Source organism: Lissotriton helveticus, chromosome 10 (assembly GCF_964261635.1).
Source record: "Lissotriton helveticus chromosome 10, aLisHel1.1, whole genome shotgun sequence".
Taxonomy (NCBI): domain Eukaryota; kingdom Metazoa; phylum Chordata; class Amphibia; order Caudata; family Salamandridae; genus Lissotriton; species Lissotriton helveticus.
This window is the reverse complement of record NC_136071.1, coordinates 1,072,578,971-1,072,723,149: the sequence shown is the minus strand read 5'-3', so window position 1 is coordinate 1,072,723,149 and position 144,179 is coordinate 1,072,578,971. Positions and strand designations below refer to the sequence as shown.

The 144,179-nt window shown below is 45.1% G+C and overlaps 1 protein-coding gene across 2 annotated transcripts; it reads left to right on the top strand.

Moving 5' to 3' along the window:
* The first annotated feature begins 31,447 nt into the window (after positions 1-31,447).
* TMEM106B (transmembrane protein 106B) lies at positions 31,448-135,938 on the top strand. Of its 2 annotated transcripts, none has more exons than XM_078663783.1 (8): positions 31,448-31,585; positions 49,962-50,189; positions 69,883-69,946; positions 94,852-95,011; positions 105,795-105,935; positions 106,408-106,457; positions 133,140-133,193; positions 134,769-135,053. In XM_078663783.1, exons 2-8 carry the CDS (start codon positions 49,970-49,972, stop codon positions 134,905-134,907), a joined length of 828 nt encoding a protein of 275 aa, XP_078519909.1. In that variant the 5' UTR covers positions 31,448-31,585; positions 49,962-49,969; the 3' UTR covers positions 134,908-135,053. The 2 variants fall into 2 exon arrangements, with proteins under 2 accessions (XP_078519909.1, XP_078519908.1); XM_078663782.1 differs by lacking the exon at positions 31,448-31,585 and adding an exon at positions 31,660-31,851 and having other exon boundaries at positions 134,769-135,938.
* The last annotated feature ends 8,241 nt before the right edge of the window (positions 135,939-144,179 follow it).

Below are 144,179 nucleotides of genomic sequence, written 5' to 3'. Positions count from 1 at the left end.
CAAGCCATTTGAAAGGCACCTGTGCTCAAGGCCCCTGACTTCTCCCAACCTCCAAAAATTTGTGGTACAGATAGATGCCTCAGAGCATGGCATAGGAGCCGTACTCTCACAGCTAAATGAAGAGGGACTGGATTAACCTGGATCCTTCTTTAATAGAAGGTTACCTCCCAGACAACAGAGGTGGACTGCAAGAGAAAGGGAAGCATTTGCTGTGGTAGGGGCGCTGAAGAAACTAAGACCCAATGTGTTTGGGACTCACTTCTAGGTTAAGACAGACCACAGGTCCCTCAGATGATCAATGCAGATGATGGGTGACGCAGGTCCGTCCGCCATCCTAATTGGTCCCTTTGTTGTGGGAGTTGGTATTCTGGGGTTAGACTCTCTTGTTACCCCCTCAGCGGCACTAGGGCGGCGGTGTGCAGAGTCCTGAAGCCGAATGTTATCTAGTGCTCAGGGCAAATGGGGGTTTAGGTCAGCACAAAAGATGCACCCTCAGCTGCACTGGGGCAGCCGGATGCAGAGTGCTGTTTTGGAGTCGGAGTCCTGTCGCTTTCAATGGGGAGTCTCCGGTTTGCAAAAGCACTGCAGGTTCGGGGACGAAGGTCTTCTGGGTGCGACCTCCACTCCGAGAGGTAAGCTGGGATGTTGGGGGTTGGCTAGGCACCATTGGTTGGGCCACCCAAGGCCGTGGGGCGTCGGGTGCAGGGGTGCCTTTTAGGGTTGGATCTTCTTACAAGCTCCTGGTCGAGGTTGGGGAGACCTTCTGGATTTAGGCTTCAGGTGTCGGCTGGAAGCAGGTCAGGGATTGCTGGATCTCAGGTAAGGATCGCTGGGGAGACCTCCTTGTGGTGTTTTGCGCCTCGAGCTCGGGCCGTGGACGGCGAGTGCAGAGTGGGGTGAATTCGCAGTTTCCGGCCGGGCCAGAGGTTGGAGATTAACAAATCCGGTGTTCACAGGAGACAAAATCTATGGGATCGAGGGAAGGCAGGTCCTCCGGGTTTCTCAAGGTTGCTGGCTGCAGGACACACCGGGATTTCGCAGGAGCAGGTTCCAAGTGGAGACAGGACGCTAGGGCTGGGGCCAAGCCTGTAGGGGCTTCCTCTTGTTAGCTTTGCGCAGCTGTTCGGTCCTTCTTCTGGTTTCTTGTCTCAGGAAGAAAAGTTCAGGGGTGGTCCTAAATACTAGATTTAGGGGCGTTACAGGTAGGGAAAAGATTGGGACCAATGGTTCCCTTCCATGGGGTTGATACACCCCCTATTATGCCACCCTCCAGTGGGAGGTGGACATAAGCCTTTGCCTGGTTGGCTTGGTCCCCCCAACTGCAAGATGGCGGAGACTGAGAGTTGTGCTTTACCTCGCCTCCCACACCTAAGGGGTGGAGTTTTCAGAGGTAGGCACACCTCTCTTCCTCACTTGTTTTACCCGTCGGTTCTCCTGCCTAAAGTGGGGGTCTGAACCAGTGGGGACCAGCTGTTAAAAGCAGCAAGTGGTCTGGGGAAGCTCACTAAGGAGCAAGCCCTTGAAGATTCCGCTTCGTGGCCCCTGTCCATCCGGGGGGAGGAGGCTTAGCACCTCGTCCCAGAATGTGCATTGTTTCAGGCCCCCAAAAGCAGCAGGCTCTAGACCCAGGGGTCCGGACACATGTCTGGTGGTGGCAGCTGAAACCAGCCACCCAGCCAGCTAAGTCACTAGTGGTAGGTCGGTTTTCAGGGGGCATCTTTAAGGTGCCCTCTGTGTGCATTTTCCATTAAACCCCACACTGGCATCAGTGGGGGTTTAATGTGCTGAGAAGTTTGATACCAAACTTCTCAGTTTTCAGTGTAGCCATTATGGTGTTGTGGAGTTTGTAATGACAAACTCCCAGCACCATATATTCTTAATGGCAGCACTGCACTTACAATGTTTAAAAATGGACTTAGACGCTGTAGGGGTAGAGGGCTCATGCACCTGTACCCTCACCACTGGTATAGTGCACCCAGCTGGAGGGGTGACTGACCTATGCCAGGGCAGTGGGTTGTAGACATGGCACACAGGGATGTGTGCCATGTCGACTCTTCACTTTGTTCCTCACCAAGACATGCAGCCTACAAAGACAGTGTTTGAGTGTAGAGGTACAGGACCTCTAAGGGTGGCATAGTAAGTGCTGCAACCCTTAGAGGCATTCCCAGGTCCCAGTGCCCTGGTTACCTGTGGTACCATTTACCAAGGGTTGACCTGTGGCCAGGGATGCCAATTGGGTTTGTGTTTCAATGCAGTTTAAGGCAAAGAACATAGGCCCTGGGTACCTGATTAGCAGGAGCCTAGGGCACGCGCACTCAAAGCACATCAGCAGTTCAGCAAAAAGTGGGGGCAAACATGCAGAAAGAGGGCACTTTCTCAGAGATGGTCCATCTCCCTATAGTGAATGGACTTTACAGTGGAACAATGTCCTGGAGCAGAACACTCTAACGCTGATGTTTTTTTTTTAGGTTCTTACGCCTTAGTGAAGAGAACTCCAAAGGGGTTGGGTAGCTCTTCCCACTTTTGGCTGAGGGGACACGTGTTAGACTTGCATCTTATTGCGTGATTTCCCCTGACTTTTTGCTTTCGGACCTTCTGTTTTTGGCTTCATTTTTGCTGGCTTTAGAACTCTGAGCACTATAACACTGCTGACCAATGCTAAAGTGCATGTGCTCTTATCTAAAATGTGATGACAATTGTTTTTTTCTTGATTGGTATAATTGGTTCACTTATAAGTCCCTAGTAAAGTGGCATACCACACACCCAGGGCCTGTACACCAAATGCTACTAGTGGGCCTGCAGCACTGATTGTGCCACCCATGGAAGTAGCCTTTCAAATCTAGCCAAAACCATATTATCTGTTACTCTTATTCATCGATCTAGGTGCGGTGGAAGGACTTTTTCTTATTTGGCCACCACCCTCTGGAACAAACTGCCATTTTCTGTCAGATCCTGCCAGGACTATAACACATTTAGGAAAGCACAAAAACGGCAATGTTTTAGATCTGATTTTGCTTCTCTGTACTGACGATGTGCTGAGGTACCCTGGTTGAGGTGATTTGTGCATGCTACCAAATCAAATCAATCATTCAACTCAGGACTGCTACTGCAGGGCATGTGGGCACAGTTTACTGTCACTTCGACTTGGCATTTCCAACCACTTGCCAAGCATTAAACTACCCTTTTATTAAATATCAGTCAGCCATAAGGTAGGACCTAGGTAGCCCTAGTGCAGGGTGGTGTGTAAGTAAATAGGCAGGACATTTAACTTTTTCTTTACAATGTCCTGGTAGTGACAACCACGCAGGTTCATTTTCACTACTGTGAGGGCTGCTTCTCTCATAGGTTAACATTGGGAATTCCTCAAATACAAATTCCTGTTTTCAGAGGAGTATCTCCTTTATGTTTTATACTATTGGATTGGTAATGACAAAACTTTTTTAGTGGTAAAGCTGGTGCTAGTATTACTAATCTAGAAATACCACTTTTAGAAAGTAGACATTACTCTGCTTTCAGCACTCGAGTGTGCCTTACAGCCTGTCTCCAAAACATGTCTGGGGTGGGTTGACAGCTACACTTTGTGCATTCCCGCTAGACACCTAAAAGTACAGGATAGTCAGCTGCATCTGAATTCATCTGCACACTGATAGGTCTTCCTGGGAAAGAGGGAGGGGACGAGCTGACAAGTACACCTGAGTAGGTAGTGGTCTGGCCTCACACAAAACACTGATCTATCCCTCACAGATAGGCTGGCAGGCAAAGATGGGCTGAAAGGAGACTTGTGTACCACAAAGGTTTTGCTTTGTAGTCACCTCCACTTGAAGGACCCATTTGGGTATAAGTAATGGGTCTATAAACCCTCACTCATTAGTTCACTTTGGGGTCCTAGGGAGACTCTGCCAAGAAGAGGAGCTGTGCTACAGGAGGGATTGCTACTTTGCTAACTGCTTTGCTGGCCTGCTGCCTGCTGGGCTACAGAAGGGGTTGCCACTTTGCTACCTACCCTGCATGTTTGCCTGCTACCTCTAACCTGGGCGGTGCGAAGGAGTGGACCTGTTTTCTACAACCTTTTGCAACTTAATTAACTCAGAGGGCATGTTGATTTGCCCCTGTTCAGGAAATCTCAGAGCCATCAAACATTTCATTTGCACAATCAACCAGTGCTAGGCTCTGCTAATCTGGAGTCTGACTCTGCCTGAATTATCCTCAACCAGTAGAACCACTGTGTCTGCTTCCTCAAACACAGATCGTCGTGTTTATCAAATTCGCTAATGCTGCAGTATCTGAAGGCAGTCCAGCATGACCGGGTGCACTCTGCAAGCATCAAGGAAAGATGAGTATCTGCTCTCCGTGACTCCAATCACAGCATCATATCCAGAAAGGGGAGACTCCAGCAACGTAGCTCCCAATCACGAGACCGACAGTACCACTGCAATCCCAGAGAAAGATACTGTGCACTCCAGAATGTAAGAGGTCCCTGCCACCCACCAGCGTTCTGGTGGGTGGCCCTAACTGGAGTGAGTAGATCAGTCTCCCACAAACTTGACATTGTATTTTAACTGGAAAACCTTTGGAAGCAGTGCTTGGTGCTGACCCAGTGAGAAAGTCTGTTCTCGATCTTTGGCATGGATCACTGTTTTTCCCCAGTGTCGCAATAAAGTACCTTTTGAAAGCACAGGGCTCTTTCAGCATTGTAAATTCTTGAAGTATTCATAACAGGGATACTTTAATTGGATTCTTATAATTGTATCTTGTTTTGAAGTAAGAGAGATGCTACTTTCATACTTCTTTGTGGAGTGTTTTATGTGGTGTTTTCACTGTGTTACTGTACCCACAAATGCTCTACACATTGCCTCTTATGTTAAGCCTGACTGATCTGTGCCAAGCTACTAGAGGATGAGAATGGGGTGATTTAAGTGTGTGACTGACTTACGCTAACTAGAATTGCAGTTTCTACTTGGACAGCGTGCACACCTCTGCTAACTAACACCTGATTTTTAACAGGGTGCTTGATGGGGCCAACTCTGTCAGTGCACTGAGTGATCCATGCAGAGAAGTTCTTTACAGTCTATGCTAGGTTGGTTGTGGTGTCTGGGTGGGAGGTGTTCAGGGCGTTGGTCCACTGGCTCTCAGAGACTTTGTTTCATCTCGGATGTGAGGTGCAGGGCAGCTTGGTGGTTGTGACCGGGGGTCCTGTGATGGAGAAGTGGATTATGGCATGGTCAGTCCGAGTGATCTCGGTGACATGGCTATACTTGACTCTGTTGCTGGCTGTGAAGATGGGGTTGAGTGTGTTTCCTGTGTTGTGTGTAGGGCTGGTGACTAGTTGGGTGAGGCCGATGTTGTTTATGCTTTCGAGGAAGTTGGCGGTGTTGGTGTCATTAAGGTTGTCAAGGTGAAAATTTAGTTTTTCGAGGAAGATGTAGCATGTGTAGTCAATGGCAAGCAGGTGATAAATTTGGGTATTGCGTCACAGATACTGGGCCATGGTCCTGGGGTTCTGTAGGCAAGGGTGAGGTGTTCCATGATCGGGGTGATGTGATCTACGGTGGTGGTGCTATGAATGGTATCTTTATGGATGATGGAGATTCCACCTCTGTGCTTGTTGATGCGGTCTCTGTATTCTATCTTGTAGCCGTTGGGGGTTTCTGAGGGGATGTCAGGCGCGGATGCAGGGTTGAGCCAGGACTCGGTGAGGCAGATGACCTTGGGAGTGAGAGAGGTGATGGTGTCTCAGATCTCAGAGGCATGCTTGCAAAGTGATTGAGCATTGAGTAGGAGCCAGTGTAGTTGTTCTGGAGCAGGCATAGTCTGTGTGGCGGTAGTCGTGCGTGCAGGAGCTCCAGTGTTGCAGAAGAAGAAAGGGTGTCTGCATAAAAAAGGTCTTTCTGTGGATCATATAGAGGTGCAGCAGCAGTTGTTGTTATGGAGTCTGGGGTCCAGGTTGTGGAGCACAACGGTTGTGTGCCTGTGAGTAGCGTGGGAGCCAGGGCTCCTGGCGCTGCGTTCAGTTTAGATGGGGATAGGGTGTAGACGGGCTTGCCTTTGACCCACCTTTGGCATGGCCACTGCGTGCGTCCACTGCACACCTGCTTTTTGGCCTCCATTAAGTAGGTCCTGGGGAGGGCGGGTCCTGGGTGGCAGTGGACGTGGCTGGTGGCAGATGGGAAGCGAAACGGGCAGGAAAGGGGCAGCAGTAGGGAAAAAGCACACGCACAGCGAACAGGGAAAAACAAAACTTTAATTACACGTTTACCAGAAACAGGAAAAAAACTAAACTTTAATTACATAAGTCTTTACCGGAAACAATAGTACACAGAGCAAGTAATACAATAATGAGCAAGTCTGAGGCAAAATAAAGTAAGAAGCAGGCAAAGCAAAACAGTAATAAGCAAGGTAAAGAAAAATAGTAGTGGGCAAAGTAAATATGCGGGCGAACAGAGGAAGACAACACAGTGTGAACAAACGATGTGGCACGACAGAAAGGAGAAGGCAAACCAGACAGGAAGCAGGCAAGACAGCAGGTGAGCTGCATGCGTCAGCATGGGGGGAGCTGGCACAAGGAACTGCTCACCCCCTGGGATGTTTTTGGCTATACGTGTGCACACCCACTCATCAGCTGCTTTACTAAGCTGTCTAGGGTCAGATATCTTAGAATCTACTAGATGGCGGTATAACTCTGAATGGCAATTACTCACGAAGCGCTCCTTTAATATCAGATTATGTAGCTCACCATCAGTATCAACCGTATTGCCTTTTACCCAGACCCTAGTGCTTTTAGTGAGACATCTAAAAAGTCAACCCAGAATTGTTGTGTGACTTTGTGTGTCCCTCAGTTTCTTCAGGTACTCTTCAAGTGTTTGACCATACTTCTGTGCAAGGGCATCTTTCATGTGAGTGTAAGACTCAGCTACCCTCTCTTCTAGAGTAAGGAGAGAATCTATCCCCAGTGTTGATGCTAACTCCAACAGTAAGGCTCCCCAGTGGTCTTGACCCACCCTGCCCATTCTTAATGCTCGTTCTTAAGAAGCAAACCATTTGTCAAAGGCAACCCTCACCACAAAACTACGCAACATCTCTTGGACAAGAGAGGGGTGTTTGCCACCCCCACCCCCCTGAAGATACCTTATCATTCCTGCCACCATTTTAGCTCAACATTAAGCCAGCCTGCTCTTCTTTACCTCTACAAGGTCAGTTTCTTTTTTTCTAGTGCAGTTTTCTTCCCTTCCAATTCTATGGCTGCCAGTTTGGCCTGCAGCTCTCTTGCTGATTGCCTGGCATTGATCTCCAACTGCTAACTATTCAGATCAGGAGGGCATGTGCTGCAGAGGCTCCTTCACTTGCAGCCCTGGATGGTACACCAAGAAAATAATGTTGGGATACATCCCCTTCTCATTCGTGCTCTGTGGTTGCCTATTCCTCAGAGACCAAAATGCCAAAAATCTAATAAGGGACATCGGAGATATGAATTTTTAAAGTTTTAATAAAAATAGCACCAAAAAGCACCAAGTGCCAACCACGGGCAACTGGTTGCACTAGACTGGGACCAGGGTAAGGCTGACCGCAAAGGAGTACGTGTCGGACACGAGGACCAGGTTGGTCTCGGTCAGAGAGTTACCTTCTGACTTAGAGATTTTCTAAGACGGTAGAGTCTTCAGTGGGGCAAGGCAGCAGGCTGGATCCACAGACAGGGTCATCGATGACGGGTTGATGAAGGACAAGGTTTTGCTGAAGCGGTCGGCAAAGGTGGGAAAAGCTCTGAATTGAAAACATTGCAGAGGTCAGCCCTGCCAAGAACCACGCATCAGGCGTTAGAGTAACGCATTTCGGTGTGGTGGTCCGCTTCACTACCCTGAAATGTGATGTCATGCATTATACCACCTCAGCTGGCAAATGCTGTGAGGCTGCTATAATAATGCACCACACAGCAGCAGTGGCATTGCGGTGCATGCTGCTGCGGCAGGCTTGGGGGCTCTGGCTCAGCTGCTAGAAATACCACTTTTAGAAAGTAGACATTACTCTGCTTTCAGCACTCGAGTGTGCCTTACAGCCTGTCTCCAAAACATGTCTGGGGTGGGTTGACAGCTACACTTTGTGCATTCCCGCTAGACACCTAAAAGTACAGGATAGTCAGCTGCATCTGAATTCATCTGCACACTGATAGGTCTTCCTGGGAAAGAGGGAGGGGACGAGCTGACAAGTACACCTGAGTAGGTAGTGGTCTGGCCTCACACAAAACACTGATCTATCCCTCACAGATAGGCTGGCAGGCAAAGATGGGCTGAAAGGAGACTTGTGTACCACAAAGGTTTTGCTTTGTAGTCACCTCCACTTGAAGGACCCATTTGGGTATAAGTAATGGGTCTATAAACCCTCACTCATTAGTTCACTTTGGGGTCCTAGGGAGACTCTGCCAAGAAGAGGAGCTGTGCTACAGGAGGGATTGCTACTTTGCTAACTGCTTTGCTGGCCTGCTGCCTGCTGGGCTACAGAAGGGGTTGCCACTTTGCTACCTACCCTGCATGTTTGCCTGCTACCTCTAACCTGGGCGGTGCGAAGGAGTGGACCTGTTTTCTACAACCTTTTGCAACTTAATTAACTCAGAGGGCATGTTGATTTGCCCCTGTTCAGGAAATCTCAGAGCCATCAAACATTTCATTTGCACAATCAACCAGTGCTAGGCTCTGCTAATCTGGAGTCTGACTCTGCCTGAATTATCCTCAACCAGTAGAACCACTGTGTCTGCTTCCTCAAACACAGATCGTCGTGTTTATCAAATTCGCTAATGCTGCAGTATCTGAAGGCAGTCCAGCATGACCAGGTGCACTCTGCAAGCATCAAGGAAAGATGAGTATCTGCTCTCCGTGACTCCAATCACAGCATCATATCCAGAAAGGGGAGACTCCAGCAACGTAGCTCCCAATCACGAGACCGACAGTACCACTGCAATCCCAGAGAAAGATACTGTGCACTCCAGAATGTAAGAGGTCCCTGCCACCCACCAGCGTTCTGGTGGGTGGCCCTAACTGGAGTGAGTAGATCAGTCTCCCACAAACTTGACATTGTATTTTAACTGGAAAACCTTTGGAAGCTGTGGAAAAGTAAATTTTGCCATGTTCTGTGCCCCTACGTGTTCCCCATCTTATGTTATGTGTGCATGATTAATATGCATGTGTATTCCCCATGTTCGATTAAAGACGCAATTACAGTTGTGTCCATCTCTAGTATGCCAGTTTCCAGTTCTCGTGAATACTACGAATATTAGGCCTATGTAAAGCTACGTTGCCACGTTTCTCAGTGTGCACGTTATTTCATTGAAAAGTCCCCGTTTCTAGGCCTCAAAAGGGCCCGGACACCAGATTCAGCTCCTGTCTCCTGAACCCTCGCTGAGGAGCGATACAGCCCCCACCTGTATCCTCGACCCTTCACTTACTTCCTGCCTCACAGTGCCCGGCTCGGCCTGGCTCTGCCTACGAGTCTGCCAAGAGTATGTTATGATTCTAGTTATCAGTCCAGCCCTCCTTCTCTGCATTCCTAAACTACTGAATCGCATCAATAGTTTCCGTCATTGTCTAGCCTTTACGTCTCCACATAAGAGAAATACTGTATTAATGGTCATTTAATATTCTTCATCACGCACTACATGTAGAATAATGCATACACCAGTCTTAGAGTCTGTTAGCCTCTCCCCTCCTGACTTTTAGTTTATATCAACATGTCCTCTAAACATTAGATACTAGATAGGGTTTAGGTACATGTCGCCCTGACTCTCCAGACTTCAGTCTCTACTCCTAGCGCAGAGTTCATAGCCCCCAGCTTCTCCTAGTAACACGTCATTGTCAGTTTGCGCGCACCATTAGGTTAGAGGTCCCGGCTCCTTAGGTAGCCCCCTCCATGTTTCCGCCCCATTTATGACATATTCTGTTACGTTTACATCACATGTCTATGTACACGCCTCTTGTTACACCCACTTTCACCCTTATCTTTCGCGACTGCTATTGACCACACCCACTGCTCCGCCTACTGTATTCATTGTAATGCAACTGTTTTAGTATATATGCTTGTGTACTGTTATTAAATGTTAGCGCGCTCATCCCAGATCCAGCCCCGGCAGCTGCCGGGCCCTGCCATCCTATTCCTATGCAGGTTGTCCTGTTCCTGTCCTTTATGCTGTATTAAACCTGCAAACTCCTACTACCTCGAATCTTGACTCTTATTTATTGAGCTATCTGTTATTACTATGTCCAGTAAAACCTAGATCCGGTATTATTTATTTATATACCACATAATGGCGCCCGAACAGGGGCTTGCCCTTTCCCCACGCGCCGGTGAAGCCACGTATGCCCCCTGACCCTCTGCAGCCGTGACGGAACTCTTCTGCGCACCGGCAGATATTTCTGCTTCAAGTATCCCTCAGGCCCACGGAGGAGACGGAGGTTGCGGTCCAGCATCCAGACGAGGCGGTGGAGGAACGCGGCGAGTCCCGACCTGAGCCCAAGCCGAGAGTCCAATGTCCGAGGTATCCGGAGGCCCACCCGTAACAGAAGTCCGAAGTTCGTCCGTCCGGCGTCGAAGCAGTCCAGTCCAGTCCGAGGCCTTCCGTTCTTGCTGCCCGGTGAGTACCGTTGCTGGGGTAGTATCTAGACAGGGTCAATCTAATTGTCTCTGGTCCGTGGGGTTTGGTGGTACACAGATCCCAAAACGAAGTGTCCACTTCGGTGGATGCGGGTCCTGACGTGTCTCTTTATGAGACCGGTGAGTTTCGTACTGTTTTAGCAGTGCATCTAGTTTCTGTTCTAGTCAGTTCTGTTCTCGAGAAAATTCATGTATTCTGTTCGAACTGTTATTTTTAAATGTTCTTCATGTATTTTAATGTCGTGGTATGAATGTGGAGTAATTATCGTGTTCATTGTGTATTGTAATTACGTATTGTGTCTAGGTTACAGTTCAGTCATGCCCTTATTTTCTAAACTACGTCAGTTAAAAACCAGAAAAGGTCTGCTAGAAGCAGCAGTTCCTGTCCCGCCTAGGGACAGTCCAGGTCATTTTATGTATCAGAAGCATGGCATAAGTGCCATATTATATCTAGATTTATGGGTAGAGTATACCAAACAGTTAGAGGAAAAGTATAGATGGCCCGTATCAGGTACGTGGGATGCCGAGTGCATCATGCGAGTAGAAGAAGTATTATGGAAAAAGAAAGCCAGACAGTCACAGAAAGATGCCATCGAGTTATGGCGCAAAGAATCTCATAAACGAACCGAAAAAGAAATCAGAAAGTCAGAATTAAGTAAAGAATCCTTAGAACGAGCCCAAGAAAGGGAATTAATCGAGATAGGTGAACGAGTCAAAACCGAACAGTCAGATAGACAGAGGCATGCCCTTATTAAGGGTATGTATCCTCTTCTTGCCGAGGGCTTGCCAAAAGCAACCCCGGAGGCATCCAGTAATTTTCCGCCACCATTAGTTCCGACCAAGCTACGTCACAAACCGACCGCAGCTGATATTTTTATTTCGTCCTATTTGGACGACACAGTTCCAGAATATGCAAATCCTGTTCCGCCAGCTCCTGTAAATAATGCCATTCCTGCTCCTCCAGACACCGGAGTACCTGCCACGGTACCCCCGGTCCAGCCTACACTACAATTTCCCACTCTGCCAGCACGAAGAGTATCAGTCAATGATACCGGTTTAGGGGCCGCAGGAGGAGGTCCTCCTGGTACCCCGCCACCACACCAACGTTTAACGTTAGTCGAGTTACATGAATGTGCGTTACAGCGTACGCCCAAATATAAGTCCGTTGCAGATATCCGACGAGCCCTTACTGAATGCCGCTATGATCCAGTCACAGGTGATGATAGTACGGTTATATATTCCATCCGTGTAAGACGGGTGACCGGGTATCTGGACACCCTACCGAATATGAAAGAAGATCTAGACAGAATATATCGTTTCATCCGTACGGGGAATGATCCAGAAAGTATTGGCGAAGCCATGTCTCAAAGGAAAGCTGAGATCCAGCTCATGATATTGAAGTTTCTGATTAATTGTTTAATAAGGGAACAAGATTATCCGACCAAAGATCCGGCTGAAATGAGAATCCTGACAAGGTGGAGTGATAATATAGCCGAGGGTAAACACAGAACTATCAGTAGTATAGAGAGTATGTACAAGAGAATTCGTAAGGAAATAATAAAGTTACACGAACAACGCAAAGCAGCACAAGTAAGCGAGAAGGAAAATGACTCTTCTACAGAAGAGGTAGAGGACGAGAATCCCGCCAGAATAGCGTATGTAGGTAGAACTAGACTTTCCGACCGACATTCACGTCTAGACTACAAGAAAACTGTTCCTCACCCAGCACCTGAACAAGGTTCTCTAGAACAAGTATTTCAAGCTACCGATCACATTCTAAAATCACGAATCGGTTACAGTGAGTTAAGTACTATGCACGAACAAGAAATAGCCCGATCAGCAGTCCGATGGATTACTGATTCTACCACTTTTCCAGATGAAATAGTGGCACAAATGTTTCTGAAACTGCCCCCAGCCGAGCAACGACTGGTGGGTATGTATATGATCCAGCACCTCATTACTCTGTATGAGGGTCAACATTCTGATCCAGGTCCGTTACACGATGTCCTGAACGAGTTACTCCAGTATAGATGGAAAGGTTTAGGTACCGATTTAATTAGTGTCATTCTAGAACACCGCCACAAATATAGTATGTTTTTGAACCCGCATTTTGTTCATGTCTCACCCCCAGAAAGTAAACCGTTTTACATAGATAGACAGAATCCGTTACGAGAAGTACACCCAGTCAGGACAACAGATGGTGAAATGCAACGAGTGTTTGTTTATACCCCGATTACAAAGATGGAACTCTTAGAGATGAAGAAATTAATTCCCTGCCATGACAAAGATCCAGCAGGGTTCCACCGAGAATTAAAAGACATGCTCCGTATGGGAGAATATACGTATCCAGATATAATTAAAATGTTAAAAGTCCTGTTGCCCGCAGGGGTATACGAGAAACTCAAGGAAAAAGATTGGGAGGTGGGAGAGAAAAAGATCGATTGGGCAGTTCTAGAAGCTGAAGATAAGATACGAGTACCAGGTACCGGTCTTGGAGATAAATGTAAAGAATTACCAGAGCTGTTAATTCAAGTTTTGCCAAGATTATTAGCCACTAAAAAGGAAGACTGGGATGCAATCTCAGCCTGTAAACAGAAACAAGACGAAGACACTAGTGATTTTTATTCTAGATTTGAGAAATGTTTTATCATAAACAGTGGCCTCAAGACAAGTAGTGAGTCATACCCTCATCTTTTTGTTACTAAATTAGTTGAGAATTCTAGTCCACAAGTTAAGAATCGAGTTTTGAAAGTCGAAAGTACATGGCAAGCTAGTACCCCGTCCCAGATGTTACAGATGCTCCAGTACCACCAGAATAGAATCAGAGAAGAGCAAGATCATGAAAGAAAACGTATGAAAGACACGAAAATGAAAGTACTAGTTGCACAATCTGTTCCTCAAGACAGTCAGAAGAGGGGTCCGAATCAAGCCAGTCATCCTGCAGCTCCCGTTAAAGGGACATGCAATTATTGTAAACAGCCAGGTCATTTTATAAACGAGTGTGCAGTTCTGAAACACAATATAGCTACTGGTAAGACTAAAGAAAGACCACGTCCGTCTAGACAAGAACAAGTTTCACAGACTTCTCAGTCACAGAATGCACAACAGACAGTTCCAGCACCGCAGCCTATTGCTGCAACACAGCATGTTACACAGCAGATGTACCAGTATGCACAGTCCGAGTATCCAGAGTATCAGCCATATTCATGAAACAGCCTAGAGAGGGAGGTAGGCTTGCCTCTCATCGAGATTCCTGTAGATCAAGAAGGTCCCTATGTTCATAGTCAAGTACTAGGGAAAGACAGAAAGTTTCTGATTGATACAGGGGCAAGTAGGACGACCATCAGTCACGCCGAAGTTCCAGGGGCTCCGCTCTCAGGCTCTAGAAATGTTTCCCTTGGATTTTCAGGAAAGCCTATTGTAAACGAGATATCTAAGCCAGTTACTCTAGAAGTAGGTCCATTGTCCCGCACTACTGATCTGTTACTTACGAAGTCATGTCCAGAAAATCTGTTAGGCATTAAAACACTGAAAGAATTAGGTGCAGTTATTTGCTGCTCCCCAGAGGGAATACGATTGTTTTTACGTGACTTCAAGGGTCACTATGTATTACGAGATTTTGATCCGAGATTGTCTAATGTCCCGCAGCATCTATGGGCACAAGGTCCAACTGATGTGGGTTTCATGCAAATCACACCCCATCGTGTGACTCTCAAACCAGGTGTAGTGTTACCACGAATCAGACAGTACAGACTGCCACCTGAGGCTGTAGCAGCCTTATCCAAAATTATTGACGAGCTCATGGCTCAAGGAGTAGTTGTAGAAACTGACTCCAATGTATGTAATTCTCCGATCATTCCAGTCATGAAACGTACTGATCCAAGTGCACCCCCAGTATATCGATTAGTGATTGACCTTCGAGAACTCAATAAATGTATTATTCCCCAGTACCCAGTTGTCCCAGATATTTCTTCCCTACTGACAGCCATTGATTCCGAAGCGTCATTTTTCACAGTCATAGACCTCAAGAACGCATTTTTCAGTGTACCCATTCATCCAGACAGCCAGTTTCTTTTCGGATTTTGTTTAAATGGAAGGAGCTATATGTTCACACGAGCTCCTCAAGGTTTCACAGAAAGTCCTAGTATTTACAGTCAAGCACTTAAGAGACAATTAGACAACATTCACATGCCAACTGACACTGCCCTGCTCCAGTATGTCGATGATCTACTGATCACAGCCCGTTCTGAACGTGCTTGCGAGCGAGCATCACTCACAGTCTTGTATTTTCTAGCCGAGATGGGGCACAAGGTGTCCCCTTCGAAGCTTCAATTCTGTGTACAGCAAGTGATCTACTTAGGCCACTTACTGTCCAAGTGGGGTAGGCAGTTGACACCAGACCGTATCCAGTTAATAGCGAGTCTTCCTCAGCCCAAGACACAGAAGGAGGTACGTGCTTTTATCGGCCTTACTTCTTATTGTAGACAATGGATTCCTCAGTATGCATTTCTAGCTAAACCACTGATACAGTTAACGACACAGGAGGCAGCCGTATCGACTGTCCTCCCTTGGACATCTGAACATACACTTAGTTTTAATGAGTTAAAGAAAGCTTTATGCCAAGCTCCAGTTCTAGCTACACCGAACTACAGTAAGCCTTTTACACTTTTCGTCACTGAACGTGAAGGTACAGCATTATCTGTTCTCACACAAGATCAAGCAGGACAATACAAGCCCTGTGCTTATTTTTCGAGCACATTAGATCCTGTAGCCCAGGCTCTGCCTGCGTGCCTCAAGTCAGTTGCAGCCACAGCACTAGCTATCAGACAAAGTGATTCCATAGTATTAGGACATTCCTTGACAGTACAAGTCCCACACTCCGTGGAAGTTCTTTTAAACCGAACACAAACTCAGCACTTGACAATTGCACGTTTAACAGGTTATGAATTGACACTGTTCCAGCCACACATAGAAATCAGACGCTGCAACGTTCTAAATCCTGCTACCCTGTTACCATCAGTTAATTCAAATCCTGCCACACACGACTGTGTGGAAGTAGTTAACATTATGACTAAGCCAAGACAAGATCTGACAGATATTCCATTACCAGATCCCGACCTGACACTTTATGTGGATGGTTCATGTATGAGAACGAGTACAGGAGAACTAGTAGCCGCGTATGCAGTGACTACTGACACTGAAGTTATTGAAACACACCGTATTGACACCCTGTCTGATCAAGCAGCAGAGCTAGTTGCTCTGACACAAGCCTGCATACACGCTAAGAACCTGAAAGTTAATGTTTACACAGATTCACGCTACGCATTTGGAGTTGTACACGACTTCGGAGTGCTCTGGCAGGAGAGAGGTTTCATGACTTCTCATGGAACCAAGATTCAGCATGGTCTCCTTATTCAAGCTCTGTTAGATGCCATACACTTACCGACATCTATTGCTATCATGAAGTGCAAAGCACATACGAAAGTTACTGACACCATTTCTCAAGGTAATGATCTAGCAGATCGCACAGCCAAGCTTACAGCACAGACTCCAGACATGTCAGTTAATCCGATACAGACACATACCCCAGATCCGACTACATGTATGACAGTTAAGGACCCCACTCAAGATGTCATAGATATCCAGTTACATGCTACTCCCGATGAAATCAAGAAATGGTCCGAACAAGGAGGGGTCCAGACAGATCAGGGATGGGTAACGAAGGGTAGAGCCACATGGTTTCTCCCCGACTCCATGGTTCAAGTCATTATCAATACCGCACATAGTCCAGCACATTTAGGAGAAAAAGCTATGTTAGACAGTATCCAGAACATTTGGTTCAACAAGCATTTACGAGCTGCAGCCAAGCAGAAAGTCCGTACCTGTATGATATGTTGCCAGTTTAATCCAGGTAAAAGTGTCCCGGTGGAACAAGGTGGATTCCAACCCCCTGACCACCCTTTTGAGGTCCTCCAGATGGATTATATTCAAATGGAGCGATGTCGAGGTTTCAAGTATGTCCTTGTAGTTGTATGCGCTTTGTCCAGATGGACAGAAGCATATCCAGTCCCAGATTACACAGCCGCGACCACTGCCAAGCAGTTGGTTCGTGAGTTCTTCCCCCGTTATGGACTCCCTAGAGTCGTATATTCTGATAACGGCCAGCCATTCTCATCTGAGCTCATGAAACACATTTCCCTGTTGTTAGGGTACCAGTGGAAGTTCCATTGTGTACGCCATCCAGAAGCAGCTGGTCTCGTAGAGAGACATAATCAGACCCTGAAAATCCGTATTGCCAAGATTTGTAAAGAGAAAGGTGTAGACTGGCTAGTAGCTCTGCCAGTCGCTCTGTTTTACATGCGCATGGTCGCACATTCCAGATCAGGTCTGTCCCCGTATGAGGTCGTATTCGGCCGCCCCCCTAATATGTGGGGTACACCTAGACCTCGAAGTATTACCGATGTTTCAAGTAATATGCTGACAGATTACCTAGCTTCCTTGATGTCTGCCCTCAACTCTTGTCGTTCACAGGTTGCTGCCGCATTTCCAGACAATACCGAGGTGGCACCGCATGAAATCGTTCCCGGATGCATGGTTCTTGTCCGGAACTTTGATCGTTCAAGTCCGCTGGAGCCCCGCTGGAAGGAGCCCAAGCAGGTCCTCCTGGCCACCCGTACTGCCGTCAAGCTGGAAGGCAGGAAGGGCTGGGTCCATTTGTCTCATGTGAAGAAATTTTACGGACTAAAGCCTGTTTCTAAGAACATTTCCGAGAATTTAAAAGACTGCCAAAGTACTATTCTTAAGGACTGTCCCGCAAAAGACAATGATACTGAACCCTCCCTGTTAGAGAAAACTCCGCAACAGGAGTATAAGAAGAAATTAAGGTCTAGTAAAATAAGTCAGCCAGTTTGATTGTCTAAGTCCTCCCCTAGGTGAAACGGTTAGACCGGTTTCTGACATGTATAAAATAGACCCCCATAGTGAGAGAGTTAGTCAAAACTCAATCCGATGTATCGTTTTTCTAAGTTTCATATTGTTTTTCAGCCTTATGACTACCTGCACAGGTTATGCTTTTTATTTGTATTTTCCAGTTTCACATGTAAATAAGTCTTCTGTTACAGTAGAGCACACGTTTAGTGATCTGCCTCCTCATGAACTCTCATATCGTCTTGCTATGCGTAATAATTCCTTTATCCGCATGTTACATTATTCACACCAGACCAGCAATGCCACTAATTGTTGGGTGTGTGGTCGACTCCCCCCTTTCCAGACACCGAAGGGAGTTCTGCCACTCTTTCCTTATCCATTTTCACATAATGGTTCGTGTGGAGCATGGTCCACGTTAACGTCATCCTCAACAGATATGTCTTTTCTTAACAGTACATGTTTTCCAGACAAGCAAGGTCTTCCCCACAGAACAGGGTTAGATCTAGAAAATGAAGTTTATAATTTAGGTAATTATTCTTCGAATTTTATGGTCCTGAATGTTCAGTCTGATACTACTCCAGACTTACCTGCTATGTCAGTATTACCAGTCAAAGGTGAATTATGTGTCCGAAAGAATGGTTCCGTACATGTAGGACATAGTGATTGTACTACTATTGTCAAGTATAGTGACAGTAGGAAATCTATTTTTAAAGCTTCACGTCATTCTTATTTTGTTTGTGGCCAGACCGCATATGTTCGTCTGCCCCTCGATTGGGAGGGAACCTGTTACATTGCCTTCCTACTGCCACCAGTTTTTCTAGCCCCACCTGACTACCATAGGAATTCCCACCTAGTACATACTAGACACAAGAGAGACCTCCCGATTGTCGATTATACTGAAACTGCTCTAGAACAATACATAGATATCAATAAAGGTGTCTTCCCCTATTTAGGTACTGTTGTGAATAGTAAACTGATACGTAGATTAACGAGAACCCTTGAAGCAGTAGTGATTGAGACTACTTCTGTTCTAGGTAACTTAACCGAAGAGCAATCCTTTATGAGAATTTTCGTGCTCCAGAATCGTCTCGTCCTTGACGTCATACTGGCTGATAGGGGCGGGGCATGTAGAGTCATCGGATCTAGTTGCTGCATTTTCATTCCTAATAACGCGCCGTCTGTTTATTCAGCTATAACCAGACTCCATAAAATTGCCCATATGTTACACCAAGATCCAGGCACCTGGACATGGTCCGGTTGGTTCTGGAATATAATTTCCGCCTGGGGATGGAAAGTATTGTCCTTTTTAGGTATTGCAGTAGCGATCATATTCAGTTGCTGCCTCTGTATACAATGTGGCCCTGCGATTTGTGGCATTTGTGCTACCTCTTGTATTCCTAGTCCCAAGTCCCGTTCTAAATCCCGTTCTAAGAAAATTCGAGACGAGCAAATGATACTGTATGAAATGATAGATGGTATCATGAATATTGATGTTTCCTGAGGGAAACGTAGTGACAAGGAGGGAATGTGGAAAAGTAAATTTTGCCATGTTCTGTGCCCCTACGTGTTCCCCATCTTATGTTATGTGTGCATGATTAATATGCATGTGTATTCCCCATGTTCGATTAAAGACGCAATTACAGTTGTGTCCATCTCTAGTATGCCAGTTTCCAGTTCTCGTGAATACTACGAATATTAGGCCTATGTAAAGCTACGTTGCCACGTTTCTCAGTGTGCACGTTATTTCATTGAAAAGTCCCCGTTTCTAGGCCTCAAAAGGGCCCGGACACCAGATTCAGCTCCTGTCTCCTGAACCCTCGCTGAGGAGCGATACAGCCCCCACCTGTATCCTCGACCCTTCACTTACTTCCTGCCTCACAGTGCCCGGCTCGGCCTGGCTCTGCCTACGAGTCTGCCAAGAGTATGTTATGATTCTAGTTATCAGTCCAGCCCTCCTTCTCTGCATTCCTAAACTACTGAATCGCATCAATAGTTTCCGTCATTGTCTAGCCTTTACGTCTCCACATAAGAGAAATACTGTATTAATGGTCATTTAATATTCTTCATCACGCACTACATGTAGAATAATGCATACACCAGTCTTAGAGTCTGTTAGCCTCTCCCCTCCTGACTTTTAGTTTATATCAACATGTCCTCTAAACATTAGATACTAGATAGGGTTTAGGTACATGTCGCCCTGACTCTCCAGACTTCAGTCTCTACTCCTAGCGCAGAGTTCATAGCCCCCAGCTTCTCCTAGTAACACGTCATTGTCAGTTTGCGCGCACCATTAGGTTAGAGGTCCCGGCTCCTTAGGTAGCCCCCTCCATGTTTCCGCCCCATTTATGACATATTCTGTTACGTTTACATCACATGTCTATGTACACGCCTCTTGTTACACCCACTTTCACCCTTATCTTTCGCGACTGCTATTGACCACACCCACTGCTCCGCCTACTGTATTCATTGTAATGCAACTGTTTTAGTATATATGCTTGTGTACTGTTATTAAATGTTAGCGCGCTCATCCCAGATCCAGCCCCGGCAGCTGCCGGGCCCTGCCATCCTATTCCTATGCAGGTTGTCCTGTTCCTGTCCTTTATGCTGTATTAAACCTGCAAACTCCTACTACCTCGAATCTTGACTCTTATTTATTGAGCTATCTGTTATTACTATGTCCAGTAAAACCTAGATCCGGTATTATTTATTTATATACCACAAAGCAGTGCTTGGTGCTGACCCAGTGAGAAAGTCTGTTCTCGATCTTTGGCATGGATCACTGTTTTTCCCCAGTGTCGCAATAAAGTACCTTTTGAAAGCACAGGGCTCTTTCAGCATTGTAAATTCTTGAAGTATTCATAACAGGGATACTTTAATTGGATTCTTATAATTGTATCTTGTTTTGAAGTAAGAGAGATGCTACTTTCGTACTTCTTTGTGGAGTGTTTTATGTGGTGTTTTCACTGTGTTACTGTACCCACAAATGCTCTACACATTGCCTCTTATGTTAAGCCTGACTGATCTGTGCCAAGCTACTAGAGGATGAGAATGGGGTGATTTAAGTGTGTGACTGACTTACGCTAACTAGAATTGCAGTTTCTACTTGGACAGCGTGCACACCTCTGCTAACTAACACCTGATTTTTAACAGGGTGCTTGATGGGGCCAACTCTGTCAGTGCACTGAGTGATCCATGCAGAGAAGTTCTTTACAGTCTATGCTAGGTTGGTTGTGGTGTCTGGGTGGGAGGTGTTCAGGGCGTTGGTCCACTGGCTCTCAGAGACTTTGTTTCATCTCGGATGTGAGGTGCAGGGCAGCTTGGTGGTTGTGACCGGGGGTCCTGTGATGGAGAAGTGGATTATGGCATGGTCAGTCCGAGTGATCTCGGTGACATGGCTATACTTGACTCTGTTGCTGGCTGTGAAGATGGGGTTGAGTGTGTTTCCTGTGTTGTGTGTAGGGCTGGTGACTAGTTGGGTGAGGCCGATGTTGTTTATGCTTTCGAGGAAGTTGGCGGTGTTGGTGTCATTAAGGTTGTCAAGGTGAAAATTTAGTTTTTCGAGGAATATGTAGCATGTGTAGTCAATGGCAAGCAGGTGATAAATTTGGGTATTGCGTCACAGATACTGGGCCATGGTCCTGGGGTTCTGTAGGCAAGGGTGAGGTGTTCCATGATCGGGGTGATGTGATCTACGGTGGTGGTGCTGTGGATGGTATCTTTATGGATGATGGAGATTCCACCTCTGTGCTTGTTGATGCGGTCTCTGTATTCTATCTTGTAGCCGTTGGGGGTTTCTGAGGGGATGTCAGGCGCGGATGCAGGGTTGAGCCAGGACTCGGTGAGGCAGATGACCTTGGGAGTGAGAGAGGTGATGGTGTCTCAGATCTCAGAGGCATGCTTGCAAAGTGATTGAGCATTGAGTAGGAGCCAGTGTAGTTGTTCTGGAGCAGGCATAGTCTGTGTGGCGGTAGTCGTGCGTGCAGGAGCTCCAGTGTTGCAGAAGAAGAAAGGGTGTCTGCATAAAAAAGGTCTTTCTGTGGATCATATAGAGGTGCAGCAGCAGTTGTTGTTATGGAGTCTGGGGTCCAGGTTGTGGAGCACAACGGTTGTGTGCCTGTGAGTAGCGTGGGAGCCAGGGCTCCTGGCGCTGCGTTCAGTTTAGATGGGGATAGGGTGTAGACGGGCTTGCCTTTGACCCACCTTTGGCATGGCCACTGCGTGCGTCCACTGCACACCTGCTTTTTGGCCTCCATTAAGTAGGTCCTGGGGAGGGCGGGTCCTGGGTGGCAGTGGACGTGGCTGGTGGCAGATGGGAAGCGAAACGGGCAGGAAAGGGGCAGCAGTAGGGAAAAAGCACACGCACAGCGAACAGGGAAAAACAAAACTTTAATTACACGTTTACCAGAAACAGGAAAAAAACTAAACTTTAATTACATAAGTCTTTACCGGAAACAATAGTACACAGAGCAAGTAATACAATAATGAGCAAGTCTGAGGCAAAATAAAGTAAGAAGCAGGCAAAGCAAAACAGTAATAAGCAAGGTAAAGAAAAATAGTAGTGGGCAAAGTAAATATGCGGGCGAACAGAGGAAGACAACACAGTGTGAACAAACGATGTGGCACGACAGAAAGGAGAAGGCAAACCAGACAGGAAGCAGGCAAGACAGCAGGTGAGCTGCATGCGTCAGCATGGGGGGAGCTGGCACAAGGAACTGCTCACCCCCTGGGATGTTTTTGGCTATATGTGTGCACACCCACTCATCAGCTGCTTTACTAAGCTGTCTAGGGTCAGATATCTTAGAATCTACTAGATGGCGGTATAACTCTGAATGGCAATTACTCACGAAGCGCTCCTTTAATATCAGATTATGTAGCTCACCATCAGTATCAACCGTATTGCCTTTTACCCAGACCCTAGTGCTTTTAGTGAGACATCTAAAAAGTCAACCCAGAATTGTTGTGTGACTTTGTGTGTCCCTCAGTTTCTTCAGGTACTCTTCAAGTGTTTGACCATACTTCTGTGCAAGGGCATCTTTCATGTGAGTGTAAGACTCAGCTACCCTCTCTTCTAGAGTAAGGAGAGAATCTATCCCCAGTGTTGATGCTAACTCCAACAGTAAGGCTCCCCAGTGGTCTTGACCCACCCTGCCCATTCTTAATGCTCGTTCTTAAGAAGCAAACCATTTGTCAAAGGCAACCCTCACCACAAAACTACGCAACATCTCTTGGACAAGAGAGGGGTGTTTGCCACCCCCACCCGCCTGAAGATACCTTATCATTCCTGCCACCATTTTAGCTCAACATTAAGCCAGCCTGCTCTTCTTTACCTCTACAAGGTCAGTTTCTTTTTTTCTAGTGCAGTTTTCTTCCCTTCCAATTCTATGGCTGCCAGTTTGGCCTGCAGCTCTCTTGCTGATTGCCTGGCATTGATCTCCAACTGCTAACTATTCAGATCAGGAGGGCATGTGCTGCAGAGGCTCCTTCACTTGCAGCCCTGGATGGTACACCAAGAAAATAATGTTGGGATACATCCCCTTCTCATTCGTGCTCTGTGGTTGCCTATTCCTCAGAGACCAAAATGCCAAAAATCTAATAAGGGACATCGGAGATATGAATTTTTAAAGTTTTAATAAAAATAGCACCAAAAAGCACCAAGTGCCAACCACGGGCAACTGGTTGCACTAGACTGGGACCAGGGTAAGGCTGACCGCAAAGGAGTACGTGTCGGACACGAGGACCAGGTTGGTCTCGGTCAGAGAGTTACCTTCTGACTTAGAGATTTTCTAAGACGGTAGAGTCTTCAGTGGGGCAAGGCAGCAGGCTGGATCCACAGACAGGGTCATCGATGACGGGTTGATGAAGGACAAGGTTTTGCTGAAGCGGTCGGCAAAGGTGGGAAAAGCTCTGAATTGAAAACATTGCAGAGGTCAGCCCTGCCAAGAACCACGCATCAGGTGTTAGAGTAACGCATTTCGGTGTGGTGGTCCGCTTCACTACCCTGAAATGTGATGTCATGCATTATACCACCTCAGCTGGCAAATGCTGTGAGGCTGCTATAATAATGCACCACACAGCAGCAGTGGCATTGCGGTGCATGCTGCTGCGGCAGGCTTGGGGGCTCTGGCTCAGCTGCTAGATCTCAGCCTGCAAAGTACTGCAATGTAACACTATGCAACTGACACTGGTGCGGCATTTACCATTAACAATGCCAATCACTGACCTCACATGTCATGGTCGGAGTGTCAGTGCCCATAGGCCACACAGAGTTGTTTGTTAGACACATCATGATGTCTAATAGGCAGCTCCTTCTGCTCCTGCGGCGCGCTAGTGCAGGCAGGCTGCAGTGGCAGTTCTTATATCGTTTTGGGATGCTGATGCACAGTGCAGCTCAGGGGCACATGGGAGCGCAGCCCGCCGCTCGGCTCACATCGCGGGTGGCGGTATCAGGATCCAATCAGTGCAGTTCCCGCGACTGACCCAATCCGCCATGGACCAGCTTGCTTAACCCGTTCCATGCTCGTGAGGCACTACCTCCCTGGTGCTGCGCACGACCGTTGGCCGACGCAACCCTGCCCACCCTTTAGAACGCCTGCACCGTGGCAGAATGTTTGCCACGATAAACGGGTTAATGCTATTGACGGCACACATTGGTCGGCTGTCTAGAAATGAGTATGGCATTGGCAGCACGATGTTATGATGCCTAATGCAGTCTAGTGTGTCGGGCGGAGTTGAGGAATAGGAGAAAGAGGAGGAGCGGGGACAGGAAAGAGGCAGTAAGGAGAAGGGCGGGGTGCCGAGCAGATGTATGAATAAATGCTCCATACCCGATACCCACGTGTCTGTCGTTATTGCTAGGGATGACACTACAGCTGGCGACGAGGGTGGGATGGCGTGCTGTGCCATCGCCACAACTAGAAACAAGTGACCCCGTCCGATGAGGAGCGCTGGAGAGACACGCGCATCCCAGACAATCAGCGTCGCCGAGACTACATCGGTAACTGGGAAATACCCGCAGCTCCGTGGCTGGACTGCCGCGTGGAGCGAAGTCGTGGTCGCGCTGTTGAGCGCCGAGTTTGTGCGTCAAAGAAAACGCCATCACTGCCGAAATTGTGGTAGCCCGCCGTGAAGATTGGCAGCGCTGTGGCTGAGCGGCTGTGCGGAGCGTGCTGCGAGCGCGCTGTCGAGCGCTGAAAGTGAGCGCCTACCCAGGTGCAAGCGAGCAGACAGGATTGCTACTGGGAGCCCACCCCGAGCTCACTGTTTTGCCTGGGAAGACACCGGCTGTTTCGGTGAGTGCTGAATGGAAGACCGGGCCTGGAAGCGTGAATGGGACCAAATCTCGTGAGAGACGAGATTTCAACAGCGGCGGCCATCTTGAAGTCAGGCAGTTCTGCCCATCCCCATCAAGTCAAGAGCACTGAGCGGCCATCTTGGAGTCAGGCAAGTCGAAAGTTAGAAAACAAACACGAGCAAAGACAAGTGCAAGCACAAAACAAGCACAAGCAAAGACAATTGTTAGCGAAAAACATACACAAGCAAAGACAATTCCAAGCAGAAAACAAGCACAAGTAAAAGGCAATTGCAAACAGAAAACAAACACAAGTAAAAACAATTACAAGCAGGAAACAACCCCAAGCAAAGACAACAAAAGGAAAGAAACGAGATTAACGAGCAAACGTAAAGGCCACCATAAGTATAGCATCAAACGCACAAGCAACGCCAAAGAAGGTAAACATGTCAAATTCACCACATAGGGATGCTACAGGCGCAGTGGCTGCTGCTCCCATACCAGTTCCAACAGCCAGGACAAGTGTCACCTACTTGCGGACCCCAGAGCCACTTGCCCTTATCACTGGAGGAGGAATGGGCCTCAGGTGGGAGGAATGGCTCAAAGATTTCGAGGACTTTATGCTGGGATCAAAAGTCACTGATGAGGATGAAAAACGAGTTGCCTAGCGCAACCTAGTTGGAAAAGAGGTCTGCAAATTAAATAAGGAACTGCCGACTGATGAGACCGGATCATATGCGAAAGTGCGTTATGCGCTGAATAAGAAGTTCTTGCATAAGAAAAATGTAGACTATGAGAGATATATTTTTAACCTAGCCTGTCAAGAAAAAGACGAACCAATGAGCACCTTCATAACAAAGCTTCGACGACTTTCTCGCTATTGCGATTTTGACACTTTCTCCACAGTAGATGCCATCAGACTACGAATCATCGAAGTGTGCCAGTCAGAAACACTCAGAAGGCGCCTCCTACGGAAAAGTCATACTTTGAATGAAATCGAAGAAATGACCCGAGTTCACGACCAAGCAGAGGCACATGCCAAGAGAATGGAAGGAGGGCGTGCTGAGAAACGTGAACAAGCATACCGGATACAAGCCAGCAACACTCGCAGACATTCTCGAGAGAGAAGGCGGACAGCCAGGCCCACATCCCGCCATCACCACAGAGGGCACAGGCGCCGTGAGTCAGGCCACAGAGACAAGAGGAAGGAACGTCCACTCAAATGCTATCGGTGCGGATATGATTTTCCACACTCGGACGCCTGTCCAGCACTAGGACAGCAATGTCGAAAGTGCGGAAGAGCAAATCACTTTGAGAAAGTCTGCGGGGAATATCGGAAGGAAAGGCCAAAGGAAACAACAAGATCTTCGTGCCTTGTCACTACGCGCCATCACGCGAGAGCGGTTCAAGATCGTCGAGGGTCGTCCTCCGCCTCGTCTCACTCCAGCAGAGAGTCCCGCAAGTCACAATGGGAGAAAAGATCGTCATCCCGAGAGTCACGGTCAGCGTCTTCAGTGTTGCGATACACGGATGAATACATCAGCATGGTCGCTGATCCGGACCAATTAAAAAAATATCCCAGATTAGACATTCGTGTCGGTGAGCACGCAGCCAAATTCGTGCTAGACAGTGGGGCATCACTGAACTATATCCCAGTGACTGAATTTGAGAAGATGCAGCCGCAGCCTACCCTCAGTCGGGCATATGTTCGTGTGTAAACGTGGATGTCAAAAAAAAACCTCCCATGTCTCGGAAAGTTTGCAACCACTCTTACACACAAAAGCATAGCTGTACCAGCGTACATCCATGTCATCGATGGACGGGAAGCCGACTGTCTTCTCAGTTTGCCCACAGCCGAACGTCTCCGGCTAGTGGAAATTTTGTATCGAGTAAGCGATGACCCCGATATCATCCACAAATTCCCCAAGTTATTTTCTGGACTCGGAAAGATGGCCAAGTGTCAAATTCGCTTACATATCAACGAACAGATACGACCTGTAGCGCAACACCACAGGCGAGTTCCTTTCCATCTTCAACAGGCGGTAGAAGACGAGATTCAAGAGCTACTGCAAACCGATATCATTGAACGGACAGAAGGCCCAACCCCGTGGGTTTCACCAGTGGTGGTCGTGCCAAAAAAGGGAGTTCCAGGAAAGGTGCGTCTGTGCGTAAATATGAGGGTTCCAAACACAGCTATTGAGCGAGAACGCCATCCAGGACCTCACCCGAGCGATATGATCTCCGCCTTAAATGGTGCGCAAGTCTTCTCCAAGTTAGACTTAAACAAGGGATACCACCAATTGGAATTGCATGAGAAATCACGATACATAACCACCTTCGCCACCCACCTTGGGCTATTCCGCTACAAGCGACTCAGTTTCGGAGTCTCATCTGCGGCGGAAATTTTCCAAGAAGCCATCCGCCAGGTCATACATCACATACCAAATGCGCTGAACTACAGCGACGACATCTTGGTTTACGGGGCAACTGTTCCAGAACATGATAAAGCACTGGACCGAGTGTGCCACGCCCTCCTTGATGCCAACCTTACACTCAACAGGGAGAAGTGTGAATTCCACAAGTCCACTGTCAAATTCTTCGGACACATATTTTCAGGAGCTGGAATAAAACCTGACCCTGAGAAAGTGATAGCCCTGAAAGACACTAAAAGCCCTCAAGATGTGAGTGATATCAGATCCTTCTTGGGGATGGCGAGTTATTGTGCCAGGTATATTGAAAATGATGCTACCATCAGTCACCCGCTATGCACCCTCACCAAACAAGGGCAGCTGTTCATCTGGACTCCACAGTGCGAGAAGGCGTTTCCTGAGATCAAAAGAGCCGTCGAGTCCGCTGACAGCCTGGCTTATTTCAGCCCCACAAGAAAGACGGAAATCACCGTTGACGCCAGCCCAGTAGGGCTGGGTGCGATTCTAGCCCAATTTGACCATGACACAGATCAGAGACACATTGTGGCATATGCCAGCAGAAGTCTGACGGACACTGAAAAGGCTTATTCGCAACCAGAAAAAGAAAGTCTTGCCGTGGTATGGGCCTGTGAACATTTTCATGTCTTCATATTCAGCGAACACTTCACGCTCGTAACAGACCATCAAGCACTGGTTACCATATTCGGAAATCCTAGAGCCAAAATGCCACCTCGAATTGAGCGTTGGGGGTTGCGCTTGCAGGAGTACACTTACACTATCGTTCACAAGCCTGGAAAGTCAGCCAATACAGCTGATTACATGTCACGACACCCTCAGATGTCGCTTGCCTCACACTCATCATTGGCCGAAGAGTACATTCACTTTGTGGTGGACCATTCCAGACTGCCAGCGGTCCCCCTGGAAGTCATATCTGAAGCCACAGCCCAGGATGCCGTCTTGCAGAAGGAGAAGCGCTGGTTACAGACTAACAGCTGGCGTCATTCAAATGAAGAGGAGAATGAAGACGCAAATTTCCGACAAGAGATGCAGGCTTTCAAACATGTGAGTGATGAATTGTCAACAACTGAAGAAGGACTCATACTGAGAGACCACCGCATAATCATTCCGATGCGACTACATCAAGGTGTGATTAACCTTGCACACGAGGGTCACCGAGGAGTAGTGGCCACCAAGCGAGCGCTCAGGGAGAGGGTATGGTTCCCTCTATTGGATCAGATGGTTGAACTCACTTCAAAGGATTGTCCTCAGTGCCAACTTGTGAGTCAAGGAGACCCTCCGGGTCCTCTCCAGATGTCGACACTACCCAGTGGTGTATGGCAAGAACTCGCTCTAGATTTCTATGGACCACTTCAGTCTGGGAAATATGTATTAGTTCTCATGGACGAGTACTCCAGATTCCCCATCGCCCAGTTTGTGCCATCCACCAATGCCACCAGCACAATCGCCATTCTGGACGAGGTCTTCGCAGCTTGGGGTGTTCCAAAGACAATCAAGACGGAGAATGGCCCACCATTCAATGGCCGCGATTTTAGTGAGTTTGCAAAACACCTAAATTTTGCAAATCGCTAAATCACTCCCTTATGGCCTCAGGCCAACGTAATGGTGGAGAGGTTCATGGCCACGCTAAAAAAGACATTCCAACAGGCTACCCTTGATAAGAAAGATTTTCAAGTAGCACTAAATGAAGTCCTAAGAGCATACCGCACGACGCCACATGCCACCATGGGGAAGTGTCCTGTCACACTCATGTTAGGACGGCCAATCAGGACACGGATACCTACCTGGGAAGGTGCTTTGCTCCCAACATCCTACAAGAAGGCACATGAAGAACTAGTTGTTACTGACCGTGAGGGCAAAGACAAAATGAAATCTTATGCTGATACGCGACGAAGAGCTAGATCCCCGGCTATTCAAGAAGGGGACTGGGTCCTGGTCAAACAGGAACAACAAAAGAAAACAGACTGCAAATTCAAGGCGGAACCTCTAATAGTTACACAACAGAAAGGGACTATGATAACTGCAGAATCAGAGAACAAGAGGATCACACGAAATGTCTCACATTTTCACCGATGTACTCCGGAAGTTAAAGATGCTCTCAGCAACGTGACTGAACGACTGAGTCAAGAGAAGTTTGAAACTGATCCTGTCGCACAGGTGCCTGAACCTCGGACCGAAGTTGAATACGGGAATGACGATGTGCTCCACCGGCCTGTAAGACTGATTGAAGAACTATGACCAAGTCAGCATTTTCATTTTTTTTGTTTGTCAAGCAGGGGGGAGATGTTATGATGCCTAATGCAGTCTAGTGTGTCGGGGGCGGAGTTGAGGAATAGGAGGAAGAGGAGGAGCGGGGAGAGGAAAGAGGCAGTAAGGAGAAGGACGGGGTGCCGAGAAGATGTACGAATAAATGCTCCATACCCGATACCCACGTGTCTGTCGTTATTGCTAGGGACGACACTACACACCACACATCTGCAGCCGATATCCCACCACCAGAGGACCCGACCCCAGAGCAGGAGGCTGAAACAGTGTGTGTAGTGTGCTGTGTAGCCGTGAGCTCAGGACAGAGCCAGAATTGCTGTGGGAGTCCATTGCAACTCAATGTGGCTATCACAGAGCCCGCCAATTGCCGTGGAGCCGGCTTGCTCGCTGGCCTCCCACCTCCGAAATAAATGTGTGCCCTCAAAGCCTGGTATCTAAGTGTACTTGCTAACTTGTAATAGGTGCTGTAAAATTTGCTTCATTATGAGCTGCCTGGCGTGCCCCTGTACTCTGAGAACTGTGCATTCATGCTGTTTGTCTCTGTTCAGTTTCAGCAGCAACGTGTTAGCACAATTAAGTGTAGTGTGACGAAGTCGGGGTCAGGTGGTGGGCGAGTCGACCAGTGCTGCATTTAATTTGCCTGGTTTTAAGATCTTCTTAGAGTTTGTTTTTGCTCAGATGGGTGTAATTTCTGATATTTAAATGTTTCCCTCGTGTTCATTGCTTGAGTTTGCTGGCGAGAAAATGTCACTCATATTTGTTGAAATGTAACTCATTATTACACTGAAATTATGAAAATGTCTCACATAAGTAATAAGAAACCTTGGCAGGAATGGGAGGTCAAGCCCAGGAAGTTGTGGTATATATATTTTACATACGTGGGCATAATCTTCATGATTGTTCGCTGTACGTGTCCCCATCTGTTTGATATGTGGCCCCATATCCGCACCACCCTCCTAAAATTCACTTTTATAGTTACCACTGCACAAAAGCACACTAAAAGATTTAGTCTATAACATTAGAACTGTTAAAAAAAACAGACTAACTTGGCAGGTCGGTAGCATAATGTCATTGTATAGTATTGAGCAATCGGAAGCATCAAATTCTCGGTAAACAAAAAGACTATTTTCATCGCAATCCCCTCTACCAAACCACTTGCAGGCGCGCATTTCATCATAATCCCCTCGACTTCCAAAGACACTTTCAGGACTAATTCCTTCATTCTCAGACCCCGCCAGGAAGTTCGTTAGTCATTGTAAATGTGTTATATTTATTTATTTTTTGTACATTCCTTGCTTGCTGTGTTTGATATTGTGTTCCTTTTGCCTGCTGTGTTTGATTATGTGTCCTATTTTTGCACGTTCTACTTTGTAACATTTCTCTCATTTAACGTAACTGGTTCTATTGACACCTTCGGATTAAGTCCACGCTTTATAAAAATGCATAAAGTAAATAAATAAATACATACATACATACATACATACATAAATAAATAAATAAATACCAAACTACTTACAGGCGCGCAATTTTGCGCTCATTGGGTTTAAGGGCTTCAGTCCCCTTCCCACCCCCTCCCCGTGTGTGTCAGCCCAGGCTGAGACAGTTTCCCGAACACACAGACAGTTTTTGAGCTGTTGTGGTCTGGCGTCCGTCTTACTGCATCCGCACCCGAGTACTTCACAGGTCTTTAAAAGACCATCTACTTGTTAAGGAGGCTTTGTTGTTCTTTCACCCCTTCTTAGAACCCCCGCATCTTAACTCTGCCGATTGCTGGAGGAATTAGAACCCTCCCCCGAAATGTTTATTAGCCTCCCCCCTCCCCCCCCCTTGAAATTTCACTCGAGGTGCGCCTCTGAGTTCACTAGCATATTTCTACATCCACCGAGAGACTACTGCGAACACACAGAAGAAAGAAGGGGGGCACAAAGGTTCCATCCGTACTTGACTGACAGACTGTTTGTTTATTTATTTTTTATAACCGATATCTGCTGCTAGACCCCGTCCCGTACAACAACCAAAACAGGTGAGTTCAGTAAAACACTGTATGTATCGAGAAACTCCTGCTGCTGCTGCGCGTCGCCTGCACTGGGCATGCTCAGACCACGGATGCTGCTGGGCTGTGATGAGGTAACCGGAGCCTGAGTACCGTCGAACAGCGCGACGCGGTGCGGGGGGAGTGTCAATCAACACCGGGAGACCGAAGCAGGAGGCCGTGTCACCCCCGGCCAGGGCTGCGGACAGAAGCAGCCGCCTGCCCGGCCCTTTCCTCCGAGGAGCGAGCGGCCGCTGGTGAGTCAGGGGACCGGGTGTGGGAGCGCTGCAATGGTCGCCTCTCCATGGCGAGTGGCTGGCTAGTGGGGAAGGGGTGTAAAGATCAGAGGATGGCATTAGGGTAGAGAGGAGTGAAAGGGCAGCCCGTGGATTTTTTTCTGAGTCTCCAACCTGACTCTGGTCTGCCCGTACCGCCCCGGAGGTTTGTTGTCAGTCACAAGGGTGCCCATTTTGTTAAACGCAATTGAACTTTAGCATTCAGCTGTGAGCAGGGAGCACCCCTCCCGTCTGCGCAGCTCATTGTTTTCCGTCAGGAAGGCAGATAATTCGTTAAAGTCCCTGCCTTAGCCCCGAGGGATCGTGGCGTATGGAGTTGTTGCAGAGCCTTCCACATTTACATGGTTGTGGTGGGGGCTGCCGGAGAGGTGGTTGGGTGTTTATCTCCAGGCAGATCCTGCCATGCCAGTTGTTGCCTGAATGCTGATTATGCATGCCTGCCTCTGTTGGATACTCAGCATATCTAGCATACAACTGCTTCTTTCTTGCGGCCCTGCCCGATTCGGTTTTTCATGGAGCTGCCAGTATGTTTTGTTTTTTAGGAGAAGCGTTTGCTTGACTGTGAACACGCTTGGGGCACCTCTTACAGATCACGTGATCTTAAGTGCACAGCACTTGCCAGTCCGCGTCTTTATATTCTTAATTTGTCTTTTGTTGTCGAATGGGTGGGTACACAGCGCAACTGCCGGCAACAGATTGTAAACAATTATGTGAAATTAAGATAGATTGGCTTTGGCTTCAGCCAGTGAAGTGCTATTCTTATACCTCATGCAGTTGGTTGTTTAGTTCAGCATTCCGCCTTCCGGTGACTACTTAACTCTATCGCATTTGTTTTTATCTCAAAAGTACATAAAGTCTTTACACAGTTTGACATTCTTTTTTTATGTATATACATTATATTCAGACACCTGTTTTTCTATTTTTTTCCAGAGTCTCAGGGCAGGTTTTAATATGATGAACAGCATTTGTGAATATTTGTGTTTACATGCGTTGGCATAGGAAAGTTAGATCTTTTGTTTTGCCTATAAAACGTTTGAGATTAAGGAATCGCACATGTTTCACCCGTTATGAATTAATTGGGTTGAGACACATAGATAGTAAATATGAATATGCATTGTTTTTTCTGTGCCGTTTCTTAAAGTAAAAAGGCGATACGAGAATCTTGGTTTAGTAAAATTTTGAAATGGTGCTTGGATTCGCAGAGGTGTAGAAGTGTTCAAAAATTCTATTTGTCTAGGTGTGTGGAAATCCTATCGCACGTCGCCCAGTACATACTACTTGCACAGATCTTGGGCAGAAGAGAGTATATTTCCCAATTTCAGTGTAAACCCCCAGATTTCTACAGTTGTTGTTCGCAAATTGTGCAGTCACACTCTAAGTAAATTATAGCTTCTAACTAATAGTCTCTCCCTGTAGGTATGGTTCCCTGTACTGTTATATAGTTGTAGTATACATTGACAACTCATGAACACAGGTGTAGCGGCAGGGTATGCCAGGTACCTATATACATGGAGGCAGTAAGTGTATTAACTCACTGAGCTATTTTGTTAGCATAGGTGCACAGTTCCCCTGTTCCTGTATGTGCATTGCCTTACATGTTGAAAGATGTTGGGTTGCCATGAAGATTCCAGTGGGCACCAGAGCATGACGCTAACAGAGGGAGGAGGCAAGGTGCTTCAACCAGGATATGAGAGATATCTCTGCAGGTCCCTGGCATAGGCAGTAGTAGAGGATACCTAGCTTGTAGCGGTTGCATTCACAAAGTGTGCTACATAACTTTACTTAACGCCATGTGCAATACCATCTCTCATAGGCTTGCCCACCCCACTACTAGAAACAATCCTTTGTGCTCTAAGCTCGTATTTGCAGAGCTCCCCCTCTTGATTACTACTTCTTCCTTCAATTAGAAGGAGCCCATGCACAGTGTTACACATTGGTGGACAGTAAGTGTGTTAGAAGCCATAAGGCAGGTCTTTGTGGGTAGCCAACGACTGAGGCACCAACATGTTATTTTTAATGGTGTAGAAGATATGTAGCCAAAACACCAGCTTCAGTCATACTGTAAGGCCCATCTGAGTTCCATCAATTGGTGCAGCAGTGTATGGAAGGAGTACAAAGTCCGTGCACATTGTTCAAAGCAGCCTTAAATAGCTCTTTTCTCTTCAGTGGGTCAAAGTGTGTTTTGTTTATTTTTGACATTAAAAAGACATACCCGTTGTTTATTTTGCCTGCAATTCGGGTGCCCCGTTAGATGTTCATTTTCTGTCTCTTATGTATCGCCTAAGGCAGAGCATGCACATTTGCTTGCAAGATCTTTTGTTTTCCAATAGCCAGACCCCCCAGGATATAGCGGCATGGATTAGCAAATTTAGCGGCACAAAAATTGAAATTTAGCGGCACAAATATGGAAATTTAGCGGCAATTTTGCGGCGTTTTATTCCTACAACAAACAAAGTTTTTCCTACAACAAACACCGATATCTTAATGGGCACTTTTGTCAAAATCCCGCATTTTTACACAAGTGCCGATTTCGCGGGCACTTTTGTAAAAACCGCGGCATTTTTACAAAAGTGCCGATTTTGTGGCAAACCGCGAAATCCTGGAGGGTCTGTAAAACGGCGCACATTCAGGCTGCCTAGATCTGTGGCCCTGTCTTCCTCTGCCTTTACTGATCCTAGTCCCGCCCCATTCCCCCAGGATTTTATCCATCCTTCACCCTCCTGGTATCTTAGTCTCATCAGTCTACACCACAGCCGTTCCCATGCACTTGAGACCGCATTTTGAGACCCGGCACAGTTCAGCCGTGGACCACCATTTACCCAACCCCCTTTCCTATATCATTTAGAATGTGAAAGTATCTCTCAGAGTGGGGTCCCTGCCCACATTGACTTAGTAGATCAGGTTTTAGCTCCGAGACAAGAGCTGTCCTACAATTTCACAAAAAAGACCTTGTAGCTTTTTCCCAGTCTACCCTTTCATTACAGCCATTACGTAGATAGATCCAGCCTTCCTTGCATGGTCCCCGTTAATGATATAGAACAACATACAGGACAAACCTTTTCTGCCTGTAATGGGCATGAGGGTATACTGAGCTTCAAACATGGAAAGTATTGCAGGTCGGTTGATTGTCTGCTCCGCTCCAGCTTACGATACTGCAACTGGCTAGGCCTGTAGGTTGTTTCTAAAGTCTACGTATAAATTAGTCTATGCTGTGGTGAGCTATTGATGTGATATTGTTACCTAACAGTCTAAGCATGTAAGGATTACTACAGCGCAGAGGTGTTGTGGTAGGCGGCATTTGTTGTCCTGCGGAGACCCACTGGAATCAGGGTGTGGGTCGAAACATCGATTCTTTTAATAGAGAATTCTCTAAAGTAGATTGATTTCATACACAAGGAACCAATATTTAAATTTGACCATGTAAAATTGAAGAATAGGGGACATCTCTTTTGTCCAATGTATATATGTGTATCATCCTACTATTTTTCATATGATGCAGCCATGAGCACTGGACCGTCTACACCATTTCATATTATAACACTAGCCAAAGGAATATAAAAGCATATCATATTTTTAATTGAAAGGCTGTGTTTGCTTATGTTCTTGAAGAATTATTCATCACGTGTCCAATGATCTGATCATACCTGTATTAATATTGAAATAAGACCCACTTATCCTTTGTTCTTGTTCTGCCCCATTCTTCATACATTATCACAGCCCTGACACACTGCCCTCACCCACCCGACATGGAGCAAGTCAGTGCACCGTCTCTTTGGTAAAGGCACAGGGCATCTGCTCGATGCCTGGGCTGCGACACCACCCAACAATGGACATCTGGATTTCGCTGGCACTTTTGTAAAAATCGCGGCCTTTTTACAAAAGTGCCGATTTTGCGGCAAACCACGAAATCCTGGAGGGTCTGAATAGCAGCGTTAGAGGCTGCCGATTGCTTACCATTAGTTGGCTTTATTATTACTCTCATTTGCTTAATTCATATTGGTCAGCTACCATGCAATAGGATTCATGCCACTTTATTCGTTTGTTGCACCCATAGAGAAGGTATGTGTTACTTGTGTCCTTCTACTGATCATTTTTAGGTGCTACTTTTTTCAGTGTATTAAAGCACTCTACGAGAATGCCTGCTTTTCATCTAGCTCCATCGTGCACTTACCCCCCCATATTCCTCACACCCTCTGCTGTCAGTCTGCTTTCCCCCACCATGTCCCTCCCTTGTTTGCTTGCCCCTTCCTCCCACCCTTCATTGTCCACCTGCTTGCCCCCAGAACCTCCCAGCCCCTTCCTCTAAATCTGTTATTCCACTGCTTGCTCCCAGCCCTGCCCGTACACCTTCCTTCTCTCTGTCTAGCCTCCTGACGCCCTTCCATCTATCCAGGCCTCCCCCCTCGTTGTTGCATCTTGCCCTGCAATACAAAAGAAGTGCTATGGTGTAGCCAGCACTTTTTGTTTTGTTTTAACCATTTGTCCAGGCTGCTCCCGACTTGCTCTCCCTCCCAGTTACCTCTGCCCAGGCCCAGCTTTTCCTCAGAGAGCGCCTCAGGCAAAACTAAACTTGGTGCAACCCCCCACCCGATCCTCCTCCACCCGTTCCCCATCCACAACTTTCTATTGGTGATCCTAGTGGAGTGCCCTTTTGTGCTCACAAGTCATGTTCTGCTGAATATCTCAGGGAAGGCACCGCATGTGAAAACACATTTACTACCCCTCGTCCCCTTACCTGAATCACGTATTCAGTTGCAAAAATTGAGGTGAGAGTCCAAAGGGATGGGGGAGAGGGGACAAAGGGAATCGGAGGGGGGATTAGGGAAAGTAAAGAAAACACAATGTTATAGATAGCCAGGAGCAGGTAACAAGCTGTTCTGGTTGTCTGGAATGAAACCGTTTACAAGGCAGCTCGGGAAGTCAGCAACGTGAGCACCCCTCTAAACCCAGGCACCCTGGGCCCAGCCCGCCCTTGCCAAAAGTCTGCCGTGCTCTTACCTCGCCCTCCATCCCTCCCACCCTGCCAGCATGTGCTTTCACCTACTTGAATATCACTTCTCTGGCTAGTTTGGAAATTTGTTATTTCGAATTCTTGTTTAATGCAGTGCGATTTAATAGCTACACCTTATGTGAAAGTAAAATGCTAGTTCTGGTAATTTTCTCACAGGTTATTAATGTTGAATATGATTTTGTGTCTGTTAGTCCTTTCAACCTCCAGATAAATGCCATCCTAAGCCATGAAATTGAACAAGTGGTTTACATTGCGATTAATTCAGAACCAAAGCCCTTTCAATACGATTTCTTCAGCACGTGATACTCGCTGCTTCCTACAGCAGTGTTGACGCATATGCACCATCTATACCAGACAACATGTGAGCACCCAGCGTGTCTGCGTTCTGCTTCTCAAATGAAGCTCCTTTGTCCCCAGTAGGAGTTCTACAACGGTGGAGTGAAGTGAATTTTCTCACATTCACTTGTTTGTGGTCTATCTCGGGACAGTTTATGGTCCACAGACCTCCTGAAGAGACGGCAGACGATGTAGAACTCAGCGGTGAGACTCATCCTTGACCTCCCCAGACGGACACACATCACCACTCACCTGATGAAACTCCACTGGCTCCTTATCCGCAAGAGATGTCAATTCAAGATTCTGACTCACACCTACAAAGCCCTGCACAACCAAAGACCAGCATGTATTAACCACTGCCTTAGCTTCCACCAACACTCCAGGCTCCTGTGATCCGCCTCCTTCTCCATTGCTCACACCCCCTATATCCGCTGAAGCAACAGTGGAGGAACCTCCTTCTTCTACCTCGCTGCGAAGTCCTGGAACATCCTTCCCCTCTGGACTTCGCCCTCACTTCAAGAGTTCAGAAGGGGACTCAAGACCTGGCTATTCAACTGATACCCAATATAACTACCGTAGATTGGGGGTCAAATAGGAATGTTTATAGACCTGTGGGTGCGGGTTCCCTCATTAGTAACTATATATACCAGACGTTGCACCTACAGTCTCAATCATGTGTTAAAAAGCTATATATTTTATAAGGCCCTTTCTCTCTCAAAATTTCTACCCGTGTTATTAGACATTAAGGGGGAGACATCCCTTAAGGATTAGAACCCTCACTCACCCGAGGGTGACATGCTTAATTATATGGGTCCTCCTTACCAGTGGGGAAAACCTAGTCGCCACTGGAAGCTACTACTTCGATGTTTAATGAAGGAGCTTAGAGATGTTTTGGTTTTATGAGGATGGATACTAATCCCATATGTGAGAATGATGAGTGTAGTGAGGTTTGCAGCGCTGTGTAGGAATATTAAAGATGTGAATTAAAACTGTCTAGATAGAAATCAACAGTATGCGTTTTATTAATGTGTTCTACCTGACCGGATTAAATAATAATAATAAACTTTATTCGGATTATTTGGAAATCCATAAAAGCGGTGCATAATAAAATATGCACCGGATTAAAAATGAAACAGCACAGTGGTATGGATTTAGAACCACTGTCACACTATGGTCAACATGTTTCAGCCTATTGATCAAATCATTGTATCAGCGGCTTTCTTCAGGACCAGATCATACAAGTGAGTTTTGCTGCTGCACAAGTGAAAGTAATAATATATATACGACACCAGTATTCCTGCTTATCCTTTTAGTCTGGTTATACCCAAGGTATCCTCAATTGTAGGATAGCCCTGCCTCACCTCTACCTGGCAGGCTGCTCAGGAAGGAGGCCCCTCTCTGTCCGTCGGTACCTCGGATCACGATAGAGCCAGCCCCGAGGTGAGGCAGGGCTATCCTACAATATCGGTTGAACGCATGTCAGGGGTTTAGAGTGGCTTTTCTTTTTAAATCCTAAGTGATCTTGCCTGGCTGATTTGGGCAGCCACACTTTATTAATGGTCTGTTTAGTCCGCAAGGAAAGCCTTGTCCTGAAAATGTTTCAAGTTACAGCTCAGACTGTGGTCTCTTTGGAATAGTTGTGGTGACTCCTCCTGTTTGAAGAGTCACACCTTGTGCCAACAGCTTGGATTTTGATGGACAGATCAGGGTTTGCCTTCCATTGTTCTATAACCTGGACTGGCCGAGCAGTAAGCAACCATCGCCAGCTTTTCCTGGAAGAAACATGCATTTGTATATATTGCTTCATACCCCATTTCTGCCATGTCTGAGCAAAGTATTTGACAGATATTGTTAATATCCACTTTAATGGTACTCTGATTACAGACCTCAGAAGGATAGGAGATGTGGGTATTTGTTGTCAGTATTTGAATTGATACCCTTTTCCGTCATGGGCTTCAACTCACTGAGCCATTTGTCACCTTTGACCCAAGAACTTAGCACAAGTAAAATAATGGAAATTATTCCAAGAGGTTTCCCTTGCTAATAAATGAAAACGAAATGATCCAAAGTGTCCACTAATGCGGATGATATTCAGCATGTCACTTTCTCCAGACTGAGCTCCAGGTCATTCCTGCTCGGTGTGTTAAAATGTGACAAATCGCTATACAAATTCTTGTAGCATAAGGTAACCGCAGTATTGCACTGTCAAAATTAAGTGTGTCCTAAAAAGGGGTGGGGGCGAGAGGGCTTGGTCAACACAGGGAATTATTCCACTTCCACACAGTAGTCACTGGCAAGTTGGGAAACGTAAAGCTGGCTAGCGCCTTGGTCTGTACAGCAGCTTCCTCAAGTACCAGCTGATAAAGTTCAAAATTCCCAAACACAGTGAGAACAACCTTGCTAAGCTAATAAGCACATGCTGGCAAAATCATCAGATCTGGTTTGCAGCAGATAATTGCAAGCCAGACATTTTAAGGGATTTGCCAGTGATTGTATCTTTTGAAAGGTTGTTGCGGTCTTCATTTTCTGGAGATGGTAAATCTGCCTGTCCTTCGAAAGATATGCCCCCTTCTGCTTTTCAGTAGAGGTTATACAATAAAGATCAATGTAATGTTGTAGGGCACTTATAAAGTGCACCCCCACCATCAAAGTCTCTTGACGTTGTGAACAATCGCTTACTATGGCACTTGTAGTTCTGATATAAATCTGTTACTGGACAACTTTTAATTATCAGAGTTCCTGTTTGATTCTCATTCCCAAATGCACTGCGCACTTTAGTCAGGGGTTTTGTTGATTTTATGGACGATGTGGACCTTTGTATACATTTTAAGAAATCATTTTTAATGAGCTGTGGCCCCAAAACACTCTGTTAATGTAATCACTTTCGGTTCTGAAAATCTGCTAATCACTCTCACTTTTTCATACTTGGGTTTAGTATTTTCAGACAATGTTTGTTAAGCAGCTCATTTTGCACACAGTCGGAGTAGATTTTTAAAGGCTGTTAACTCGATTTTGAGCCTCCCCCAACCTAGAAGGGGTAGTGCTATCTCTAATATAAATATACAGAACTCAGTGCATACCCCCTGCAACATATGGGGCAGAAGTTAGGGGCCATATAAATTGAAACAGAATCCAGGTAGAAGAAAACAGATTCTGCCAGAGAATCTTGGGGGCACCGATTACTTCCTCATCCTTTGTTTGCTACAAGGAGCTAAAATTGTTTTATGTAGAAGATTATATTAGGTCCCGCCCAGCCATATTTTGGTTAAAAGTATGGCAACATCCAGCGACCTCCTTAACTAAAGAAATCATAGCTGACTGCCTTAAAGTTGGACATTTATGGACACGTTTCATTTTCAAATGGATTGATGGAGCAACACTGACAGGGAGAATGGGCAATGCATTTTAGTTTTTTCAATTTTGATGTTTCGTTGTTCATGAGTGAACTAAGGCATGGGGTGTAAGACTAGGCATATTTGTATGGAAAGGGGATTCTGGTTCTTGTAGTTGGGTTGACGGGAGAGTTTTTGAGGATGGAGCACAGGATTGGGTGACATGGATTGATTACAGCTGGGGAATGTTACACGTGATGTTATAAGCAGTTGCGAGGGACAATTCTACTTTGATTATGTTTGAACGGAGAGGTGGAGGATACGCTGTTTGTAACGTGACAGGATTACCGCAGGTGCGAACTAGGGATATAAATGTTCTCAAACAGCAGATTCAGTTAGTTGTAAACTAGGTAGGACATCGTAGAGGTGGCATTTGCAATTTGTTTTTTGTTTTATTAACGCAATGATGGTAAGGTTGCACTCGATATTTATGTTTACACTTCAGGCTATGGGGCATTGCGCAATAGGTTGGGGTTGAGAAATGGAGGATGGGGGATGATTGGCACTGGGCACACAAATGGATGATGATATTTGTTTTGGTAACACTGAAATGTTTCATTTGAAGGGTAGGGGTTACAACAAGAAAGTATTGTTAATTTATTGCTGCTGTATATGAACGATTCTGGTTGGCTGATACATATTCATTAACTATTACAGATACCCCTGACGAAGATCAATTATGATCGAAATGCATTGGGTGAATTTAAATGTCAATGGAGGATTCGAGTTTCTTGAAACGTGCTTGTGATTAGACCTGGATGGGCAATTCTAAAGCAAACAAAATACATGAAATTATGGAACCTCGTACCTTTGATGTGATAGACAAAAACTGAAAAGAGCATAATTAAATGCACTTAACGTTTTGATCACTTTTGATTACTTTTTGAGTACGTGTATAATGTGAATCACAAATGTGTATAAGGCTGTGCAACTCTTAAATGATGTGCACAGCGCGCATCGCATCTTTTTTCAGCTGTCCGGGCCAGCCTGACTAGCATAAACTTCGACCATATCTTTTTAAACCCAAGTCAATGTAGAGGGTATTAACAAAAAGACTATTCAGGCGACCCTATATGAACACTGTGGCGGCATGAGACACAAACAGGAACTCTCGAAATCATCAGTCGCTCTGTATATATCTATGGTGGACACTGATGGGCACCACCCTCACCCTTGCCAGCTAGTTACCTTATAAAAACCATTAACCGCTGGGACCGAAGCTTGCTCTTTCACCTTAGGGCTGGCACTTTAAAATATCTACTGTGCTTCCCTTTAGGCTTAAGTGTCAACCATGAGCAAACACCCTGTCCCTGGGGTAACCGTGGCAATCAATCTATGTTACATTTCTTATTGTTTTGTAACTTCTATCAAAAATATAGCAAACAATTGTTGATCCCTTTTTTCAAGGCATCGGCCTTTACTGACTTTAAGGTAGCCTATAGGGATATCCTTAAGTTTAACGTGGAAAATGTAACTTTATGCGTTAGCACTTTTCTGAAAATGGCCATTCGTTCACGCGCCTCCATGAGCACTTTATAAGTAGATCTGATTGCACTTTCTAAATTCTTTTGCCTTTTATGTTGATAAGGAACATGAATCTGGACCTTGGTTGATGCCCTGAATAGTGTTGTTACTCATTTCATCTTCTTCATTTTATGGTCTAATTTGACGCACTTCATATGCTGCTTATACTGGATTATGCCCTGATAATACGCTGCTGCTATTTGTTAAACCTTTTGCACTTTATCATATTATGCTATATTTTAAGAAACATCTTGATATTCGTTTTGATATAATCACAAGTCTATGATGAATTTGCTTAGATGTTTTTCACAATGTATAGGTCCCTGATTATTTATTGTTTATAAGCCATTTGTCCATTGTTTTTAACTATGCATCGTTTTAAATGTACATTTTTGCTGGTATCTTGCTCTGTGCTTTTATAGATATTTTATATCCGAATAAAGATTATTGATTGATTGAGATTCTCATTCCAATTAAATACAAATACAGATCCAATTAAAGAGCTAATTAAGCGAGGAATGACTGTGCATTAAGTATGCGGTGTCTATAAGCCACAAATTTCCCTGTCCAGTGGCTGAAAGTTGTGTTGGTAGGTTTGTAGTGTTTGTGAATTGATAGTGGATCTGGTATCTTCTTTTGTGACCACCTGAGGCCACCATCTGCTGCTAGCATCCTTCTTCCACGTCCACTAAACTCAGTTTCCAGCCCAGGGGATCATTGATTGATGCTCTCCTTAAAAAAGACATCTCCTCCATATATTGACATGGTTGACCTTTCTAGTCGATACTTCCAACCACAGTTTCCTCTCCTTGTGAATATTCCCATATGCTAGACTGTATCCAGAAGCTCAAATGCAGTGCTTTTGTGCACTGGTAGGTGACGTTAGGTGGTTCCATGCTGATATCACCCATGTTCACTAACGTCACTTCCTTTCTTTCCGCCTCTTCAGATGTGAATCCAGAGCTCTGCTCCTCTTTTTCTGCACTATATGAAGTGCTATTTTTTTCTTTAGAAATGTTTCCATTGTACAAGGGGACATGTCACCCCTTAGGACTACATGGTTTAAGCCTTGTGGCATCAGTCTCAAACAGATATCTGTGACAGAGCCTCATGGTGTGTCTCTGGTATGTGAGTTCAGCACACAACTCCAAATCTGTGGCCATTATGCCCATATGAATTCCAAGGGAATTCGTGAATGGAAAGCTCTAGGAGGCACAACACCACAAGACTGCACACCTGCTCCAGGTTGAAGTTGAGATTGTGGGATTCTGGCTTTGAAATTTTAGAGTAGTTTGCAATTTTAGGGTAGTTTGCAATCCACTCATGACTAGCTATTGTGGGATACTGAAAGCCAAGACAGTTTAACGAGTCTGAGGACCAAAGTGTCTTTTTCTCAAAATGCTCACATTGGAAGAGTGTTTTTCTTTTATTATTTTTAAAAATAAGATGCATATCAGCTGCTTTCGGCTATCCTGAATCTGTGAACTTACCTCATTGTAGCTGAAAAAATTGTAGATGCAAAGTGAACAATAGGAAAGACCCTTTCACAGACCTTTGCCCAAGTAGGCATATATTTCTGCAAGTTCATGGTTTCGCTGTATAAAATACCGAGCGGCTTTGCACACATGGATGTCGATTTAACAAAATGCCTGGGGTAGACTAAGGGACATCACAGATCCTTTGACATTAATGACTTCATAGGAAGTGACTTCAAAAGACTTTGGACCCTGAATCCTCCTAGACAATGATGCCACATGACCTTATCATTGATGACATTTCAATAGCTGGGGAGGCAGCCTTCTATCTGGTCCACCACATGGTGGCCTGAGGTTTTGGGTACTTTACCAATACCCAAGCATGAAGTGAAAAATCTTGGAATCTTTTTGATGAACAGCTATCTTTTACTAGCCAGAATAAAGCCACGGTGGCCACCTGCTTTGGGTTACTGAGGCTGCTGAGGTGGACCATGGGGCCCATACCTGAGTCAGAAAAAAACCCGGTAATAAAGGCCCTTTTGGTGTCCAGGCTTTACTATTGAAATGTGCTATACATCTGGGTCCCTAAAGGTAGATTGGGAATGCTCCAAAGAATACAGAAGGCTGCAGCTCGGATGCTATTACATATTTCAAAATGGCATTCCATCAGGCCAGGTCTTGCTGCATTGCATTTGCTCCCTATTCAGCACAGAGTCGCTTTTAAAGCTCTCTGCTTACCGCATAAGATACTGAATCAGAGGGGCCCTAGTTGCCGCTTCCCTTTGTTTCAATCATACATTCCTCCCAGGCATCTGAGATGTAGTGAAACAGCTTTGGCAGCGATCCCTAGAGTGCACAGAGCTCGTCTAGGGACTGCTCTTTCAGATTATAGGCTGCCAAGCTGTGGAATTCCATGCCACTGAACTCGAGACTTGAACCTTCAGAGGTAAGATTCCGACTCTTTTGGCAGACTCAGCTGACTTAGCTGCTCTTGCCTGTTTCTGATTGTCCAATTCCTACACAGTGTTAGTGCTTAGTGCGCGGACATTCCTTGGAGTAACCAGGTGCTCTATAAATAAAATAGCTGACGTCCAAAATTCCATAATAACTGCATGATTATTATAACAACGCAACACTGACCAAATGTCTCATTTAGATACCACATTTTTTAGGGAGCTGACATTAAATGCCACAGGAGGATTTGTTTGTTTCTTCAGAAAAAGTAATCTTCACAAAGATAACTCACTCAGGGACTCCGCCTGATTGTCTGCCAAACTCAGATCAACACCACTCCTGCCAATCTGGGAGCTGACATGATATGCCGGGGGAGAATTTGTTTCCATTTCTACAAAGTAGTAATCTTCGGAAAAGACACATCAGCCTGGGCTTTACCTTGTGGTCTGCCGAACTCTGATCCACACCCCTCCCAGCAACCTATGCAAAGTCCCTGAGAATAGTATTTGACTATCATCCTACCATATCCGACCAAGTAAACAGTCTTCATCTCTGGCTTTTACACACCGTCGATGTTCAAGAAGATCTTCAAATGGCTCACTACTAACACTTGCAGAATTGTCACCCAAGCCCTCATCAACCGGAAAGTTGAAGTATGGCAATGCACGCTATGCCAGACTTAACGCTCAGGTGACCAGAAAAATCCAGATCATGGAAAACTTAGTGGCTAGGCGCACCCTCAACCTCCCACCCCGTACTCTCATTACCCCACACCTCAAAGGGCTCCACTGGCTCTCAATCCACCCACAAACAAGCACTCTTCAAACTCCTTGTACACACATAAAAACCTTACACAACATTGGCCCCGCATGCCTCCACAATCACATAGACTTCAACAAACCTACCAGACACCTCCCACTCAGCGTGGCTTCTACTTGCACACTGACCTCACGTATAAAGAGCCAGATCTGGTGGCTGGGCCTTCTCCTACATTGCTCCTAAAGCCTGGAACAACCTGTCCCTGCACATCAGAGCCTCCTCCTCAGTTCTTGAATCCTGCAAGAAACTGAAGACCTGGCTCCGCCCATACCACTTCTGCTTCAATGCCTCGATACCCAGACGGATGAGACATGTGCTCTACACATAACGTATTTCATGAAAAAACTTGTTGTCCTGAAGAGGATATAGTGTAGTGCCACAAAACACAGAATAGCACCGGGAACCTAAATCATTTATAGCACAGACTATCCTGATTTTAATAATTATCCTTGACGAGTATTGATTAATCATAGGGAGATGGATGAAAAAGATTTAAAAAACAATAGTAGATATTTCCATATGTATTAATTGATTTAGACTTTGTTTTGAATCTGAGCTATGTCATTAGTTTAAATTATTCCTTCTTAACACATCTTGATTTGTGATTACTTGCAAAGCATTATCATTTGTGTGAAACACAAAGGGGAATGTTTATTCAAACACATCCTTTTTCAAGTATTCACAATAATGAAACGTCTATACAAATGGTTTAAACATATGCCTGTTTTAAAAATAAATAATTTGTTTAATCAGAAGTGTGCATTGCACTGCTGAACTTCTTTATTTTATAAATCCTAAATCATAGTAACTTGGTCTCATTTAAAGCTGCAGAAAGTAAACTGGTGATGTTTAAAAATGGTAGGGCACAATGCTTGCCCTGAATTGTTGCGAGCAAGCAAAATAATAATTTTAGTAATCTCTTGTACGGAAGTTTCAGTTAGTTTTCTGCCCAAGGAAAACTTTAAAAGCACAAAATAGCTGTAGGCTCTCAAAAAGCACCAATTAAATATTCAGGTCTTTTCATAGTGTGCCAAGTCAGTGAAATCTGTCGTGCTCACGATTTGACCCTATGTAATTAAAAATGTAAAATCTGTTCCCGCATATGTTTAATATAACCCACATTGTGCTAGGACCAGCATTTTGTTATTAGTGCCCCTTCTGCCAAATTTACATACAATATACCAGCGTGAGACTTTTGTTATTAGTTCCATCCATACACCATGGGTGACCCTTATGTCAAAAGTTACCTCTAATATGTCGGGCCAGCATTTCGCCATGGTTGTTTCAAATTCCAAGTATTCTGTCTAGTGTGCCAGCCGCGGTATTTTGTCAAATGTTTTTGTCATGTTAAGAACTGTTAGTTTACCATGATTTTGCCATGCATAAGTCTATGTCAAAAATTACCTTCTGTATGCCAAAACCAATGGTAGACTATAGTATAAATGTAGACTCTATATGATAACATAACATTCTCACGCACACTTGCTTATTTATTTATTATTTATTTATTTATTTATGAAACTTGTAAAGCGCGAACAAATGCCCAAGGGTGTCTCGGCGCTGTGAACGGAGGCAGACAAGAGAAATGGAAGTGAAAAATTATTGGTTAAATAACCAGGTTTTTATTTTTCTTCTGAAAACGGTGAGAGTGGGGTAAGATCTGATGTCCATATCCAGGGAGTTCCAAAGTTTAGCTGTAGAAACAGTGAAATGGCGATCACCCCACGAAGCTGTTTTAGTCCGAGGTACGGTCATCAGAAGGGCATTCATAGATCGTAATGCTCTATTGGGGGCATAGAATGCCAGGGATTTCAGGAGGAAATTAGGCCCTAGTTTGCGGGATGCTTAATAGGCTATACAGAGGGCCTTGAATTTAATTCGATTTTTTACCGCCAGCCAATGGTAATCTTTGATCACTTGGGCGATTGGTTTGAACTTTGGGGTGCCAGAAAGCATTCTTGCGGCTGCGTTTTGTACAGACTGCAGTTTATGAATAACTTTATGCTGGGCATTGATGAGTCCGTTGCAATAGTCGAGAGATGACATGACAAATGCAGTGACCAATGTTTTACCTGAGTTGGGGGGAAGAAAGGGAAGGATTTTCTTTATGGATTTGAGCTTGTAGAAGGATGTTGAGACAATGGAGTTTGCATGCGCAGCAAACGTTAGTTTATCGTCCAGGAGTATTCCCAGGTTTTTTACTTTGGTGACTGGTATGGGCGAAGGGCCCAATTCAGTGGGCCACCATGCTCCTGGCCAATTAGGGGAAAGCTTCCCGAATATCATTACTTCCGTTTTATTGGAATTTAACTTGACAGTTAGTTGCCATCCAGTTACTGATAGTCAACATGCCATGATGAAAATTGGCCGAGATTTTCTCTCCATTGTTTTTTATTGCTAAGATCAGCTAGGTGTCATCCGCATAAGATGTTAGGCTCATCCCACAGTCCTTGATGACTCTCGCTAAGTCCGTCACATAGACATTAAATAGCGTAGGACTTAGGGATGAGCCTTGGGGGACGCCACAGGGAAGTGTCATCCGGGCGGAGCTAAAATTGCCCAGTTGAACCGTTTGGGTGCGATTAGAGAGAAAGGAGGCAAGAAGATCTTTAGCTTTATCCTGGATACCTATGGCATTGACACGGTCGATCAAGATGTTGTGGTCGACCGTGTCAAAGGCAGCGGATAGATCAAGCAGAATGAGTACTGCAGTCCCTCGTTGATCAAGAATGGTTCTTATCTCGTCAGTGGCTTTGATAAGTGCCGTCTCGGGACTGTGATGTTTGCGAAAGCCAAACTGGGTGTCATCTAATAGGAAATGATCTTCGATGTACTGGGACAGTTGTGTCTTCATCAATTTTTCTGCTAGTTTTGCCGCAAAAGGCAGGCTGGCAATGGGCCTGTAGTTATTGGAGTCTTCAGCATCCAGGTGAGGTTTTTTCAAAAGGGGTTTGAGGAGGGTGTCTTTCCAGATGGTGGGATAAACCCTGGTGCAGAACATGGAGTTGAAGATTTCTGTAAGTTGGGGGGCCACAATGTCAGCTGCTGAAAAAAGTATTGCTGGAGGACAGGGATCGTAGGCTGAGCCTGATTTAATGGTGGTCATGACCTTAGTAACTTCGGAGATATTGGTCGCTTGAAACTGCCTGAAAGTGGGCTGGGTGGACTGGGGTAGAGTGGTTTGAGGGGACTGGGAATGATCTTTGTTCCTGTGGGAGAAATTGGTGTATATATTGTTAACTTTGTCAAAGAACATGCTGGCAAGGTTATTACAAAACAGTTGTGAGGGGATAGGCATTGATTGAGGGTGTAGCTTAGAGAGTTTGGATACAACCTGATCGAGTTGTTTATTGGAGTGTTTAGCTTGCTCGATCTGAGTAGAGTAGTAGAGGCTTTTTTCTTGAAGAATCATTTTTTTATATATTTCAAGTTCGTTTTTATAGAGAAGTTTATCTTCGGTAGTATAGGCCTTTATCCAGTGTCGTTCTCGGTTTCTACATATCTGTTTTTGCTGTCTGAGAGCGTTGGTAAACCAGGGGGCTGAGGGAGAGTTGCGATTTTTAGAGATAGATTTTATGGGTACTAATTTATTCATGACTGTGGTGAGCCAATGGGTATATTCTTTAGCGGCTGTGTTAGGATCTTTGGAGGTGTCTGGCTGCGTAAGCAACAAGGTTTCGATAAGTGATTGATTATCAAGATCTCTCCAAGATTTAAATGTGCCGCTTACATTCACTCCCACTCTTCACTCTCTCAACATATAATTTCTCACTCACGTACATTCACTCATTCATTCTAATTTTTTTTCACTTTTACTCTCACACCCATTTTCACTCAGTCTCACTTATTCTCACTCACTCTGACTCACTCATTGTCACTCGGTCGTTCATGCTCACTCAAATTTGTATTCTTACTCATACATTCTCACTCTTGTACTCTTACACTCATTCTCTGCTCACTCCTATTGACTCATTCATTCTTAATCACATTTACATTCACATACTCACAATCTCTCACACTTGTTTTACTTATTTAGTCTCACCCAGTCACTCTCCCTTGCAGTCTCATTTTCACTCACTCACTTACTCTGACGTTGTCATACTCCCACTCCGTTTGCACTGGATCTCACGTTTGCGAGAGTTTAAACTGTTGGCATTATAAATGACAATGCCTTTAATTTTTCCTGTTTTAAAAAGAACACTTACAAGGCACTGTCATTTACGGGGCCAATAGCTCATACTCTTGTAAATGCGAGACCTATTGCATTGCAAATGCTTGTTGTACTGCAGTTTGCAGTACTGATTTGATAGAGTCCATTCCATTACAATACATAAATCAGTAGTAGAGCCTAAATCTAAAGTATTTATGGGCCAAATGTGTCAAAGGGTTTTACCCATTCTGTGTCTATGGGAAAATGTTTTCATACATAAGGCCCTATGTCACAGCGGTCAAATGATACAGTATGGTGTTGAGCTGAATTGTTTATTTCCCTATTCTCTTTAGGTACAATTCGGTGACCTTGTTTTTTGTATTCATAGACACATTTCCTTTCTTTTCTAGCGTCAGCCATGGGGAAGTCTTTATCGCACCTTTCTCCACGCCTGGCCAAGGAAGACCCGTGCGATGGCTATACTCCGAATGGCACCTGTGACCGCAATGGACTGGTTACGTCGGACTCCCACGAGGACGGAAGGCACGGAGATGTGTCTCAGTTTCCCTATGTGGAGTTTACCGGTAGAGACAGCGTCACCTGCCCCACGTGCCAAGGAACAGGGCGAATTCCACGAGGTAGGATGAGGAGAATTAAGATGCATTTCTTGCATATTTTTAATTATGCTTAATTGAGCAGTGTGCCCCACCCCGTGTCTAGATTTGCACTTCAAAGGACAATACAGAATCACTAGGCAACATATAGGTCGGAAAACAATTGTAACAGACCTCAATGCGAGCACTGATGCAAAATCAACTCAATGTACCAAACAATTCTAAAAATATATCGTTTTATTTTTATTACAAAATACTTAGAGGTGGCTAAAGCTTCATCTAACAATGACTAAAACATATATGACAGACCAATATGTCAATTGCTAATCCTAGAGATTAGATGCATATTACTAATGTTCCAACTCTCAATGATGTTTTATTAGTCTTGTCAATACACATTGTACATGAAAATGTTAATTTCATTGCGATAAACAACCCAAAGTATTTAAGCAGTACATACAGTCATACAGATACAGACGCCACACTAATACAGAAAAAAGAACAAACATGCAATAGAATACATTAATGTGGCACTCGTTCTTCAAAGTATCACATACTTTGTGATGTTTATTGCATTGAAAAGAACATTTTCATATACATTCTGTATTGACAAGACTTAAAATATTATTTAGAGCTGCAACATTAGTAATATGCATCTAATCTCTGTGATTAGCAATTGACATATTGGTCTGTCATATATGTTTTAGTCATTGTTTGATGAAGCTTTAGCCACCTATTTATGGCTTACATCTTTTTATTGTATTTTCAAACAAAATCACCACCTACAACCTACAAGCCAGTTGGAAAAACACCATAGAAAGGATAAGAAGAAGCATAGAAACTAGAAAGGCAGAGGGAGAAGGAAAGTAGAGGGGGGTGAAGAAACCAGCAGTAGCTATTCTCGTACATGTCTAGTGGGAAACTTCTTCTGTCGTGTGTTCCTGCTGCGGGGGTATCTTCGGGTCCTGGGAGGGATCTCTAGTAAGTCCAAGCACACATAATGATAAGGGGCATGTAAGTTTGTTAAATTCAGTGGATAAAAATTCCAATGTGAATTTCCAGGTTTTATCAAAACGGGGGAGTCTGTGTGATATGCTGGCTGTTATCTTCTCCATTCCTACCACCTCACATAACGTATGTAGCCAATCCAACCTGGTTGGGATGCTCTCCCTACCACACCTGGTCAATATCACCTGTTTAACTGCCTCCAAGGCTAGCGTAATGGCTCTTCCCCTGCATGATTGCAGGTGGTATGTTGATGCGTTCGGAAGGCCTAATAATATGTGACTTGGAAATCGTGGCAAGTCGGTGCTGTAAGTGGTGTTTATGTCAGGCAATATGGAGTCCCAAAAGGGCTGTATCTTCGGGTATTTCCTCAGCAAATGGGTCAAGGTGCCTATATGGCCATAGTAGCGCCAGCAGTGGGCGTCTGCCCCCTCTTTCCAGCGCGCCACCCTGTCTGGGGTGTAGTACCAGTAATGCGCTATTTTGAGGAACATCTCCTTGCCTGCTACAGGAGGAAGCTCTAGGTCTGTGTACGAAGTCCTGCCACTCCTTTGGGGAAAATTCCCACGCACATTTCGTCTCCCATCTGCGCTGCACAGGCGTCATACTTTTCTGTGTGGGTGTAATTAAAAATGCATATATGTCTGACAATAAACGTTTGTCCAAGGTCCTGCTTATGAAACATTTCTCAAATTTCGTTAAAGGGCGCCCTGCATGTATGCTAACTTTCGTTTGTGTCACCCAGTGTCTCAGGGCAAAGTACTGCCAGTATGTAGATTTAGGGAGACTGTATCCTGCTGATAGCTGGGGAAACCCATTATCCCATTCTCATCAGAGATCACCCACCTTCTTGCAGTTAGTTTCTTTGCATGTGCGGTAGCTTTTTCCAGGGTGGCCTCTGAAATGGTCAATGGGGAAGTGGGAGTTGATAGGCCTTGTGCCACTTGAACCCTGTCCCATGCAGTCATCGTGGCTCTCAACACCGGGGAGATGTATATCCCCACTGGGCAGTAGCATCTGGGTAGCCATGGGACCATCCACATATGTATGCCCTCTATTGCCCGATCAATGAAGCACCAATGCTTTTGGGACAATAGCCTATACCATTCGACCATATATCGTAATTGGGAAAGTTGATAATAATGCACCAAGTATGGAAATTCCAGGTACTACATCCATCAAGAGGTGCTGTAGTACCGGGGGGGGGGGGGGGAGTGGGGGAGGCGGGTTGTGGGTGCAGCGGGAGAGTTTTCATTACGTGCAGTATACGGGGCAATATAGTCATCTTGACCGCGGACAGTCAGCCCAGCCAGGACAGTGTGATTTGTCACAATCGATGGTGTGCAGTCCGGGTGTTGTTCAGTAGGGTACCATAGTTCTTGTGTACCGTACGATCAGTGTAGAGAATATTTGGAGGCCCAGATAGGGGACACCTGAGTCAGCCCATCCAAAGGGGAAATCCGCTTTTAATCGCCCTAGATCAGCACTAGGGATGGTGAGCCTAAGAGCTTATTAATTTTAAAGCCTGAGACCCGACCAAAGACCGCAAATTCCTGCGTGAGTGGAAGTATGGAGGTGTCTGGTTGAGTGAGAAAGAGCACCACATCATCAGCGTAAAGGGAAATCTTGTGTTCCCTATCTCCTATATAAATCCCAGTGATTGCGACGTGTTGGCAAATACGCTCCATATACAGAACAAATAGGAGGGGTGAAAAGGGACACCCCTGTCGGGTGCCTCTCCCAAATTTAAAGGGTTGAGACCTAACCCCATTCACATTAATTCTTGCCTCAGGAGCCTTATATGTGCTGTTGACCCACTGCAGGAACCGCAGTCCCAGGCCACATCTTGCCAAGACCAGGCGCAGACAGGGCCATTAGACCCAGTCAAATGCCTTCTCGGCATCTACCTACAAGAGCAAGGTCGGCTTCTGAGAACGTTGGGTCTTAGCGATAAGGTGGCATAGTATTCTGAAGCCGTTGCTACAACCTCTTTCGGGTATGAATCCCGACTGGTCGGGGTCCACCAGCCCCTGCATGTGTAGTGTTAAGTGAGCTGCCAGTATGCTGGTGAAGATTTTGAGATCTAAATTCAGCAGCTAAAAGGGACTGTATGATGTGCACTTCTTCTGGTCTTTTCCTGGCTTTGGCAAGGCCACCACCGTGGCCATACGCATGGAGGTGAGGATTGTTCCCTCCGTACTGAAGGATTTTAAGAGTCATGTGCGTATCGGGATTAAGCTTGGGCTAGGATCTTATAAAAGTCAAAGGAAAATCCATCTTTGACCTTGGCCGACGCCAGTCCCTGGATCGTCCTCAGTACCTCGTCTGGTTTGATGTCCGCATCTAATTTGTCTGCCTCCGTGGCCAGGAGAGAGGCGACCTGTGCCTGAGTAACATATGCCGCTGCTTCATTGGAGGGGTCTGCCATATAAAGCGCTGTGTAGAATTTTTCAAATTCAAGGGCTATTAGGTCATCCTCCTTGTACTGTGTTGCAGTGTGCGGTTTCGATCTCTACTATAAGGCATTGTATTATTCGTGAACGTATCTGGCATGCCAACAGCTACTCTGCCTTATCCCCCCCCCCTCATAAAAGCGCTGCTTGGTGCGGAGAAGGGAGTATTCAGCCCAATCGAGATCCAGTGCTTTCAATTGCTTGTGAGCATTGATAAGCCAGCAGCGTGCCCGAACCGCCCCAGTACCATGATGCACCATTTCTAGCTCCCTTTTTAGGTCTCGGACTGTAGGCTGCGCTTGCGCAGTCTCGCGCCGAGATTTAATGTTTTGTAGAGTAGGGCTTGAACCCGCCCCTCTTCTCCATTGGCTGGCTTCCTAAACGGAGGCCAGCCATTGGAGGAGAGGGGCGTCACTCGGATCAAGCCCCGTCTTTTTTCAGATTCGGGGCTGTGTTTTTTAGGTTCTTTCTTTCTGTGTCGTCTTCAGTCACTCAAACCTAAAAACACGCCCCGAATCCCAAAATGACCGTGTGTTTCTCCGAGGCATTTCTGCCTCGCCTTGGAAAAACGTGGTCTTGTTCATGGCGTGGTCGTGTTAACTGTGATATAAAAGTCTTATCGGATGGATTTTGGGGTTTGTTTCTGCTCTCCCATGGGCTGTTGTCTGAGGTCTCCAGCAAAAGGTGCTCCGGTGTAGGCTCCGCTATGAGGCGGTTAGTCTCTTAGCAGCTGACATCACTAGCGGGTGATCTCCGCTCCTTCGTAGGTGGTGGCCGCCATTTTGAGGGCTCCGCAGCCGCGAGGGTGTACCTCAATCCGACCCTGCTTGGTGAGTCGCGTCGCTCTGTAGGGGTGAGGCGGTGACCGGAGAATGCCCTGATGTCCTCCTCTGGGATTGCCGCAGGCCGTATATCTTCTGGGGCTGCTCTATCATTCCCCCGTCATGGTCGCCATGTTGGGGGGCTTCGACCCTCCGCTCCCGATTTCTAACTCCGCTTTTCCAAGCGACGGGGTCATGCCCTATCATCTCTGCTGGTTTGCCGCTGTGTCCCCCGACTGCTGAGGGTCGCATCAGGCCGGTTGGAGCGGAATTGATGGCGCTGCTAACTCCGGGATTTTGCCGCGGACTGGGAGCGGAGGTAAGACACATCTACCTGGCCAGCTTGGCCGGCCATGCCCCGGCCTTTATTTTTCTAAAGGGGAGGGGGGCATCCCCAAAACAAAAGCGTCCCTTAGAGCCCCTTTAACTAGTTTCCGGGTGCCCAACCGTGGCACCCCTCGTTGGTTGTGCTTGCTCTTCTGCCCCCTCGCTGTGCTTGCTCTCCTGCCCCCTCGCTGTGCTTGCTCTCCTGCCCCCTCTCTGTGCTTGCTCTCCTGCCCCCTCGCTGTGCTTGCTCTCCTACCCACTCGCTGTGCTTGCTCTCCTGCCCCCTTGCTGTGCTTGCTCTCCTGCCCCCTCGCTGTGATTGCTCTCCTGCCTCTCCTGCCCCTCGCTGTGCTTGCTCCCCTGCCCCCTCGCTGTGCTTGCTCTCCTGCCCCCTCGCTGTGCTTGCTCCCCTGCCCCCTCGCTGTGCTTGCTCCCCTGCCCCCTCGCTGTGCTTGCTCCCCTGCCCCCTCGCTGTGCTTGCTCCCCTGCCCCCTCGCTGTGCTTGCTCCCCTGCCCCCTCGCTGTGCTTGCTCCCCTTCCCCCTCGCTGTGCTTGCTCCCCTGCCCCCTCGCTGTGCTTGCTCCCCTGCCCCCTCGCTGTGCTTGCTCCCCTGCCCCCTCGCTGTGCTTGCTCCCCTGCCCCCTCGCTGTGCTTGCTTTCCTGCCCCCAAGCTGTGCTTGCTTTCCTGCCCCCTCGCTGTGCTTGCTCCCCTGCCTCCCTCGCTGTGCTTGCTCCCCTGCCCCCTCGCTGTGCTTGCTTCCCTGCCCCCTCGCTGTGCTTGCTCCCGTGCCCCCTCGCTGTGGGGCTCTGTGTGTGTGTGTGTGGGGCTCTGTGTGTGTGGGGCTCTGTGTGTGTGGGGCTCTGTGTGTGTGGGGCTCTGTGTGTGTGGGGCTCTGTGTGTGTGTGTGTGGCTCTGTGTGTGTGTGTGTGGCTCTGTGTGTGTGGGGGGCTCTGTGTGTGTGTGTGGGGCTCTGTGTGTGTGTGTGGGGCTCTGTGTGTGTGTGTGGGGCTCTGTGTGTGTGTGTGTGGGGCTCTGTGTGTGTGTGTGTGGGGCTCTGTGTGTGTCTGGGGGGCTCTGTGTGTGTGTGTCTGGGGCTCTGTGTGTGTGTGTCTGGGGCTCTGTGTGTGTGTGTCTGGGGCTCTGTGTGTGTGTGTCTGGGGCTCTGTGTGTGTCTGTGGGGCTGTGTGTGTGTGTGTGTGGGGGGGCTCTGTGTGTGTCTGGGAGGGGCTCTGTGTGTGTGTCTGGGACTCTGTGTGTGTGTGTGGCTCTGTGTGTGTGTGGGGCTTTGTGTGTGTGTGGGGGGGCTCTGTGTGTGTGTGTCTCTGGGGGGGCTCTGTGTGTGTGTGGGGGCTCTGTGTGTGTTTGTGGGGGGCTCTGTGTGTGTGTTGGGCTCTGTCTGTCTGTGTTGGGGTCGGTCTGTCTGTGTTGGGCTCTGTCTGTCTGTGTTGGGCTCTGTCTGTCTGTGTTGGGCTCTGTCTGTCTGTGTTGGGCTCTGTCTGTCTGTGTTGGGCTCTGTCTGTCTGTCTGTGTTGGGCTCTGTCTGTCTGTCTGTGTTGGGCTCTGTCTGTCTGTCTGTGTTGGGCTCTGTCTGTCTGTCTGTGTTGGGCTCTGTCTGTCTGTCTGTGTTGGGCTCTGTCTGTCTGTCTGTGTTGGGCTCTGTCTGTCTGTCTGTGTTGGGCTCTGTCTGTCTGTCTGTGTTGGGCTCTGTCTGTCTGTGTATGGCTCTGTGTGTGCGTGTGTGGCTGTGTGTGTGCGTGTGTGGCTCTGTGTGTGTGTCTCTGTCTGTGTGTGTGTGTGTCTCTGTCTGTGTGTGTGTGTGGGTGGCTCTGTGTGTGTGGGTGGCTCTGTGTGTGTGGGTGGCTCTGTGTAGGTGGCTCTGTATGTGTGTGCGGGTGGCTTTGGGTGGCTCTGTGTGGGTGCAAATGCAATAGGTCTCACATTTGCGAGCGATTAAGCTATTGGCATTGTAAATGACAATGCCATTTATTTATGTTTAAAAACAAAAACATAAATAAAAATAATGTAATGAGCAATGCCAATAGCTCTAACTTTAACAATGCCGAGACCATTGCATTGTAAATGCTTGTTCTTTCCTGTCCCTGTTTAATCTGGGCGCTACTGTGAGAAACTGTCCCCGGATGACTGCCTTTAGTGTATGTGCCTGTGACCACCATCATCTTTATTGTCCATAAAGGTTTGTATGGCCTCCTGGACCTCTTTGATATTTTACATCATATGTAAGCAGTTTATGGTTCAGTCTCCATATACTATATCTCTGATAGTTCCCCTCTAGGCACCAGGAAAGGCTAATGGGTGCATGATCTGAGAGCGATGCAGTGCCTATGGATGTGTCCAATATCCCTAGGGTAATTCGTGGTGTGGTTAAGAAGTCCAGCCGGGCGTAAGACTGATGTGCTGCCGAGAAGAAGATGTAGTCACAAGCCATAGAGTTATGTTGCGAACAGGCATCTGTGAGTCTCACCCCCGCCAACCACTGCTGCATGGATGTAGATAACGCTCCCAAATGGCCCGTCCGGTGTGCGGTTCTGTACAAAGCAGGGTCTTTTACTATGTTATAGTCTCCCCTATTATAAGGTTTTCGCCCGAGGTCTCCAGAAGCTAGCCTATTGCGCCCCTAAGAAACATCTCTTGTCCCCTATTGGGCCCATATAGTGAAGTCTGAGTGTAGTGGTGACATCCCATAACCACCCGAAGTGCCAGTAACCTTCCCGGTATTTCTATCTGCACCCCTAGTATCCTCCCGGGGAAGTGTGTTGCAAAGAGCACTGCTACTCCAGCCTTTTTTCCTTGCATGGATGAAAAAATGTGATGGTCAAACCAGGAAGACTGAAGGCGAGTCCAGTCTATGTGTTTCATATGGCATTCCCGCAGAAGGCAGACATCGCACTTAATTTCTTTGAGGTAGGACAGGAGTGCCCTTAATTTTGCCAGAGAGTTAAGGCCCGCACATTGAGGCTCACTATTAAAGTGTTAAGGGGTGCTATTAAGGCGTTGTGGATGTATGTGCATCAGGCTAGGATTCCCCTCTCTCTCAACCTTCTGTGGTCCCTTACACTTGCCGTCTGCTTGGTGGTGTGTGTAACCCGGGTCTTCCCAGTCGGAGAGTTCACAGCTGTATGCCAAGGAGTTGCTTGTCCCTCCCCTCGCGATGCATGGGGAATGATAGGCTCGAATCCCAGGTTGTGTTAGACCAGCCTTGGCAGAGTCACCCTCCTTCACCTTTCCCCACCTGAACTTATACCATGTAGAATTTATAGGTAAGCCCAGTATGTTATGTAGTGTGAAATCCCCACTCAACGTCTGATTCACTCCCCCCCTGAGCCCTCAGAGCATTCATCTCTATGAAGCCCCGTTCGTTCTCGGTTCCTGGCTGGGGGGGGTTGCGCCAAAGAGTTGTGAAAGGAAAAAGAAGAGTAAGAAATGCCTATGAGAGAAGAACGTATAATGTGACATCAACAAAAGGACTGCCCATCCTTGAGCACCAATGGCACCCTGGTACGTGGGTCCATCTGGCCGGTGGAGGTGCCGCACCATCTGGTCTTATATAATGGGTGGAAAGTGGGCTCCGCTCGTGATGGCCGTCGTCATTTCTCCTCCCAGTTCCGCCTACAACCGACCTGCTTCTGTAATGTGGTAGCCATTCCCAGGGCCTCCTCATACTGTTGCTTGATCTCCTCCTCCGTCTCTGGCTTGCAGCTGCTCAATAAGTGCCTCTCGCTCCTTCTGGCTTTCTTTTTCTGAGGGTCGTGTGCGTGAGTCCTTCCCGTTACGGCGTCCTCTTCTCCTTTTTGCTGCCTGCTCAGCTTCTTCCTCGCCCGGGTGCAGGTCCTCCAAGTCACCTGCCACGAAGTCCACTCCCAGGGCTTTCTGCACTTCTTGAAGGGACCTCACTGTGTGCGTTTCTTCATCCCACACAAAGAGTAGCTTGAAGAGATGTCCCCACCTGTAGCGTATCTCATGTTCCCGCAGTAAGGAAGTGACAGGGTGCAGGGACCTGCCGCACTGGAGCGATAACTGGGAGAGGTCTTGATAAATAGCCACCGGCAGCCTATAGAATTGGATTGTTGCCTTGTCCCGAGTGGCCTCCGTAATAACTTCCTTCTGTTGATTGGAGTGCAGGCATGTGAGGATATCTTGGGGTTGGCCTGGGTTCTTTGCCAGGTGACCTGCCCTGTGCGTGCGCTCCAAAACAATCTCCTGATCTGCTAACGCCAGGGCAACATGTCGAAAAAGTCGGATCACAAAGTCCTCCAGCTTCCCTGGGCGTAGAGGGATTCCTTTGATACGTAGATTCGAGCGCCGAGACCTATTTTCCAAATCTTCGAGGTGCAAGTATAGCTCTTCATTGCAGTCTCGCAGGTCTATCAGCTTTCGTGCATGCAAGAGGAGTTCTTCTTCCCTACCATCGCCTGCCTTTTTCAGGGTGTCCATGCGGCCTCCTGGCTCGTCCATGTCCATTCTGATCAGCTTCAAATCCGCGGAGACCTTCTGACGCAACGCCGCAAAGTCATCCCGCTGCGAGGTAGCCAGTTGTTCCATGAAGCGCCTCGTGATCGGTCCTTCTGTTCCCTGTTCAGCGTGGCCTAGGTCCCCTTCCTAGGTCTGAGGTGGTGGCAACTCTGTGGTTTGTCCATCCGACCGCCTGCCGCCTGATTTCTGCAGGAGGTCTTTCATAATGGTCTCTTTTTTGGTGCAGCTGGACGTCATTCTAGTAGCTTTGTCTGGTGTGTGCTGAGTGACACCTAGGCCATTCCCAATTTCCTAGAGTATGTTTGCCCTCAGGTGCACTTGACTGTACGGCCCCCAGGTAGTCTTGTTACGTGTGTTCCCACCACTGGTCTGTCTCTGCCGACCCGGCTTCTATCGCGTTCTCTTTGAGCGCAGAAGAAGGTCTATTGTAGGTACTGGTTGTGTGAGGCCTTCTGTGACTTCTAGGCCTAACTGGTCTCAGCTGCGTCCCGCTGCCAATACAGCTTTAGTTTTCACTGGGCTCCCAGCTTCTCTGACCCCCACCCCTCGCCCCCACTCTCGCCTCCAGTTGTGTTCTGGTGGGGCGTTTGCCTCTCACTCGCACTGAATGGGTGCGTTCGCCACCTCACCTCTTCACTTAAGGGGATCTAAAACAGGGGCTCGGTCCGGATCAGCAGCATCCTGTCCCGCGCTGTCCATCCAGCCATCTGCACCCCCAATGGCTGTGGCTCAGATAGCCTTCCCCTCTGTTCCCAGCCAGTTGACACTGAATTAGGCGCACTCCAGCATGGAGGGAACTCCGCAAACCGCCCCACTCATTGCAAAGACAGTGTGGTGCACAGGTGTCAGCACCTCGGTCCTTAGAGCTCCGTGGGTGTTTTGCAGTTGGGGGTCACCACAAACTACCCCCGCCCGGCCTCCCGTGAGCACCTTCTCAGTGGGGCAAGTCTCAAAAATACTATGTCCAATGCTCCCGCGGCCCGGGCTCCTCTATGCTTTGGGGCCCATAGTTGCGCCTCCACCCACCTCAGACACCTTACTTGGTAGCGCGAGGCCTCCGGGTCGGGCCCACCGCTCTCTGCTCCGTTATCTGGCTCTGCCTGTCTGGGTGTGTATGCCTCACCAGCTCGATCCTTCACTTCCTCTATGCAGTCCACTTTTGCCGCACTGTTCCTCCGTAGCTGAGAGTTCACCGCCGCCATCTTGGCCACGCCCCCTAGCCACCTTTTAAAGTATTTTTTAATAAAAATAAAATTATATATTTTTATAATTGTTTGGTACATTGAGTTGATTTTGCATCACTGCTCAAATTGAGGTCTGTTGTAATTGTTTTCTGACCTATATTTTGCTTAGTTATGTTATGTTACAAACTTTTGTACTGCGCACAGCTGCCCCAGCTAAGGGGCGTCCTGGCGCATGGCAAGTAATAAGCAACACCTACAGGGAACATAACAGAGAAAGACAGAGGCAATTTAATCAAACAAAAAAGTTTTTAGAGCTTTGCGAAAAGCTAAAAGATCAGAAAGCAGTCGCATCTCAACAGGGAGAGAGTTCCAGAGCTCAGCCGCTCTGACCCGGAAAGAGCGGCCACCTACCCGGCACAACCTGTGTCGGGGGATCACTGTGAGCGCTTGACCCAAAGATCTTAAAGACCGGGCAGGCACATACCAGGACAGAAGGTTCGAAAGAATTTGAGGGCTCCCACCCCTCAAAATCTTGAACGCCAGACACAGCACTTTAAACTGGATTCTTGACCTGATAGGCAGCCAATGCAGTGATCTCAAGGTGCCGGAAACGGAACATGTTCGGGGTAGGCCAACAATGGCTCTCGCCGCGGCATTCTGGACGCGTTGGAGGCGGGTAATCTCCGCCACATTAGCCCCTACCAGAAGCGAGCTGGCATAGTCCAGGCGAGATAACACTGTGGACTGGACTATCAGCTGCCTGGTGCGATAGTGATTCTGTATTGCCATTTACATTTTCCCTGTCCTAGGAATGATTATTAGTCACAGGTGGTCCTTATTTTCGCAATATAGATTTGCACTGCATGTATGCTTTTTGGAAGTTGTTTGCAAATTAAAGTTTTTTAAGTGCCATTGCTTTAAAGGGATATATTCTGGTAATATGGTCTTTTGCTAAACCTAGCAAAACATTCTACGCGCTTTTAGATATTGAAAGATTTGCTGATAGGGAAAAGGAGGAAAACACTGATGCCTTATGGACATTATATAAACTGAGCAGGTCTTCTGGCTGTATTGAATAAATCTTTTAGTGAATGTTGCATTTGCTCAAGATGGATCCCATAATCCATAGTGTCCGTGGAAGGACAGAGATCCACAGCAGCACCACTTCTGTTTCGCTTGAGCACATTTCTATTCTTCTCGATAATTGCAATGACTCCTGACTGACTTCCTTAATGGATGGAAAGGTATCAAAAAGTAGGTAATAAGGATGAAGTATCTTAAATATATAATGTGTAAGTGATTTAAGTTAAAATTCCTCCAAGTCACTTTCTTTAACAGAATTAGAGGAGCGCTTGATAGCAATGAAATTGATAGTTGCCGTCTGTGCACTCTGATGAATGTGGACCTGTTTAGACCCCATCCGGAGCCAATGGGACCCTTGAATGCATACTTCTGGCTATAGTCCCTTATTCCCATTTTTCAAAAAGTGAACAGCGTGGATCCTGCTTAGCATTGCCTAATATCCCTGAGCAATGTAACATTCAACATGTTAGAAATTGTTTACTTCTGGAAGTAGAAGTGTTTTGAGCCAAACATTGCTTTGGCCAACATGCCATGGGGATTCCAACATGGACTTGCAAACTGTGAGTACTCTCTGGCGCGATCACTTCCATCGCGGATTTAACTTCAAGATTAGATGTGTGATGTATCTCTAAGGATAAGATTTCTAATAGCATAGCTAATGTACAGTCAATAAAAAGACAACACTGGCTCAAAAAGGGATTTTGGGATCAGTAATTTGTAAGAATCTATGAAGGTTTATCATATTAATAATACAAAAGACAAAAATATAGATCAGTTCAATAGCGCTCACATAATAGAGAAATTCAGTTGTCACAAAGGCTCTCACTCATTGAAATAAATGCAATAATGAGTAAAAATCAGAAAAATAGCATTAGTCCCAAATGTGCAGCAAAATGACTGAGATTCTGAAGGCATCCTTATTGGAGACTGAAAAGATCTCGCTCACCCACAAATTCAGGGGCCTTTTATAATGAATTTCACTATGGAAATCAATGAAAATTTGTATATTCAGCATTCCAAGCCACATGTATTTATCCTTTAACAAATCACAGTACATTATTATAAAATGCCCTATAAACCCACAATAGGTACGTAAAAGTCTTCCTCTGAAATACTTATGACGGTCGAACTGTGACTTCTCTGATCTCATGGCAAAAAAAAACATACCTCCTCAACTGCAATAAGTCATTGCTGTTGACCTGTGATTTCATAATGCCTGCTGCCAGCAGCCGGATTAAAATGCAGGCCACACAGCATTTTTAGTGCTGCGATTTAAATAAAGGAGAACAGGTATCACGTGACTTTAATAACATAGTCTGTCATTATCAGGTGCAGTCGTAGGTACCATTGTAAACGTGTCTGTGGGGGTGTAGTGGGAAGGGGTAGTTGGAAAGTTGAGGATTACTTTCTAATCATTGCTGCAGATGTTTGCCATGCTAGGAAAAGTGGGTGAACCACCCTGTTTTGAAGACAAATTTAAAGGATTGACTTTCAGTAGCTCACTCCATCAATGCATATTTTTTTTTTTCTGGCGTCTCCTTGGATCACGCATTTTGTTTTCACGTCTTGGCCTGCATCACATGGTTAGTCAACACTGTTTTTTTTTCCTTGCTGTAATTTCAGTTGAGCAATGCGTGCGTCTAAAAATAGGAACTTGCTCCAGCAGCTGTTGACATTTATTGAATTAATGAAGTTGCTTCCTCGATTTAATGAAAATAATAGTACATCACATTCTTTACATGTGCGTGTTTTTCTCACTTGTTTGTCACAGGAGCGTATGTAATTTCCTGAATGTTATCATTTATTAATATTGACACTGAATGTGTGGATCAAAACACATCCTTTTTTGTCCTGGCCAAAGACCCGTTTTGTATGGCTGTGTCCCTGGATATGGGTAGCATGTCACCCAAAATATATTTCTCATCCTTAAATTCCAGTGTAATAATACTTTACTTAACGAGTTTATCGATGCACATTTGTTGGTTCCTCAGACCTGCAACCTTAGTTGCTTAACAGGAAATAAGATGTTGATTGAATTATAGTTTTAAAAGTCTATACGCTTTTAAAACGCCGATTGAGTCCAAAGGCAGTACTGGCGGGTCTCCCGAGTAAAGGAGGGGTTTTATCTGAACCTTTGTACAGTGAGTTTAAAAATTCTGGAAAGTGAGTCACCTAAAACAGAGTTGGATGGATGCACAAAATAACTAAGGGAAGCCATGTAAAATTGTGTGATGAACAGCTTGGTAAGAAATACATATTTATTGAGAAACGCATGTTTCTTTTCCACACTTGTAAAAATATTTCTAGACCGCATTACTCTCCCTACAGTGATGCTCAGCATGTTTTGGCACTGGTCAAACTGATCCTATGCCTTGGATCTGCTGTTGAATGGTTAAAATCTACCGGCTCCATTTCACCAGGACAGGCAGGAAGGTGCAACACCCAAAATCACAAAGCCAAAAAACTGTTTCAGAAAATTTCTGATCGCAGTGATGTTGCTAGAATCTCATAATCCCATGTTCACAGTCTTTTGGAGCAAGAGAGAAACGGCTGGGGAAGTATAGCTTTTTACTGGACACCCTTGGACTTGAAAGTAAATACCGGTCAGAAATTAGGTTATTAATTCGGGAGGGGTTGACCCCTACCGACTTACTAAATACACCTGGTTACGTCAAAATACACTTGCGAGACTATGATAGCTATGACACAAGCAGCAGCCATTCCCCAGAGTAGTGCATGTTAAGTTCAAGCAATACTAGCAATGCATAGTAAATTACCCAACGCAACAAAAAGACACCAAGATTATGAATAAGATAAGGGTAACCAGAAATATGAATTTAAACATTTGTATGGCTATAAAAAAAGACTGTGCAAAATGCATTGTTTGCCATAACAAGGCTACCTGATATACATCTTTTAGTTATAAAACATTGTCTATGTACAAACCGTCTAGGTAAAATCAATCTGATTCACAAACTTCATGAATTGCACTATAACTAAAACCTGTAGCAAGATAGAGCTATACAATTAAGTGAAAGTGGTTGCAATCTACTCTTCCAGTAAGTGTAGCGAGCAGTTTAACATACATGCTAAATGGCTACTGGGGCAGCTCGCAAATGCCTGGATCGTCAGTAGTTTTGTCAAAGTATGATGTGCCTGAGTACATATATATCATCCTTAAAGTTTGGATAACATACCATAATCCTCATAATGTGGTTGCAGGAGCAATCATAGATGGAAGTATACAAGGAATATAGTCAGTCTCACCAAAAGATACCCTTCTTGTTAATCCCCAGTATCATTTGCCTATGTGGTGTAATCAATATGTATTTTATCTTGAATCTATACATCAACTGATAGTACTGAATAGTATGACTGTCCCTGCCCGTTCTCCAATTGGTCCACTCACTAAGTTAACATACTAGCAAAATGTCATGAGCAGAGTTCGGTTGTATTTAGCCCATGTGAGCAATATGATAAGGACAGTGGCAATACAAGTACGGCTAGTATAGGACCAAAATCATGTCCCACACAAAATGCCCTTAACCCCTTCACTGCGGCGGCTATTCTGCCGCAGTGCTAAGGGGGCGGGGCGGCCGCATGCTGGTGACCGAACCGCTCCGTCACCAGCCGCGGTTGAGCTGTGCTCATGACGGAGCGGCTCCGTCACAGCCCCGCCCGCTCAATGGAAAGCTCAGCGCAGGCGCGGAATCCGTGCCGCGCAGGCGCGCCGAGCGGGCCGTGACGGAACCGCTCCGTCATCAGCACAGCGCGACCGCAGCTGATGACGGAGTGGTTCCGTCACCGGCAGGGGAGGGGTTAATGACGATTAGAATTACTAAAACTCCAATGTTAATAACACCATCGTCATCCATCTATGCGAGCATTAAAAACCATTTATCACCAGTCATTAGTATTCATTTACATCATAAATATCTACAAATTTTTTTTTTTGTATATCCGGAATTAGGCCCTAGTGCCCCATCCCCTACCCAACTGTTGTACTAGCACACTGTCCAAAATTCTGATCATGTTTTGCAAGGGTCGCCAATGTCTAATCTGCCCTTAAGTTGGTCACAAATATGTGATAGAAAATATATACAAAATGGTAAAAAAAAAAAGGGAGTGAAGTGCAAGTGGGTCACAAGGACCAACCATCGTGTAAAAAGTGTCTGATACAAAAATACCTAAGATTTGCACATCCCAATGGGGAAAAAATATATTTTTTATATGGAAACATTATGTTCCCAGTATGGTTTTAAGTATTTACACTAATGCTTTTAACATGCGAAATTTTGCACAAATCGAAATGTTTACAATTGCGGTATTTTGCACATTAATATTAACTTACAATATGCATTTTTTCATCAGTACTGTATAAAGTATGTTTGGTATTTTTCATATGCATTTATGCAGGGACTCGCTTTTGTTTATGAAGTTATTCAGTTTAAGAATTGTTTGTTATGTTATTTTATTTTATTTTCACGTTTACTGTTCATTTGGCAACAGTATACCCCTTGTGATAGAGCAAGAAAAAGAGATCAAACATTTCTTCATGGACTTTGGCTCACCTTATAGTATGTTGTTTATGTTTATATGTCACATGGTATGCACAACAGCAGATAAAAACAAGGCATTTCGAATTGCATTTTACTGTGATCAAGGGCATCCGCCCGAAACGCGTCAGTCCGCTGCGCTGTTGAACTTGGTGCACTAAAACTCCTTTGCCTTATCTTTGGGATTCGTTTGGTCTCTGTTCGCCGAAGTTGGAGGTTCGGGACTATCTGTTTGAATATATATATATATATATATACACACACAAACATGGTTAGTAATTGTAACCCCCTCTTTTAAAAAAATAGTTATTCCCCCTTTTGTAGTCGAGCCTGGGCAGTGCACGCGCTGCTCTGGGAGTCATGTTGTAATCTAGGCTGTGGCTTGAAGCTCCTCCCATCTTTTCCATTTGTTCCTGTCCCTGTCCTTCATAAATGCCTCCTTTTTGTTTTTTCTTCAGCACGCTTAATTTGTCCTGCTTTTTGGTGTTTCGAGTCCTCCCTGCAGACTGCCTCTGCTACATGTGATTGTATACTTTTTTTTAACATGCATTTTTTCGTGCACCATTTTATTTTTTTGGGGTCTGACTCAGCTTTGTGTATCCGCACAGCACCTGCTCCAGGTACGCCGCACTTACGTTTTTTAAGGAGTACATTTTATTAGAATCAGTGCGACTGCCGCTGTACTTTATCGCATTGGTAGCCATGTGACAGGGGCTGGGTGGCTCCCAGAGTCTGAGTGGGCCATCCCAGGGCTGAATAGCTCCATCTGCATCTAGAGTGGTGGGAGGAAGTCGCACCTGGGCCTGAATAGGGCTGTGCCTGCCTTCCACAATGCTGGCTCCACCTCCTGCTGGGCGGCTGACGACCCTGCCCCTCTCTCTGAAAGGAAAGGAAAGGAAAGGAAAGGAGAGGCGAGGAAAACAAAGTGCTCAAGGAACACCCAGACCTGGTTCCGACCGGGCTCAGAGCCCTCCTGCACAAAGGGATCAAAGTCTTTGATACCGTCTGCCACCGCACCCTAATAACCCGCCTCCACGACACTGGGATCCAAGAAAAAGCCCTGGACTGGATCACCTCGTTCCTCTCCAGCAGAACCCAGAGAGTCCGCCTCCCTCCCTTCTGCTCCGCGGCCACCGAGATCATCTGCGGCGTACCCCAAGGCTCCTCGCTCAGCCCAACCCTCTTCAATATCTACATGAGCCCCCTCGCCGCCATCGCACGCAAACACAACCTCAACATCATCTCCTACGCCGACGACACCCAGCTGATACTCTCCCACACCAAGGACCCAGCCACCTCCAAAACCACCCTCCAGGAAGGAATGAAAGATGTTGCGGAATGGATGAAGCTCAGCCGTCTGAAACTGAACTCAGACAAGACGGAGGTCCTCATCCTCGGACAATCCCCTTCCGCCTGGGACGACGCCTGGTGGCCCACAGCGCTCTGCACCGCACCAACACCCTCGGACCATGCACGCAACCTGGGATTCATCTTGGACTCCTCACACTCGATGACTAAACAAGTCAACGCCATCGCATCCTCATGCTTCAACACCCTGCGCATGCTCCGGAAGATCTTCCGGTGGATCCCCACCGAAACCAGAAAGACGGACACCCAGGCCCTCGTCACTAGCCGACTGGACTACGGGAACGCCCTATACGCAGGAACCACAGCCAAACTTCAGAAACGACTTCAGCGCATACAGAACGCCTCCGCAAGATTCATCCTCGACGTCCCTCGCCACAGCCACATATCTGCCCACCTAAGAAGCCTGCACTGACTCCCCGTCAGCAAAAGGATCACGTTCAGGCTCCTCACCAACGCACACAAGGCGCTCCATGACATGGGCCCCGAATACCTCAACAACCGCCTCACCTTCTACACCCTGACCCACCAGCTCCGCTCCACCAGCCTCGCCCTCGCCACCGTCACACGGATTCGCAGAACCACCACCGGAGGAAGATCGTTCTCCTACCTAGCCGCCAAGACATGGAACTCCCTCCCCGCCCACCTACGTCTAACCCAGGACCACCTCACCTTCAGGAAACACCTCAAGACCTGGCTATTCGAGCAGTGACAGGACCCAACCCCTCCCTTCAGCGCCTTGAGACCCTCACGGGTGAGTAGCGTGCTCTATAAATGCATTGATTGATTGATTGATTGACTTTTAGGGTTATAGGTACAGGACCCCTGACTACAGAAAATTAGATCATCCTGGAAACAAGAAGGAACCTTTGCCAAGGAGAAAGCTGGAAGACTGAAGAAGAAGGACTGCCCTGCTGTGTGATGCTGTGCTGGACTGATCTGCAGTTGCTTTGCTGCCTAGGAGAGGGGAAGGACTTTGTTGTTGCTTTGTCCCCTTACTTGAAGGAATCTCCAAGGGCCTGTTGTGAGCTGGCTCCCTGTTTTGAAGTCCCAGGAACAAAAGGACTTCACCCCAGCTTCCCTGAGCTCTGCTGAGAGAGCTCTGTCCTTCCTAGAGTGCTTGGGCCAGTTGTGTTGCCTCTGGAAGTTGTACCTGTGCTGGGAAGCTGGAAACCAAGATTTGAGAGACTTTGCTACAGAAAAGTTATTGCTCGCTTGCGGAGCGCATCCCCGACAGTGCGAGGAAATTCCTGCCGCTACGAAGGCCGAGATCATCGCAGTGCCTGTTGCCGCTGCCAGAGATGTCGCATCCTTCGTTTGCGAGAAGATTACCATCGCTGCGAACATCGTCGCAGAGCCTGTCATCCCTGGGTGAGATCGCCGCTTGCTTGTGGACCACATCACGTCGCTGCGAACCTCGTCGCAGAGCCATCGCATTGAGGAGCTGTGAGAGGAAGATCGCCGCTGGATCACGCATCGTCGCACCGGAGATCGTTGCAGCCCCTGCAGATCATCGCATCGTGCCTTTGCGAGAACAAACTTCCTACGCAACCTACGCACCGGAACCCCTACAAGTCATCGCCTTCCTCCCCATTAAGACCAGATTCATCGCAACACGCCCGCTGCTGCAGCGGGGCTGTTGCCAACGCCTCCCCATGGTCTCCGGAGCAACGCATCGCTTGTTTTCCACCGCACCAGCTTCTACTTTGGAATTGTGTTGCATTCAAAGGTACTGTTGGCTAAATGTGACGCAACTGTAAACTTTTCACGCAACTGTGGATTATTTTTATCGCAACTTTAAGAACTCTTTCGCAACCATATTCTTGAACTGTGTATGTTGGATTTTTGTCGATTTGGTCGTGTGTAGTTTAGATTCAATACCTTTATTTTTCTAAACTGTTGTGGAGTCAGTTTGTGGTGTTTTCACTGTGTTACTGTGAGTGTTGGTACAAATACTTTACACATTGCCTTTTAATAAGCCTGACTGCTTGTGCCAAGCTACCAAGGGGGTGACCAGAGGTTATCTAAAGAGTGTTTCCTCTTTACCCTGACTAGAAGCAAGGGTCCCTATTTAGACAGGGGTACCTACCTCTGCCAACTAGAGACCCCCAGTTGTAACAGTGGTAAAAATAAGAAAGTAATGGCAAGGGTTGTTTAAACTGGGACCCAGTGTTCCGAAATTCATGAGAAAAGATGACCCATGTTGTAGATTTTATAAACTCTTGCATTGCTTTTCGTGTGATTGACAGGAAACCAACCTATGAAAGTGTTGGTCTGGTTTTTACTAACTTCGTACTATATAACAGAGCCCGCACTTGACCTACATGAAGTTGCCAGACCCATAAGGTACTAATGATCTTGACGGTCTGGTGCGCACACATGTTCTTACATAATTATTTTAATCACTGTTAATTTCCTTCTGTCTTTGCAGGGCAGGAAAATCAGTTGGTTGCACTAATTCCATATAGTGATCAGAGGTTGCGGCCAAGGAGAACGTAAGTACTGTCAGAAATGTGATATATGTTTTAAACCTAAACTTGTGGTGGTGATGAGATTGGTGTTGTGTACACCCCAGATTAAATTTGCTCTTGGTGCTTACCGAACACCCTGGCCTAAGTCCTTGTAACTTTGTTGGCCATTGATAAACAAAAGGTAGAAATGGCTGTGATGGGGCTCATATGAGATCCTTACAAGGTACAACAGACAACTGTGGTTGGTCGTAGCTTAATGTTGTCGGTTTTCTAAAGCCGTTTTTTTCAGACAGTTGGCTTCAATTTTCACTACATATCTTAGACTTTGAGTATAATAGAGTCAAGTGCCTAACTTTGACTGTCCATGCAAATATATATTTTTTTCTCTGCTAATTCCTTGAGGCCCTGATGGGTGTATGCCGTTGTTTCTGCCGTGTGTGCTTCATCACAAATAAAGAACTCTCAGTGCTCTACATCACGATTAATGCAGGACTCAAAAAAGCGCTACATTGCTGCAAGAAACACACTTTGAGTAACTTCAAAAAGGTACTTTACTAACCACCTCTGAACCCAACCACTGTAGGATATACAGTGCAAGAGCAACATTTACCCATATTTTGAATAACCGCCTGTCAAGCCATCAATGTCTTAGTGACGTAGGAGCTTTCTGCTGCACGTTGCTGGGTCTTTTGCTCATGGGCGCTAGGTCATGAACATCAGTGCAGAGGCCAGCACTGCAAACTCTTTTCAAGGTTATTCTGATTTACGTTGGTCATGATCACAATCCACAGACTAGAAAGTATGTTTAATAAATGCCATTTTGATATGTGATTAATCTTTCCTCGGGTTCTGTAGACTGCAGACTGTCTCCGCTACTGTTTCCGAAGAGGAGGAGGAGGAGGAGGGGCGAGGAGCGAGGCGAGCAGGCGAGTGAGACGAGCTGCTGCTGCGGCGGCGGAGGCAGTGCTGGCGAATGCGAACGCCGATGGGACGCCAGCGGGATTAACATCAACGTTGGTGCTGACCTCTGACCCACCGCCAGGGCCTGCCACGCCAAGCCTAGTGCCTAGCTCCACGCCTACTACCTAGCTCCGCCATCGCTCCGTGAGCCTACACACCCGCAGGCCTCCGCACACCTGCGAGCATACCTGCGAGCCCGCAGGCAAAATTCTCTGCAAAATCCTCCACCTTCAGATATTGGATCTTACTGCAGCGGCGGCAAAACTCTGAAGGACCCACAGGACTCAAAGGACCCAAAGGACTGGTAAGCCCGCCCCTACTCCACCCCCGGTCGCCCCGATCAGCCGGTCCCGAGTGTACGGTTCTACGGGGGGCCCAAACGGGGGTACAGAGCTACAGATTACGGGACCTACGGGAGCACGGGGCAAAATCTTGTGGTAAGAAACGCGCGTGAGGCGCAACTGTGGGGGCCACCCGGCAGTCAGTCAACCGCACATCCCCAACACAGGCTTGCAACTGCCTCACAATTGCTTTACAAACACTGTAATTCTGCCTTGCACGCCCTAACGACTGGAGCCAGGGTGGATGCGCACAAGCAAGAAGCAAGCAACTACACACGAGCGCAGCTGCCGTTAGAGGCGGCTGCCAAGTAAGAGCCTGGCAGCGCTGACTAGGTTCAACACTGCCTGAGGCCTGCCCCCGTGTGCCCCGCTCGCTATCTACCCTGCCCCTCTCACTTGCTGCTTGCCACCTCGCTATCCGCTGCCTATTAGCAGGTCCCTCACCAAAGGGCCCCCTACAAAAACTTCCCAAAACCCCGCAAAAAGCCTTCTCTGAAGTACCTAAAGCATAAAAAAAAGCCTTTAACCCTTTTAAGCCTCTTCAAGCAGAGAGCATAAGCGCAATAGTTCTCAGAGATTCCCATCAACCCCCGATAACTGCGGGTGATTACTACATTCAATCAACTTTCAACGCTATTTCAACGCTATTACCATCGTTATCATTTCTAAAAAACTTCACAACTTTTCATAACTGCTCCCATAACTTGAGTGCTATCGGCTGCCTAGACACTTCGCCATTTTGCTACTCTATTACAATGCGCACTAGGAGCAGCTCTCAACCTCCAAATACTTACCGCCCTCATAAATCCGCCAAGCGCCAAAAGACGAAACTGCTATACACACAAGAATCTGGCAGGGGCCCTCAAACTCCCCCTTGCAAACTGCACCCGAGGCAAGCAGAAGCGGCGGTCGCTAGCCCTCTAAAGCCCCCGCAGGGGCACTCCAAGGACGTTAACATGGTCATCAATCTCCCACAACCCGCTTGCCCACCACACCCACCAAAAACAAAAAGTAGTAGCACCGCTGACATTAGAGAGCATTTTTTGCGGATCAGTAAATTAAATCAAACTGCCCCACTTCAACACGGCATGCACGGGAAATCTCCTCAACAACCGTTAGCACCATTAACACCACCAGCCCCCCCATCCTGATGTCGCTTTACCCGGAAATTATCATTCAGCGCAAGACCACAGCCCCCTCCTCTGCTCCGCTTGCCCTGCCACCCTCTGAAAGCCAAACCTCTGTTTTCCCACCAGAGAACAAACTTTTAACTCTCGCACTGGATAATAGAGACCGCAAGTATAAGGTTAAAAAAATGGCAGGTAGCAACGATGATTCCATAATCTGGGTCTCGACAACGCATCGACCCAAAGCTCTAAAACACTCGCCAATGAAATCTGACTCAGCGCACGAAAAGGCGACAAACTCATCGCGGGGCTCGCTTCACGATTCCCCCCACAAACGCAGTTTCGATCCCCCGTCACAGACATCCACCCCTTTTTTTAGAGGGGCACCAGACTCTGTTTGCTCCAGAATTAATGGCTCGCCCGAGGAAGGGCTCAAAGTAAGCCCACCAAAAGGGATGTCAGTAATTAGCAGCAGTCACACCAAAGATCTTAGTCTCACTTTAAGCCCAAGCAATCATTTCCCAATAGAACATATCAATACATCGATCAACCTATCCTTGGCTCCTAATTATTCCACTGTAAAAAACTCACTCGCAAAGGATCTCGGGCAAGGAGTCACCCAACCTGACACTGGAATGCTCAAAATTGAAGCTCTCTTGGCCGACACCAACAAAGCCTTGAGCTCTATGACTCGTGCTGCTCACTTGCACGCCGATAAACTTGACACCCAGATAGCCATCCTACAACTGGTGGCTGACTCCATATTGGGAATTGACTCAAAACTTGACCAACTAAATTCGCTAATACGAAGAGTTCAAAATAACGTGGCCCAAAATCTTGCCCCCGACGCGAACCTAAACTTGGAACCAACTGCAAACGCAACTGCACATCTAAATCACGTCCAAAGTGGATGTATTTGCGAGCCTCTACTAAACAAACTTGAAGCACTTCCTGATATAATGTCAACATTAATAGAAGACTTGAGGCTGCAAGCCGAAATCAGAATAAAGAATCATGATACCCCGCCTATCCACCTGCGAACCTCGGAAACCTATAGACCATCAGAACCACGCTCTAACAGCCTACTTTGCCCAAACATGATCCACATCAGTTCAAAATCGGACCACTCTTCGCTCAAACCAATACCCAATATCCCCCCTGTGCAATTTCTGTCCGCCTCTTCGGACCCAGCCAGTAACTCCTTTTCACAAACATCGAGCGCTCCAAAAGCAAGCACGCAATCCAATACCACAGTGTCCCTCCTTACCTCACTAAGTCCCCATAGGCCTGCCACTAAGAACGACAACGATTCAAAAGCAGGCACTCATTTGTCCAGAAAGAACAAGAAGAAGCTGAAGAAATTAAATAAAGCAAATAGAAAGGGGAATGTACTAACACAATGGCTTGGCAAAATTGTAAACAGGACGCCCACCGTTCTGACCAATAAGGTCAAAAAACCAGCACCCTCCAAAGAGGAAAACATTGAATTCCTGGAAACTATGCCGAACTACGTGGAGCCACCAGTGTATCGCAAGCCTTCGGGCAACTGCCCAAAGCAAAATCACGATCTGGCTAACCCTTCTGATAACAGCCCCTTGTTCCCAGCGGTCAAAACACACAAATCGGTCCCCAAGGATCAGAGCCCAAAAGCAAGAACACTGGAGGGAGGCATCCAACTGACACGAACAGAAGAGGAAGGAAAACAGCCCAAAGCAAACACAAACACAGACAGCACTGTCAACATGGCGCCCTTCCATCAAAAACCTCCAACGGGCGGCGACCCCTCAAACACAGTCTGCCCACTAACGATTAAACCAAGCACCCACACCAACTCTGAGTCCCTGGGTAATGACCTTGCCGGACCTAGCACCAACCTGGTTAAATTGGACCATGGCCCTTGCCCTGGACAACAACAGCACAGAAAAATACTGCTCTACCCAGAGTACGAGTCTCAGTGTCAATGGGACATTTTAAACAGAGGTAACATCCTAAGGCTATGTCCGAATCTGAAGGGCTTAGAAAATGTGAACACCACGGACATTGAGACGGTGGCCTTCATAGACCCCGCGCCTGGTCAAAGAAACGAGCCTACACTAGTAACCTTCTCCAATCCGGAACGGGGGGGGAAACGCTGATGAAGAGCAAAAAACAACTGTCCGAATGGGGCATCCAGGCCAAAGCCTACACCCCTACCAATTACCCGATTTTCCTCAAAAACCTCTCTGTCGTGAAAAGGACTCCTACCATCAGACCAGATCAAAAACAGGACAAACATCCAACTGAGCCATCGACAATACTCCGGGGATCCCAACAGGAGCCAAACACAGCTTTATGGATCGAGCACCCCCTGCAAGTATTTGCCTCCACAGCAGGTGGCCCACGTAAATGCATACTAAAACCGCACAAATCGGAAGACTGGTCCTGGCTCTCCCAGGTGTTAGGGTAAAGCGCCGGCTTCCGCGCACAGCCACGAACCAATCCACGAGATAGCCCATCATTTAAACATCTGCTCTTGGAACATTCGGGGCCTAACAAAAGAAAAGGTGGAGCGATTAATCTCAGAAATGCTGAAAACTTACGAAATCTTTGCCCTACAAGAGACCTGGGCCCTGGAAAACACCATCTGGGAAGACTTTACGATAATAGAATCTATCGCTATCCCGTCCAAGGTAGGCGGCCACGCGTCTGGGGGAATGCTGATAGCAGTGAAGAACTCTGTCTACGAAGATAGAAACCCTGTACAGGGGCAGTGGCGATCACGTCTTAATTAGCATTGAGATTAAGAGCCAAGCAAAGGGGAAACCAAAACAAAAAATGATACTTGGATGTGTTTATTTACACCCAACAAAAGCAAGGCGAGAGCTCACCCTGAGTACTATACCCCCAATAATGTACAATCTCGAAACTTTGTACCCCACCGACCTGTGGCTGATAATGGGCGACTTTAATGTAAACCTATTGGAAACCGACCAAGGCCGATCCTTTCAAATAACATCTCTCAACGCAATGTGGGCAATCCCGGAGACAAAATTCCAGTACCACCGAAAGGATGCGAAAGGAATACAATTGGCAACAAAACTGAACCATCTTGGTCTGCGCACTCTCACCGGCAGGATCGCCACTGATCGACCGGCGGCATACTCACATTCATCCTTCTTCCGAATGGCCACCCTAGACTATGTATGGATATCATTAACGGCCTTCCACCTGGTACGCCAATTCCTGGTAACGCCCTCTCCAGATAGCGATCACGCCATTCTAACATGCAGTATTGCCTTGGGCCCCCCTCAACGTCCAACCATAAACCCGATAGGGGCGGCTTCTAAGCTACAGAGTGTGAAGAAACTCCGATGGTCAGAAAGCAACCAGGACGCAATCGAAGCGGAAGTGGGCAAGCTTATGACTAGTGGGCTCCTGGCTGACATTAGCCATGTAACGGCCCCTACTTGGGAATCTATACTGACCAACTTAAGAGACCACTTCACCTTAAAATCTTTAAACATCTGCTCAAAGGACATCCAGACCTCGACAACTCTGTTAGCGCAAGAACAACTCACAACCCCTGCCAAAAGTAAATTTAATAAGCTCCAACGAACAACTGTCTACAATGAAAGTGATCACAACCTTCTGAAGGGGGACATAAACGCTGCACGAAAAGCTTACAGGAAGGCTCGCTTTAATCAAAAGAAATTGGAAGAAGAACAGCATTGGGCAGCAGCCTTTGAGATTATAAAGTCTAAAGATCAAAGGAAATTCTGGAACTGGGTCAATAAGGCTACTCAAACAACTAAACCTACTACCGCAACGAACATCTCCCCTGGGAGTGGGAGTCCTACGTCAAAGCGCTTTATTCTGCACCAGATGGTCCGAGTGCTAATAGCCCGGCCATCTTTGATCAACTAACTAACCAGGACGGAACAACAGTCCTCATTAACACACTAACAGACGATATAACCAGAATAATAAAGAAAATGCGCTCGGGCGGCGCCCCTGTTCCGAACGGCATCCCGACCCAAGTTTTCAAAGCCTTCGCCAGAAAATGGGCCCAGATTTTGACCCCCCTCTACGAGGCCGCAATTTTGGGTGGCCCCATCCCAGAGTCTTGGCAAGGATCGCTCCTCGTTCCCTTCCACAAAAAAGGCTCTCGTTCCAACCCCGATAACGATCGGATGATAGCCCTTTTAGACGTGGAGGGGAAGGCATATGCTAGCATCCTATTAACAGCACTCACTGAATGGGCGGAAAATAACAACTTGGTTTCCTTCACCCAAACTGGTTTCCAAAGAGGGTGCCACATCGAGGACAACCTGATATGTATTGCCCATTTGATGGAATCCAACCTAGCCTCAAAAGGAAAGGCTCTCCACCTGGGGTTCATTGACTTTCGCAAAGCTTTCGACAGCGTAAGTCGGCCAAAATTATGGGAAAAACTTGCAAGATGGGGCATTCCACAGCCGTTGTTGAAAGCATTAATCGCCCTACACACTGACACATGGGTAAAAGTGCGAGTTACATCAAGCTGGTCGACCTCCAACAAAATCTATACCACCAGAGGTTTAAAACAAGGGTGCACCCTTGCACCAATGCTATTCAACCTGTACCTCGCGAATCTCCCAGAATGGTTGTCACGCATCCGTGCTTTCCCTCCAGGAATAGAGTTAAGAGAGATCCAAACTCTCCAATATGCTGATGACACCATCCTGCTAGATCAAACCCAGGCGGGTCTTCAAAGACTATTCGATTCCCTTGCCCAGTACTGCACCACCCATTCGCTCAAGATAAATGTGTCAAAAACCAGAGCAATGACAATATCTTCTGGAAAAACTAAAAAAATCACGTGGCTCGTCGAAGGGAAGAGATTGGAAACTGTTTCCGCCTATAAGTATCTGGGAGTGTGGATCGATCACAAAGAGAGAGCCTCTGCACATATAACTGAAATGCAGGCTTTATAAGAACGAAAGGCGCTCTGCACTCCCAGGACCTAGTACCATTAATAAAAGTGATCTCAGCAAAATTTCTTCCCACAATCTCCTTCGGTGCAATATCATTTAAAGACAAAATGAATAATTGGTTGGACAGAGCTCAATCGTCGTGCTATCGCAGGGTCTTCCGACTGCCAACTTCAACTGCTCACGGCCAAATCCGGAAAGAATTCTTATTGTCCTCCCAGAGATGGATAATGAGCGCACGCTACATCAGCTATTGCCTAAAGACTAAGCATGCTAGCCCTTATACCTTAAAGAGCTGTTTATGGTCAGTCTTCAGTAACCACAAAACCTCCTGGAGCAAATATCTGTCATCATGCCTTGAATCCCTCAAAGCGAAGGACATATGGTTATCTCCCGTCCCTATCGATGTGAAAACAAAACTCCTCACCAAACAATCTAAAATTCTATCAAGCGACTCTGATGAGCAACGTGTCGCCCAGCTCTCCCATGGTCCTTGGGTCTCCAAATTATACGCCCCAAAAACTCTTCCGTCCTACCTTGCATCTTCTACGAAAGTCCACACAAAACTTCAACTAATGCGACTTTGATTCAGCCTAATTCCGCTGATGGCCTACAAGTTCGGCCAAGGATACAAGAAAGAAATATCATCGCAGTGTCGTTTTTGCAAGCTGGACGACGAAAACCTTATTCATATCCTGTGCATATGCCGAAAACTCCAGGCTCAAAGAAACTTCTGACTGCGTCCAATTTGGCTGCTTCTTAACATCAGGACTTGCCAAGAAGCATTAGACGCTTGCATGAGGGGCGACTCCCCGCAGTTGGCGGCACGTTTTGTTAAGTTTATCTCAGAAATTAATTCCCCCAACTTTGTCTTTTGACCTAGTCTGCGTCTGTCTCCCCCCCCCCCCCCCAGTGACATTATCATCTGTCCTTTAATTTCTCATTCCCCTGTGTTCGCAATTGATTTGTGTACCTTCTGTTCCTTTCACTATGCAACGGTCATTTTTTTTTAGTGCACTTTGCAATGATTTTAATTAATTGTGCAAATAAATAACTTACTTACAACTTACTTTCCTCGGGTTCTTCTCTTTTTCCTATCCAAGTGATTATGGGTGGCTTGCTTGTGATTTTATCTTTCTGACATAAAATGGTTAAATTTAGCCCCTTACAATGTATCATTTCTTGTTGCATCTGTCTTTCTTCTATTTAATCGGGCCCAATCTTAAATGCTTATTTTGCTACATATTTCTGCCACGTATATCCTCCCTCCCCTGCTACCAGTCTCTTGCCTTATAACATCATGAGGAATAATCTTATTTACAACCTACTTGGAGATATGAAAATAAGATGTACAGACTGCTGATAAGGCTCTCAGTTTGGACATTACCCCTTCTTATTCTTTGAAGCATTTTCCTGCACAATGGCATCCACCAATCTGCATTGCCTGCCCGCTCACGTCCATAGATACCCCCCTTTACCCATTTGATTTGATTTCACTACAGTTCAACAATAGAACCCTTCAAACACTCTATCATCCAAACAGTGATCGCTATGCCCATTCCCACATAACAGTATCTTTTCTGATCTATTAATCATTCCAGTCTAATATCCTTGCTTGAATCTCTTCATCTCTTGTCATTAATTTTAGAGCCAATCCCATTACCAAATCTGAGTTTCGAGGTCTTTCATATGTGTACACCTTTGCAAATTGTGTAGAAGACTTTCTGTACCTGTTCTGTGTATACTGCTTTTATCCCCCATCATTACCTCTATTGTCATTATGAACATTTCCCCCTAGATCCAGCTACCATCTCCATCATCATGCTACCTCTCGTAGCCACAGGTATCCATCATTTAATATTCAGTTTTTTCATCCAAGATCCCATTGATCTTGACACACTATCCTTTCTAGGATGGTATATCCCGTTTGCACCACCTATTGTCCCCAGTAGGTTTCTTAGTTTAATCCTTGAATCCAAACTCCATCTTCATGATGCGTAAACCATTTATAATTTATTTATAATCAATTGAGTCAAATGTTATCCTATGTTTTTATTCTCATAAATTCATTATAAACGTATCTAAAAGTGCTATCCAAATTCCTCATCCGAAATAGTGCAATTCAAAATCCACAGTGCATTTCGGACCAATAGAGGTCCTTCGTCCAGGGCTCTGCAGTTAACAAGGTTGAACTCGAATTGTCTTGGCCCCTATCTTTACTCCTCTGTAACTCCACTAGTGCCATCCCTGCCCTTCTACCTATTTTCCAAATATCTGTACTCTTTTAGATACAGTTGGCTGTAATTCATTTAGGGGTAGACCTTGCTTTCCCCATGTTTTTTCTTGCTCGCTGGTTACCAGATTAAATGCTGATCTTTTGAAAAGTAAATAGGCATTTCGTTTTTGCTACATTTATTGTTGGGTGGTGATTTGTCGCCTTTATGTGTCACTGTTTATAACTCAATTCAGTCTCTAGTTTTCAGTATATATTGGGTTTTTTAAAAAGAGAAATGCTCATCATTGGTGCCCATAAATGGTTATTTGAAATAGTTCTGCAACTTCTATAACTTTGGCAAACTGATACTCCTGAGTTTAACAGAGAACAAAGAAGTATGCTTAAATTAAAAAGGGTTAAAGGAAGTTGCATTGATCCCCTAATATGTTCGTGAAGGATAAGGATGGCAGTAGTTTCTCAAGTTGATGGTTTCTCCTCTAGACTTTTTAATTGTTATTAAAAAAAGGAGGTTCAGAATAGGGATGTATTTTGTTTGTGTTTTTAAACGTCTTCACTTACCTCATGGAGTTCGTAAAATTCAGGCATTACAGATTTCTGTTGTATTTCCTTTACTTGTATTTTATCCTATCTCTTTAAGATGTACATTCCATAATTGCTGATGTCATATTGTGCTTTGGACTGTCTTGATTCTGGCTTGTCAGTTAGCTCCCTGGCTTTCTGATGGGAACACCAGTTCTTCTCTGTGGCATTGAATAAATATTATATAACCATTTCTACATTGGTATCCGCCTCTCTACTTGGATTATTACACATGGCGACGATGAGCTAGCGGAGCTAAACAGCTACAGAGGGAGGAGAACTCCACTGGTGTGAGAAGAACCACGCAAGAGGAGGAAGAGATCTACTTAAAAAGGAGCAGGAACAGAAACTACATTGTATTAAGATTCTACAGCTAACAAACGAGACGTGTCAAGAGGGACAGCTGGTGAGTTTCAAAAACTCTGCGTGTAAGACAGTTACTCTATATTTTGCATGGAAGACGGCAAAATGTTATCAAGTATGTGCACTGCGCGTAAAGCTAAACAGCCAAGCGTTGTCCAGTGTGTGGACCGTGTGAAAAGCAACGCGTTAGAAGAGTATTCGTCGTAATTGGAAGACGAATTGGGCCGCAGGCATACACGGTGAACGGAAGCATTATTCGAAAGTTGAAAGAAGCAGGGCTCGAGCAGCCAGGCGCGAGCAAGCTACGGACTCACCTGAGAATCTCAGCGCAGTGTGCATTCTTCATTTCCGGAGAACGACGCTGAGGGAAACGGAGCCATCTTCTGTGAGTGTCACTGCAGGAAGCGGTAGTGACGTAACCACGTCAGGAAGAAAAACGTGACGGCCATTTTGAAAGTAACATCGGGTTGCTTGGCAACCTCTCCCGAGATAGAAACGAGAGAAGAATTGGAATTCAACTTTGCCGAGCGAGGGAAGAGAGAGCGGAGAACGGTGGAAACGAGGCATACAAGTGGAAAAAAAGTCTCGTAGAAGAGTAAGTGCCGTTTTATGAATTTAAAAAGAAAAGGGATGAGACTTTAAAAAAAAACAAAAAACGGAGTGGCGGTGAAGAGGAAGGGTGGCTTGTACTTTGTGTGGCGGCATCTAATTAAAAAAAAAAAGGGAGAGACAACAGAAAGTCAAAACTATTTATTGACACAGAATTTTTACTGTTGTGTTCAACCAAATGGACGGTAGTATATGAAAAACTGAGTGAAGTGCACTGAGATTTCTTAAAGGACGGGAAGAGCAGACAAGTCAACAGAAGAGGAAACAGCGATGGAGAATCAAAATGTTATCATGCCGCCTATGTTTTTACAAGCGAGCGGAGATCCACCCATCGAGTGGGATGAGTGGATAGACATTTTTTAGAACTACATTGAGGCACTGGATGGGAAAGATTTTAGTGCCAATAGGAAGAAAGCTCTACTACTGAGTGCACTTGGGAAAGAGGGTCAGCACTCTTTCAAGTATTTACCTGTGGGGTTGAGTCAGGATGGGAGAACGATAACAAATGTTTACACAGAAGCAAAGGCACGAATGAAGAAACAATATTCGAAAGAAGTAAACATTGTTATGGCGAGACACAAATTTTATACCCAACCACAAAGAACAGCGGAATCTGTTGACCAGTTTGTAACGAGATTACGTGAGTTGTCCATAAAATGCAGTTTTGGAGAAATAAGAGAGGAAATGATAAGAGACCAGTTAATAGTACAGTGCAGAGACAAAAAAATGCAGGAGAAACTATGGGCAGCGAAAAATCCCACCTTGCAAGCAGCTATAGACATAGCGAAGGTGGTAGAAGAGTCAAATGCCTGCATGAGAGAGATGGAGAAAAAGGATGGTGCAAAGGAGGGTGGTCATAGGAATGGAGTCTCTTGTATAGAACAGGAAGAAGTCGCTGCTGTGAATAAGAAAACTGTAGATTCTGGGGAGAAGGATGTGAAAAGGTTTAATCCCGGATATGCTGGTGGGGAGAGGAGTAGAAATCAGGGAAGGATGTGTACTAGGTGTGGGAGTACGTTTCATACCTCAGAGTATAAAAAGTGCTTTGCTTTGGACAAAGTATGTAGAAAATGTGGGAGGAAAGGTCATTTCTTCAGAATGTGCAAAGGGGTGAATAGTGAGAAGGTGGCAGTTGTAGGACGAAAAGAAATAAACAGAAGTGAGGCTAGTGTCGAGGGTTCTAGTAAAGTATTGAGTGTGGGTAGTGATGGTACTCGTCAAAGTGAACGTGGTAGGAGGGAAAGACCTAAGGCGAAGTTTGTTATTGACAAGAGGGAAGTGGAGTTAATGGTTGATCCCGGGTCATTTTGGACAATAATTCCAAATGAGATGTACTTAGAGAATTGGAAAGAGGTGCGCTTGTTACCCAGTGACATTAGTCCATGCGGTTATCAGGGAGGCAGCATAGAATTGATTGGCTACATGTCCTGTGAAATTTTGTTTAAGGGTCGCTCTACAATAGGGAAGGTTTACGTAGCAAAGTCAGGGCCTGCCATCTTGGGATGGGAACAACAGTATGACCTTCATATCATCATCAACCCGAGAGCTGAACAACAGGTGATGGTTGTAGACAATATAACTGTTGAGTCAATAGTTGAAGGAATGACAAGTCTGTTTGAGGAACACATTGGAGAGTTGAGAGGATATGTCCATAAGATCGTGTTACGTGAGGATGCTGTACCCATGCAACACAAGGTCAGGAAGGTTCCGTTTATTGCACGAGAGGAGGTCAAGAAGATGCTGAAAGAGATGTTAGATCAAGGGGTGATAGAGCAGATCGAGACATCACCATGGATTTCGCCAGTCGTCATCACGACCAAATCTGACGGCAAATTTAGGTTTTGTGTGGACCTTCGCACCTTAAATCAAAACATTGTGGTAGACAACTTCCCACTTCCGAATATCAATGAGTTGGTGTTGTCGCTGAAGGGTGGGAGGTATTTTTCGAAGCACGACCTCCGTAGTGCATACCACCAAATTAAATTGCACCAAGACTCCAAGGCATTGACTGCTTTTATAACAACTGAGGGGATCTATCAGTTCACACGCATGCCCTTTGGGCTTGCATCTGCGGCGGGGGTCTTTCAACGAATGATGGGTGCAGTATTGAAGGGGGTGAGCAATGTGGTATATTTCCAAGACGATGTTTTGATTTTTGGGGAGACTGTGGAAGAACACAATGTAATTTTAAAGACTGTTTTGGAGAGGATGGAACAAGCAGGGTTGACGTTGAAAAAAGAGAAGTATAGGTTTGCGGTGGAGGAGGTGGAGTACCTTGGTTACACTTTGTCTGTAAATGGGGTGAGACCAAAGAGGGATTTACTGGAGTCCATTAGAAACGCACCAGCTCCATGTGATAAGGACCAGTTGCGGTCTTTCCTCGGTCTCATAGAGTACTATGCAAAGTTCGTAAGGAATTTCGCAGGGAAGACGGAGAAGATCAAGGTGCTATTGAGGAAGGGATGCAAGTTTATGTGGGATGCAGAACAGGAAGATTGCTTTCAGAAGATCAAAGAAGAAATATGTGAGGCTGGTATATTGACACCTTTTGATACCAAACGCAAGTCTGTTTTGACAGTGGATGCGAGCGCTGTTGGGATTGGTGCGGTGTTAGCTCAGATACATGATTCTGGACTGAAGACAGTTGCCTTTGCATCGAGAACTCTCACAGCTGCAGAGAGGAATTATTCTATAATTGAGCGGGAGGCTTTAGCTGCAGCATGGGGATGTGAGTACTATAGGATGTATTTGTGGGGGTTCAATTTTAAGCTGTTGACGGACCACAAGCCATTGGTAAAAAATTCTGTCACCTGGCGGGGCCGGAAAGGGGTCAGCGAGGTTAGCTAGACTGGCTGCGAGGATTCAGGAATATTTGTATTGTGTGGAGTACATCCCTGGATGGAGGAACAGCCAAGCTCATGGTCTTTCTAGACTACCGCTACCTTGGGAGATGGTAGACAAGTCCGGGGTGGAATCACTCAATTCTGAGGGGTCTGTAGCGGCTGTGGGTGAAGTGGTGGATATGTGTGCAGGGGCAGTGAGTAGGAGTTGGTGGAATAGTTGTATGGGGAACGATGTGGTACTGAGAGAGGTGAAGGAAATGATTGTGAAGGGTTCGAGGAGAGAGAGTTGTGTATCCCCTGCTCTTCGTCCATTTCTGAAGGTTTTGGAACACTTGTCGATATTGGACAAGGAAGGCTTTATCATCTTAAAAGAAGACAAGTTTATTCATCCACAAGAAGTGAGGTTCACCCTATTCAAAATAGCTCACGAGGGTCATCTGGGGCAGTCCCTTACTAAGAGGAGGGTGCGAGAGCATTTCTGGTGGCCGAGTATGGATCGGGAGATCTCTGAGTGGGTGGAGAGATGTACAGATTGTCTGGAGAGTGAGAAGAGGCTTAAGGTTGGTGTTCAAGGAGGATGTGGAACAATTGAAGACCCAGGAGTGCCGTGGCACACTATATGCCTTGATTTCATTGGTCCTTTTTATCAACTGAACCATGATATGAGGTTTGGTTTGGTGGTTGTGGACGTTTCATCAAAATGGTTGGTAGTCAAATTTATGAAGGAGATCACTACCAGATGCACGATTGAGATGCTGAAAGACATTTTCAGGGAGGAAGGATTTCCTATGAAAATCGTCACTGATAATGGGACGCAATTAACTTCAGTGGAGATGGTCAGTTTCTTGGAGAAATGTGGGATTGTACATTCGAGGACGTCGTTGTACAACCCACAGGGCAATGGCATGGTTGAGAGGGCGAACCGCATGGTCAAGGGCGCTATCCAGATGGCCCTGTCATCTAGAGAGAATGTGAGAGAGTTAGTTAATGATTTAGTTTGGGCTTATAGAACCACTGAGAATGGTGTGACTGGGATGATCCCTTTTTGTGTAATGAGGGGGCGTTCTGCTGGTACCAAACTTGTTGCAGCATGGATGAAGGAGAGTTTGCGTTTTGATATTTTGGAGAAGAAAGAGGATGAAGGTGAGGTGGTGAGTAGGTGTAGTTTTGCAGTGAATGATTGGGTGAAGGTGAAACCAGGTCGTGTTGGTGTTGGGTTGACCAAATTCAGGGGCCCGTTTAAAGTCAAGGCTGTGCATAAGAGGTTTGTGACCTTGTTTAATGGGGAGCATTGGAATTTGAGGCGAGTGGCTCTGTATAAGAAAGCAGAAGAGAGCGTTGTTTTTCCTCAGTCTAACCGCAGGGTGGATTCGAATGAGGGTGATAGAAGTGGAATTGGAGTCGGTAGAGAGCAGAGGGAAAGGAGACCACCGAGGTTCTTGCAAGATTTTGTTTGTGAGTAAGTGTTGTTCCGTGTAGTAGTGAGCATGGGCATAGTTTTTTTTTTTTTTTTTGTTTGTTTCTTGGGAAGGGAAGAGGATATGTTGTATTTCCTTTACTTGTATTTTATCCTATCTCTTTAAGATGTACATTCCATAATTGCTGATGTCATATTGTGCTTTGGACTGTCTTGATTCTGGCTTGTCAGTTAGCTCCCTGGCTTTCCGATGGGAACACCAGTTCTTCTCTGTGGCATTGAATAAATATTATATAACCATTTCTACATTGGTATCCGCCTCTCTACTTGGATTATTACAATTTCCAATGCTGGAATAAACAATGCATCATGCACAACATTCTTGCTTGTTTATACTGTAAACAATGTGGGTATCTATAAATGTGAAGACACTTTGTGTGGTGCTTTAGGCGGGGGAATGTCTGTATAAGCCTTTGCTTGGAATAGAGGTTTCTCTCTAGTTGAAGAAGTGGGAAACAGCACAGGTGGTAGTAACCGGCTGAGTGCCCCATGGCACAATCAAAGTAGCTCGTTTGGATGTAAGAGTAAAGGGAAACTGAAGGTGTCTGCTGTTCCATGTTCATATTTGTCTACATATGTTTAGAAAGTAACGTTGCTCTTGCACAAAAGCTGTTTTACCACTAAATCCCACAGAATCCTTAGAGAGTGGCAAGGTGGGTGTTTTAGAAAAGGCTCTAAAGATGTATGGGAATAAAAACACAATATGGTATTCCCATAGACGGACTATGGAGTAGCTACTACAGTGATTGGGAATATGGCCCTTGTGGAGTAAAACCTCATGGTCAACTTGCTGCAGAGCTTAAAAGGCAATTTGGATACAGAGTGAAAAGAAGAACAAGTAACCAATAGGACAGGGGCATTTACAAAGGTGTGTGCACCAGTAGTCCCTAACCCTAAAATCACAATACCTGCCAGATATGACTAGAGCAAGTCTTGTATGCAGATATAAAAGTTTGGCTTACCGTGTTTGTCCCATAGTGTTCCTCATTCATTCAACAAATGGAAAATATGAGTCTTTCAATTCAGTTCAAGAAATCTTTATTCGGCCAATCCAGGCCATAAAAGAGATATACAATACAAACAAGCAAAATAAAAAGATTGAGTCTTTCAATATCAATAAACATTGCAAGTTGTTCCACTTTTAACTAACCATGCCTATGGGCTTTAACTCAGTCTATCAAACATGACAAAACAGCGTAAGATGTTGGCTCAATGATGAACATTCACTGCCTTTCTTTATTGACCTGCCATACCTCGTGCTTCTAGTTAACATTTGATTGAACCTCTCACCACATGGAGGCACAGTGGGTCCAATGCATGCTGAGACAACAGTCCTCCGCGGGTGTGCTTGAAAAAACATAGCGAAACCTAAACCTCCCCCAGCATTGCTAATTCATTGGCCCGATATACTTAGGTTGCCACTCTTACAAAAAGCGAGGTCCGGTGTAGGGAGACTTGCTCAACTTCTGCCAGCCACCCAGAAAAATCCAAACATCCCTGCACTTACGGACTACTATGCACATCTTTATGGCTTTTCTAAGGCCTTATGTGGCTTGCCATCAGCCTGCGGTGTTCTCTCTTTATACGGCTGAAGTGGCAAAATTGTTCTTTTTAAGACTTTTGATGTGCCGTACTGTGTTTTGATTCAATATTTGCCTTAGGCTTTTTATGATGGCAACCATGTTCCCAACTTCCTCTTCACAGTGTATCTGGGTCTTCCAGCAAACTTTCCCTCTGCTTGGCACTTGCTCTTCAGATGTGAGGTGGGGAAGCTGGTGGATCCTGCATTCCTGTTTACTCATGCCTCTGTCCTCGGGAGCGGGAGATCTGACCAGGGCCCTAAGGCACCTCCAGTGGGGGTTCACAACATGGACACCAGGGTCTCTCGGTGGGATGGAGGGACACTTGTTCCCACCCCAATCGCCTAAAGGATAATTAGGCTGACAGCGTTCAAGGCCCCCTTGCCCTCCTGGAAGACCCAACTAGCCAAGATCCTGCCTGGGATATAATGAAGAAGCGGGTGCTTGCAAGCCCACTGGAAATTCGCAGAGGTATTTTTCAGAATGACACATGAGCGGCTTTAACTTGTTTAAATATCTCTCCGGTGATTGACACAGGTTTTGCACCTAGTGCCCTGCTCTAGCCACCAGAGGTGGTCTAATATGACCTCCAGTCCTCCAAAGTTGTCATGATCGTTTGGTTCCTCACAGGCTTTGGGCACAGTTGCTTCCTCCTTTATTGCAATGGGCTGCAATAGCACTGGACCTGCCTTGCTGTCCAGCCCCTTGGTAGTCTTCTCACGTGGGGCTTTCCTGTTGCAGCACCATAGTCCTCAAGACAGACCACTTTCCCTGCCTGCACTCCAAAAGCACCCAAGGCTGCCTGTGTGTCAGCCCACAGCCCAAACCAGATAAGGAATACCCCTCCCCTCAGGGTCCCTTGCAAATCCACCCTCTACTGGAAGAGGAGGGGGACTGGTACAACTAGTTCTGGCAACCGAGTCCAACAAAGTCTCTCAAGTACAGCCCAAGGTGGGTTTTCTCTGCTTAGACAAAGGTTCATCCACTGTGATGGCCTGTCCTTCTTAAGCTGCTCCTCTTCTTCTCAAAGGTTTTTCCCTATGTTGGGGTTTAAAAATGGGGAAGGGATTTAGAGATCTAGAAGCTGGAACTCCATATTCACTGCAAAGATACCCCATCCCACCTCCACTCCTTACTGACACTGAAAGAGAGATGCCCGTTGGTTGTCCAACTTCCCTCCACAACATTCTTGGATGAATCAAGATTTCAGCTGAAGGGACAACCGCAATACAACTCACTTCTGAAGCTGGCTTCCACTACTCAAGTCAGATTTTCTTCCTCCAAGGCATCAAAGGTACTACTATGTAGTGACTGGAGCCAGAGACCTGTTAGCTCTCCCATTATCCTTCGTGAACACATCCTGCCAGTGCTTGTTGAAAGATGGAATTGATTATGTTATTGAGTTTTCGCCATGCCCTCTTGCTCTGCCAGGAGACGAGTAAACTTCTGGAATGCATCTGCTGTTCTGAGGCGAGGGGATGGGGTGAGCTTTGAACTGCCTGCTGGCCAGGAGAGTAACTTTGCTCAACAGGGTATTCCCGAAGCTTGAATTCCATTAAATGGCTTAGAAAATGTGTTGCATAAATTATCTTTTATAGATTAAAATTAATTCATTAGATGTGTGGGTGATGAAGACATTGGTAGGGAAAGACACATCCATGACTTTCCTTTCTTATGTCAGTCCACATTTATAGGTAGTCATACTTTATCTAAAAGTCTATAAAAAGGTTTACAAACTACATATTTACATATCAGCCATTCTTATTTCTTTCCTAGTTGAATTAGGAGGCTACAAGCAATTTACTTTGGGTCATGTTTGCTACTGTACTAACCATGCACATATGCCTTCCTAAGTCAGAGGGCAGCCTTCCTCGCTCAGTCTGCACATGCTTGTTTATAGGTGGTTCACACATAACATGCACAGAGCCTTTTGCCCCAGCTGCACAGGAGACCACCTTATGTTAAATGGTGGGCACTGGAGGTTGTAGTTGAAATCAGTTTTTTGAAGCAACTCATATGGGATGACTACATTTGGGCGAATTGCTGACAGCAGAGGTCCCAATATGTTTATTTCAGAGGCAAAATAAAAAACCGGGATTCTCGCTGGTCAGAAATTACTTCCTTACAGACGCCTAGAATCTCTATTTATCATAATAGCATCCTTGCCATATGGTTTTTGCCTTCTTCCTCACCCATCCAAAAGCTTTCACCTGAAGAGAATTTGCCCATCCGTGTTCCCATTTTGCTCTTTAATTTGCATCTTGATAGAAAAATAGCTGCCATCCACTCTATTTGCCATTTATATGATCCAGTCACCTCATCCCTTTTGGACACATATGTGCCAAGAGATTTAGTAGATTTGCCACTATATTTTGAGGGTCTTTACTGTCATTCATTCACCAAGTTCTGTGGCATGTTATGTACCAGAGAAAAAGCAGCTGAAACGGTGAGCATCTAACAGTAATTTTATGATCTTGAAGGTGTTTTCTAAAGCCCAGTCATCATGATCATAAAGTACCTCTGATAATGAGCACTATATAAATGTAATTAGTCAGTCATTCAGTCAGTAATAACTTTATTCGGTTTCAAATTTTAGAAAACCATAAAAGTACATACATAACATATTAATACATTTATGCGGAGAGAAAGTACACGGGTTAAATAATTAAAATGTTATTTGATTAAAATAAACACGATCATGTAAAAAAAAAAAGAAATAGAAACACCAAGGTTCACTTATAAATTCTTTCTATGTTGAATACAAAATTTTAAGAATCTGGCAACGTTTAAAGCTAAATAGTCAGTCTCAAGAAGTTGGATAACCAGTAAGGCAGGGCGACATTGGCGTAATCCGAGGCTTTTTAAAATTGGAACAATATAGCTCTTTATAGGCTCTTTGTAAAATTTGCAGCAAAGGACAGTCATTCAGAAAACTTGGCCCGCAGAGTGAATTGTTGCATATCTCTTCCTGCTTGATAAGGGCAGTCGTCTGCAATTCTGTTGGCAGTAGCTGACAACCTGATTAGAGTGACACAGATCAGATAAAACTGTTTCAATATCTTGTTATCTGGAGGGCAGAGTAATCGGCCTCTCAGAGCAGCATGCACTGTACTTCTCATCCTTCTCCCGGTTGCTAGAGATATTTGCTCCCAACAAGCAGGAAACGTCACCCTTTCGATGTTATTTCCTCTGTTTTCTGCTGCCGAAAGTACGGGCTGTCTGTTGTGTAGCTTACCGGGATTACACCATCTCACTCCCCTTAACTTTCTTATTCTACAAGAGCAGATTACATCACAGAAGAGAGCACCGATGGCTCAGTTATTATTAGGCAGTCTTGGGCCTCATCAGCAGTGAAATTCCACATTATTTATGTTTCTGTATTTACGGATCTTGTTGTTCTCCACCCGTTTCAACCCATGCCAGATCTGCAGTCAAAGTCTACTGACTCCCATTCTGTTACTCAGCTGATTTCCAAGACCCGCCAGCTCTATAAATGCAAGTCACAGTAATTCTCTGTTGCATTTCTACTCCCTCTTTGGTATTTGATGGTTTAGTTTTCCTGATCTCACTCTCCCCCCACCCACAAAGTTTCTTGGCATTACAAATAGAAACTCCTGATTCAAATTGAGCACACCTATGACCTATGGATGTGGGGCCCAGGACACAGTGACTGTCCAGCTATTACTACCCTTTAAGGCTGTGTGTACTGCTGAATCAAGGACGCGATGGAAACATGGTAAAGGATAAATCGAGAACATAGTGTTAAAGCAAGTTTTGTGATTTTTATTAAGAAGATAATTAATTACCTGTAATGCTTGACTAAAAAGAAAAATGACCTATCGCTTTCTTCGTGTCTCTCGGGGTTTTGCTTTTTTTTTTAACTGATTCTTCTGTGAAAGAAACCTTTCTGTTATAAGCCACGCTCTTTAGTTACTTCTGTGTAAGTGAAACCGCCGATTTCTAAGGAGCTGGTCTGTTTCTTAGTGAAGTCTTGTGTCCTGCGCCAAGGCTTCTGGGACTGTCATGCCCTCTTCGTAACAGAGATGTCCCACACATGCTACATTGCAAAGGTTCATAAACCCATGTGTTTCCATTTCCTACTTGGCACATGGTTTTCTTTTAAATACATTTTTGGGACTCACAATTACTTTTAGCCATCTTATTTGATTGAAAGAATACCGATATTTTTCACAGCAGAACTGCTGTCAATTCATGTAATTCAAACATGCTTCATTTAGTAAGTGATGCTATTAGAAGTGTTACAAACAAACTTATACCAAGTGCACGTTTCAAGGTAAAAAGGCACATCCTTGCAAGTTGCTCTCTTCTCTTGCCCTCAGGAGATCAGCCTGTCAAGGCAGGATACACCTACACTTATCAATAACCTTTTTGTTGATTTTACTTCTAGCTAACATAGGGCGGCACTTGTGGTTGTTGAGCAGAAAAACTAGATGCTTGTGCTCTAACTGGACTTAAAAGTCTCCAAAGGCACTGTGTGTAGATACAGAAAGCCTCTTTGCTCTTTCTATGGGACCTATCAATCTAGGGTGATGCATTGCCAAAGGAATCCCTTGTGTGAATTGTAGACCCTGACCACTCTGTGTCTTCGCTTCAAGTGGACTAGGAAGAAAAATGGAACAAGCATTGGCAACGTCAATAGGTTTGGTGTTGGCTGCCAGCCTTTTAGCTTAGTCATTGCTGGTTTTGTGTTATCATGTGTTTTCTAAAATGTTATTGTTAGATGAGGTGGCAGCCCTTTCAAATGTATTAAAAAATATGTTGACTAAAAGCAAAACAATTATTTGATCTCAAAAGGCAAGTGTTGCCATAGTAGTCCCTACCACTGAAGGGGACTCCTTTTTATGTGTATGTGCTTCTTGTGCAAGAGTAAAATGCAATCACTCGCAATGAAATTAGCCCGTCGCTAAAGTGGGCTTACACGGTGCCACATGCAGTATTCTGTAGTGGGCGGAACAAAAATGTGAAAGACACATAAACAGACCAGTAGATAAGAAAGTATGGGGGGAAAACAACTTTTAGTAAGTATGTTCTATCTATCTATTGATACATGCAAATCTTGCTTTAAAAATGCATTCATGTACGTGTCTGTTGAGTGGTTAGCTATTGCATTTTCTGTCTTCATAGTAAACAGCAGGGAAAACATGGCCGTCATTTTGTTAAAATTGTACCTAAGCAGGTGACATTTCAATACACATCTTTTCGAAGGAAACCTGTAGTATCTGTGCTGTTACAAAATGTTCCTGTCTTTTTGGTGAAACTGAAATGGCAGATGAAGAGATACCGAAACCAAGAAAAGAAAATGCAAATTTGAGAAAACCTACTGTGCGTACCCTTTGCAGCCCAAAATGCAAGTCATGGCTTAGCTGATGTGCACCATGTCAAAATGACAGCTTACATGAGGCTTGCCTCGGAGGATTGTTGCAGATTAATTCAATTAGTTTTGGGTTATTGATGAACAAATTTAACCCAGAGAGGTAGCACTTTCAAACCTTAGTATAGGATTCCTGCTTGTTTTATAGCCGACACCACAGCCTTCCCGCATTTTGGGGCAATTTATCACCCCTGTTGAGACCTTAGAGGAATCTTCGATTAGAAGCATGTTCACGCATTGTTCTACTACCTTACAGGCTGTTCGTAAACCATCTTATCTTGCTCTGAAAATTCTGTCTCCATCCTGCTGCCAGTCGCTGTGCCTCAAAGCCGTTTCCTTATGCCTTAAGTTCTTTTACTGAACCTATTCGTTCTTCCCCCTGCATCACTTTCATGAGTGACAATTTATTCTTGTTGCGGCTAAAATTTCCTCACTTTTGAAGGGGCCTCCTGATCTCTTTCAACACTTCTTTCACATTAACTCATTCCAGCACTGCATCATTAGTGGATTGTGTTTTACTTCTGTATGCTCATTCCATCGAAGATCAACACCACCATTCTTCTGTCTACAGCAGAGTACCTCTCACCGTCTTCTTTTCTCCTGACTCTTTCAATACAGTCATCACAGCTGGAAATAAAATTAATTCATCCTGTCTTCATCTTCCATGCTGCCCAAACCCTTATCATCCTAGTCTAGTTTTGTTTCATCTTATATTTTCTTTCTTTAGCCATTATTCATTTTCAATTTGTATTTAATAGAAGCAGAGTGCCTTGAAAAGAACCACTGTACACAAAATGTAATTTGTACATAAGACATGCATCGCAAAATGGTAACATCCAGAGGTGATGTAGGTAAACCATGAGAAAAAGAACAGTCTGATACTGCTGATAACTTATTGATATTACGCAATAGATGTCTAGCTACCTTCTGAGGGCCAGGAGTTGAGGAGTGGGTTGTGACCATCCCAGGGAGGACCTAGAACCTGATGAGGTATGGTGTGACAGCAGATTTTATTGCCGGAACAGAGGCTATTTCCTGACCTGGGTAGGACATTACAGAGAACGGTTCCCAGGTCATCACAGCACCTGGGTCTGAAAGATGTGCAGGATAGTTTCGAACGGGCAGGTGATTAAGGTTAGTGAAGTGCAGTGCCGTAGTAAAAGGGATGCCCTCTGTTTGTCTTGACAGCTTGGTGATATTAGATATAGATGGTGAGTTTGACAGCATGTTATTGACTACATTCTTAACAATTTCTAGAAATTCAGTCTCATCTCCTCTTACTGCTACTACAACTCTATCACTTCGGTCATATCTGTGATTAAGTAACATTTAACTAATTTGTCTCCCACAGTACTACTTCTACTGTGGGAGACAAATTAGTTAAATGTTACATAATCACAGATATGACCGAAGTGATAGAGTTGTAGTAGCAGTAAGAGGAGATGAGACTGAATTTCTAGAAATTGTGCACGTTAGAATATGTCAGCAGATGAGGTGTTACTGTTATGCGAAATTCAACCTTCACACAAATCTTTCTGATAGAAGGAGCAGGGATTTCATTTGAAGATGATGAAGATAGAAACGAAAGCAGGATGGGATTTGCAGCTAAGTATATGATTAATTTCATGAATAGATAAGCATGAGAAAGTGGGGAACCATCTATTACTTGATGACTGGTTTGGTGGTGGAATGAAGGATGGAAATAAGGTAGAATGATGGATAGGTAGGAAATAAACGTTAATCAATGGATGCGTGTGAGTAATGGGAAAGGCAAAAAGGTGCCACAAAGAGATGATCCGGGGGTAGCAAGATTTGACTCCAATCTAATCACTGAGGGACACTAAATGGTATGAGTGGACACGAGGCATGCATGATGACGCTAAGTGGCAGACCAAACAATTCTACATTTGACGGGGTACCAATGCCTTGTTATTCCAGTGATAACTCTCAAGGTCACAGTAGTTTGCATTCGCTTGTGAGGACGACAGTTGAATGCTGATGGGGAGTAAAAGATGAAGGGGATCGGGTCAAAGTAACTATGGAGGAAATAAGTGTACAAAAAAAGACACTTGTGTGATCGTGATATCACAAGATTCAGATGTACGATACCTGGTATATAAGAAATACAAATTTGAATGCTGGATCCCGCGCTACATCTATGGGTCCATAATAGGAATTCCCTGAAACAGGTTGTCAGTAGTAACAATGAAGATATAAACATTCAGTGCTTCATTTTGACCAAGATAAAGGCAGCTATCTGCTGTGTCTGTAATGAAGAAACACCAAATCCGATTGTTTTGACTATCACTGTATTATTGTTTCATAATTACAATCCTGAGAACTGCCCAGGAGTGTTGAACAGGACTTTATGTAAAACTTCAGCTGTGGATGTTGTTGCATATGCTTTCTATGCACCATAACATGAAACTTCAAGATGTTCCTCAATCCTTAATTTTCTTTTCTTTTATTTCAGAAAGCTTTATGTGACATTTTCCGTCATCCTTTGTTTACTTCTTTCGGGACTTGCTGTATTCTTCCTGTTTCCTCGGTCTATTGACGTGGAGTATATTGGTGTGAAATCAGTCTATGTCACTTATGACGAAGTCCAGCACTCCGTATTTTTAAATATTACGGTAATACAATTTACCTACATGTATTACATGTGCAGTGTTTTTAAATGTGCTCTTTGAGATCATTCGTGCATTTTTCAAATGTCATTTTCAATAAATGTAATGCAATGATGGGAAACGTTTGCTTAGTAGGTATGGAGTGACTGTGTTCTACCAGTAAGTTCTATGGAGACTTGGCTAACTCTTACCTTAGGAAAACACATAGAACTAAACAGACCAACAAAAAAGTGGTGTTTGAATTCATCTCTGTTGGCTGCCCTTGAGATGGACAGAGTTTAGGACCTAGCCTAATGCTGATGAAGGAATCCTTACAGACTCCACTCAGTCAACTGGAGATAGTAGTGAGGAAGAATGGAATTGCTTAACCCTCTGCTGAGAGAATACTCTAGATTTAAACACAATCGAAGAAATAGAAGGAGGAAGGCTCCAAACTTCATTTACGATTGAAGGGTGGATAAATTGCAGTATGATGTAATCTGAATTGTCTAGTTAAATGTAGGTGGGTGGCCCGATGATGTTGGGCTAGATAACTGTAAAGCTTCCTAACATCCCTGATCTAATTAATCTCTTTGTTGGTTAACGAGGCCTCACCTTCCCTAGCATGTGGGTGAAGTTTGGGGGCGCATTTCATGTAAATTGACCTAATATGGGAAAAAGTGTCATGGTTGGTATTGGTCAATGGATATTTAGACAGATGAAAAACTATTTTCTGGGTTGGACCTATGGTAGGAATAGGCTGGTTGTGGGAATGAACTATAAGAAGCAGTAGGTCTCTCGAGACCCCTCTTTAACATGTATTGTGTGAATTTGTTGATGATCCATGCTAAACCCTTGGGGAATTCTGATACCTGGTTATGGGGAAAATAGGAAGGAAGTTGCCCGTTTTTAGCTCTGGGGCAGTGTAAAGCAACCAGTAGAGCCTCGCAATATGGTTGCTTATGAGGCAGAATAGATGGGAAATCAGAATTGGATATTGCCCCCTGATAGTAGGAGTTCTCGTGCCCTCCCAATTGGACCTACAGACGAGGGCCCAGATAGCTGTGGTTCCATCCATAGTTGTACTTTACTTTGTAGATCTATTATTTCTGCCCTAAGGGAATGAATGACTTCCCAAAGTTCTTTAATCTGCATGCAGGCCTCCTCTTTTGCACCTAGCTGGCTGGGGGTATAAGAGGTTAAAGCATACAGTTGTGGGTTCTAGGGGAATAGGTGGATTAGATAAAGTGCACGGTTGCCCATTTGCTTGGATATCGCCCTCCTGCTCCTTTTCTTTGGGGCAAGTTTACAGATGTGACGTTTTTCTATTTGCAGGACATTTTATTCAATAAAGTGGCTGCTTGGTTCTTTTTTTTATTTGGCACCAGGTTTACTTGGAGCATCTGGATGCAGCATTAGCTCCACTTCCTTAATAAGATTGCTCCTCCTGGAACTGTCCTTTACCAAATAGACAATCTGGGACTTTTGTATTAATAGGTTCACCCGGGAGTTTTTCAGTCCACTTTCATTTCCCCATATCGTCTGGATAAGTTCACGGTCTCACCATACAAAAATAGAAAAAATGTATATAAATGACAAAGCTAAAAACAAAACAGGGGAGCAAGTGCCCTGAGCGGCTTGGGCCAGCAGCTCTAACGACAGCTGCACAATAAAGGAGCTTTTCACATTTATAATTGAACAAGTAGTTAGTAAAAAAAAGTCTAAACAACGAGAAACACGGATGTAGAATGATATAGCTAGTTGGTAAAGCTAGTAGGCTAAACTAGTGGGAAAAGGGAAAAAGAGACCCCCCCCCCAAAGAGGCACTCTGCAAACCTTGGTGAAAATGACAACACGCTGAGAAGGAGAGAGCGGGGGGGTGCAATGAAGGTCTTCAGCAACGCCGATCAGCAGTCCAAAAGGATACGGCGACAATACTATCAAATCCTGAGGTGGAAAGGACTGGTAAAAATCCCCTTGTATGGGTACTCTGCATGGTTGTGGGTGGCCCACATGTAAACAAGTGTGCCTAGTGCCTCAGACTGCTTGGATGATGCAAGAACATGGATCCCAACTCAGTAAACTCTACAAATGGCCAAGAAGTGACAACAAGTCAAATCTCATTAAAAAAACTGGAAAAGATCTTACCCATGGTGACACTGGGAAGATCAATTGTTATGATTGTACTATTGTAATAGTAGTCCCCATCATTCAATGTGAGGAGGCATCTTAGCCTTTGGATTTCCAAATATAATTAGTAAAGTTTGATGCCCAGTTACCAACATAAAAGGTTTTCGTTACAGGAGTACATGAAAAGATTCACAAGCCCATCCCATGGCAAACTTTCTTTTTCAGGTTGTGAATAAGCATGTTCTGTTTCGAACAAAATCCTACTTGCATAGGCCATAATATGCCTTTGAGTGTCTGCTGTGCTGTGCAAGGATAGCACCTTACTCCACTCTATCATTCACAACAATCTATGTATGAAGCTTTAGATTGAAATAAACAATTTCAGTAGCATTCTCTGTGCCTTCTTTGATTTTATTCAACCTGTTCTCACATTCACCAATGGACCAATAAAATGAAACATTCTTTTTCATCAAATCTCGCAGTGGAGCACTTACAGTTGCAAAGTCCTGTATATATCTAGGACAGTAGTTGGCCGTGGCAAGAAATGAATGTGCCATAGAAACATTGTGTGGGGGATCAGCATTTCACAGCATTTATACTTCAGCAAGATCGGTTGTCGTACCCCTATCAGAAAAGATATAGTCAAAGAACTTTAGCTTTGTCTTGTGAAACTCCCATTTATCTGCATTCAAAGCCAAACCTGCAGCAGCAAGTAAACAGCATACTCATGTGAGAGCTTTATCAGGCTCTATTTGTGTAGCTCTGAAAATCAATGTCCTCGCTATAATTGAACGCATTCACAACAAGCTGTATGATATGATGTCTTGAAAAAGTTCTGCAGCTGATGACACACCAAACTTAGTCTTTTGTATCGAAATATGGCAATATGTTTTCAATAGGTTGCAATGTACCTGCTTTTTTCTTCGAGTTCCAACTTATAATAACAGTGTTCAAATCAAGGTAAGAGAAGGCCTTAGCACCATTTAATTGTGTTATCATGTCAGCAATGTGTGGACCTGAATGTCATTCTCATTCAATTGCCTTGGCTGCCAGACGCATGTCAACGCGTATACGTACAGCTCCTTCACTTTCCTTTTCGGGCACTGCCACTATGGGAGAAACCCATGGCATGGGATTAGTAGAACGCTTAATGAGATCATGCTTAAGTAACGATTTAAAGTTATTTTTCAACAGTGTCTTCTAAATGAAAAGCAACTTGTCTATGTCTTTGAGCAACAGGACGGTTGTCCTCATTAATATGCAGCTTTACTTTCATAGACTAAAGCTTTCCTAAACCATGATACATTAAAGGGAAATGTACTTACTATTTCATGGGGAGAATTCATGTTTTAGTTCACGGAAGTCAGTTCCATATTAGCAGCTGTGCTGAATCTGAGTAGACAGGCACTTGACGCTGTACCTTGAAGCACATGGATAGGTGCTTGCATCTTCGTTTTCTTGTGTTTCGTTGTCGCTACAAATGAACCTTGACTTTTTAAGGGTGTCGAAGCAGCCCATATATACACTTTGGTTTTTAATGGCATAAGTTGCGGTAATAGAGATAATTCATTATATTTCTCCTCAGGCATAATGTTTATTGAAGCACCACTGTTGATGAAAGGTATCAAACAACCATTTACTTTCAGGGTGATCCTCAGACAATGTTTGAATGACTTTGCTTCTTTGGTTTGTCAACTTTTGTTTGGCTGGCATTTTTGTTCCCTGGCAGTGAGTTCCACATGTGCACACTTTCCATAGGTAAATACCGACATGCCACAGCCATCTTCTTCGCTTTCTCTTTATTCTCATACAGAAGAACTGTTTGGCAATGATGTTGATGGCAATCAACTCCGTTCAGTGTGGAATTGTCTTAACTGATTTTAACTTGTGGGAGCGCATCAAACGTTTTGTCTTCGTGCTGTGACGCACCTGTTTTTTCCTTTGCTTTGCGACCGTCACAAAATGGTTCTCCTTTCCACAGCCTTTATATATCCGTCCAATGGTGGGACATTTTCCTTTGTCTGGAAACAAAAATCCACATCTAAAACAAAACTTCTTTTTACATGTAGACATCACTTTGTGTCCTTCAGTCTTTTGCTTTGGCTTACTTTTCACACTCATGACTGATTCATTTTGGACACCTCTGGTCTCCATGTCAGCAACTCCTCTGTCAGCATGCTTTTCAACCGTGGTAGCCATTAACACTCGCTCCAGACTAAAGATTTCTAACAGCATTTGTCGTCTGAATTAATCTGACAAGCACCCATTAAAAACTCGAAGATGTATAGCATCATTAAATGAATTGAATTTACAGTGTTTGAGTATATCGAGTCTCTCCACAAATTCATCAATGGTTTCTCCACCGTTCTGTCGTTCTTGACTTTAAATGTATCTTTCATAATCCGCATTGGATTAAACTTGAGATTCAAAGTTTCTTCAATTTGACGATATGTGATTGCTTCATCAGTTTGTGCCATCTTCCTTATGACTTCTTTTACACCATCATCAGCAAGATTTTTGGGGCATTTGATCATCAATCTCTTGATGAGCATCAATGAACTCTTCAATTCTCCCTATCCAATCAATCCATCTATCGCAAATATATTGTTTTTTGGAGGTATTGAACAGTGGTTGAGATTTCATGAGCTCAGCAGCATTATAGACCAGTTTGGAACTTAATGACACTGCTTGTGGATCACTGACATCACTGTTCATGCAACTCATCTGTGAGACTTTGCAATGTGCTGGCCTCTGGATTATGTTTAATGATCGCTAAAAACTTGACTTTCTTCACTTCCATCTGAAAAAGTTAACTTTTCTGAGAGCTCTCTGCTCTTTATTCTTCGAAGACATGTGAAGTTGTTGTGAGCCTCACGCAGCAGTTTTGGTGATTAGCTACTTCGGCTATGGACGTCTCGGTAAGTACAACCTTGTGTACGTCTCCCTGAGCCACTTCACCAAGTGCAGCAGTACAATGACTCTCTTTAATGAGCTTGGTAAGTCAATTATTTCTTTTCTAAATGTCAATTTGCAACTTTGACACCTAGTTGATCTCTTTGCAGCACTTTCGTTTGCAGCATTATTTAGCAATTTTCCATTATCAATGACTGCGCTTTGAAAACCTGGTTGTATCTGCCTTCAGCATCAACACTCTGTCTAATGTATGACTTTATCTTAAATGGCAGCACAACACCTTTACGTATGGCTTGACCAGCAGTTTCTCAGCCACTGATGTGTAGATTCTCTGCAATGCTTTCGTTATCTTCAACTGCTTCACAGCAGCTGGAGCTGTGCTTTGTCTCCACAAATTAAGTGTTGATTCTGAACTTCTATGGCGGCACATGTGGCATGCACAAGCAGTTTGCTTGGGCCACGACAAACATTCTGGGAGAACACTGTCGATTGTAAGTTTTCTTATCCGCTGTCTCATCGCCAAATTTAGCATTCTCTCCAGCCTGGGCACCAGCTGATGTTTACGGCACACATGGAACTTAGTATTACACGTCTTTATTCGTCTGCGTGTAACTGTGAGCTCAACATTCTAAATCAGCCTTCATTGCATTCCACTCTAAAACTTACCTTACTGCTCTACGGAGTTCACCAGGAGCCAAAAGGGTTCCGTCATTGCCAACTTGCAAGACACTACGGGCAACATACTTAACAAACACTACCAACAATCTAAATGTCAACTTGGATACAGTAACGGGTTGTCCTTGGTGTCATACGCAGACGACACCCAGCTGGTGATCGCTTTTTCTAAAAAATGCCGTGAATTTCTAGGAGGATCTGTCGATCATCCCGGGCTGGATGAAGGCCAATTGCCTCCAATTAAACGCCAGTAAATCCGAGATTCTACTGTATGGGAAGGACCAGGAGCTTTGGTCAGAGCAGTGGTGGCCTGATGATTTGAAACCCGCTCCATCACCGAAGGAGACGGTAAAGAACTTGGGTGTCTGGTTCGACACCGGTCTAACATTTGAGAAGCAGACAAGAGTTGTCACCGCTGTTTGTTTTGGGCTCCTGAGAGGACTGAGGCCCTTGCTTGGTTTCTTTCCTCCCAGAGTACGCCAAACCATCTTGCAGGCCTCCATTCTTGCAAGGCTTGATTATGGCAACGCCTTCTATCTAGGTGCCAATAAAGCGAGCATTAAACGCCTGCAGAGGGTCCAGAACGCGGCAGCACGTATGCTAGTGGCACTGCTAAGATAACAATCAGTGGCCCGGGTGCTCTTGAAGTTGCACTGGCTGCCAATTGAAGCCCGCATTCAGTTCAAGGTGCTGTGCATCGCGCACAAAATTCTGAAGCATCAAGCCCCTATGGGGCTATCGGATTTACTGAAGCCTTATTTGCCCAGGCGCGCTCTGCGTTCTGCTAACCATGGTCTGGTTTGTGTCCCTCGAGTAAGGAAAGTGAGGGCAGGAGGTCGCTCGTTTGGCTTTTTGGCAGCCAAACTTTAGAATTCCCTCCCAGCAAGCATCCGAGTCATCCCTAATCTTTTGACGTTTCGGAAGTCCCTAAAAACATGGCTGTTCACCACTATCTGATATTTGACGTTTGTGAGTTTCCCTGTCTCCCTTCTAGTTTCTGCTTGCGCTGGGACGCCTTGTCGCTGAGGCAGCCATGCGCATTACACATCTTTAAATAAATAAATAAATAACTGCGATGTTTCTTTCACATCAAGCTGTCAAATTGATCCTTTAAAAACGGGCGCAGTCCCTGTCAAGAAATGCTGACTTGGTGAAGATTCACAAAACGTCCATCTAATCGCCCATTCCTATGACACAACAAAGATGCAGCCCTATTTAAAACGAGCATTAAGCAGAAACTGTAGACACTTCAGGGCCCATTACGATGTCATTCATACGAGCGTCCAATCAACATCGTCCAACATCATAGCAGAAAGGAGACCGCCCATCAAGGAGTCGGCGGTCCCGCTTCCATTATTATGATGCAACTACCATCACGGCGGTCACAAAGTGTATATTTTCTATTTAGGTTTGTGCTGGGGGTTGCAGCACAAGCCTCAATCGAAAATATACACTTTTAAAACATCCATGCATTATGTGGCTGTCATCATGCGTTGCCTGCCACCCTGCGTTGCTTGCCACATGGTGCATGTATGTTTGGGGACGCACCGAGTAAGCTGAAGGACTTAGTACGACTTGTGATATTTGGAAACATTATGTGTTATACCATAATGAAACTAAACACAAGGAGATGATGGACGGAGTGCTGAAACTTTTCAAACACTCACCCCAGTCACAGATCTGTGTTGAATCCATCATTGTTCTTTAGCTCACTTCGCCACCTCAGTTCAGACCCAGCTATATGCAAATCAGTCTTGACCCTGTGCCTCAAGGGAACAGTTCAGCCTGAACTGTTAAGCCAGGTCTTCCCTGGACCGGAAACAAGCATCCTGGGAACGGTTTCGGGGTATCAAACCAAGAAAATTTGGCACAATAGCAAGTTGATATACATTTTTAGGGCAAGATCCTTATTAAGAACCCCTTTCTTTGATTTTATACATGTCCTCTTAATGTCTACATTAAAAACAATAATTTGTATTGCATGCATGTAATTGTGTTTTTATCCTGTTGCATATTGCACCAATTTGTCTGTGGCCTCTATGCCAAGGTGTACGTGTTGGCTGTCATCATACTTCTGCCTTTTAACATGCTTGTGATCATGGTTTATGAAATAAAATAACCACCTCAAACTAAACTTTAGAAAAATGACATTATTAATTGCAGAATGAAATAAAAATTTGGGATTCAATAACTAAAAGTCTATTTTTGCTTCACTATTCCAAGACGTCCACCATGTTTATAATAAGTTTGTGAGTGACCCAAATATTGTGTACCATATATGTTCAAATGCTTTTATCTGCACTTTAGTGAATTAGGCTTGAAATCATGGCATCCAGTTGTCCAATTCATATGCCGTACAAATGTAAAAACAATTGGCTTTGCCAATATGTGTTTGGGAGAGTAGTGCAAAAGCTCAAGCAGGCTACTTAAGCAGTCAAGTCAGACCTAACACGGCTTTTATTTGCACGTCATGATAATCCTGCATTTCTTTCTTCACCATTTTAACAGAAATCCATCTACCTCTTAGCTAAAGTTTGGTATGCGTTTTTACTGTGACTTTACATGTCGAGAAAAATATAGTATATTTTCCAAAAGTCGTGAATTATGATGGGGTATGAAAGCATAAGTTGCGTACACTACTGTGCAGATTCACAATCTTCTTAAAAGTTTGAAGATCTGCTATTCGTAAGTTTCTTCGTAAGATTTTAGTGGAGTTTTGGCATTTGGTGATATTTACATTTGTGTACTGAAAAAGGATAGCAAGTCCTGGATTTCCTGCTGCCTTTCACTTGCACCTGCGACAGGCAGCATAAGTAACTGTGGCAGAAATGTGCAGATCAAGAAGATACTGATTTGCAACCGCTCTGCTGATTAAATATATTTAGTTTTTTTGTGAAAAGTGTGGAAAGCTTTGTTTCTTTACTTTTGCTTTGCTTTTACTTTTTCACCAAGGGCAAAACTGTACAGCTATGGCTCATGTAGGATTAATGGTCGTCCATATACATTTATGCATAAGAAAATAGGTCCACAAAAAATGTGTTCGGTATCTTTTTAGACTTGTAAAAGATTTCGTGTGTGTTTGCTAATGCTTATTTTTAAATTCAGTATTTTTGTAAATATTTTCTTGCATTAAATTAATAAATGAAATTACATTCGCACTTCTAGTAAATGTGCACTGCTTATGAACATGTATTCCAAATTATGAAAACAATAAATATGAAGAGAATGATAGCATAAATAAGCAAGCATTGACAAAGCCAACATTTCTAGCGTTGACCACGAGCATATGGGCTTTGCCAGTGCGTGCTTCTCTAATGTTTTTGTTAATCTTTATTATAAAAACATTAAAATAAATGGCCGCAAATGCATACACACGCTTGCTCATGTACATGAGGCTATCTTTAAATATTATTGTAATAAAGTTTTACAAAAACATCCAAATATGGCCAACTGTGTGTGCTACACATGCATGACTGGCTCTCTGTCATTGGGTTAGAAGCCCATCCAAAGTCAGCCACCTGTTTGTGCATGCATGAGTCATCTTTGAATGGGTTGGAGGCCCAAACACACAGAATGCATCCGCTAGCAGGTCATCCACAGGATGCGGCTCAGTGGTAGCTTCAAAGTTTTCTTAAAAATGTAAACTATTAAGTTACAAAATGTTTTTGTTAACATTAACAAAACATTAAAACCTTGGCACATAAGAGTACAGGTGTCTATGAGGGACACCATATTGAGCTTTGACAGACACTACAGCAAACCAATAGATAAAAAGGTTTGGCTGAAAGCCACTATATATATTGTCTATATATTTTTAGTGAAATCAAAAGGTGCTGGCCATCGCCAAACGTGGTAGACCAGTTTTGGTAGGCCATAGCAGGTCGAAAACACATTGGCCTATCAGGCAAACACAATACAAGTCAGGTGTTTTCTCCACTATAACACATTACATTTTCTGACCATGAATAATAAACTTTACAAATATACATAATTTTGACAAATTTCTTAAAGAAAACCCACCACTCTACTATGGTCTGCTTTTGAGTTTTATGTTCATCTATGGTGGGAAAATGAATTGAGTAGCCAAGCAACTACCGACAAGAAAGAAGGTTACCCAGAGGCTGGGCCTGGATTCACAGTCATATATACATGTGCCTCACTTTCCATTACTGCGGTCGATACGCTGAACGTTTCCTCATCACGCATAGGCAAAAATAGAGGTAGGAGGGTAGAGAATTAGGATTGTTAGATGTTACTACTGTGAGTAACTTATTAGGTTTGATTTGTGTGGACGCTTTTGCCAAATGGGACTGTGGGTCGGTCACCTTCATCATTTGGCTTCTTTTGCTTCAGGGCTTTCAGACTCTGGCATAAGAAATTGTCAATAACATCTTTGATAAACCCACAGGAGTATTTTAGTTTGACTATATTTCTAAGTGCTGTTCGGGTTTATCCTTCCTCCTTCAATGAAATGAGGGAGGGAGTATTCTGTATCTAAATTAAGTCAGCAAGCAGCCCAGTAGCTTTGGGAGGAGAGCCCTGACAATTCACACAAAAATGGATGCTACAGAAAAAGTTTTGCTATATTTTCTGTAGAATCCTTTTTTCACATGCTTTTGTCTTTGCTTGCTCCCTGGTACTGCTACCGAAACAAGCATTTGCAAAGCCACTAGGTCTGACTTTTGTACAGCATGTGCATGCCCAAACTGTAGGCCATACAAATGTCACACCGGTTGTCTTTGCCAATGCATGTTCATTATGGCTTCTCTGTGTCCTGATGGCTCAGCAAGGAAATAGTTTATCCAGTGCCTTCCTAAACCAATCTTGAAGATATTGCGTGCCAACTTTTGTAGATACTGCTTTATTAAATCTAACACAGTTCAACATTATAAATCTAGCAAGTGTGTTTTTCCTTTAGTGATTCCCTTGGTGTTTGGGAATATTTCCATCGATTAATGATAAATGTATGCAGTTAAATGCTCAAAATTTAACTTATTTATTTAATTTCTCATGTATGCTTTTAGTGGTTTTGCTCAATATGTTTGTTGTCCTTAAACGTGTATCCATTATTTTAATCTTTTTTTTTTTACAGAATACATTAAACATAACAAACAACAATTATTACTCCGTGGACGTGTCAAACATCATTGGGCAAGTTCAGTTTTCCAAAACTGTAATTGGAAAATCACGCTTAAACAATGTTACAAGTATAGGACCACTAGATAAGAAACAGGTAACATGTGCTTTACAAAGTTGAGACTTTACTAGATTAGATGTTGAGTTTTTTGGTTGCTTACTATTAGCATTGTAAAACACAAAAATGAAAAGAGTGTACTAATTTGAATAAAATACGAACAAACACCTCATTGCAGTTTTGTTATTTTAAGAGTTGACAATGGCATGCTACGTAATAGCAAAATACTTTTGGTATTTCCATAAGAATTACCAAATCTGAATTGTCCTAAAGTTCCTTTATATATAATATATATATTTTGCTACCATTGTATTTAGTATGTTGTACTTCAGTCTAAACTTTGAATTAGAATGGTTAGTTCCATCTATAGAATATACAGAGTCTACAGAAATAATGCATAAGGAACTAAATGGTCTTTTTAGATACCGTTTCTAAAGTATTCTCTTGCAAGGTTCTAGATTGGTTTTGTGAGTCCATTGTATTAAAATTATAACCTTACCTTTATTTGCAGATTGACTACACGGTGCCAACAACACTTGGCGATGAATTGAGCTATATGTTGTAAGTGACTAAATCTAATTTGCATGCATCTTATCATGCCACATGTTAATTGAGCCATTACGTTTTTTTCTTCAATCGTTTACCTAAATGTTTGTGCTAAACTGCCTATTCTTGTATTTATGATGTCATTATTAACTAACTCTTTGCTTTGTTTAAATTGAATCTTTACAAAATGACGTACTTAAGGATACGCATTTCCCTCTTGCTTTTCCCAATAACAAAAGAAAGCTTTCTTTTAAAATGTAGTGAAATAGAAGGAGCTAGAGGTATGTTGAGTAGGAAGAGTTGTGGCCAATGTAACCGATTTTCCAACTAGGCTCCCGTGCCCTTTAATTGCAAAAAATGAGAATTGTCAAATAAGGATGTTCTCATTTTTGTTTCTATTTGTGTAAAGACAATTCCCAGAGTATCTAGAAAGGTGGTGGGTGATGTTTGCATTAAAGAGGAGGAATGGCAGCATTGGCTGAACTGTAATTGTTATTTTCGAATAAGGGTGTGCTCTTTATATTTGTGGTACTAGATTCGGAGACCACACATCTACGTTGTTTACCTAAAGAAGCAGTACTACACTAGATCTGCTCCTAGGAACTGTTAAAGAGCTGTTAGGAAGTGTATGGCACCAGCTTTTCCTTCTCCATGTACCCTCAATTTCATAATAAAGGCCCTTCCTGTTAGATTTTATTTTAAAGCTATGGGCAAAGGGACATTACAGTAATGACGACAACTGTGCACTAGTATGTTACTAGTTACTATGTGGCTCATAAAAAAATCTCTCTGCCTTTTGATTGAGAATAATCTTGAAAACCAAACATTTCAGACTAGCATTCAAAAAAATGATTGAAGAGTGGCACATTCAGGTCCATACTAGGCATCTTTCTCTACTCCAATTTCCTCTGACTCCGTTTTTCTCATTCATACTGTTTTTCCTTTTACCTAGCCCCAAGGCTTGGATTATGAGGTGTGTGTTTATACAAAACTCCTAATTAATGAAATAAGTTATATAAAACGTATTGATTTCACACTAGACAAATTCAATGTTAATTAAAGAGAAGAGAGTCCAAAAATTACTCTCCAGTACCAGTGCAACCTGTAACTTACAGGAATGGGCTCCAACTCCACGCTGAATCTTCTTCTTCTAAGCAACAGATCTTTTTCACCATTTTTTAATATCAAATCAAGTCGGTCATCATCATAATTTACAGTTTAAATTCAGTCGATGAGAGTTTTAAGTAGATTTTAACACTTTATTCTCTTTAAGAGATTAGTAAATTATTTGTATTTCTTTTTATTCAATTAGTAAGTGAGATAAATCAGTTTACAGAAATTATCAAGAAAAAATATGGTTAGGGTCATCAATTATACAAATTAGCAAGCATGTTCCATGAAAGAAATGAGTCTCTATTCTATGTAAGTGCAATAAAACGAAAAATAGTGTCCATAAGGAGGTCAGGAAAGGAGCAAGATCAAAGGAGCTTTAAAATCATAATCAAATCAAGCAGTTAAATTCCTTATGAAAAGTAGTTCATAAAACTCAGCCGAGTCTCAATTCTCCAAAAGCATCAGCATAAAGCTGCTGTAGTAAACCGATTCAGCAGTATCTACACCCATCTGGATCGGAAGGATAAAGAATTTTGACTTACAAAGTGCCAGGCAACAGAAATTGCCATAAGCTGTAGCTTACAGAAAATAGCTCTGGGTGCAAAGAAAAATTAGAGTAAGATGAGCCAGCTCTCTGGGAAAAAGACAAGAATGAGGATTGATATGCGCTCTCTATCTAGGAACACACACTAATATAAAAGACTAGAGAACTTGCTAATAACAGTGTTGCCGATCTGGCCACTCTGGGCCAATCAGAAGACATGATACAATGTTGAGCAGCTTTGTTCTTCCTTTCCCACAGCAAATACATGGACATACAGTCCACTATCAAATATATTAGCAGACATTACTAACATTTGTGTAACTGGGAACGGCTAACTTTGGTTCCCAGGGAATTCTATTCCAGTGCCTAGTCTATCATTTATTCAGTGTTTCACTGAGTAACAATCAACTAAAGACTGAAATATTTGCAGGCAAATCTCTAGTTAAGGAATGACTTTTTGTATTTCTTATAAGTATACTTTATTGCTAAAATTGTGATTCTCTATTCAATATTATATGCACACAAGATAGATAGGAAGTTCAAGCTTGGTTCAGAGTGCACTTTTGAGTCAAATACATCATCAATGTTTTTTAACCAGGCTTAACTAGAAATATCATGGGGGGCGTGGCTAAACGCCGATCATGGCGGACGTGTAGTTTTTAAGCTACGTCCGTAGCCCACGATACTTGCTGCACATCCTTATCCCTGACCACACCACTCACCCGGATTCCACCCCAGGAACCTCCGCAGCGGCCAGTGGGGCGGCGGCGACCGGCATCTGTCTTCCGGCGCTGCCCGGGATTGAGCGCGAGGGAGCTGACTGGCTGGGCCTGCGCCAGGGGGTGAGGCCGCGGTCCCGAGTTCCGGCGCGCCCGGACCCACGGCGGCTGACCAGCGAGACGCTGCGGGACTCTCGGAGGTGCCTGCCGGTACGAAAAGCGGCTGCGCGACGGAATCCCTGCCCCTGCTTTCGCTGTCCTGGGACTCCCCCTTGGAACCACCTGGAGGGGCCGCCCTGACCGCCGAGCCCGGCCCACCTTGCCGGCGGATCCGGCCTGGTACGCCGACGCGACCCCACCGCGGTGAGGCCCGCACGCTACTGGGGTCCGACACACTGCGCGACGGCCATCTGGCGTCGGGAGGCGCCGAGGTGCCCTGAGACCTGCCGCGTATGCCCGCAGGCGAACAGCGACTGCACGGCGGGGCCCGGCTCCACACCCCCGGTAGGGGACGCCATCTTGCTTCGCCCTCCATGGCGCCGGACCACCACCCAGAATAGGGCAGGAAGGGCTGCCGAGTGAGGCGCATGAGGACACGCACCGTGACCAACGGCGGAGAGACACTGCAGGGCACACAGTAAGTCTACGAGCAGGCGCAAGAAATAGCGGACCCAGGAACCATCCTGAGCTGTGTGGTGGGTCACTGCGCCCTACAACACCACTGTGGGGGCTGCTGAGCAAAACTGCGGAGGGCCCTTCATGCTGCATTGCCCTCCAGCGTCTCAATCCTGATTGAGCCGACTCCCGCTACCCCAATTGCCCCACTGTGGCGCAGTCGATCACCGATGCTGCACGCCTACACCCACCTAGAGCGCTACCCTCGTTGCGGGCCCGGCAGGCTCCTTACCTCTGCACAGGCACCTACAACATTGGTATCCCATCTCCTCGCGGACTACCTGCTGCCGGGATTGCCAGACCCCTCGACCTTTGCACACTGCCACGTGGTGAGGACTGCCTCGAGCGTGTGCGCCCAGCGCAGCGGTGCCCTGCACACCAGATCCATGGGGAGGCACAGGGGCAGGGCCCAGGACCAGGGCGCTTCGACAGACATGCAGTCTACCGGTTCGGAAGACCCACTGGCCTCCTCAAACGCAGATGCTATCCCGCCGACCGGGAAGGGATCGCAAGACGCCAAACTGGACCTTATCCTAAACGAAATCAGGGCTACAAGGGAAGCGCTAGAATCGCGAATGGACACCATTACTCCGAGCCGATCACAACAAGCTTGCAGAGAGGGTATCGGAACAGAAGATAGCGCTTAATGACCTGATACCCCAGCAGACGGAACACTCTACAAAGATCGAGGGCATGGAAAAACAGCTTAAACAACTCTGGGACAAGGTGGACGATGCGGAAGGGCGAGCCCGGCGCAACAATGTCCGCATTTTGGGTATTCCGGAGCGCAGCGACGGAAGGAACCCTACCCAATTCGTGGAAGACTGGCCTAAACAGATGGTAGGCCCGGAAGACCTGACGGCCCTCTACAGTGTGAAACGGGCACACAGGATGCCCTCTAAACCGCCTCAACCGGGAGCGCCACCGCGTCCATTGATTGCTCACCTCCTCAACTACAAAGATAGGGACACAGTACTGCGTGCTGCTCGGGAGAAAGCTCCGATCCGTTATGAGGACAAGACTGTGTCGGTGTACCCAGACTTTACACAGACGGTACAACGAGCCAGGTCCACCTTTCTGGGAGTCAAACGCAAGCTTCGAGAGCGGGATTTGAAGCATGCCCTCCTGTTTTCCGCCCGACTCAAGATTCTACATGGCAACAAATCGCACTTCTTCGACACACCGGAAGAAGCGGAGGAATGGATGGAGGTGACGCTAACGCCGACCACCTCGCAGGACCCATTTGCTGAGGGTGGGAGCATCGGTCGACGTCATCGGCCGAACCGACAACGCACTACTGCTGCCACTGGCCCAGCCCCCCAACATAAGGACCCCCCGACTGGACAGGACACGACGACCACTTTGGAAGGGCACCCGAAGGTGGTGAAACTAACGGAGGAGGCACTGGCGGCTCACGACGCGGACACGGCGGGGGACATCGCCAGCATGTCGGGCACTCGCACTGAGGTCTCGGGATCGGCGGACAGCCTGCAGCTCTTCCCCAAGATCACGGCGCAAATGGCTGCGGAATTCTGACACCGACGCCTTGAACACTGCCTGGGTGGTAATGTATGAACTGTATGCCTGGCATGACTGGCCATGAACAGGTGGGTGGCCTAAAGGGTTAAAATCTGCTTAGGGTTTGCTATGTCACCACGGCCTAGCACTGATCGGCATTGCATTGACTATACCCCCCATCGTATGAACATGGTTTTGTTTGACTTTCACCCACGTTGGGTACCGAGGTTTGGACCCCGGGTCTGTTTATCTGGGGACCTCATTGTTCAGGGGTTAACCGTTTACTTGGCACTCTCCCACTACTGCAGGGTACAATTGGCTTGCTCACCGACGAGCACATCACTGACACAGTACACGATCAGTCATGGGGCCACTTAATGTTTACACTGTGTGCACCTGGAACGTGAGGGGCATGGGCTCTATCCATAAAAGATATAGAATACTGGCACAACTCAACCGAAGAGGGATCATGATAGCTTGCCTCCAAGAGACACACTTGAACACTGCTGAGGCCTCGAAACTGTCCAAGAAATGGAAGGGCCAACTCTTCGCCACGTCCTACTCTGCATTTTCGAGGGGGGCGGCTGTCTGGCTCCGCAACTCTGTGCCTTTTCAACCTATGGAGCAGAGAATTGATAAGGAAGGGAGATATGTCTTTGTGAGGGGTATGCTGGATGGGACTGCTGTTGTACTCGGATGTGTCTATGCACCTAACTCGGGGCAATCAGACTTTCTAACCAGGCTTAATGATGTGTTAGTGGATTGGGCGGGATATCACTGGATTGTTGGGGGGGATTTTAACGCTGTGCTAGATGTTACGTTGGACAGATCACATCCACCACTACACGCTGCAGACAGTAGGAAGCAGGCGGCTGCGCTGACGCAATGGGCCGAGGGGTGGGACCTGACAGACGCTTGGCGCAATAAACACCTCTCTGACAAGGAGTATACTTTCTTTTCCCCGCCCCACCAACTGCACACCAGAATTGACCGGGTGTTTTGCTCCCGCCCTCTGTTGGGGGCGATCCTCACGGCACAGCATATGGGAAAGACGCTTTCAGACCACAACCCTGTAGAACTGACGATACAATGGGGTAGAGTGCTGACGCCGATCCCGACGTGGCGTCTACCTGTTGAATTACTAGAGGACGCAGTCTTCAAGGCATCAATTGCGTCCGCCATAGAGACCTACTTTGGTACGAATGCTGATACAGCTAGCTCTAGACACATTGAGTGGGATGCGTTTAAAGCGTACATAAGAGGTGAGGCGATGGCCGTCCGGGTGGGTATGAAAAGGGAGGTGATTGATGGACTCAAGGACATAGAGGGTAAATTGGCCATGCTAGAGCGGGAGGCGGCGGTCACAAACGTACCCTTTACACCACTACAAGAAGCACATATTAGACACGCTGAGCTGCTAGAGGACTTACGCTTACTGGACTACCGAGAACACACTGCCAAACAACACACGCAAGCTGATAGGTTGGGACCATTATTAGCTCGCAGCATCCGGGGCTCCCCGACACACCTCCCCATATTGGAAATAGTGGACCAGGGGGGGTACGCTGACCTCGACTCAATTAGGAGTTAACATTGCGTTTAAGGAATACTACACTACGCTGTATGGCTGGCATCAGCCTGTATCACAAGTAGCCTTGGAGAACTTCATGGAAGGATTGGATCTCCCCCAACTGACGGCTAGGCAGAGCGATTACTTGAAACGTCCTATAACTGCAGCAGAAATTAGACAGGCAATACGTGCCCTCCCAGGGAATAAAACCCCTGGGACGGACGGCTTGCCCGTAGAATTTTATGGGGCATATACTGACATACTTGCTCCACGGCTACTGACTATTTACCAGGAGGCGCTGCGGACTGCCACTCTACCACAGACTTCCCTACAGGCGTTGATAACTTCTCTCCCGAAACCGGGCAGGGACGGTATGCAACTGGCTAATTACAGGCCTTTGTCTCTACTTAACACCGACTACAAAATACTGAGCAAGATTTTGGCCACTAGATTAGCGCAATACATCCCCCAGCTGATCCACCCCGATCAATGCGGGTTTGTGCCTGGTAGAAGTACTGCTATGAATCTTCGTAGGCTGGCCCAACTGATGCCACGAGACCAAGGTGACGTGAGCAAGGAGGGTTGTATTTCCCTAGACCTGAAACAAGCCTTCGACTCCCTCAGATGGGACTTCATGTTTGCAGCATTTGCAAAGTTCGGGCTCCCTCCGGAATATATTGCATGGGTCCGACTACTGTATTTCCAACCCACGGCACGAGTGCGTACGTCCAGGTGTATCTCTGAACCCTTGGCCATCTACAGAGGCACCAGACAAGGGTGCCTGCTCTCTCCGCTCCTTTTTGTTCTGGCACTCGAGCCGCTCCTTTGTCGGCTGCGTAGGGAAGCACCTCACCGGGGCATTCAGAGAGGCGGGAAAACTCATGTGGTATCTGCGTATGCGGATGATATAATCCTGTACCTCCGTGATGTCCACGGTGACCTGGACCCAATCCCCGCGCTTTTCGAGGAATTCCGGCTACTGTCGGGCCTGACGATTAGCGGGCCCAAGTCATATGGATATTGCTTTAATGCTACTAGTCCATCTACACCACTGCTCTTCCTGCCCTATACCTTCCAAATGGCGGAAACCACTTTCCGCTATCTTGGAATACAAATCTACAGAGGTGAGGAGGAGATGATAGACGGCAACCTAGGCAGAGCAATACGGGCACTGAAGGCGCAGGTACAGTTTTGGACATCGCTGCCCCTATCCGTGATGGGCAGGGTAGCGATCTCGAAGATGGTGGTGCTCCCCAGACTCATCTACTTCTTCACTAACCTACCGTTCCTAATCCCGGCGCCTTTTTTCTAGACGTTGGACACACTACTGACGGAGCTAATATGGGGATCGGGGCGGAGACGCATAGGACTTGCCAAATTGCAGCTGACCACTGGGACAGGAGGACTGGGAGTACCAGACTTCCGGGCCTATAATTTCGCCTGCCAGCTACAATGGCTGGCATACTGGCTAGCAGGCCGAAACCTACATGAAATAGACATGACGGAGGAGGATCGCTCCACTGGGAGGATCCATACTCTTCTCTTGCCCCATTCGGAACTTCCTAGGGACACCCCCCCTCTTCTCCGACTTGCAATAAGATATTGGCGGAGGGCGGTTAAGTACACAACCTCCGCGACTACGTACGCCCCCGCAATCCCGTTACTGGGTATTCCACTGGAGTCCGGAATGCTCACGACGCACAGACTAACTTTGTGGCACGACGCAGGGGTCATGCACATTGGGGACCTGTTTGCAAATGGACACATGATGTCCTTTGAGGACTTCAGGACCGCACACCATATTCCGGGAGGTTTGTTCTCTTATATGCTGGTTTACGTCACTTCGTGACAATGATGTGGCCACACAACGGTGATGAGCCTCCCACTAACCCTCTGCTGTCAATGCAATACCTAATGGGGACGGGAAGCCACCTGACTAGATGGCTGACTACTGGCATCAGAGCGGGGAGAGCGAAATCTCTGTCGCCCTTAAAGGCGAAATGGGAGGCCGACATTGGACGGCCGCTCGAAGATAGGGAATGGGAGCGTATTCTACAACACCCCAAGAGAGTGGCCAGAAACCCGAAGTTCAAATTTATCCAATTAATGATACTGCACAGGGCGTATCTCACACCTCGACGTATACATGCTATGTTCCCTGACGCTTCGGACTCTTGCCCTCGGTGCGGTACAGATGATGCCTCACTGCTGCACATGCTCTCGGACTGCCCGAGATTGGGCTACTTCTGGACTACTATACGGGAAGAGCTCACTACCGCGGGTGCACCCCCCTTGCCATACACACCGGAACGTGCTCTACTGGGACTGGGCCCGGCGGCGCGCAAAAGGAGTGTGTCGACGCGCTTTGCTGATTTGGCTATACTGTTAGCGAAACGCGCTATAACCATGCGATGGAAATCGCCCAAGCCACCAGACCCTGACATGTGGAGGTCTGAAGTTGTACGCTGGAGCAGGGCGGAGGGGGAGGCGTTACAACGTGAGGAACGCAGGGGCCATAGGAAAATATTGATTTCGCTGGACTGGTTTACGCTACTGGGGGCTTTTGAAACAGCGGGAGAAGATGAGTCTAATGTCGTATCCCCCGCAGTTTGAATTATGACTTGATTGTAATGCACAGCCAATTGCCGTGGACGTCCAGGGTGCTACACGACACGACTACATTGGGGCAACCCGTCATACTGACAATTGTGCCTATTGTTGATTGCAATGTCTACTGTATTGCTTAACAGCTGCTTTATCTTTTATGGGAGTAGCCAACTACCAATGTACATACTTAATTTTCTATACGGAGCGCCTAGGGAAGTGATGCCAGGGATGTGGGAGGGGGGTGAATTGAGGGGTTTGTTTGATTACCTATAGAAGCATCAAAAATAAGAAAATGTTTACGATATATGCCTCCCTTATACCGCATAGCACCTATTATTGCACTATTACTTGTATGATGCCAATACCATGCAATGCTTTCACAATATGCAAATAAACCTATTTAAAAAAAAAAAACTAGAAATATCATGTCCAATTGTTATCCAGTGCAGTGCCTAAGGTAACTCATTATCTAGAAAAGATTTAGTCAACATTCTCTTATTCAGATCTTTAGTAGTTGTTAAAGATATTTGTTTACAGTAAGATTTCCGACTATCCACTTTAGAGCCAGGTATATTGAATATGTTTCTGCAGGGTTTTCTGTCTTAGCCCATCTTCCAGAGGAAAACTATACTTTTACTAAACATTTTGTAAAATGACGGTCAGAGCTAGACTTCTGTTCTTTCTAGATTGTTTTTTTTTTATACAGTTATATATAGCGTGAACTTGACCCGGTATCGGGTATCGGAGCGCTTTACATAAGACCAGTTGCGTTACATGAGGACACATTCATTTTTGTTAGGCACGGGGAGATTAAGTGATTTGGCCAAACTCACAAGATGTAAAGTGTCCTCGCTGAGACTCAAACCCTGTTCCCCAGATTCGAGGTTGACTGCCCTAGCCGTTAGGCCAACTGCTCTCCCAATAAGGCGAGTTTCATATCCTTATTTCCTCATTGTCCTTATTTAGTAAAAAATATGCTTAAGAATGTACACACATTATGAATTCGGGAATTCTGCAATGCTGGATATGCAAGCACTGGCCTTTTTCTGAACAGTGTGTCTGCACTCTCTTTTATGTAAAATGGATGGGCTAGAATTGAGAGGTTGGAAACTCTTTCCCAACTACCGCATCCTACCTTGTCGTAGAGCAGAAGTGGTTCTGGATTTATGCATGCTATTTCTTATTCATTAAATATAATATATATATAAAATGTAGTTCTTATCAAACATTACCACACTACTGTTCAACATGTCGGTATAGATTGCCAGTTTGAACATTTTGGGTCCTCGGCGAAACATGTTAAGTGACAATGTAGAAAAGTAAATTATACTTCCCCAAACAACTGCAAAGTAACCGCTTTCATGTATAAATGTTTAAAGAATATAATTCACCATAGGTAGCGGTCAGTTGGCCCTTACAACTTTTACAGAACAGGACACTAGAGACCAGAGGTATCATTGAACATGTCAAACCAGTCTTTGCAATTTAGGCACACTGTATGTAACTTGCTTAATATTTTGGAAACATTATTAATTTGAGGCCATACAAGTTAATGATTCATAAAGAGCTATGATGTATTTTGTCACCCCCTGTGAATGCCTGAAAGAGACCACAAACCTTCATCACTGCATTTGCATTACTTCAGTGAAAACATTGTTTTTCAGATTTTCAGAGCAGCCTGTCTTCCTTAAAGGACAGGTTGTGCTTTTTTAATTAAAACATTTCCATTGAAGGAAATACATGGGGGGGGGGCTTGCAGTGGTGCTTTGTATCACTGTCTGTTCCAGCTGAGGCCACACAATGCTATTCCCAAAGAGGAAAAAGTCCTCAAGGGCAGCTTTCCCTTATTAACCAGCTATCACCCCAACTCGGGTGATAGTAACTGATCATTGTGTGCAAGCACAATTGCAGTTGGAAATTGTTGATGCATACCACATCATTGTGACTGCCCAATAGTACAGGGACAACGCCTCCATACCCCGTGTATTTGCAATTCAGTCAGTCAAACAGAGCCTTTTTACAAGTTAAAAAGACCACCCAGACTCACAAAAATTGTTTTGTACATTGTACAAATGTGTACTACAGTTGAAACCCTTGGTATTTTGTGAATTGAAGGCTTTGTGACCAAAGAACAGCTTTATACATCCGGCCCTAGGAAATTAATATGGGTTTTCTGAGTAAAGTTTGTAAAGATCTTATAAAACAAATTAGATAATGGCAAACAACATAATTGTTCACTTATTTTGCCTAGAGACAGGTTTCTCATCAATGTGCATACAAATACTGAGTAGATCATTGTGATGTTGATTGCTCCATTCGAGAATAGTATGTGCCTCTGGGCAAATAACGACTGGTACTTAAATTCTGCTCCAGAATCCCATTGCTTGCTTACTGTTTCTCCCATTTTATTTTAGAATATTCTATCCTCGTTGGAGGGAATGTTCTAATAGCATTATAACCCGTATGCGTCAAGACTATATCCATTGTTAAAGGCACTCACCCTCTTTATACAGCCTCTCCAGTGGTTCAGGGCCTTTATGAACCTTGGCAGAGGTTTATAATGCTTTTGTGCACAAACTATGAATCACATCTTTCACATAGATGAAAGAATGCATATGTGGTGATCACTTGAATTGTCAGTAACTCCTTTTTAGGTCTAGACTAGGCATTACTTGAGCTGTCTCTTTGAGACATGCTGTATTCAGAAAAAGGGCATGAAACTCTGCCCACTTTCCGCCCTTCTTTTGAATTGCCTCCTGTTTCTGTCCTTTGTAAATGGTGACTGTTCATTGGTTCATTGGTAAATAGGCTTAGAAGTTCCTCCTTAGTACCACCTTTTCTCTTCTTGTAACCTCCCTTGAGGACACACAAGTAACATGTGTTGTTACTTAGTAAGCATTAATTACACCCTCTGAACGCATTTTTCTTAAATAGCATTGTCCCCTGCTGTTGCACGCAGGATACGCTCTCCCTCATTGCTTTTTTTTCTTTCATGTATCCAGTGCGGCACGCCTCTGCAAGAATAACGGCGGCCATACTTTTCTTTTGTAATTTGCTGGCCAAACGTGGCCGCATGCCTTTCTTTTTCTGTATATTTAAAAAAAAAAAAAATTAAATGGCAGCACCGGTGCTTTGGATTTAAGCATCTTAAGCTAAAGAGCGGGTGCCGTGATTGCTTTAAAAGTAAACCAATAGAAAAAAAAGTGCATTTTTCCCATTTGTTTACTTTTGAAGCAATCGCAGCACCAACGCTTTAGCTTAAGATGTTCAAAGCTAAAACGTGGGTGCCTCCATTGTAACAAAAGTAAAACAAGCATTGGCATAGCCAGAGGGGAGGGACTGATGCACCCATGCAGTCCTTTGAAGATAAGACTATTTACAATGTCTGGCCTCTGGAAGGGGTGTAGATAAACAGGAGAGGCAATAAGGAAGTCTAAGTAGATGTATAGGTGTGACACGTATGGAGTTTAAATACATATACAAAGAAGTGCTGCTCGCGGATGAAAAGATGGGCAAAGAAGGGCCTTCAGAAGGCGAGGAGATTACAGCTGAACCCTTCTGTGCTGACGTCACCGCTGCTGTAAAACAGATCCCATTGACTCAATTAGTGGAAGCGCAAACAAATTAGGGCAATAAAAAACAATGACCACCCTTAAGTGCTCCTCCGCACACACGTTCTCTGCTGACTCAACAATTGTGTCCGCTTGTCACAGAGGGTCAGTAAATGCGATTATCAGATGACCTTTGATTTGTTAACCATCATATCGCCACCTCCTCTACTGCTTGTTCGGGAATATTCTAGACCGGGATAGTCCAATGAGTTATTCAGCCACGGCCATTGTCTTTTTTTACATAACTGCCAGACAACAGATGAGCTTTATTATTTGACACTGTAGTTTAAATAAAACACAACTGTTAGTAGTGTTCTCAACCTCATAAACAAGAGCAAAGCAGGTTCTACCATAAATGTACGTTATTGTAGCATTTATATAGTACTTAAACCACAGGTGGGTTGCTGACGTGCTGACATGCAGGTAGGATGCTGCTATACACCGTGCAGGATATGAGGTTTGGAGTGTTGCGTTAGTATTGGGTATAACGCAGTGCTTAGCAGAGTGTGGTGAATTAAATAAGTGCGACGGATAGAAGCAGGACCTAGGTTTGAGATAAGCTGGCAGCATTGGTTAAGTCTACAGGCACCTTAGTGATTTTTGATTGGCTCAAACGTTAAATAAAACAAACAAGGGTTTATGTAATAAAGAGAACTGGCAGTGATTTGCAAGAACACCTAAAGCTTGAACCAGGCTGAAATTTACCCATTAAACACAAATCAGACAACAGACCCACGGACCTCGGTCGATTAGAACGCATGTGAAACACACAAAGCATCAGATGCTCCCTACCTGAATGACTTGTTTAATGTGCCTGGACTCCCCCCACCTCTTTTCATAGAACTGCTCCATGTCGAGACTTCTCTGGCAGGCAGCTAGACGGTACTGAAATGCAGGCCTGTAATAATACGGTTCAACAAGGCTGTCAGCTCTGATGAGCTAAAACTGTAGTGAGGTGAAGGCTGCGCTCTGCCGACCACACATCTCCCCACCTTTACGACTGCAACATCACTTTCAGCCATAACGGGAATGAGTGCAACAGGCTTTTGTGCCAAACCCTCATGTACAAGTTCAACACGACGCTTCGTTATTGTAATGCCTTTATTTATTCGCCCCTGGCATGGTAACTAGTGTGCACACGCGCCGACGGACCTTGGCAGCAGTTTTAACAAATTGCACAATGTTTACCGAATGCTATGGGGGGGCTGAGTAGGGGGTATGCTGTGCCTTGGTTTCGTGGAGCCTACAGGGTCATACTGGGCACTAATATACAGTAAACAAAAACAGAAGGTCCCGCGGCTGTGCTCTGAAAGGACCATTTGGCAGTTACACAGCCTCCTCCACACGCAAACACACACAGGCAGACGCACATGCAGAGAGGCAGCCGCACATGCTCGCAAACCACACACTCCTTCACAATCTCACTGAGACAGGCAGACCGAATTACAGACACGCAGAGAGGCAGACACATACCAAAACTTGCCTACCTTTTAATGAAATAGCGAGACCCAGACAGAATGCACGCTCTGGGCAAGACGCAATTTCCGCCTGCAAACTAAGTTTAAAACGTGAACAGGTTGTGGCTTCCAGGATGTCGGAACTGGAGCTGGGGGTATAGCGTGTGGAGTGTGCATGGTGACACGTGCCGAGCAGTTGCAGCGCTGTCGGGGCTGTGAGGCAGCAGGGATGGGCGTCCTAGGGTGTGTTTTGAGAACTCCTCCTCAAGCTGTGGCAAGGGACCAATCCCATCCCCTGCTTATGCCAAAGAAAAGCAAGGCGCGCTGCGTACCACGCTGCAAAAAAATAAACAAATATTATTTTTACATTAACAAGTTTCATCAGAGGTGCATGTCAGGCGACCCGTGCATTTTGAAAAGTACACATGCGGCCGCCATTGTTAAAGATGCGAGAGAGGGCACTTGCGTTAGAGAGAGAGAAGCAATTAACTAATAAGCAAAGCGTGAGCCATCTTCATAGGAGCGGCTTCCAGGCTCAGTCCATCTACTGTGTTTGCCTTGCGGGAGCGAGCAGCAGCAGGCTTGATAATTGCAAACAGATGGCGCCGTTCCTCGCTCCTGCAAGGCAAACGCTCTGCTTGCACGAGTACTCATTGGAAACAGTGCAAAACATTCACGAGTTTCCAAGAAAGTACAGAGAGATGCCAAGAGGTCCTCCTAAGCAGCGCTTGTGCACTGCGTTAGCAAGACCTAAAAATAGGGGGGAAAATTCTATATGTTTACTTTTGTTACAATCGTGGCACCCGCGCTTTAGCTTTCAACATCTTAAGCTAAAGCACGGGTGCCTCAATTTCTTCAAAAGTAAAAAAAGAAAAAATAGAAAAAAAAGTTAATTTCTATTTCATTACTTTTTAAGCTATGACGGCACCTGCACTTTAGCTTACAATGTTGAAAGCTAGAGCGTGGGTGCCACAAAGGTCTCACATTTGCAACAATTTGAGCTATTGGCATTGTAAATGAAAATGCCTTTTATTTATGTGTTGCCTGAACGCCACTTGCATGTTTCGTTACCACATAAATAAAAGGCAAAAAACAAATGATGGACGGAATGCTGGATAAATCATACATACATTGTAATGTAATGATGTCTTGTAAAGCGCATGAATCACCCCACATGGGGTATCTCCGCGCTGGTGACCGCTGGGGAACCCGTCCTGGCTTTCCCTGTGGGATGGTCCCTTTTTGGGTATCTCCAAGGTGAAACCAGGCATCCCCGGCGTATGTGGGAGGCCGTTGTGGAGATGAGGCAAGCTAATGCCCAGAGTTGCCGAGTGTGATCCCTGGTTAGAGGAGGCACCGAGGCGAGAATTTTCGAGTCCGCTGACCCTGGTCCACGACCCTGCCGCGTCGGGAATTGAACCCTGGTCCCGGGCCGTCCTCTGCTTCCAGGTCTGCCGCCTCTAACCAGTGAGCCACACCTCTCCACATTCATTCATTTACAATGCCAATAGCTCGAACACTCGCAAATGTGAGACCTATTGCATTGCAAATGCTTATTAACATTGGTGTTACAGTACGAAACACTTGTTTTACCCTCTTAGCTTTATTGACATTTTTGCTGCCTTTAGGACTTTGTTTGTAACAGTACACTTATTCACATGTACGTCTGACTGAAAAAGTTAATTATTTAGCTGGTTGGTTTCTCGTTATGTATTTGGTGATTTCTCCCAACTAGCAGTTGCTCTGGACATCACTGGCAGATTGCACTGCCCATTATATAATTCTCTATGGTGATTGGCAGAGTTTTCATGCCAGTTTGAAGTCTTTGCTAGTAGAAATTTTCCCTGCCACAGATGTTGGCAGACGATTAAACTTGTAACCAGTAGAAGGGTGACCAACTGGCATGGGTGCAAATTCAAGACGGTGAGTGTAAAAATTCAGGACAAAGGGTCAAAATTCAGGGCAAAAAGTCAAAATTTAGGACAAAAATTCCAGACAATATGTATGTTTTACAGACACGTCAGAGGATTCACGCAATAGTATATAAGTACGTAAATACATAATCAACATAAACTGCTCGTCATTGTTGGATTAAAAATAAAATCAAACAGCCCTGAGCACACGGAGCAAGTACTAAAATCTACAGAACTGCTAAACTGGATGTGCTGCCAACGTTGAACCCCCACAGATTTGTAGTTGCTATACTGGAACCATCTCCGCAACAACACCACAACAATTGCCTGAGCATCACATTGTGCCACTCCTCTTTCTTGCAAATAATGCATCAACACATCATCCAAACACATGCTAGATCAGACAACACACCTCACCATTCAATATCACACCACAACTTATCCCTCTATATGTATTTATAAGAAATTACTGTAAATTAAATTTTCTCTGTATGAGAAGAAGGCTGACAAAGAGACAGCTGGTGGAATGAGTCCAGTTAGAGGAGAAGTTGACTATTCTGGAGAACTAACAGTCTTAACTCCTCAATGAAAGGATAAAAGATTAGGGATCCATCTGCTTTCATGAGAAAGAATGTTTCATAATCTTTAAGCTAAAAAGCTGCATATTTACAGCTCCTCTGCTCTTTTTGAACTTCAAGAACTGAAGAAGCGAGTACTGGATCTCAGGTAGCCCAAACTGGAATGCTAGCCTGTAGTTTATTGGTGATCATCCATGTAGACAGTTAAATGTCAAACTAACGTGTTAGAGATACTTCTCATCATCACAGGATACTAGTGCAAGTAGGAGACATGATCCTGTTTCACCTTCAGAGGTGAGAGTTGTAGAGAGTTGCACATGCCTATTCACTGATGCTCAGACAGCCTCCAAACAGATCTTTTGCATAGTTTTCAACACAAAATTATGTTGGCCTGTGAATACTCCTGTTTTTAGGAGACATGGATGAAAGAACCTGGACTCAACCACTCACCAAATATAGACATCACAACTTACTTCATCATTTCAAATTGATCCCAAGTACTGAGTCTGTTTTGGGGTATGTAGTAAGAATACCAAATGTATTAGGGTGAGATCCCATTTTGCCAAATGATGATAGAATTTGGTTTGGGCCCAACAATGAGATGTGTTTCAGAGCCCTTCATGTTTAGGGGGTTTCTTCCAAGTCATCAGCTCCTCCGGAATCTCAAACCATGTGGTAACGTACACCTGGGGGGCTGCTGATATGTTGGTAGATTTGCATATTTTAAGCATAAAATGGTTCTGGGTGTCCCAGTATCTAATAAAAACGAATAAATCAATAGGTTAAAAGGAAATGGAAGCAGAGGGCACTCTACGTTACTTGACATTCCATTATATCCTATATGTATCATAACAAAACACCACTTCACAGCGCATCACACCCTACCATACTTTACAATACTCGTGTACCTTATTAGACAACAAACCGACCACGCATCACTGGAGTTGGGGGCATAGAACATTGACGATAACCGGAAAGGATGGGCAGTGTCGCTAGGTATGCTGCATGGCATAGGGAGCTCTGGGACAGTGAAACGCCTTCCTAAATAGTCATAGTAACAGGGTAAAAAGAAATAGGAGAAGGAATTTGCAGGAACATGAAAGGACAGGCCCCATCAGATGTGGTGGCCGGGGAAGGATGGCCCTGTGAGGCTGCAGAGCTGGACAAATGACAGAGCAGGGTACAGGAACTTGAAGGGTGGCCCTGAGACAATGCACCAAGGCGAGCTTGTTGGAATGACAACAGACAAACCTAAACCTGCATGCAAAATCTTGGTCAGTCATAATATTAAACAAAGTCCCACCTTTACCACGGGTAGCCCCCAAATTGACTTATAAAGTCCATTACTTGTTTACATGCCTGATTTAAATCCATCACTATTACTCCAAAATTATCACATTACCACGCTTAACATTAGGTGGACTTAAAGCTTTGTTGAAAAGTAGCGAGTGCATTCTTCCAATAAAATCATTATATTTTTTTACACTATTGCTTGTTGTGAACTCCAACCTTTCTTTGGTGGTGACTACTTATGGAGCATCGTTGAGTTGGTGTATCATTGCTACATCGTGAAAAAAATCTGTAGAAACCATCTCATAAGGAGACAGGCCTCTGTGTCTCGTAGTAAGGAAAAGGAGTGCTGCATGCCGAAAAAAACAGCCCCCTGGCACTGGCTGCAGGGAAGGTGCCACCCCCTCAGTGAACAACATAGGCATTTCACACCGGCCTCAAGTTCCCCACAGTACTCTGATAGGGGAAAGCTCTTCTGCTGCAATCTACTAGCTCCAAGGCACTCACTTGCCTGTACATGTTATGTTTAAGGCAGACAGCCCATTGTCATTCTAAATGTGATAATCATCCTTTATCAGAATGACAATGGGCTGTCCACACCCTGTGCGAGCTCTGCTGCATCCTGCGGAGTTAAAAAAAATAAGTGCGAGCTGGCCCCAATTGTGAGAAGCTTTAACTCCTGGGGCTCCTCATAGGGGAACAGCACAGCCTTCTGAAATGTCCAGAATTATGGACAAAAGGCGTCCGTAAAAGGAATGATGACGGACAACGGACAAGATACCAAAATGACGGACAGTCCGTGAAATTTACGAACGGTTGGTCACACTAACCAGCAGAGGCAAGTCAAACAACACCTAGGGTTGAAGTATGTTGCAGGTTTAAACCTGGTCAGTGTTTTGTGTGTGGGGGGGGGTAATATTTGGGGTCAGAATGTAAACACTAACTAAAAAGTGGACATTTCCCCTTAAAGAACATACCTGTCATTGGAACCGAAGGATTTCTAGGAAACTATGTTGTTTTGCTTTGTCTTTTTTTACATTTACTTAAATGTTATTTTTTGTTTCCAAAGAGAGGAAGTAAACTGATTCTTCCCCAACTGTCTAATTTCCATCCTGTGTACTTAGTTTACTGTACAATGTAAATCAGAGTTACTACTTATAGAATGAATTCCCTATCCGGGCAATCATTAGGACTCGGCTAGACAAAACATGCGCCGTCTCTTCGAGAAATTTTGTTTACATAAGGTGGGCTTACTGCCCGCCTATAGCTTATCATTAGTTAGTGTCAGTGTTGCTTTCATTTACGTCATTCCCAATTGCCATAGCATGCCTGCGTCATGTCCTCTTCTTGTGTTTGGCCCTCCATTATAGTATGGACCAAGTACGTGTGTCCTTTCACTGTTACCGTTTTTGGAGCTACTTTTTATTGTGTTCCAGCACTCCACATGAGTATTTGTGTTTATAACGGCTTGAAAAATATGGGGACATCCCTTAATGTCTCCTCTGCTGGAACTGGCTGCAGCTATTTTAATCGATGTTAGGCTTAGTGTAGCATGCTTTACCAAACTACACAAAACATGAAGGGTGATTATTAAGATGATGTCTGCTGGATTGTCTGTACCAAATAGTATTTCCATGCTTCTCACCTACCTGTGCTCAAATGATACCGTGGGATGTTTGTCGGCTGCCTCTCAAGAGCACAGGTCTTGGTGTACAGGCGCTGCATGGTGCCGCCATCAGTGCTTCTTTGATCTTAACTTCGCGTTTCGGCCTCAGAGGAAAGATGTCCGGGTCAAGCTTGGGCATTGGCCTCCTGTGGTGGCATTGTGTGAGGGCAGCGTGCACGACGCCTCAGCACCTCGCCCCTGGCTCCAGTTGTATTCGTTCGTGCAATTATCTGCCCACCATGTTCTCCTGCAGCCACGTGCTATATTTTGGCTGCTCTGGCGTTGCTGCACTTGGATTCTTAATTTGTGACAGCGAGGCTCACAATTGGTTCCTGAGCTCAGGATTGAAATGATCTGAAGCAACAGGGGGAATTAATTTGTTCTTTGTTGGGAAATGACCGGACGCCCTTGTTCCGTTTCCTGTGCATCCTGCCGCCTACTTTACATGTTGGGTCACTTTTTAACACGACTCTGCCCTAGTCACGAAGAAGGCTTGACAGTAAAGGACTTGTTGTAAGTGAGCCGCCTCCTCGGCCTGGTAAACGCATGTTTCGGTGTTTGATGCATTTTTAAAAGCACGTTGAACGTGTTTTAACGTAGGCAAGCCTGTTCGGTTTGTTTTCTTTCCAAAAACAGTATTTTTGTTTTAAACCATATGCATGGTCTCTTAACCTCTCTGGTTGAAGTTCTGCTGCGTTAATGCCTGAAAGAGAGCTTTAAGATGTGTCAGAAGCGCTTGTTTATTTGCATGCAGTGGTTTACAACATCAAGTGCGTTGCATATCGGGTGACCGGATTTTGAAAAGAAATAACTTGAACATTTCACAAACTTATCAATTTACTGAAATCTGCCAGGACACATGGGAAAAAAAAAATAGGGCTTGCCCCAGTAAATTCGGGTTGCTTGGTCACACTTTAATTTGTTAACGGTTTTAGTATTTTTAAGAGTCATAACAGAACACATTTGTCTGTGTTTTCTATTTTGCTCCCCATCCCTCAATCTGTTGTTTAGCTTGCCCCATCCCTCCTGCATTGTGTTGCTTGCACTACCAGTGTTGTCCACTGCATTGCGTTTTCCCACCCTAACTTTCAGCCATGCTGCTAATCAGCATGGCTAAAAGACATTGACAAAGCCATTTGCTGTCACATAGGCGAGACCTATTGGCTTTTCCAATGCTTGTTTTTAAAGAGGCTTCCATACATATGGACGAAGGACAAGAGCAAGGACGAGGACGCCCCTAGTTCAGAGAGCAGTATCTAAATTGAAATGTGTTCAGTGCATTTAGTATTAATACGTCCGCTCTAAACAACTAGCAATCAGCCCTTCAATTTGCTCCGCCATAGAAATTAAATGTTCAGAGTATGACTGAAGTCCTTTCCTGCAAGAACATCTATGTGACTTAAACCTATATATATATATATATATATATATATATATATATATATATATATATAGGCTGTCCGGATTTCGGTTTAAACCGACTCTGCTCGAATTTACACTACAGACTGCAAATTAGCTGACCAGGTTTAAACCGAGTATCGCTGATTTCATCCAATTTTATTCACCACTTGGCCACTTGCACCTTTTGGCCACTTGATGGCGCCAAAGCATTAAGCCAAGCTCCAATTTTCGCCCGAGAACGAGCATTAGGAGCCCTTTGTAGCCCGGTTTGGATTACATAGACAAGTGATACATCGTCAGACAGCGTACTGTAACAATGGAAGGTGTTCAGATGTCGGTGCAGACGGGCCTCGCAACCTCTGAGAAGTCCTGTCCGTCATGCTGGGTCCTTCATGGGAAGGGGCTGTTTTGTTGCCCTTTTCTGCAGACATGGAGCCCGGTGACGATTGTGTACTTCTAGGCGCTGTTTGGAGCATGAAAGCAGCAGTCTGATGCAGCACTGAGGTCTACAGCGCGTCAGCTGCCAGGCGCTAGTTCAGAATATAGCGCCTTGACGCAACAGCCTTCCTTTTCAGAGCAGCGTATTCAGGGCGGGCACCACAGGGCTGCAGTCTTCACTTTCATGGCCGCCAGGAGCACACAGCAGGGTTGGCAGTGCCGCTGTCGTGCCATCCAGGGATGCAGGCAAGCAGCGTGTGTCATGGTTATCGATCAGTCACCCTTCCACACATGCCACCGAGGCGATGACGGGGAAGGACCAATCAGAGAGCTTGGGGGTTAATAGCTTTTTATTTTTATGGTTAAGTGGATTGAGAGACTCTGCAAGTTCTTTTAAACCAAGGTAGGCCCAGGAGTAACAAATCAGTGCTGGATTATTATACATTTTTTTGCGCAAACAAGGCCAGGAGGTATTAGAGCGCTTAACATGAGCACCAGTTGCGTTACAACCTCTTCTGACATTGCACACCCGTTCTTCACAGTATGAGAATAATTGAAGATATACATTATTTACGTCTCTCTGCGAAGTAACGGAGTGTCCCACTGTTTAGTGCATCACAGAGTGCAGGGGGCGAAGACAGACAAGAGAATGGGGAGCCGAGGTGTGAATGGCCAACGGGCCAAAGCAACACCAGGCCCCCTGCCTGGCTCACGTGGGGAGGGGAGAGGAGCTATTGTGTCCTGGCGTCCGTCTTACTGCAGCCACACCCGAGTACTTAACAGGTCTGTAAAAGGCCATTTTCTTAACGAGGAGTTCTTGTTTTTCACCCCTTCTTAGAGCCCCTGCATCTCCATTATGCCGATTGCTGGAAGAATCTCTCCTTACCCCCACCCGAAATCTGCATATACACCACAGGAACACAGACAGACTAAACAGTTGCTAAAAAATGTGCATTATTCAAAAGCCAAACACGACCAGGCACTACTGTTGCACAGAAACACCCTGCTCTGTCCCTCTGCACCATACGTGTTTCCGTCTGCAGTGCATACTATGTAACTGCTGGACATATTCACTCCGTTTCCAGAAGTAATACTCCCTGAAAATAATATTTTTCACCCAGTGGGCGAAAATTGCAGCATTTCGGAAGAGAGTGCCAGGCTCGGGTAGAATGAAGTATCTGCATATACAATTCAGGGCCTGAGATGAAGCATGCTGTAACTACAAGTATTGCTCATATAATGTATTTTGTTTAAGAGTACGACTTTCTTGGTGCACTCGATCTGTCTACGGCCTGCAATTCAGAGGTTCCAATCAGCGTCAGAGAGCTTGGGGGTTAATAGTTTTTCATTTTTGTGGTTAAATGGATGGAGAGCCTCCGCAAGTTCTTCTAAACCAAGGTAGGCCCAGGAGTAACAAATCAGTGCCAGATTTTCTGTACTGTCACTAACCATGTAAATGAGTTCCATTTATAAATGATGCGTGTGAATTCTTGCTCCATAGTTTTTTAGGGAGGAGGGTTTTATATAGCGCAAACAAGACCCGTAGGTATCAGAGAGCTTTACATAAGGACCAGTTGCGTTACAACCTCTTCTGACATTGGACGCCCGTGTTCTATACTATGATATGAACAATTAAAGATATACATTAGGTCTCGTCTCTCTGAGAAGTAACTGAGTGCCCCTCTGTTAAAAACCATGATGGTTAAAAAGCATTAAGGGTACCAAGGATACAGATTTTTAGAGTTTTAACTCAAGAGCACTTAGAAACTGCAATTTGGCAGTTTTCTTGAATGTGCCTGTTAGAGTCATGATGGCTGAAGGTTTTGCTTCAAGGTCAGCTATTGGAACAAACATGTTTTCAAGACTTTCCAATCCTTAGTCAATTCAAGGCCAAGGGGACAAGGGAGAGAGTCCCAGAGCGAAAACCTGAGACACATTGTGCCCTTCTTTAAAACTAATTTTTCATGTGTGATTGGACTGAGAGTCTCATTTAGGGTGGCTGGTTAGACTTTTTGTTTGGGGTCATCAGGCTTTAAAGATAACATGGCTTCTTATGCTAGCCTATGCCTCAAATATGTGTTCTTCAATTTCACCAATTGGTTGGGAGACTGTTTAGTGGCATCTCCAGTACGCAGCCGGTTTCTAAGTGTTTTTTTTGTATTGATCTTGATCTTCGGCCGCATATTGATAGTGATGTGAAAAAAAGTAGACTCTACTGCATTCTTAGGTTTTTCCAGGAAAGCATGACTGCTGTAGTGGACAGAATCAAAAAACTAGAGTCAGGAAATACCCTTGTCTACCAAGTGTTCAGCATAATTGGTGTAGATGTGAAACATCTCCTCGAAAGTAGGCTGGGCGACACTTTTAGTGACTTTGGCACTGCAACATGTTCCATGTTAGAGTGCTTGAAACTAGTCAAGCAAAGAAATGTTGAGGACCAATTCAGGAAATGTTATTTTACTATGCATGAGAAATGGCTAGCAATGATGCATAGAAATGTCCCTTCCCCAACCATGTCGTTTGAAGTCAATGAAGTCTCACTGTGGTACTCTGCGCAAGTGTTAGACCCCTTCCGTAAAGGGGAATTATCTCCAGACTTTGAAAAGTACAGCTTCATTTTTGACCGCTTTAATACCGCTGAGGGCATATGCACCCAGTTCAACGCATATATTGCAAAACCTGTCGCAGGGACCTTCAGGCGCACCAGTATTGGCATGGAAAGCTACGTCAGTGGCCAAAGTTGGCAAATTGTGTACTGGCTGTTTTGGAGTTGCCAGTCTCAAGTGCCAAAGTCGAGAGGGCCTTTTCACAAATAAACGTTTCATGGGAAGGAAAGAGAGAGCGCGAATGACCAAAGACTCATTGACGAAATATTGTATGGGTTATTACAATAAGTTCTACTTGTAAAAATGTATGTGGACCTCATATACACTGTACGTACACTGTCTATATACCATGCATCAATGAAGAAAACAAGCAATAATAAAAGCAAAGCGTTCCACAAACACCGGTAAAACACTGTTTCAGTTGTTTTTTATGGCGCGAAAATGAGTAATCACTGAAAAGCACTGTTTTTTTGAGGTATTGAAATCACTGGAAAACACTGAAAAAACACCACCAGAATTTACCAAAAATAGAAACTGAAAACAGGAAAGCCTATATATATATATATATATATATATATATATATATATATATATTTCTATTGATTCCATGTGGTAATGTGTTCCTGTGTGGACGACCAACACTATAGCTGTATGTGAGAGTGGTCTAGGCTCATTTGCAGACACTGCTAGCCTGCAGTCGGAATATATATTGTGTTCAATCCGAAGTGTTGTGAAAGAAAACGCAGTCCAAATTAGTAAAGGCTTTGCATTGGGTCTTTAGGAGGATACTGGAACGACACTATTGATACATTGGTGATGTTATTTCTTGGGGGTTGCCTAAACAGTACACTTAGTCAAGTTGAAAGTAGAGACTTTCCAATCCATTGCTATATTTGCCAGTCAGTAAGGCATAATAAGTCAGTGAATTCGATTTGTAACTCAGTTTTTTCATTTTGTTAATGGGCAATAGCTTTGTAAAGACAAAACTTTAGCTAACACTAGTGTGCAGATGCTGGCACATTCATATTTAGTGATTTGTTAAGTAGCTTGCGCAAATTGCAGAATTTTCGATCTCCGTTTAGTTGCTGTTGGTCAGGGTTCCATTTTGCACACAACTGTCATCCTTTTCAGAACCTGACACTCACTTTGTTAATCACAGATCCCTCTTGACTAGTGACACAGCTGACGTCATCACACATGCCATCTGACGGAACTCATAAAAACATGCTTTCTTCTTTATTCTGAAGACCCTCTCAGAAATCCGCAATATGTGCTACATTTACTTAAACATACTGGGACAAGGATGGTGGAAAACCTGGACTGTCCTGGCATATCCTATACATATGGTCACCCTAGTCAATAAGTGCCCTTGAATCCTTAATTGCATTGTGTGAGATCTTTGTAGCAATAGCTTTTCTTTTATGTTTCTTTTCTAAAAATTAAAATTCTCACCAGCAGCTGTCACTAGCCAATAGGCCAAAATGTACAGAAAACCCCTGTCAAATGTGGAAGATCCTGCCCCTTGAACAGTTAAAGTAGATGGAGGTATGATGGCTCCAAAGTTCAGGAACTTTTATCAAGTTATTTAGATGCAATATGTGATTGTTGGGAGTATAACATGACCCAGTTTGAGATACCCCTCACATTCTCAAAAAAACATTGGAATTAATGGCGGTCCTCTTGGTTTGTTAGGGCGTACTGAAATGGATGTCCACGCACCTGCTAACAGTCAATAGCAGTATGGAATACAGTAGGGAAGTCAGAAGGACATAAATATGTTGGAAACGACAGCACACAATGGTTTGCTTCTGCATCCCGGGTTTATGACGGTGGAAGAGATTGAAGGGAAGACGCACAGCTTAGAAGATTTTTGCAAGGAGGGCAGACTGTTGGGCTTTATTGCTTTCTGTGAGAAATTGGGCACCCCAACTTTCTGATGAATGCAGGAAAATCAACCAGCTATTTATGAGTTAATCAGGTGTTGCCAGGTTTTACAGAGGGTGGAAAATTGATATCGAGGCTGCATTCAATGCTGATTCCGTGAGAAGACTAAAAAAACTGGACCGCATCAATGAAATCTGGTGCAGGGACATGTAGGAGGAACTGTTGGGAAAGTAGTGTTTTATTAAAGCTGCTGGGCCGTTACACGATTTGCCAGGTTGAAGATAGTCAATTAGAAATGTATAGACAGATCATGTTACACCAAGGCAATTGCATAGAATGAAGACTGGAAATACAGTTGTTTTCCCTAAATGTAGAGTGGCGCTTTAGGCACTTACATATACATGTGTTGGGAATTTACAGAAACTGCAAACTTCTGGGAAACCTTATTGGAAAGGGTGCGCTCATTAACTGCTATTGCTGTACCTCTGGATGTTCCTTCGTGTATATATTAGGAATGGTTAAAAGGAACAAGAAAATGGAAATTTAAGCAAAAATAGTTCATCTATGCTTTGGAGTGACCCAAAAATATATTGCAGAACGATGGAAGCAAACTCAGAACCCCCTCGTTAGAACTGTAGAAATGGGAGATGATTAAATAGGTAACTGGAGAGAGTGGCATTCATAAGAAACTCCAGTATCGGGCACGAGGTTCAAGGGACACCTTGGAATGGGACTAAGTGACAATTAAGCTGGAACATGGTAGTATGGATGCCATACCTGATGAGCAACATCAGAAGAATAATGCCCTACTTGAGTAGGAAATTAACATAATTGTACAATATTGATATATAGGTTGATTCACGTGTACAGAACTGGATATCGGATGATGTTATCCACTTGTGAAGAAAGGATGGTGCGCTGCATATTATTGGGGTAGCAGGGAAAGTTTGATCTTTTGTTTGCTTGATGGTAAAACTATTCAATAGAAAAAGAAACATGCCCATTTTAATGATTTCTCATGATAAGATTTTGCTTGTTTATAAATCAATTTTTGTTCCCTTATATGTGAAGATATGTACACTTACATTTAGTATTTTCTCCTTTTAGTCAATACTGCACCTTGCCATCTATAAAGGTCCATAACATGGTTGTCATGATGCAGTAAGTATGAATTATTCTTTTAACGTTTTATTGTCTGGATGATAAAGAAGCTGCAGAGCTCTAGGCAGTTTCATGTTTTGTTCTCGGCTGTGTATGCTACTAAAATGAAAACATACACACCATTTATGCTAGGGTGGCATAGTTTCCAATTGTGTAAAGTATAAAAGGTGCTCAAAGTGCATGATATCTTCATTGTATCTGTGTTCAAGACACATCAATTATACAAGAATATGTAAATTGTAATTTAAAGTGTTGCTCTTTTTTCATATAAATTTATTTGAATATTCCACTATCCAGCACCCAGTGATCTCAGGCCGTTAGTTTTAAGAGAAGCCGTCAGTCATTTGTCTGTAATTAAATCCTAGATCTTATCCATTATTGAAAAATATCTGATTTCTTTTGGTCTATGCAAGAAAGAATCAACTTAGTTACTTTTTTCTACTTTTGAAAAAAAATTCATCATGATACTAACCAGTAAGGAAAATAACATTTAGCCTCTTTAACGAAAATGAGCCAATGCAGTTTGATTTCGCTTTTGTATATTTTTTATATATACATTTAATTGAAGCATACATAAACTACATTTGCAATGTGTGAGGCTTCTGCCTATTTTTCTCAGTTTTTTTGTAGCCATCACCCTGCATTGTGCCTCATTCTGCCCAGCACCGCCATCTTTTCAAAATTGCTGTACAGCGTAGTGTGCTGCTTCATTGGGCCTTTCGGAAGCCACACCTGGCTTGTCACTGACTGCGCTCTTGACCTAGTGGTCTATTAGAACACTTGTAACATGTCAGTAACCCAGGCCCAGCCCCGCTGCCACTCGGGTCAACTGGGCTACTTGGGCAGCACTTTATTACAGGCTTGGAACTTGGAAACATCTAGAGTCATTGGCTTTGATCATCAGTTGGATAGCTCAGTGAGTTCAGCCACACTCTGCTGAGATCTGTGTGTTATCCGCAGGTCGCAAGGCGCACTTTGCCTACATCTCTACTTGGGCTCAAAAGGCAAGTGTAATCTGCTAGTATTGATGGTCCGCATAAAAAAATAGTAACGTTTTTCTGTTACAGTTAACATGTATGTAGCATATCAATGACTATACATTAGACACTAAGATAGGTAGAGCAGAGTGTTTTTGGTAATCTGATGTATTAAGTATGTAAACTTAGTAGAGCAATGTATGCCAGTCTGGGCTGCTCACTGTTCTGATGCAAATTTATCAGGATTGCAGCTTGTGCAATACCACACTTACCACCCGTATAATTTCATCAGATAAAACCTGGCAGGATTTGTGAGAGAAAAATAGAGCACATTCAGAGTTTTGCACCTCTTAATTGTGGGGAAACATGTCCTTTCTCTTCATTGCAAGTGGCGAAATTCTACATCCGGAAGTACTTCCTCACACTCACTTATCTGTATTTGCTGAGTGTGGTTAAAAAAAAAGTGGAACTCGTAATGAGGGAAGCGAAATGTAATGAGGGAAGCGAAATGTTTGCTCTTGATTGTTGCAACGGGTTGCCTATGTGACTGCAGACAGATAGGCAGTAATGTATCCATTTGTCCTTTTCTCTTTTCTAGAGTCACTGTGACAACGGTATATTTTGGCCACTCGGAGCAGATATCCCAGGAGGGATACCAGTATGTGGACTGTGGAGGAAACACCACTTACCATCTGGGCCAATCAGAGCTGCTTTCTGTTCTTCACCCACCACAATAAAAGAACAGGGGCCCATCTTGTGTTTTTCATTGCTGCCACTTTGACATTTAATAATGCGGATTGAATAAACGGGTTATTTCCTGGAGGACGAAGAGAGGGGCGGTTGTGGAACATAAAAGCCAGATTTCTGTGTAGAAAGCTATGTGCAAAATGTGTCCAGCCCAGAAATATTAAGAGGTTGGAGTTTTACCAGTATTGGCATCTAATGAAGGTTGAAATGAATTTAATAAGCAGTAGTTAATTCTAATTGTAAAATAATGATTATATCAATTCATGCAGATCCCTGCAGCACACAGCTTTGTGACATGCATCCTCCAGTGAAACTGATTGCTCACGAAGAAATCAACCTACATTAATTCCAGCAACATATTGATAACATTCTTTCTATTCTGTGTCACAAATAAGAGACATATTTAAATACATCATAATAACATTTGTACTATCTTTGTAACATTTGTAGGTTTTTGTTGTAAATTAGAACTCTGGCTTGCACACACGCTGTCTCTGTACTAACAGAGTAGTCATATCAGTGACGTGGTCCTTAATAGGTCCTTACTGAAGGCGGGAGATAATTTATTAATGCTTATTATAAAGGTACAGACCTAAACCTCTAAGTTGACTATTTTGTTATTTCTTATGTATATAATATTGTTTTTCTTTGATTTTTATCTCATAAAGTCGGTTTAAAAGCATTCACCAGAACGATATCGTTTAAACTGGTCTTCGTAGCAGTTAATGTGCGTTCAGTTAGGTAATTTAACTTTTAACTGTCAGGTTTTATTAGGGAAAAACCTGAACAGGAAAGTGACTGATCTTCATTAACATAAGTTTGGTCCCTGTCGGATATATCTTAAAGCAGCTTCAAGAGGAGCTATTGACACAAATACTTACTAATCGTACTTCGTCGTTTTTATTATGCCATTTCCATGAAGGGAATAGAGTGATGCATATGCTTTTTTTAAAAAAAAGATTCCTTAATAACATTGTGTTTGTTGTATTTTGTGTTCAATAAACTATCTTCTGTAAAGGTTTAGAAATGTAACTATTTCAATTCTTCATACAAATCTTCCCTAAGTGCCTAGGTATTGTCCTGGGAGTATGCCACTGATTTTATAATATACACATACAAAAGGAATGTGGAATTGAGATATTTCCCACCTACTCATGGTTCTTCTTAGATTAAAAACAACACACACTCAGTTTAACAAGAGAGGTGTTGTGAAATAAGCTATACGGAATCATTAGTTGCTATTATATTTTGCAGAGGCCTGGTAGACGTAAGAAAGAGTAGAGATCATGAAACGGGCCGGAAATGCAGATTGTAGGATCTACACCTGTTTTTACCAATTATGTTGTGGTTTGCCTGCCCACTGCAGGACTGCTAGTGAACCATCCTACTCTGACACTGACCTACTCCTCCCTCCACCCCCCCCCCCCACGGCTGAGGGTGCGAAAGTGAGGAACGCCCTACTACAGATTGTGGCAGCTTGTAACTACATATGCAAACCAGCCAAATTGATGGGAAAGGACCTTCTAAACCTACAACCATACCTGACATAAACACCCACTTTGTGATGCAACATACAACAATTCCAGACACATCCCAATATAACTGAATTATGTTACATTAGTAATATCTGTTATTCAATATAATATTTTGGTATAGCAAATGTGTACATGATACTATAACTGTATATATTTTTAAAAGCAGCAATAAAAAGAAGACCAAACGGAAAAAAAGTAACCAGTCAAGGCTAGTGTGTAACGCCTAGGGTGGATAAAAAATATAAACCCTCCCTCAATGCCCCTCCGTACATCAGAGGTCATATTGTCCTAGATTCCTAGGGGGTCCACACAACATGTATGTACGCGAACTCTCAGGGCACGGGCAGTTCTCTCCCGCCTGATTTAGACAGCAAAAAACATGATGCTACAGGTAAGAGTGTGGCAGTCAGAGCCACTATCCATTTAAGAATAGCTAATTGAGATGGCCTACACTCCGATTACAACAGAGCACACTGGGATGAGATGAGTGATCTCCTAAAACACCTGCCTGATAAGTTTAGATAGAGGTTTAGGAGTTAGTGAGAGAAAGTTCAGCAGCATTTTCTCAAAGTGCCTATTGATGGGTAACATATATTTAGGCCCCTAGTTGACCAAATTCTTGAAACAAACAAGAAAGACACTGACGCCGCCTAGTTCATGGGTTTTCTCTAGACTTCCTCCTCATAGGCTCCTTTTAAAGGCACCAATACAGGGCTGGTTTCAAAACAACCTCTTCCAAGCCCAGTCTTTCCTGTCGGAGACAGAGCAGGTCTACCAGCCATAGCCTCCATGAGCCTATAGCAACGGTGCTTAGAGGAGCAATAAAACCAGAGGTGGGGCAGTAGGCACTCTGGCAAGGGGGCCTCCGCTACCAAGCATTGACTCAATTCACCCCCTCCCCACGATCACAGAGCACCTGTCAGAGGAGACTCCAGTATTTCCTCCCACACCGGCAGGAAATCATATTCGACAAGCGAGTCTTAGCAGATGTTCACCACTACTGCTGCCAAGAACCTCTCAAACCCCCTCCGAACATCCCACCCTTCAAATATAGGCTCAGCAGAGAGTATTTATTTATTTATCTTTAAACAAAATTTGGGCCTCGATTTTAAAGCCCCTCCAGGCGCGCGGATCAGCTGTGGCGGCCGCTCCTGCCGCAAAGCACCCTGGATGGTAGAGTCTCCCCCCCCACTCAGCGGCCGCGCCGAGGTGGTGAAGGCTGCGGCGGCGGGGGGAGATAGGGGCCGAGTGAGAGGAGCGCTGGGGAAGCCACAAAGCAGGTGGGCAACAGCGACAATGACCAGCATCAAAGTTAATAGAAACCCGCTCCCCCGGGGCTGGCCTCAATTTTAAAGCGCCTCCAGGCGCGCGGTTTAGCTGTGGCAGCGGCTCCTGCCGCAAAGCACCCTGGATGGTGGAGTACCCCCCACCCCACTCAGCGGCCGCGCCGAGGTGGTGAAGGCTGCGGCGGCGGGGGGAGACGGGCCGAGTGAGAGGAGCGCTGGGGAAGCCACAAAGCAGGTGGGCAACAGCGACAATGACCAGCGGCAAAGTTAATAGAAAACCAAGTTTTTAGAGGGCGAGGACTGGTCAATGATGAAGCATGACACCCCGTGGTGTGTGAGATCAGTCCTTCACTTTTTGTGAGATGCTAGCACTCAAAATTTGAATACTGCACTTACACTAGCCATACTAAGACTGGTAGCGGCTCGAGGTGATATACAGTTTATGTTGGAGGCTGCCGTCTACCAGTACGCCGTGCCTCTGGTTCCCTCAGTCCAGATCTTTCTGGCCTTTGTGGTTAAATATATAGTACGGTTTACAGCCGTGGGAACATAGTTAGGGGTTCAGAACCACCTCAGTGTGTGGATCTAATTGCGAATACCAGGTATTGCCAACAGGTATCGCTAAATAGCGTTAAGAGCTAACACATCCTTGAAATACATAAAGGGTGGGTTGTCCAGTCAATATGGACACAGAACTAGCATTTAGTGAGGAGAACTATACAGAAATCCTTAGAACACCATCTCTACTGGCGGAGACAATAGTAGCACAGACGGTCCAGAATACAGATGAATGGAAGGCACTGTCCAATAAGAAGAAAGACCGTATCCGGACAGCTCTCCATGGAGCCTTTATAACGGAATACTTGCGGAAAAACAGTGCTACAAGGGGACTTATCGTCACCAACGAACCTAGACTGTTCCTTTTAACAAAGAATTTCGCATAAAATGGTCAGGAATAGTCTGGAAATGCACAAAGGATTGGCTAGTCCTTATCATTAATACTGCCAGGGAGCTAGCAGATGCATTGTTAGTGGAAATCTAACAAAGTGAGGATACACTCAAAACCATGGTACAGACAACAGTGTTCCGTAAAAAACTGGAAGAAATCAACAAGGATCACTCGGAATATCAGGAATATCTGACTCAGTCTAAACTCACTAAACTGAAGAAAGATGTTCAGAAATTTAGTAAAGAGACCATTTACCCATACAACACCGACGAGCATTACGAAAGACCAGCACAGCCCCAACAAAACAGAAGACAACAACCATTTAGGGCGACCCCACAAAACTGGACCTTCAGCTCTGGGGAAGAGAGGAGCTCAAGTGGAAGCAGTAGTGACGAAAGCACTGACAATTATCAGGGGAGAAGACAACAGAACCATCATCCACAAATGATGCACCCGCCACTGCCTCAATATGGGTTTTGGCAACAACCGTTCTATGGACCCGGATTTGGATTTCCACCTGGACCGCAGCCTTTTTTATTCCGGGGCCGCGGCCGGGGAAAAGGAAGACAAAAACGACAGAATACAAGGATACAATGGGAAGATCAAACCCCAGTAGCAATGGGAACCCGCAGCAGAGGGAGGGGGAACGGCCCCTCAACAAGCAGAGAGTAACCAACATTGTCAACTTGAGTGACTATCAGCTCTCTGAAGATGAGGAATCTGTTCTCTCTAAAGGACTTGGTTTTGTCCCTACACCAGTGAATGACCCTTTTGTGCTCAACACCGAACTAGCACAATTCTTCAGGAAAATCAAATTGCGCAATCATTTTGGGGAAACAAGTGATAGACAACTTGAGAGTAAGGATACTGGACTTAAGAAGAAATCCACATTTGTGCCTCCTACCCAAACTATTCCCTGCCACATTCTAGCGTTTGAGCAGATAGTACTTAAAGAGGTAGAACGAATCAACTTCAAGGAATCGAAGGGTTTTCAGAACCTTTCAAACTGAGAAAGACAAGCCCTGGAGAAACTATAAAAACAACACTGAGTTGACAGTCAAACCAGCTGACAAAGGTGGGGCGATAGTGCTGATGAACAGATCAATGTACAGAGACGAGTTCAACCGTCTTTTAACAGATGACACCAGCTATGAGAAACACACGACTGATCCGACCAAACGGCTGAGTATTAAGATCAAAACAATCATTAACGAAGCACTCTGCAATGACTGGATCACTGAACATGAAGCCAAATTCCTTGTGAATGATAATCCAAGAACACCGAGATTTTATACTCTTCCTAAAATCCACAAAGAGAGATTTCCACCGCCTGGCAGACCTATAGTGTCAGGGATAGGTTCTATCCTAGAACCCCTGTCACAATTTTGCGACTGGTTCCTTAAACCATTAGTCCAGAAGTCACGATCTTACTCTGCCTCCTGAGGGATTTAGACACTAATATCCTGGAAGATATGTTCATCACAATGGATATTGAGGCGCTCTATACGAGCATCCCCCAACAGCGCACCCTGGAAGTGGTGGAACAGATCCTACAAAGCACAGACTGGAATTTTCAAACGCCACAACAATTTGTTTTGGAATGTGCAGAGATAGCCCTAACCGAAAATGTTTTCGAGTTCGAAGATGCCCTATACCGTCAAATAACCGGCACATCGATGGGCAGTACATTTGCCCCAAGCCTTGCATGTCTATATGTACACCAGTTTGAGGAAGACTACATCTTTCATGAGAGTAATCCTTTTTCCTCCAATATTAGGACATGGAAACGCTTTATTGACGACGTCTTGATCGTCTGGCGGGGGGACAAAACCACAGCTGAATCTTTTGTAGAGTGGATCAACACAAAAGACAGACATCTGAGATTCACTCACTCAATAGACAAGAATCATGCGATATTCCTAGACCTAGACATCACAATGGATATAGAGGGCATCAGTACCAAAGTCCACAACAAAGCAACTGATAAGAATAGCCTACTGCTTTATGAGAGCTATCATCCGAAAGCCCTGCGGGACAATCTGCCGGGTGGACAGTTTCTTAGGATACGCAGAAACTGTTCTGAAATACATGCCTTCCAAACACAAGCAGAGGAGCTGGAATCCAAACTACAAGATCGACACTACCCTAAAAAACTCATCAGAAGGGCTAAGAAAAGAGCAAGAAATGTCAATCGTGATGCTCTACTTGAAACAATCACAAAAGAGAAATCCGATAGAATGGTGTGTGTCACAACTTTCACTCCAGCCTCAAAGAATGTACAGAGAATCATCAAAAAGAACTGGCATGTCCTCCAAGGGGCGGAAAAACAATGGGAGCCTCCCCTTTTTGCATTTAAAAGAAGCAAGAACTTGCGGGATGGACTTGTAAGGGCTAAAGATCCGGAACCTCAAGAGGACAATCAAATGACACTTTGGAATACTCAGAGACCTACTGGACACTATTCCTGCGGCGGGTGTGTCGCATACCCCCTCACAGCAACCACGAAGACTGTTGACATTGGAACCACAGGACCGTGGGTATTGAACCATTTCAGCAACTGCAACTCGGAAAATGTGGTCTATTTTTCCACGTGTCCATGTAACCTGAGGTACGTGGGAATGACGACCAGAAAGATTAAAACACGCATTAATGAGCATCGCAGTACCATCCGGTGCAAAAAGATTAACACCAAATTAACCAGACATTTTCTAGAAAACAACCATAGAGACACAGACCTCAAACGGACCGTCTTTGAAGTTATGAAAAAACGCAATGCAGACCTTAGCAGGCCCCTATATATTCGAGAACAGCGGTGGGTGTACCGCCTCCGTACCTGGAAAGAAGGTCTCAATGACGATATCCCGTGGCTTCAGCTCAATCAGTAATGACTAATCTACTTCTGCCACCCGACTGACCTCAATTGGCCCATGTAGCTTTAAACAACACAGAGGAAAACTATTTCTTGCACTAGCCAACACAACACGGGGATACTAATAAATCTGGTCACTGATCATTGGGTCTGATTTTGCTCTTACCTCTACACATGCACATCCAAGTGGTTACTCAAGCCTCAGACTCATTGCACCCTAACACCCTACTGTCATTGCAGACACTCAATGGTTACAACCATTGAACCCTTGGGAACCCTGAAACCCCTATTAAGTGCCCCATGCCCCTTCTTCTTTTTTGTCTTTGCATGACTATCATCTGCAGTATGAATGTGGATTTCTGAATTGGTATAATGGTGCTTGCTTTAAAACATAATATGAACCATGGTCATCACGACCATGCAGATTGTCCCCCAGCGATATCACATCAGTCGGATTTTGTAAACCTTAGACCGTCACTTGCAATGGGGTTTTGTCCGCACTTGCGCTTTCATCCATTTTTGAAGCATGCGCAGTTTTTAGCTTCGGATTAATTCTGGCGCGCATGTATGTTACTCACAGCCTTCCGAACCAACGAGAGCTCACAGAACGACCTCCGGGCGCATGCTCAAGGGGATAGCCGCTTCACATACGGCATTTTACATTCTGACAGAACTACGCACAACACGCATTAGAACTACCTCTGTGCGCATGCTCAAGGGGATAGCCGCCTCACATACGACATTTTATATTTCGATAGAACTACGCACAACACTCATTTGAACAAACATGGAAGCGGTTCCGGAGACCATATTTGGGCAGCCAGGCACTTCACGAGGAATCTCCATGGGCATTATCTAGACACCGGATATCGCACAGCTGCCCCGGAGTAACGCTTATCAATTACTGCATTAATCACTTTAACTCTTGTAGTTTAGACTATAAATAAGAGTCACTTGCTCAACTCTCATTACCAGCGAGGAGCGAAGGCAGGCAGACCTAGGCACAGAGGCGGGGATCACGTCACTGGACAGTAAGAGTATGAGTGTGGTGCTGAATGGTTTTTCTCCCTACAGGTGACACGATCTTTTTGGCATAGTGACATGAATGTTGGTCATTGAACATGGCCCTATGGGCCTGTAACATATTGATTTTCTGCTTTTTCTCCCCTATATCTGTTTAGTTTTTGGACCAAAAGGGTTCACCTGCTACCTCCCTCCTATGGGGCCATTTTGACCTCATTCCAGGGTAAGCACAGAGGGGATTTCCTCTCCAACTATGGTGCACAGATTGTTTTTCACTTGACTTGACTATTAGCCACTCATGTTAGTATTGTGGTGATATTGGCTCACTTTTGTCAATATGCATGACTAGTCATGTGACAGTGCTATTGGTTCATTCACTTTGTTTTTTCTTTCAGGCAATCAAGATCTAGCCTTTTCATAGTGGCACGTGATCGCTATCACCCCACTTAGTGGAACCCTCTAGCCATATTGTGGTAGGAGTGGAGCCCTTTTGTTCATGGTCCTGAAGAATGCCGCGGACCCACATGGGCCTACTGGCAGAAACATGTTGACCTCTTTCACAGCGGTGGGGGGACACTTATATCCCCATTACACCGATTACCTTCTTTTAATTACCATATGGATGCCGGCACTATTAAATTTAAGCTGACACCCGTAATGGCCTTTTAACTCACTCTTTAGTTTATTTAGGGCCCCCACTTAGTTTAGAAGTGCATCCCTGTCGTCAGGTGTATGCCCGCCCTCTATCAAACCAAGTTTTTAGAGGGCGAGGACTGGTCAATGATGAAGCATGACACCCGGTGGTGTGTGAGACCAGTCCTTCACTTTTTGTGAGATGCCAGCACTCACAATTTAATACTGCATTTACACTGGCCATACTAAGACTGGGAGCGGCTCGAGGTGATATTCAGCAGAGAGTATCTCAGCCTCCTAGAGGAGGATGTCCAAGCACTCATTCAAAAAGGGACAATAGAACCAGCCCCCCGGCCCATTATCAGAGCAAAGGGGTTTAATCTCTATTTCCCCATTCCCAAAAAGACAATTCCCTCAGGCCCTTCAACTGGTACATCCTGCCTGCCCGAACACTTCCACACTTAAAGGTTGTCATCTCTCTGCTGCAGCAAGATTACTTCATGATGGCATTAGACCTCAAGGACGCCTTCTACATTCCCAACCTTGCTGCCCACTGACACTACCTGCGTTTCATGGAAAGTGTCCATCACTATTCGTTCAAAAGTTACTTTTCAGCATGACTGCCACCCCACAGGTCTTCACCAAATGCCTGGCAGTGGTCGCCTCACATTTAAGAAAGGAAGACATCCACATCAATCCCTTCCTGAACTATATTCTGTTCAAGAATGCAAGCAAGCCCCAGTGTTATATGCACAACCAGGCTACCATCTCACCCCTCCACAGCCATAGGTTCACCATCAATGCCACCATGTCCCATCTGTTAAACCTACAGATACAAGCTTTCCTGGGGTCAACACTAAACTCAGTCACAGGCAACGCCTATCCCAGCCAGCAAATGGTCCCTGGTTTTCAGCCGGAGTGCCTCTTTTTCAGCCAGATTCTTTCTTTACAGTCTGAACTGTTATGC

Bases quoted from the DNA above. Each gene is read 5' to 3' on its own strand.
- TMEM106B (XM_078663782.1), top strand. From the start codon at position 49,970: ATGGGGAAGTCTTTATCGCACCTTTCTCCACGCCTGGCCAAGGAAGAC. The intron at 50,190-69,882 runs GTAGGATGAGGA...CTGTCTTTGCAG, and splicing joins AACAGGGCGAATTCCACGAG to GGCAGGAAAATCAGTTGGTT. The intron at 106,458-133,139 runs GTAAGTGACTAA...TTCTCCTTTTAG, and splicing joins GATGAATTGAGCTATATGTT to TCAATACTGCACCTTGCCAT.